Below are 139,308 nucleotides of genomic sequence, written 5' to 3' on the forward strand. Positions count from 1 at the left end.
TGGCCTCGGCCCAGCTCGCGCTGCCCTCAGCTGGGCAGCCACGACCGCGACTGGAAGGACCGCAGCTGGCCGCCGCACTCCTACCCGGACCGCGAGGGGGGAGCCTGGGAGGCTGTGACGTCCCAGGTTTCTCCTTCGGTGGCCCCAGCGTCCCCTCCTAACAAAGTTCATGTGGGTAGGAGGTTCCCAGAAAGGAAGACTGGACCAAAGTGGCAGAAACGGGGAGCGCTCCAAGCCTGGCCAGAGGACGGCGCCAGCTCCCCCGCTCCTCACTGGCTCTCTTCAGACGCCCCGCTGCCTTCCTCCTCACACCCCTGCCCAGGCCGTCTCGCCCAACTTTCCCCTGCGGAGGGCGGTCGGCTTCCGCGGGGCTTGTGCCCGGGCCGGGCAGCGCCGCCTACTGGCCGTTCCCTTTAACTGTCCACGTGGTCATCCTGCCAGCCCGTGTCTAAATCACGTAGGCTGTCAAGGAGTGGTGGTGCTCCAAGGAGAGGTTTTGCGTGTGCCTTTACTCTGCCCCTGACTTGTAAGTGGCTGGAGGATCTAGCTGTTCGAGCCTCTTAGCAGCCACTGCCGTTTTCCCCATAAGCTACTTCTCTAGAAGATTCAGAGTGGGACAGTCCTCAGACACTAGATCAGGGGTCAAGGGCTTGGGGCCATGCCTGTACTATCTCTTGCTTGAAAAATGTAAATAGTGGCTGATATCACCAGACTGCCAGGCAAATATCTCTCTGGCCCCTGACCAGCTACCCAAGTGCTTAAGCCACAGATGTCCAGCTGCTGAGAGCTGACATCTCTTAAAAGATAAAAACAAACAACCACTGTTAAAAATACATTTATCATTAAAATATATTACACATATAAGAGAGGGGGTGCATTATATACAGTTTGTTGGCCCGGAAAATTCCACTTGTTTCACCAGAACACCAATGTCTTCAGTATTTTCATTTTCAAGCCACTGTATTGCCCTCGGAGGCTGAGTGGCCAGCTCCAGAGCTGCTGAGCCATTTCTGAATGGGAAAGGGGGTAGGGTTTGCAATATGTGTACACCCATGTCCTCAGAGCGCTGGAAGCATCTGAGGTGGCTGTGGCCTGTTTATCCAGTAGCTTCCATTTGCATTCTTGCCATCCAGTCATTCATCCTTCAGGACTCCACAATTTGTTCAAATATCTGATCATGGAGAGTTCAGCCCAAGCTACAGGGAAGGCACTGTATGCCCTGGAGGCAGTTTGAGCACAAGAAGTATGGTTGCTTAAATAGTAAAAAAAGATCTATCTGTTAAATAACTAAAGTTGAACATTGAATGTCAGTTTTATTGTGGTGGATTCCTCCTTGTGTCTTCACAACTTACAGCAGCACTGAGTGTGACAGTCATGGTGGGGAGGGCAGTCTGGGCTCAGGAAACAGGCAGCTGCCACTCTGGCTTCCCAGTGGGCTCACATGCTCCTAGGGCAGCTCTGGAACTGAAACAGGTGGGGCTGGTAATTGGCTGCCCCAGTCAGAATCGGAGGGGAGATAGGCTCCGAGTTAGTTGCAGAGGAACTGGTGGATAAATTCTTGAGCCTTCTTCTTCTCTGCCATTTCAAGCTTTTGGTGACCAGCTGGGTTTCGAAGCAGTAAGCTACCAAATATGCTAGCTGCATGAAAAACACAGAAAACATATGATTCAGCAAAAGAAGTACTACTTATTCTCGTGTTCTTAGGAGGGGGGAGGGATGCCCCAAAGCAGTATTTTCTGCTCTAAAATAACTATTTGAGGGTAAACTTTGCCCAGAGCTTGAGATTTTAGTTCTGTTGCAGTGGACTTGGGACCTTCCTCAACCACATTTCTCATAATGAGTTAGTTTACAGAGATGCTTTCCACACACACTTGGCAGCTTACCTAGAATATTATCATCCAAATGATTTTTTGCTGAATTTTTTAGCAGTTCTTGCAAAAACCGCATCAAGCAGTTGAAGACATTTCTGTGGCACTCAGGAAGGGTACTAATGACCTGAAAGAGGGAGAACTGGGATTTGTCTTTTCATTCATTCAATCATTTCTCAAGTGCCTGCTATAATCCAGGAACTGAGTACATCATGATCCAGGTACACGAGTAAGACTGTGCACAGAAAACGCTGATCACTTGTTACAGGTGCCAAAAGAGAAGCATAGATCAAGCGCTACATGAGTTTAGAGGTCAAACTGCTAACTGCATGTTCTCAAAAGACTTAAGGGAACCAAAAACATTTTAGTCGGGTCTTGAATATAAGAGAAGACTGGGGACTTCCCTGGTGGCACAGTGATTAAGAATCTGTCTGCCAATGCAGGGGACATGGGTTTGATCCCTGGTCCGGGAAGATCCCACATGCCGAGGAGCAACTAAGCCTGTGCACCACAACTACTGAGCCTGCACTCTACAGCTCGCAAGCCACAACTACTGAGCCCACATGCCACAACTACTGAAGCCCATGCACCTAGAGCCTGTGCTCCACAACAAGAGAAGCCACCGCAATAAGAAGCCCGTGCACCTCAATGAAGAGTAGCCCCCGCTCGCTGCAACTAGAGAAAGCCCGCACGCAGCAAGAAAGACCCAACACAGCCAAAATATAATAAATAAATAGTTTTCTTTAAAAAAAAAAGAGAGAGAGAAGACTGGACTTGCAGAGGTAAGGACTAGGGCATTTAGGGCAAAAGAAAGTGTAGAAAAAGGCAAGATAAGGAAAACATTGAGATAAGAAGAGAGAACACATTGTGAGAAGTCAATTTTGGCAGGAGCACTACTATTTGAACAGGCCCTAAGCCTGGAAGGGTTGATCAGGCTAGAATTCAATGAGTACTCCGGCTATCTGCATTTCAGAATCAGTTGGGAGGCTTTTACAAAATATATTCCAAAAGAGATTTTGAGGGACTTCCCTGGTGGTCTAGTGGTTAAGACTCCGCACTTCCACTGCAGGGAGCGTGGGTTCAATCCCTGGTTGGGGAAGTAAGACCCCACATGCCAAGCAGTGCAGCCAAAAAGAAAAAAGAGAGAAAGAGATTTTGATTCAGTGGAGGTGGAGGAAGGCTCTGGAACCTGTATTGTTAGCATGTGTTCTAGATTATTCTGCCACGGCAGGTTACATATGTGAATGACTAGACTAGATCATAAAAAGTCCCGAATATTTGTTTAAGAAAATCCTTAATTGGCAATGGAGCGCGTTTCTTACCAACAGCAACACGATGACAGCTCTAGAACCCAAAATCTAATGGCAGTACGGAAAACAAATCAGCAGAGGGAGAGCCTGAATGCAGGGTCCTGAACCAAGGAGAGTGGAACTAGGAGAGTGGATCTAGAATAGAAGAAAGAAGATGAGTGATAGAGCAAGGGGACTGAACGTGTGGGAGGTGAGGACAGGGGAGTCAGAAATTACTCCGATTTCTGGGTTGAGTCACTGGAATGAAGGCGATGCCATTAAAAGGAAACGGGACCTGAGAGGAAGAACAGGTTTGGGAAGGAAAGACTTGGAGTCGAGCTTCTAAGACACTGCATTTGGGGGACAGTGCCCACTTTGTTCCCTGAGGCCCCGTGAGACCCGGGGCTGCCACACGAACACGCTGATGCTCCATGCTTCCCCTCACCTGTTTACTTGCTGTGAGGTTGCCAGAACACTCCAAGCAGTTGCGGTAGGCGCTGTAACAGATGACGGGCTCTGGCAGGCTCTCCAGGAAAAGCAGCAGGGCTTCGGCTACCGAGTGACTGCTAGCCGCTTTGGGCCCATCGTTAAGGAACAGGTGATGCCGCGGCCAGGGTCATGGTTAGGAAAAGGCCCAGGAGCCAGCACGTGCCAGGGGGCTGTCTGCCCAGCCAGCCTCTCTGCTCGGAGCTAGGAGGATGCCAGGCTGACATCTTGAAGGGGCCGAGCTGTCTGTCAGCTTAGCCGGGCCCTCCTGAATTCCTGCTATATTGGTGGCTTAAGGTTGTAAAGTCTTCTCTATGCAAACTTTAAGTAAGAAAAACATGACAGCTGAGGACACAATATCTGATTTTGAGCCTTAAAATATCATCCTTTCCTTCTGCTCACCTCTCTTACTCATATTCACACACACATGCACACACATGCGCACGAACATCTGAAGGATACAGAGGGTATCAATGGTCCCAGTATCCAAACAGTCCCTGATATGCTCAAATTCCAACCTCAGGCCTGGCTGCTGAAACAGATCTTCCTGAAAAAGGGAAGAAAGTCACAAAATAATTCTATTTTTAGAAAAGCAGCGATGATTTCCTGACCTAGAAATCTAATCACCAGCAGGGTACAAAAGGGGGCAGCACACTGAGGCCTCTGAATCACCCCAGTAGACAGTGTGATGTAGGCTGATGTGGCTAATTGATCTTGCAGGCCTTCCCAGCCATGCTCCCACAGCGGGTCTTGAGCACAATAAGAGAATTCCCTGGCAGTCCAGTAGTTAGGACACAGAGCTTCCACTGCAGGGGATGTGGGATCGATCCCTGGTGATCCAACCTAAAGGAAAACTTGAAAGGAGCTACTTTTCCTGCAGTGTTATGAAGAGATTAACCAGAAAGAGAAAAAACTGAAGAAAATATATCAATCATAAGATGGAGAAGGTTAACAAAGCAGCTTAGTGCTTTGAGAAAACGAAATTATGACAATAAAGGTATTACCATGAGTCCTAGGATCCCTTATATTCATTTGTTTTATAAAATGACTTAATGCCCTATAAATGTGAACAATAACAATATTATACATGGTGCTCAAAAGTTACACCTGAAAGGAGCTCTGTAGAGAAGGCAGATTAGCATAGTCCTTAAAATTGTGACTTCTATAGATTCCCTGGGTGCAAACCCCAATCCTGCCCACCTGTCAACTTTGGGACCCTGGCCAAGTTCTTTAACATTTCTGGGAATCTGTCTCCTCATCTGAGAACTACTGTGAGAACTAAATGAGGTAGTGCTGTAAAACACTTAGAATTGTGTTTGAGACATTGCAACGCTCAATGAGTCTGAGGGGAAAAGTGGAGACAGAGTACCCTAAGAATGCACCTTGCTCTGAAGTGGCAGAGCTACGCTAGATCAGAGTTTCTATTGGTCTCCCTGGGACCCAGATAAATGAGTCAGTGAAACTGACCACTCTGATCTCAGGAAGCTTGCCCAGCCCACTCGAGAAATCAGGCTTCCTGACTCATGGCTTGGGGGGTCCACTGGTCCCCTGCCTGTCTGGCTTGTCAACAAGTTAGCCCCTCCCATTCCTAGAAGCTGGCAAGAGTTCCCACAAAGGAGAGCAGACTGACATCCTGAGAAGGCCCCAGATGGCTTTTCACTTGGGGGACCCCAGAGGTCGGGAAAGGGAACACACTGTGCTGGGAAGGCCCTCTTGTGCGAGGCTGCTTGCCCTGGGAGGAATCAAGTGCTATATGTAATAGCGGGGCCTCACAGGGGTGTGGAACGTGAACCTATTGACCTTCACTCTCTGGGGGAAGAACAGCTTTCGACAGGTTCTGCAGGGGAAAAGCTTTTTATGCCCAAAGTTCTCAGGGCTGATGCTCTTTCTCAAGGCAGCAAGGCCTCAGTCAGGTGTGACTGCTTCACCACCACCTACCTGCTGGATGGCATTTCGGTACAGGAACTCAATCATCATAGAGAGCTCTTTGGGGATGTCCATGGGTTCCTCCAACTGGCTCCCATTATCCTCAGTCTGTAGTTGCATCAGAGTCTGAAAAGAAATAAAAGCATGATCAGAAGGTCCACCAATGGAGCTTCTGCCAGGCTGGCTTCAGAACACAGGATATGTGGATAGCAAACCCATGGAAGAAGGGAAGCGTTTTGATGTCCCTAAGTAAACATTCATCAGGCAAAAATGAAATTGCGTGGCATGGTCAAGGTACAAAAGGTGACTTTTGAGAACTGGGAGTGGCTTATGGCAAGCAGTTTCAATGAATCAGGTGAAATATCCATCATCTTAGAAAAAACTTCCTGCCTATAGCACTTCACTGTCAGAACCAGGGAAATGGTGTGGTCTAGTGAAAAAAGAGCACAGACTTGGGAATCCAAAAACCCACATGCAAGGTCCAGGTCCAGGGTTAACTCTCCAGGGACCCATGACAAATCACTCCCCTTATTGGGCCTCTGTTTTCATCTATATAATGGAGAAAACAGAGTTCAAGAGTCCCTAAACTACAATGCAATGGAAGAAAAAGAAAAGCACACCTATTGCCAGAAATCTGCTCCAAACTAGCTCCCTGTATTAGAACTGTCTCTACAGGAGCTGTTTATTTATTTACTTTTTAATTTTATTGGAGTATAGTTGATTTACAATGTCATGTTAGTTTCAGGTGTACAGCAAAGTGATTCAGTTATACATATATATATATCCATTCTTTTTCAGATTCTTTTCTCATATAGGTCATCACAGAATATTGAGTAGAGCTCCCTGTGCTATACAGTAGGTCCTTGTTGGTTATCTGTCTTATATATAGTGGTGTATATATGTTAATCCCAAGATCCTGATTTATCCCTCCCCACCAAATTTCCCCTTTGGTAACCGTAAGTTTGTGTTTGAGATCTGTAAGTCTGCATAGGAGCCTTTTAGATATCAGAAATTTTAATTTAGCATAATAAACCAAGTGATGATTAAAACAGGAAATTCCCTGGCAGTCCAGTGGTTGGGACTTCACGCTCTCACTGCCAAGGGCCTGGGTTCAGTCCCTTGCCGGGGAACTAGGGTCGCACAGGCTGAGTAGCATAGCAAAAAATAAACAAACAAAAAACAAACAAAACAAAACAAAAACCAAGTGATGAATAAAACAGAAAAAGGAATAACATCATGGGCCAGGGACATTCCATTATCTTAGTATCCACGGCTGTGTTTCTCTAATATATTATTATGAAGGACCAAAAAACACAGCAATAACATTTTGTAGCTTTTCCCATCAAGAGGTAGAGTCTTTCCCCGTTCCTAGAATCTGGGCTGACCTCACAACTTGTTCCAACCAATAAAATGTGGCAAAAGTGGTCCCATGTGAGTTTTGGAGCCTGGGCCACAAAGGGCCTAACAGCTTCTGCTCTCAAACCCTTGCCACCACTTCAGGAAGTCCAGGCCAGCCTACTGAATAACAAGAGCTCATGTTGAGGGAGAGGCCCGGTGAGCAGCCCACACGAAGAAAGTTAAGGAGGCCTCCTTGAACCCTCTGGCCATCACACTGGCCATCTGATTGCAACCACACAAATAAGCCTGGGCAAGACCAGCCGAAGAGCCACCCCGGAAACTCACAGTCATGAGAAGCAATAACTTGCTGTTGTTTTAAACCACAGAAAATGTCAGTGTTTGTTAAACAGTGATATATAACCGACAGAGTAAGCAAACTCTATGGAGGCTAAAGAATCCTCAGGTCCCTTGGAAGGTAGGCACGGGAGTATCTTGTTTGATTGGCTTGGCTGCTACACAGTTGTGGATGTTTCTCTGTGACATGTAACTCACCAGCTCTCTAACAGTTTCTAGCGGCAAGTCCAAGATTGGCTCCCTCATGTAGCACAACGTGTGAATGGGCGATCCAAAACAGCTGGGCAGGTAGTTCCCAGAAATAGACAAAAAGTAATCCTTTCCTCTGTCCAAGTGCAAAACCAGAATGTCCTCAATTTTGTCTTCACCTGAGTTGAGCTTTGTAGCTGTGGTCTTATTTACAAACAGCTCCAATTCAATCTCAATGGCAGAATCTGAAACAAAGGTAAAAAGTAATGCTGGTTGGTGGGAGGACAAGAGGAAAGGGGGAGAGAAGGTGGGTGGGAAGAGGGTCAGGCATTCAGGGTTAGGGGAAGGAAATAAGAGGTATCAGCCAACCACGAGGAACTTACATGCTCGGCACTCAAGAGGCACATGAACAAGGAGTTTACGGTTCAAGGGGGTATATGAAAACAGGAAACAAAAACATGAATGGGGGACTTCCCTGGTGCACAGTGGTTAAGAATCTGCCTGCTGGGCTTCCCTGGTGGTGCAGTGGTTAAGAATCTGCCTGCCAATGCAGGGGACACAGGTTTGAGCCCTCGTCCGGGAAGATCCCACATGCCGCGGAGCAACTAAGCCTGTGCGCCACAACTACTGAGCCCGAGCGCCACAACTACTGAAGCCCAGGTGCCTAGAGTCCGTGCTCCGCAACAAAAGAAGCCACTGCAATGAGAAGCCCGCACATTGCAACAAAGAGTAGCCCCCACTCGACACAACTAAAGCCCACACGCAGCAATGAAGACCCGAGGCAAAGACAAATAAAATTTAAAAACAAATAAATAAAATATAAAAAAAAACATGAATAGGTAACTGCTATAAAATTCATGTTCTAAATAGCGCAGCTCAAGCTGGAAATGACTACTACAATGAGAAAGCGTGGATCAAAGAGCTTGCCCTGAGCCAGGTCTGATGAACCCAATGCAGTAGAAGATATGACACGTTATCAGCCTGTGAACTGTCCACAAAACAGGCTTAATTCTCCAGCCTCACTGCACAACACAGAGTGCCAGGGAGAAGCTGGGGGAAGAACACAGGCAGTACATCCTAGGGCCAGGCATAGTTTCTGGATTACCACCCTATTATCTTCGCCCACAAGAGCACACCGTTGGGAGTTGATTTTAGTGAGACAGAAAGTGAAAACTGTTCCTTTAACAGCGACACCTGCTTTGTGACACTCTCGTGTTTCCTCTCTCTGTGAAACTACGAAATATCCACACGACTGAGAATGCTTTTGAAACGGAACCCATGTTTCTCACTATTTTATATTGTACTTATGGATGGTTCCTCCATAGGGCTTTGAAAAAGTTTCAAGCAGAAAACAAAACACTCAGAAACAAAAAGCTTATTCCAGGAGAAGGAGCAAAGATGGGGTAGGGTGTTCCCCCAAACCAGCCACCAGGAACCCGGGGTCAGAGGCCTCACCTGGCAGGAGGAACCCTCGGCTGGGGTTGGCGTTTAGCCACTGCTTACAGTAATAATGTTCGTCAGGCTTGTTGATGAATTCAAACTGACACGGTACTTGTCCATTCCTAATGGTGAAGGACTCTATCTGCAGTTGCATGTACTTCACATTCTGAAAACAGAACTGGGAACAAGCCGGGACCAGTCAGACCAGTGCCCTCTCCTGGGCAACCTGCCCAGCCACCCCAAATGGGCAATCATTGCCCTTTCTGGAAAGAAAATGAAGGACTATCTCTTTCAAATCATGTTTCTGTTTTTAAGTATTTACCTGGGAGGCCACAGCTACCACTAAAGACCAGCTGTCTGGGTTTAATTCAGAAATCCTAAACTCAAAAAACTCATGCTGTTTTACAAATAAATTTCCTAACAGAATCCAACTTTAAGTCTTCTAAACCCAAAGACCACATTCAAAACCCTCTTCACACATTCCACTCCCAAACATGAAAATCAAGCTCCTCCTTCCAAGTAGCTGGACATTTAGGGCATTAAAAATACCCTCACCATAAATCCTCATTTAATTGACTTTTTGGTACTGTCCACTCTGAATGATCTATGCTGTGGCACTTCCACGAAAGCTTTTCTGCCCTAACCTGACTTCTCCCAATGCTCATTACCTTTCTATACTGCTTTCCCTCCCATCAACTCATACATACCCAAAATTTCGGACTCAATTTAATCTCAAAGCAAAGCATCAGTAGGAAGATAAACCCAGTACAAGAATACATATCAGCTATACTAAGATGGAATGAAGTACATTTTGGATCCTCTATGCCATTATTTAACTCACGGATGGCCCATGTATGGGTAAAATATACAAGTCACAAAAGGTTACAGGTTTCTGGTTTAGAGATCAGGAGGGGGACAAAATCTAAACCAACAACCCCTCTCTTGTCAGCTGGCATCATCAGCCTCATTTTATCTAGAAGCAGCTGATCAAGGAAGCCTAGCAGCCAGTAGTCTGACAGGTGCCTCTTGGAATTCTGAGCCCCAGCAGATGAGATTTATGTTCTATAAAGAGTAGAGCCTGATGCCTTAGTACGTCCTTCCTACCTCTCGCTTGGAGAGAGACACGGAAGGAATGTTGGCATTTTCCATCTTATCCAGAGAGCGAACAATCTCCTCCAGAGTCTTCCGATAAAGCTCTTCATTTACAACCCTCACCTGGAAGGGAAACAGCAGCGACTGAGTGCCCTGGCTTCTGCCCATTTCCTCTTTTTCAGTTTAGGGGACATTCATGGCCTTAGGAAATAGCAGTTGCTGGCAATGCAGAAAGTGAATACTAAGTAGATTAAATTAATGTACAAAGAGCCCAATTAACAATAGAGGTAGAAGGGTCCCCCAGAGGCAAAGCATCTGGTAAAATCGACTGCTTCCTGATTAGCAGAAAAAAGATGCGGGAGTGGATGCTTGGTTGGCAGTTCTGCTGGGTCTTAGGCCCAGGGCAGAAAGACCCCCAGTGCCTGGCTCTACTATGCCTGCTGCTGCTGACAGGTCTGCGGTGATGAGCTTCTCTAGGGCTTCGATTTAAAGGAGCATTTCTCGGGCTTTTTAAACCTGTGTTCCACCAGCCAAGAAGATTTTGTCAGGCTTTCTCTTCTGTATTTTGAATTACAATTTTTGTCATTTTCCAATAATAAAACCTTACCTATAACATTCATTAGGCTTTTTTCAAACCACCCACACCCTCGTAGATTCTGATGTGCCTCTACCTGCACCCTTGAGAACTGGGAATATAAAGAAACACAGAAGTCACTGAAGAAGAGAAACACATGGAGAATACATAAATGATGTTTACTATAAATCAACTATACTTTGATTAAAAAAAAGAAAAAATAGATAACAGAAACAGGAAAAAAAAAGATGTTCAACTTCACTGGTAATCAGGGAATGTATCTAAAGTAAGGAAGTATCTTTCTCTTTTGGCTCATTGGTTCTCGCAGAAATTTAAAAGACTGATAAAACCCAATATTAGTCAGGCTGTGGGAAAATAAGCTCATCCATGGTTGGCAGAAGTGTAAAATGGTAAGGACTGTTGGGAGGATAATTTAGCAGGCTTAAATAAATTTAGAATACATATTTCTTTGAACCACTAATTTCACCTCTAGGAATTTCATTCTACAGAAATATTCACACTGGTAGGCAAAGATATATGTGAAGGGTGGTCACTATAGCAATGCATATAATAGCAACATTTTGGAAACAACTTAAATGATATATAAATATATATATATATATATTACGGTTCACCCATACTATGAAATATTTTGCAGCCTTTAAAAATCATGAGGAGGGAGCTCGAGCTCTAGCTTTATGGACATGGAAAGAACTCTTAAAACATAGCCAATGGGAAAAAAGATGTTCTCAGAACAATATGCATGATATATCTCTTTTACAAAAAGGAAAAACTTCCTCTGTGTTATATACAGAATACTGATACAAATTTGCATATAAGAAATTCTGGAAAGATACAGTCCAAAGAGCAAAGGGGAGGGACTTCAATTGTGGTCTGGGGGTTAAGAATCCACCTTCCAATGCAGGGGACGCAGGTTTGATCCCTGGTTGGGGAACTAAGATTCCACATGCTGCGGGGAAACTAAGCCCGAGCACCGCAACTACTGAGCCCACGTGCTCTGGAGCCCACGCGCCACAACTAGAGAGAAGCCCATGCGCTGCCAACAAAAAGCCCATGCGCTGCAACAAAAGATCCCGTATGCCACAACTAAGACCCGACCCAGCCAAAAATAAAATTAAATAAATAATTTTTTAAAAAATCTATATTAAAAAAAAGAGTAAAGGGGAAATTCCACGTATGTCGAAACATATAGTAAGAAGTCTACAAAACAATTATGAATTAAATTTAAATTAAAACCATCTTTCAAAGCAGCCTCCTCCAGGTGGGAAGAGGAGACCAGAAAGACAAAAGTGGTCTCAGCTGTGGAAACCAATTCCCTAGAGGACTCTGACCACAGGCACCAGCTGCCCACCTACCCCGATGTCAAACACTGAGCTGACAGGCTTGTGGTCGCTGGTCTTCAGGGCCATGTGGCTCTGGTAGCTCAGCTGAGTGATGTTCTTTCCTTTCCAGAGGACCCGGTCACACCAGGCAGGAGCGCGACACTTCTCGCTGAAACACAAAGTCCACACTGGGAGCCCTCCCAGGCTCAGCAGCGCCCGAGCCTGGCAAGTGGCCTGGCTCAGCTGGGGATGACGGGGCAGAGTCTTCGAGTCTGTACGGCCAGAGATCTGAGAGGGCAGGGGCGATCTAGGCCCGCTGGGGGTATGTGTATCCTGCAGGTACCACCTCAACTGCAAAAGCTCAGAGCCAAAACACTGGTCAGAATGATTCTCTGCTCTCTGCCCTCCTATGGGGATCTGGCAAGAGTCACAGCCATCAGAGGGTGAAGTACTCTGTGACCCTCAAAAGATGGTTAAAAGATGGTTAAAACAGGTCATGAATTCCTACTGCCTGGGTTCAAATCCCGCTTCTATACTTGCCTGCTTGGGAGGCTCTTGAATTTGGGGGCTTCAGTCCCCCCATCTATACACTGAGGATAATAGCTCATACCTACTTCAATGGGTTGAGGAGAAGATTAAATGAGATGATACAAGTGAAGTGTATTGAATAGTGCGTGGCATCCCATAGGCACTCATAAAGATACGAACTACTGTGTAATGGCCAAGCACAAGCTCAGTTTGTTGGAATGATCACCCTAAGCACAGCTGGAAGCAAAATGAGTCTCAAGAATTCTTATGAAACAAAGGCTAAGACAGTCAACAAGCAAACGTGCAGGAAGGCCAGCTGCCTAATGAACAGATACTGAGAGGACATGTCTGACCTGAGTGCAAAACTTGGGGAAGAAGTGACAGGAAACCTATCTTCAAGTCCATGAGGACAAGTGCCTCCATAACTTTCTGAGTTTCCACCTGCTCAGCCCCCTGAAGCAACCTCTCACCTACCTGGTATCCCAGTCGTCGGAGCCAGTGTCATACTTATAGGTGGGCTGAAACGTGAGCTTGCCCTCGCTGAAGCCTTCGAAGACGGCCTTTGCAGCCACCTGAGCTCTCAGCTACACAAAAGGATGGAAGAAAAAACACCTCAGAATAAAAAGGTCAAACCTTGCATTAGCAGAGGAAAGGAAATCAATCTGGAATCCAAACCCTAACCCCAAAGGAAAGGCCCATGAGAAAGCTATCCTGTAAGCTCCTGAATTAATTAACTCCTAGGAAGAGGAGAGTGCTGATCACCCCTTCCCCTGTTATACAGTTTTTAAGGCTTTTTTATAAAAGTGTACCCGCATCTGAGGGGCCTGAGTACCATCTTACTGAGATGTCCCTAGGAGGATTAGGTGCCAATGGACACAGGCATTTTCTCTTCCAGGTATTAAACACTTCATCTGTGTAGCATAGTTGTTCCAATTATATAGAGGGATAGAACTGCATAGAAAAAGGTCTGGAAAGATACAATCCAAAAAGCAAAGGGCAACTTCCATGTGTGTAGAAATATATAGTAGCGGTATACCCAAAACCCTATGAAATAAGCTTAAATTAAAAAAATGTTTTAAAGGAGTTTGTCAAATCAGTTTTATGAACTGGGGGAAACTCTATGCTGTGGTTTCCCCATCTGTAAAGTTTGGATTTATAACCGAATCTGCCTCACAGGATCATTGCAGAGATAAGCTGTCAACTTAGAACAGGGCCTGACACATTACAATAATAACTGGCATCCTTTCCACTGTGCTGATTCTAAGAGCTCCTTCTCAGCAAGACGGGAAAACCACAGCTGTTCCTGCCTCCACCCTGGAGCACCAAGCCTGGCGCTGTGTGGACCGGTGAAGAACTGTCAGCTCTAACTTTGGAGACAGGGTCAGCTACCCAGGGGACAACAGTTGACAAACCCCAAAATATGAATTCCTAAAAAGAACTATGAAGGAAAAAGCAACAGGAAACTTTAAAAATTTAGGTATTAGTGTAAGATGATTCTTAAATGGGTAAATACAGACCATAAAGCCATCTGAGAAATGCACAAACTGGGTACTATTACTTAAGGAAAGACCAGAAAAGAAGGCAAGAGGAGATGGTACTGAACTACCAGGGAAATGAGAATGCCGCAGTCCAGAAAACAGAGGCAAGAAACAGACAGTTATAGAACAGACTGGGTTAATGCTGAAATGGAGATTAAAGAGAATAACTTACCAAGGAAAAGCGCAGGGGAGAAAAATGGGTCAATAAAGAGATGATTCCATAAAGAAAGACATAACAGACTTGAGATGTCTTTTCTCCCTTCGACTGATCTACACTGAGGGAAAAATAAAGGTGACAGAAAGATTAAGACTAATGACAATACGAAGATGACTGAAAGAGAGATACAGGCTAGAAAGAAAAGGGACTGTAACATTCTGAACAACTCTGACCATTTGAACAGTTTTGAAATCTACTGAGAAGAGCAGCCTAGAGAAGGTCAGAGAGAAACAGATGTCCCTGGTCCTGGAAACGGCCAGTGCTCTGAGAAAGGAACGCTAACCCAAACAACGGTGGAGGACAGCAGGATACAGAACTGACTCCTGTTGGAAGTGAAGACAGCCATTCAGAGAAAGAGCGGTCGTGCACACTGGACAGGTCTGGTGAGCAGCGGGGGCAGAGGGAGCGGCAGGGCCATTCAAAACAACAGTAAGGGACGTCCCTGGTGGCGCAGTGGGTAAGAATCCGCCTGCCGATGCAGGGGACATGGGTTCACCCCTCGTCCAGGAATATCCCACAGCCTCGGAGCACATGAGCCTGTGTGCCACAACTACTGAGCACTGCAACAAAGAGTAGCCCCCGTTCGCCACAACGAGAGAAAGCCCGCGTGCAGCAAGGAAGACCCAATTCAGCCAAAAAATAAATGTTTTTTAAAAATCAGTAAATCATCTTAAATATACCAAGTGTCTTCATTATGAGAGGCTTGGTTCCCTTTTGGCCCCAACTTGAATGACTGAATGACTGAATGAATGGGCACGTGCGCCCGAGAAAGAGAACGGCTCCTGCCCCCAAGGGAGGCAAGCCTCAAGGGACAAGCCAGTGGGCAGACAATGTGGGAGAGGGGAATGCAGACGGGAGGAAGGAAGGAAGAAATGATGGGACACCAGCTCCGCAGGGAAACCTCCCAAGACGAGCAAGAAGAGGCTGGAGTTGGGTAGCTAGGCTTTTCTGTGCCCTCTTGTGCGGGCACAGCTGCCTGAAGAGGGCCCAGGTGGCCACTGGTACCTGGTCATACGCATACAGGGTTTGAAAGGCCTTCTCCTCGATGAGCTTTTTCACTTTTTCCACATCCAGTTCTTCTATCCTGTAGTTGAGGTCCCCCAGCCACAAGATCACACTGTGAGGACAGAACACAAAGGTCACAGGGCTTAGGAGGGACTTCACCCACCCTCTCCGGCGTGCTTCTGGCAGAAGGTCCCCAAGGCTCAGCCTCTTGGGAGCTGGGCGGGGAAGGGACTTGGCTGCTCAGGGACTCTTCTCCTCTCATCATCCCACTGAACACCGTGTCTAGCACGCTGCTTACTCGGTTATCTTGGTCCAAGTTCACTGTAAACAGCCTTGAGTTCTCCTTGACTATTTTATTCTTGTATGGCTGGAAAGATAGTCTAATAAGATCTAAAAGCAAGACAATAATTTACCTCTCCCGGGAAGAGGCAAAAAAGATCAAGTACTGGGAGTCCTGTCAATCACTCTGGGACCCCAGAGCAGATGATGCCAGGATGCCGCCTTGGCCTTCACACACACTCCAGTCCACAAAACACACTCTCAGCCTTTGTTTCTGGAGCTGTGTTCCTCTGAAACAAAGCTCAACCCTTCCAGTGGAGTCTGGCTTTAACCACCACCGTATCATTGGTTGGCTCTTTCTGCAGAGTGTGCCAGGTGTTTTATTACACCTGTTGCTTTGGAAAAATGATAACTGGATGCTCCAGGTGACATCATACATCCCATGAAGACCAATATAACTCTATGTGAAGCCAAGAATCAGGTCATGAGAGATGCCGCCCGGCAGCATACACACACCAAAATGAATGCATTCACGAGCTAAAAGCAGACAAGTTGACATGCAAGCTGCAACCTCACAAACTAGGATGCTTCAGGGTCAGTGGAACAGAAGACACAGTCCCTGCTAGGCTCCTTGGAGAAGGAAAGCCATCCAGGCAGCTTCTAGAACACCAATCAAGACAGTTCTACCACTGCAGCAGGTGGACGAGAGGCTCGGCTCTGTGTACTCCCTGGCAGACACCACAGCCCCAGTGGCTTCTTCCTTGTTATAAAAGAAGGGGCACAAGCTTCAAGTGTCACTGTAAAGTCTGAAATTCCAATATGCCTTGAATTTAGACAGAGAGCAAGAATGGGAGATAAGTGAAATAAAGAGAATAGACAAACATCAGCACAAGATGCTCCAGGCAGCTGCAGCCACAGCTCTATAAAGTTGAATCAAGAGGCAAAAATGACTAAGTGAAGCCAGAGAAATGCAGCCCAGTTCTCAACTGCACATGCTTCTGGAGAGAACAGGCAGACAGAGTCCTGAAACATACTTCTAAAACCTGTGCTTGAGATGCTCGCTCTGGGGTGGCTTTCCTCACGATGCTGTATCAAGGCAGACCCGTGTTAAAATGAATCTTACACATTTTCCAGGAACAAATGGTGCCTGAGAAAGATTCTAGAGGTCTGACAGATGGTAGGTTGGGAAACTAAAAATTTTCAAGCGAGGTAATCCCTACGTAACTGAGAGTTGGCCGGCATTCCCACTCGGGGGTAGGAAGCCTCCCCCGGTCCCCTCCCTAATGAAACAGAGAGCCCGCAACTTGGTCCATGGGGCCAAGGGCGCTGTTTGGGATGGAAGGCCAGACTCACTCGTGCTTGCTGATGGTGAGAGGGGGGAGGCTTGGGTCAACCTGACAAAACTGCATTCGAGAACAAATGTCTTTGTAGTCCTGGTTCCTCCTCTCGTACTCCTCTGTGTGGGCTGCCAGGTGGGAATTGACTACACAGATGCTGGTGTTGTGAAACTGGAACCGGATCGCCACACCCCCTTTGTTACCCTGCAAAGAGGAGCCCAACAAAGACCAGTTTACAACTTAAGTGTGAGAGTCATTTAAACCCGTGAGGGTTCCGTAGTCTGCATCATCATCCTGCGAGGTGGTAAAGCAGATTATTCTCTACATTTTACAGGCAGGAAAACACATCCAGGAAGGCAGAAGGGCTAGCAGGCCAGCGGCGAAGGTGGGCCCACTTTTCACTAAATCACAGGCAAACCATACACTTTCCCTTCCCTGTGGGAAGCTGAGCTCCTGCAGTAGAACCTAAAAGCAGGATTTAACAGCTTGGAGAAGAGACAATTGCAAACCTATTGTTGGCATTCTTTCTTTCCTTTTAAGCATTCTTTCTTTTCCTTGGGGACCCAGCATAGTGTCTGCAACACGTCACACATTAAATGGGAGGACGCCCTGGAGGCGCTGGTGTGGAGTGGACCTGAGGATTGTGCTCGTTGGGCAAATGAGCCAGCAAGTCACTAAAATATGCTTTCTGAATGGTCTGCTCCATCCACCTCCTGGATCATGAGGGTGCAGTTCACCTCGTAATGCCAGCACCCTCAAACTGGGACACGTGCAGGTGTGGTATCATGAGAAGCAGGGTCCAAATCTTAGGGACCAAGGCCCTCCATGTGCCAGACATACCGACCAGGAACTCACCATCCTCCCCATGATTCCTGTCCCCACCGTCTCAGCCTCCACCTCTGAGATGTGCGCTGCGTGCTCCTGTTTGACATATAACAGCAGCATAATCCCAACCAGTCGTATTAGCTTCACCTGGAAGAGAGGGGAGCATTCAGGTCACGGCATTAACTAGGAGTCGAAAGGAAAAGCGGCCCGGAAGCTGGCTGAGAGTATTACTGTGTCTCCTCCTCCACACCAGGACACAGGGTAATCACCCAAGCAACTCACTCTGTGATAACCTCCCCACAAGTGCCAAGTCCTGCCTCTTTCCCACCCAGAGATGCCTCTTCTAGAGGACCTGCAATTCAAAATTGGGGCTGGCTTTTGACAAAAGTCATGGAAGAAGTGAAAAGTTGTCTTAGCATTTCCCTGCATGGCAACAAAATATTAGAAGGTCCCTGACTCCTTTCTTACCTTTGCATATTTGGCTTTTGGGTGAAGACCCTCTGATACGGCTTTAAACCACTCTTCCTCCTTCGGGGTATCATGGAAGAAAAAGGCTTCCTTACTCAGATCAAGCTCCTGGAAGCTATTAGGAGAAGCAACCAGTCAGAGTAGAGGAGGGTAACGTGTGAGATGGCATGTTCTCAGATTGGTTTGGGTGTGTGAGGTCTCGCTTTCTAGCTAAACTGCAAGACTCTCAAGAGGGAAGAAAAATAAACACTTAGATACACGGGACTAAATGCCAAGGAACTTACCAGGTGCTTTCACAAGCAGCACCCCATTTCTTCTTCATAATGAGCTTGCAGAGTCTCTATTTTATATCTGAGATCACTAGCTTACACAAGCACCAAGTGGCAAATGGGTTCAAACCCAGGCCTCCATAAATTCCAAATTCTAAGCCCTTTCCACTCTACCATACAGGCTTCTTTGCTGCCCCTTCCCCAACAATAGTACCCAGTACAGTCGTGAGAAGATAGTAGGTGTGAAAAAAAAAAAAAGACTGACGGATGGGGTCTTTTTTTTTCTTTTAAGCTAATCTTCCTTCCTTCCCTGGCAGAAGATATTCTTGCTTTGTGACCAACAAAGTGTTGAATGTCTAAGTAATTAAATTCAGTTCAAGGTGCACTGATCTTAACAGAGGGTTGCACTCAAAATTGAATATTAGCATTCAAATGCCAAGCACATCACCTGAATAGTACCAGAAATGTGTTTACTATGAGGAAGCACAGTAAACAGAGGAATAGCTGTTATTAAGCATTCGCTCATTTTTCAACCCCTTCACCTGCTGTGAAGCCTCAGTTATGGATTCATGTCTCATCCCTTCAACCACAGCTACACATTCTGGAAAATGCAGAGGCAACTAGAAGAGAAGCACTCACCCCACACAGTATACATCTGGGGCCTGGATACCATGGCTGAGCCACGGCCGGAGGCACTCCTTGGGTGACTGTCCATTCACGTTGTAGGTCCCCACAAAAAAACTGTGGCCAAAGAGAGTCAATCGGTCACTTGGGAAGACAATGGACATGATGTGAAAGCACTGGATGCCGATTCTGCCTGGTTTCAGTCTGTCTGGACTGGAGTGTGAAGACTTAAGAAATGTCACATCTATTCTAGACCAAGATCTGTGGCACCAAGGGGTGACTTGCAGTCTGCCGTGATATTTGTTGCTTTTGTGATAACATCAAACAGTAGTGGCCCACCCTGAACATTCCTACTTAGCTTTAACAGCCATTAGAGAGCCGTAATCTACAAAATGTGTGTGTCACTGAAATGAAAAAAAATGAAAAGTACCCTGGTAACTACTTTCGGAATGAAAGCAACACCAGTGTTCAGACAATTCACTGTTTATATTCCTAGAAGCAATGTTATTTTGTGTTATAGTCCCAATGCGATGATTTAAAAAGATCTGGCAGAATCCTGCACCCTTTATTCATGTAACTTTCACTCATCTTGTCTAAAAAGATTACCAAACACTAACTTCATTTGACTAATTTCAATTCAAACAACTTTCTTCAAAGGCCCCAGATGACCGAGGGATACGCAGAGAGATAAGCAAAAGTCAGGATCTCTCTCCTTCTTCCGCACACGTGTCTCTTCAAATATTTCTGCAACCATTCGCAAGTTGTGTCACTCCCGCACCACACTTCCTATGGTGCCTGGCCAGAAAAGGCATAGAATAAATGCCTGCTAAGGAAGAGTGAAAGGAATCACTCATTTAGAAAATGATGGGAGAGATTCTGTAGAGGATTTGCTTTCAAATCCAGGGTATGGGGGGCGAGTGCTTAAATTTCAGAGAGCTGAGTGATCATTTTGCAGTAGAAGCAATCTAACACCCAGTGCGCTACCTGAAGTTCTGGATATAGGTATAATCTTCTTCTTTCTGCATTAGATGTGATTTCACAATTGTATCTCGCAGCCCAAACTTCTGCATGGATAAAATGTGAGCCTTGTCTGATACTGTGATCGTGGAGGAGCGGACCATGTCGGTTATTTCAGATTTGGACTTATTCTGTCTAGAAAAAAAAAAAAAAAACTGTTTTTATTTAAAAAAATTTTTTACCATATTTTGATGAGCTCTCCATGACGAAGTACATGAATATAAAGCTAGAAGTTTCCATACACTAGCATCTGACTCACAGAAGACTACAAAGGCTAAGGTAAAACTTATTCGCTAAAACACACTATTTCTATGTAGAATAAAGTAAACTTACATGTTATTTTTTCTTTTATTTTTTATTCATTTATTTTTTTATTAATTAATTCTCATTGGAGTATAGTTGCTTTAAATTTATATGTTATTGACTGTATAGTACATTGGTCCAGAGATAGTAAGTTTGTAGAATCTCAGACCGGAGGAGACCTAGAAGATACTCTAATCTAATCCCTTCATTTTTCAAATGAGAAAAATGAGACCCAGCATCGTCAGTGATGCTTGTGGCTGGATGGTAGCAAAGTGTGAATCAGAACTTGGCTTAGACAGAGCTCTTCCTGGACTCTGGGCCTCACGTAACATGACTATAGAGCATGATAATTCTACTGAATCTCTATAGAGCATGATAATTCTACTGAATCTCTATTCCATAGGAATAATCTGAAATAAAAAGAAAGGCAATGAAAATTTACATTTTATTATTATTTGTGTAGTTTTCAGTCATACTAAAAATTATTCAAATGCTAACATTTAAAGTTAAGCAAAATTTGACATACGTATATAATAGAATCCTAATAAATGCTCAAAAGGCTTTTGTTGAAGATTACTTAATGAATTAAGATATATAAAACACTTGAAACAATTTCTGACATTGAATAAATGCCACTGAAGTGCTTAGCGTTAGGTTGTCATGAACATACTAAGTAAAACTATGTAAAATGTACCTATGTATATCAGGAAGGCTCAAAGGAGAATTGAGAACGATAGATTTAGCTACATTTAAAGTCCAGGGATTGTTCATTACTGTTTGTTTAAGTGCGTAATTTAAATACTGACACAAATAAGTTTTTATCTTGACCAGATGATTCCAGCTATGATCAGTAGGGGGCACTGGAGCACACACTAAATATAACAGCATCAGAAAAAAGAAAGTAAATAAAAACGGGAAAAGAAGTATCTTCAGAGTCAGGAAACTCCTAAAAGAACTGGAGGGAGAAATCAAATGTTTCTAATCTACATTTCCATGGTAGGGTGAGACTACCAGTTTCAAATCCTAGATCTGACACTTGCTAGTTCTAGGTCTTGGGTGAGTTATATAATGTCTCTTCTTCACCTGTTTCCTTAGCTGTGAAACAGAGAAAATAATGGTCTCTACCTCTTAGGTTAAAGGAAAAAAATCCATGTAACTGTATGATGCTGCCACACATAGTAAATGCTCAATAAAAGTCTAACATTGCCGAGGCCCGCGACTGTGGGACAATGTACATCGTGCACAGTAATGGCCTCAGTTCCACAGTGAGCAAAACCTCAGCCGTGAGAGGCACAAGTAAAGGGAGAGCTGCATTACCTTGGGAGCAAGTTTTCTGGTTTATCCTGACCCCAGGAGCTTTGGTCCACAAGCAGACCCTTCCCATTGGGTCTCGACTCACCTAAGGGGAGGGGGAAGGAATTAAAACACGCTTACATATGCTTTCACATTCAGACCACAGCTTCTCAAACTGCAGTCTGTGGTTTACACATTGCTTGAAACCACAGGAAAGGCCTAGGCTTGTGTCTGGATGAAGTTCCCACAGAGAACGGCAGAGAGGGGGAAAAAAGAAGTATTTCATCCAGATGTCTTTACTACTGAAAACATAACTCTCCCAGCCAGTTAGACCCCCTTTCCTTGGAGACGGAGTGCGCTATAGAAGGAACAAAGCTAAGACATCTGCAGACCTAAGTTCTATCACCAGCTCTGCTATTTATCAACCTTTTGACTGTGAGCAAACCATCCAACCTCCCTGATCTCAGTAACCTGACCTGCCCTGCCTTCCTCACAGGCTTACTGTAGGGATCAAATAGTTGACACGTGAGTAAGCACCTTGAAAGCCACACAACATATTATAAAATATAACGTAGTGATGTTACTATCATTTACTGCGAGTGAGACTTCAATTCTGAGGAGCAAAAAGGCAAGGGTCAGAGAAGTAAAACTGGGAAGGCCCAAAGTGCTCTAGAGCACGAGAAGAGTTTGCCATTGTTAACGCAGGGCCTTGAAAACCAAGGAGCCCAAGGACTTGCAACAAAAAAATATTTTGGGCAAGTTGTTAAATCAAAACAAACTGGAAAAGGAAAATTAATCTGCCGATTTATTGTTTCTTTGCTCCTTAAAAGCCAGATCCCTTGTCAACAGAGAACAGCATGAAGAGGCCACAGAGAGATGCTGCTTCGATATACAAGGTACAAGAAGCACCAGAGGCATGAAACATCACTAAGGAGTTCTGCTCTGAAGACTATTACTAAACATGGATTTGTCAACCACTCATTCACAAGAAGGAGAAAAAACAAACAAAACTTTGGAGTTGAAAAGAAAAACATAATCATTTGAAATATGAAAATAATTACGTTTCAATGCCTCCAATCAATCACCAAGGGCTTTCAATTTTGCTTCCTAAATTGCCTCTTGAATCAATATATTCCTGTCCCCAGTATCACTATGCTAGTCTAGGTTACCAACAATTCCCTGGAAGTAGTTGAGGGAGACCTCAGCTAGTCTCTCTGCTTCCTCTCTCACCTCACTCTCTAATTCAATCGCTACACCATGCCCAGAGGATTTTTTGAAAAAGTAAATCTGATGACATGGCTTAAAACCTGTTAAAAGCTCCCCATTGGATAAATCCAAACCCCTTAATACAGCTGCCAAGGGACTTCCCTGGTGGTGCAGTGGTTAAGAATCCACCTGCTAATGCAGGCAACACGGGTTCGATCCCTGGCCCGGGAAGATCCCACATGCCGCGGAGCAACTAAGCCCGTGTGCCACAACTACTGAGCCCATGAGCCACAACTATTGAAGCCCACGCTCCTAGAAGCTGTGCTCCACAACAAGAGAAGCCACCACAATGAGAAGCCCGTGCACCACAATAAAGAGCAGCCCTGGCTCATCACAACTGGAGAAACGCCCGCACGCAGCAATGAAGACCCAACATAGCCAATAAATTAATGAATTAATTTAAAAAATTATCTCAAGGCTTTACCACATGCAAAGGCAAACTTAGGAATAATGCTTAGGCATTGTTTCTGCATGTCAATGCTTTCTGAGGACTCTGTCAGGCCATCTCCAGAGGACAAGTGGTTTGTCCCTGTGGACTCCGCTTCCGTCCAGGAGTGGGCAGTGTACTGACTGGAAAACCAGCTTGCTGACCTGTACCTCATTGATGTCCCCACCTCATATCTCTCTCTGGACTCAGTCCAGCAAGAACTGGAATATCTTCATTCATGACTCCATGTATGGAAACCTCAAGGCATGGTTAGGGGGATTTCTAGCCACAGGGCAGTCTTCTCGGAATCTCTTCTGTCCTGAATCTGGCACGGAAGCTGGCTGTCAACAGCTCTTCACCAAGCTGACCATTGCATAGCCCCAGGGTTCCTTCTCCAGCCACATCTTTCTGCCCTTCTTCCTCTCCTGCTTCCCTACTCCCACTCTGCCCTTTTCCCAACCTCAGACCTCCATTCTTTTGTCACCCAATCGAACAGGTGACATCTGGGATTTTTTTCCTTTCTTCCCATGTTCAGTCACCAAGTCCTACAAATCCTCTCTCCTAAATATTTTTATACCTGACCTTCTCCCCTTCCCCTACTGCCATGCCTTAGTTTAGGCTCTTAATATTTCTGAAGAGCACACTCAGTGATTTCCCTGACACCATTCTTACCCTCTCCAGTGCATTCTGCCAACCTCTAGAAGAACACAAATCTGAACAGGTCTTTCCTGTGTGTAAAATCCCTTAATAACTTCTAGTACCTTTGTAGTAAAACCCAAACCTCTAAGTATTACACACAAGGACATTTATAATCAGCCCCAGACTACCCTTCCAGGCCCATTTTCCACGCCCTACTCAAACTACTCTTCTCTCACCCTAATCCAATCACACCAAAACCATTTTATCTTTTTAAGGGAATTCCCTGGTGGTCCAGTGGTTAGGACTCTGCACTTTTTCACTGCCGAGGGCCTGGGTTAGATCCCTAGTCAGAGAACGGAGATCCCAGGAGCTGAGCAGTGTGGTGGGGGCAGGGAAAGCATTTATCTTTTTAAATGTTGCCTCCTCACCCCACCGCTGACCCTGGGTATAGCCTAAGCACTCCTCAAACCCACCTTCATGTGGCAAACTTCAAACTCACCCTTTAAAACTCAGCTCAGGAGTCATCGCCTTCAAAAAGCCCTCTCTGGCCCTCTCCTTCTAGTCTCACATACCTAGTGCTTACCTCTATCAAGGCATTTATCATAATGGAATTGTAGGGACTTCCCTGGTGGTACAGTGGCTAAGAATCAGTGGCCTGCCAATTCAGTAGCCACAACTACGGAAACCTGCGAGCCACAACTACTGAAGCCTGTGCGCCTAGAGCCCCTGCTCAGCAACAAGAGAAGCCACTGCAATGAGAAGCCCACGCATCGCAACGAAGAGTAGCCCCTCTTGCTGCAACTAGAGAAAGCCCGTGTGCAGCAACGAAGACCCAATGCAGCCAATAAATAAACTGTTACAAAAAATGCAGTTGTATCGTGCTTATTTTATTTTATTTGGCAGCACTGCGCAGCATGTGGGATCTTAGTTCCCTGAGCAGGGATCGAACCTGGGCCCTGGCAGTGAAAGCGCCGAGTCCTAACCACTGGACCACCAGGGAATACTCTGTAACCCCGTTTAACTCTGTTCATCAATCTTTCCTCTTTAGCTAGACCACCACGGACTTCCTTCCGGGAGCAGGGCCTGATGTGCTTCCTCTGTGGCCCCTGGCTACCACCACGTAGGACATGTAGGACATATACCAGGCAGTCAGTAAACACACACTGAGCAAACAGCCTCGGGGCAGGGATTAAGCTCACTGTCATTTCTGATGACCACCTTTCACACCTACGATTGAAACCATTTCCGATTGAAACCATTTCCGAGTAAGAGCTCATCTAGTAGGTCAACCAGAGTAACAACCGCAGCTTGCTCTGTATGTACAGAAGTAGGGAGTGTTCCATTTTTCTTGTGAATTCTGTGCATTGCATTGCACACGTTACAGAACCCAAACCCCTCCACATGCCTGGCTAAACAGATAACACTGACCCTGGAGGCTCTTTCCTTTGCCCGAGCAGCAGTATAACCTAACACAGACCCACAATCCCTTATCTGAAACCCTCCGGGCCAAGTGTATTTTGGAATTTAAAATTTGAGACATTTTAGAAAGATAATACATAATCTGAGCTGTATGTTATCCAGCACCCCGAGCAGAGTCGGAGGCAACATCCAGAAACCAATCACTTTAGTATTTCCTCAGTGCAGCTTATGAATACTAACGCTTAACAGGATAAATAAAGCCTATAAATAGCCTCCTGTCAGTTCAAGCAAGTTTTAACTGCCAAATTGAACTTGGGCCAAACTTACCAAAAAAATTTTTTTCCATCTTCAGAGCTTTTAGGACTCCAGAAATGCTAATAAGGGATTAAGGGTGGTAGTTAAGAGCATGGCCTGTATGTATCAGAAAAGACTGGGCTGTATCTATGTACACATATACCACATGTTTATAAATATACACATATGTATATATTCAGACACATACATACATACACGGGAAAAGTCTGAAAAGTATACACTGAATGTCAATAGTAGTCATTTCTCAGTGGTAGTTCTTTTTCTTTTTGCTTATAGGTACTTTCAAAGTTAGGTAAAAGAAGATGTATTTTTTTGTGTACACATATATATATAAAAATATATAAAGCCTTATATATATACAGGCTTTAGATAAGCTTTGTAGTCAGACTTAGGTTCCACTTCTGGCCCTGCTGCTTACTAGCTGCATGACCTTGAACAAGTTATCTCACTTCTCTAAGCTTCTGCTTCCGGAACTGAACAAAGATAACAGTATCTGCCCCCTATGGTTGCTGTCTTCTTTTCCTATGGTTAATGGAGGCTACCCCTCAGCTGCACAGTCAAAAGGTGCTCTAGAAGCCAAAACAGACCTGCTGAAGGCTCAGATCTACAAATCAAACACAGGAGGCAAGACCTCCATTTCAACGTTTTGTAGCCAGGCCTGCCACTGACTTGGGGTCTGGGCTTTTCCAAAAACATGACATCACACAAGCAAAAAAAAGCAAATTCAACCCCAAATCCAAGTACTCTATTTCTTTTGAGAATTGCCCAAGAGGCAGCAACATTATTTCTTAATTCAATTGCTCCTTCTGTCTCCTCCTCTCGCTCTGCTTCCCCGCTGCAGGTCCCCCAGTTATTTATAGGTACTCCCCAAGATCCAGACCAGTGCTAGCCAATAGATGATGGAAATGTTCTATAACTGCACTGCCCCAAAGAGTAGCCACTAGCTACACCTGAACAGTTAAAATGTGGCAAGAGTGAATGAGAAACTGAATTTTTTATTTTATTTACCTAGAGTAAATTTAGCCACATGTGGCCAGCCGTTACCATATTAGCCAGTGCAACTCTAGATCTTGTTCTTCTCTTCTACAAGAACCACCAGCCAGCACAGTCAGTTCTAAACAGAGCTATCCAGCTGTGCCTGAGTCCAGGCCCTGCACTGTCCACTGGGCACTTTACAAGATGCTCTGTGCACGGGTGGGTCTCAGGTAAAGCTGTGCTTTCACTTCCGGGCCTTCCCCTGAGCACCCCTTCCTGTCACCAGCACCATCATCTCCCCGTCAGCTCAGTGTGCCATCCTGCCCTTTGCTTACCCCTCTCCTTGGGCCTCCAGAGCCAGTCAGCCATCCATCTCTTCATTCTCACAGCTGCCTTCCTCCAAACCATCCTCTCCTCACCTGTTACCTCAAGAGCCTTCCAACTAAGAGATCTTCCTGCTTCTCCCTACCCAATTTACCAATTCAGTCTTTGGACTTGGCCAGATTAAACTCTGATTTCATCTCTCTCTGCTCTAATACTTTCAGTTTTTCACCACTGCCTGGAGGTGAAGGTCCAAACTGGTTGGACTGGCAGAGGAGGGCCTTTGCAAGTTGGTCTTGCTCTCTCTCACCATCTGCCACCCAAAGACAGCCGATTCTAAACAGACAGGTTCCCCACGCATGCCGCCCTCACTCCGACTTCCTGGCTTCCTCTACTTCAAAGTCCAGCCTCAACTCCTCCATCTTCCATCAATCACTAAGCCCTCCCCAACCACACTAGCCCTCGGCAGTCATTTCTCTGAATTCGGAAGGCCTTCCTGTCTATATGACTTGTCTGGCACTTTAAGAGAAATTAGAGTGTGTGTGGAAAAGCCTTGGGGCTTTGGAATAAAACGACCTGGCCATTTTACTGGCTCCATCCATAACCTCATAGGAAACCTCAAGCAAATTACTTAATTTGTTTCCTCATTTGTAAAATGAGGATAACACCACTAAACTCAGAAGCCAAAAGGATAAACAAATGAAATTCTAAATGGGTCAAAACGCTCGCACAATGCCTGGTACACAGCACGTATGCAGGAACGGTTAGTTCTCTTCCCTCTGCTCTGCCGCCCTCACCCCCCACTGCTTTGATAACGACTGCCATTTATCGAGTCCCCTCTAATAGCTAGACTTATGCTCAGTGCTTCATGTGTTATTTCTGATTACTGGCCTCAATTTACAAATAAGGATACTGAGGCCCAGAGCGGGTACCAGACATGCCCAAGGACACAGAGCCAGGCCAGTAAATGGTGCAGTCAACATTAAAAGCCAGATCTGCTAGACTCCACAGCCTCCTCTCTGGCCAACATGAGCACAACATCTTCAATGAAACTATAAACCCTTAGGGGTAAGTCCTACATGGAGAGAAGGAGTAAGTCCATTTGGATAAGAAAGGAAAAGTACCACCATGGTCTACCCAGGTTGTGTGGGTGTGTGGATGTCACTACTGGGTGGAGATCATGTCCTGCCCTTCCTGAGCCTCTACTAGACAGACAAGTCTAGGAGGCAGTGTCCCTTCCTATCTCCTCAGTCACTGGCCTTGGCATCCCATTTCCAGCACACTAGAAGAACTGGCAAAATCACGTAAGCAAGTTACTCAGCAGTTCAAATGGACAGGATTAATGCCTCGCAAGGCTGTGTACACACCACCGGGGGGCCGTCCCATGGCCTCTCTAAGACAAGGCACACATACCAGCAAAAGACTCATTCTATTTAAGGGGAGACAAACAGACCCAGATCCAACTACCCAGAATCCAAGTCAGGCTGCATTAACGATGCCAATGACGGTAATATCATCGTGAATAACATTAATAGCAAATACTTCAGGCTTATCGCATGCTGGGCATGGTGTTAACCACTATACGAATATTTAATCTTCACAACTCCACGAGGTAGGTGGCGTTATTATCTGCACTTTACAGACTGAGGTAAACAAAGAGAGGTTAAGTAATTTGCCCAAGAACACACAGCTAAGAAATGGTACAGCCAGGATTCAAACCCAGGGACTCTGGGTCAAGAGTCTGTGTTCTTAATCAAAAGCTATATTAATTATCAGAGCAACATGCAGTTTTGGAAAGTGTCTCTGGCAGAAGAAATAATTTCAGCGCAAAGACATGGCATTATGATATGCTCAAAAATAAGTAATAATAAGTAGTATAAACAAGCAGAAATGAAGTTTTGTTTGAGAAGCATCAGGGGATACAAAAGAAGAGTGTTGGAGTTAGGGCTCAAGCATTAGATTCAAACAGATGACCTGAGTTCTGTTCTCACTGTCACTGACCAGGTAAGCGATCACAAGCAGTCACCTACCTTCTCTGAGCCTCAGTCTCTCCATCTGAAAAATGGACATCCTCTTACAGAACTGTTGTACACAGGGTGAGGCCCATGACCCAGAGTAAGTGCTTAATAAACGTTAACTGCTAATGAGGATAGTCATAACAGTAATCAAATTTTATTTATAAACACAATTTTATTTTTTTAATTTATTAGGAATAGATTTTTATTATATGCATTAAGGCCACACTGTAAGACTTTGCACACCATGTGGAGTTTGGATTTGACTCTTAGGACAAAGGGGAGCTAAGTACACAGCACACACAGGATGGGGAACTCTTGAGAGAAGCCCACAGCACAGGGCGCCCAGCATTAAAAAGGACGGAAAGAACCAATGATTCCTATTTCAGCCTGGCTACCACCCCAAATAGTTCTGTTCCTTTCTTTAAAATCAAATAACCATGCTTCTTAGTCCCTCTCTTCCTTTCTCCCTCCCCTTCTTCTTTTTTCTCTTTTTCTTCCTTCTTTTCTTTTTCTTTTAAACATTTCCCATAATCTCATGGCTTAAAAAAAAAAAGTACCACAGATTTTAACAATTAATGTGGACAGCGACATCTCTAAAAACACATTCCATGCCCTTCAAACCTGTAAGCCCTGGACTCAAAATCCAGTTTGCTCCCTGCAAATCCAATTTAAGCCAGCAAGGGCTAAACATCACTAGCTTCGCTTTCAAGGAGAAAGACTGCAACTGTGCAATTACTTTTAGGCTACAGATTGTAGTGGTCACAGGCTACTGGAGAGATGACTTTTTCCTCCAGGCTCTCCCTCCACTGGGCCTTCTGTGAACAGTCTGTGGTCTGGTGATAAAGCTGAAAGAGAAGTGGGCAAGAGCAAACCAGGAAGGGGGTGGGGGTGGAAAGAAATGCAGAGCCTGCTCAAAGAGGAAGGGGCCAGACGACCTTCAGGCGAAAAAGCACTCAAGCTAGGAACTGCATGGGTCTCCAAGGTGTGAAGACAACAACCTTTTTTGAGCAACTACTGATGTATGAGGCATCAGGCTGGCATTTGGGGAGGAGAGAGGATGCAAAATGCTAAGAGCAGCAAGTTCAAGCCTGTAAAAATGTAGCTGAATGAGCAGCCAACAAAGAGATGAAAAAGCAGAGGGCTTTACCCAGAAATAACAGACAGTCGGGTTTGAAGTAAGAGGAAATGAAGGTGAGCCAGGAAGATAAGACTCGAGGAGGGTGGCTGAGGCTAGGCCAAGCAGAACTTGAACGCTGCACTAAAGAATCTGAATTTTATTCTTCAGGCTACAGGGAGTGGTGCGGCATTCAAGTTCACAAACAAAATAGTAGGGCACATAAAAGTTACATTCTAAGGTGAGCCCCAAGGGAGAAGGAGACTTAGGGGAGGAAGACTTGTAAGGACACCACTGCACCAGTTCAAGTTGGAGGATATCAACATGAACTGTTGGGATTTATTTATTTTTTTTTAGTTTTCCAAAAAATTTTAAATTGCAGAAAAGGAATGGACAGAATTTGGTTATCAGACACAGGAGAGGGAAGAGTCAAGGATGACTGAGGTTTTTAGTGATTATATTGACAGAAAAGAAACTGGAGGGAGGGAAGGAGTGAAGAAGAGAAGGAACGTAGAAGTTGGAAGAAACCGGCCTAGGGAAGGCCCTGAAACGGGCAGCCAGTTTCTAAGCTCTGCAATTCCTATATGTGTCGCCCGGGGGAACCAGCCTTAAATTAGCATTCCTTCAGTCCTGTGAGACCTTCTAGGAGGCACACATTCACTCCCATTTTACAGATGGGAGAGAGGAAAGTCAGGGGGCATGTCCGGTATGACACCAAGGTGCAGTAATGAAAATAAAAATTAAAGTATCCAGGCCACGTAGCCATACACTTTGTTCAAAGCCTCAACATTCCTATTTGGAGCTTTAGTTCACAAATGCACCATTGGTAAAATCTACAAGTTTGTTCCCGCAGATTTTAAGCAGCAAAGAAAACAAGCAAGCCAGTGAGCTTCTCTGTCCCCAAACTGTCTTTCCCCTAATAAATATTGATGCCTTCCTCTTCCTGAACCTTCTGTCCCTGAGGACTTTTCTGTGCAAAGCGCCCCTTCTAAGTGAACGTTTGTGGGTCACCTCGTTTGCTCTAGGATCCCGCTGTAGAATTCCACAACAAACTGTTTTCTGAAGGAAAGATAGTCTTCAGGGGGTTCTGTTCTAGAAACAAACACAAGGTTAGATGGGACAAAGGGGGAAACGGAGAAGGAACAACAGAAGGAGTTAGAAAAAGGAACACAGTTCTCTTTTGTTTAAAGGAACAAAGTGAGCCAAATGAATTTGCTTAGGAGCCTGCAGTGTTTGCCACAAAGGTGGAGCTGGTGGGCGAGATTTCCACGTGCTGGATAAACATCTAGGAAAATTCATTTTCTCTGTGCTAAAAGGGTATGTCGGTCACACACATGTTACTTTACTAACAGAGGGAGGAGCAAGGAGACTGACCGACCCAGGGGCTGTTTTTCTAACATTCTCACTGGCTTCTGCCCTGGTAATCTAGGTTACCCTTTATGCTACCCTGAGTTATAAATAGCATTAACTTCCTTTCTCAGGCCAGACAGATTTTAATGCTTTATTTCCTGGGTCCAAGGGGAAAAAATACTCATAGCACATCTCATTCTGAAACTGAGTTACTACAAAGCTACCTCGCTTTTAATCAACCATGGAATAAGGAAACCACTTCAAAACACCAAAATTTTGTTTCTTGTTACCATTTTGTTAAATTAGCTCAGAGCAGCCCCAATGGGACTTCTGAGTAGCTGTTTCCTTTCTAGAGCATCGCTCAGAATCCTCCAGAATACAGCTCCAGGTCTTTGCATGTGTCTGGGATGAGGCAGGTGAATATTTTACACAATGACAGGGGTGAGTACTGAGCCCAATGCAGGATTCCCCAAGGGGCTTTCTGGATAAGAGCACCATTAGTTGTTAGATAGAAACAGGAAGGCATTTCTGCTTATTTCTTTTTAAGGAAAAAAAAAAGCTACACCAAGAAGAGCAGTTAAATAAGTGAACCAGAAAGACCCCTACTTACAACAGCTCCTTGTCTGAGACCCATGCAAGGTCTCGGCACCTGAAGAGGCATCAGGGAGGGACAGGCTGCCAGTCAACCAGAAGCCTTACATCTCACTTCAACATCACAACTTAGCTCAAAGATCTGAGTCTGAACCTGAAGACACTGGCCCCAATCAAAAACGGGCTGCATTTCACTTTTCTGCAATCCCTACCAACTCTGGCCTGACACTTCTGAATGCAAGCAAGACAAATCAAGGAAAAGAATGGACATTTCGGAGAGACATATCCAAGTGAGATCTTTCATTTCTCTACCGAGACAAAGTCACGGCATGAAAACCAGATTCACTTCACACTCCCCGCCAAATACCTAGGGCTCGCCCCACAAGGTCCCCCCCCAACCCCGCCCCCCGTCCTGCTGAGCGATCCACGCTCTCTTACCCCTGTGAATCATCAGATCCCTCTCTGTTGATTTTCCCTTGGGAAAGCCCTGTTTCTCCTGATGTGCATCACAAACAGAGTTTTAAAGCCGTCTTTGGGGTGGCTCCCTGGGCTACCAGGAAGTGGGTATTTTTACCATATTCATACAGGAAGCACCAAATCCACTATCTGTTTTCCTTGGGGTCTGGACTATCAGGGACATAGAGAGGAGGCCCAAAGGGTTCCCCCTACCTGCTGTAGATAATGTGACTCTCCTCTGAGGCCAAAGCAACTCTGGAAACAGAGCTGACCGAAACAGAACTGGGAGCTCAGTGCCAATTCTTACCAATTTTAACATGAGCAACTTAGCATTTAATAGCATAACCCCACTTATCGTAGGTATTACAATGGCGACAAATCATTTCAAATTAAAAATGAAACCAAAAGCTTGACAGTAACTCCTCACTGGCAAGTGCTAGTTTTCGGATTTTTGAAAAGTCACAAAAGATTCTGAGATCCCTTTGCATTTATCACCCAGCAGCAGATAACTGCTTCAGAGCTGTCCTGACTTCTCACAGAAGACCTCCCTCTACTTAGGGGATGAAGTGCTCCAACAGACTCTGGTGTGTTGGCTGAGAAGACAGAACCCACCTCTTTCTGCTGCCATCAGGCCTGCTCTCCGCCGACTGGATGCTGGCAGCCTCTTTCGAAGGGGCAAGGGGAGGATATGTTCTTAATCTGAAGTTCTCACCTGTCCCAGCACCATAGCCCAGAATGTCATGGAAACTGACACAACAGCTGTCTCAAGATCAGCACTTCAAGTGAGCTGAGATAAGCCCATGAGAGATGCAAACTACCAGCACCATCGGCTGCTGCGACTGTGTCTTGCAGTGGCTGCACTGAAGGAAAAGCAAAAGCACGGAGGAAGTCCTCTGCTCTGCTGCTCGCTTCGTTTCCTCTCATTTTACAAACTTGTGCAAAGTGCTGTTCCACACTCCCACCCCATCCCCACTCCGCCCCTCATAGTTTCCAAGCCTTGTAAATGCAAGTGGAGTGCTGGCCCACGCTTACACAGCTACTTGACAGTTCTCTAGCAAATGGCTGAGAAAAGGGGCACAAGTGGGTACCAGTGGTCATACCAAAGCCCAGACGTAACAGGAGCTGCATGGGCACACCCAGGAGAACAAAATACCAGGGAGCCCCGAGTGGAAAACCTAGGAGCTAGACAGAAAACACACGTCTGCAGGTCCTCCCAAAGCACCAGACTGACCCAAATTTCAGCCCTGGGCCTCTCACTCTCCAAAAGACAACCTCCTGCTCAACAATTGGCCTTTTGTGATGCACAACATTATCCAACACGGGCTGGGTAGAAAAAAAATCCAGATCCCCTTCACCTGTAACCTCATTGTGGCCTCCAGGCCCAGGGTGGACAGGGCTCTCCCGGACTCCGGGTCTGGGCACAGCCCGATCTCTCAGAGGGGCGGGGGACCGACAGGAGAGCCAGGCAGCCCCAGTACACACACCAATCCTAACTCAAAGGAAAGCTCTGTCGTGGGGAGCGCAACCCCACACAAGGCAAATCAAAGGTCTGGATGGAGAAACTGAGACTCAAAGAGGAGCAGCCACCAGCCCCAGGTCACACAGCGAGTCGGGAACGGAGCTTTACTACAACCACAACCCCGGCCTCGGGATTCCTGAGCACCCCACTGGCTCCCGCCTGCCCTCAGCATGCCAGGCTAAGAATAACTAACATCCCCACAGCACCTCAGCTCCAATGTCCCCGACTCCGCAGGGCCAGGACCTTGGTCTTTGCCCCGAGCGTCCGCCGGCCATCCCGCAGACCCTGCCAGCCCGAGGGCCAGGCCCGCCACCGCCCTCGGCCCAGAGCCCCAGCCCAGCTTCCCACCGCCCCCCGGACCTGCAAATTCGCGTTCCCGAGAGCCGGCGGCGGCGGACATTTCCCAGCCTGCTTCCTCAAGCTCTTCATCTCGCCGCCCGGACCGCCCCGCCCCGCCCCGCCCCGCCCCGCCCCGCCCGCTCCGCCCGCTCCGCCCCCAGAGGGGCCCGCCCCCGCGTGCCACCCCGCCAATCGAAGGCAGGTCTGTTCCATGGCCCCGCCCCCAAACAGAACGGGGCCCGCCCCTGAAGCCGAACCTCTTCCAATCCCCTTCGCGCCTTCAGAGACCGATACCTGCCTCCGCCAATTCTAGCGCTCCCGGGCCAGGTGCCTGGGGCCCTGGTCCAGCCGCGCGGCGTGGGCGGCCCGGGCTCCGGCTCCGTGCACCTGTATCGAGATAGCCACAGGAATTCAGGATCCGGGGCCGTGGGGTCGGACCCTGTGGAAAGAACAAGGAGGGAATACTGAGCCACGGGCTTGAAGAGCCGCTTCCACCTCTGCACAGTTCTCTGTAAATGAGCAAATCGCTCAGCCTCTCCCGGATTGAGAGGCTCCAATCCTGTTTCCCTAGCGCACAGGGTGGGCCTGAGATTCAAACACGATAATAAATATGAAAACGAAGTGCTGTACCAAGATAGATCGGCGCCACTCCTCCGACCTGGTGGTAACTATGTGCCGAGATCTGTGCTTCATATGTATATTACGTCCTTAATTCTCACAGCTAACTTTAGGAGGAAGGGAACTATTATCCCATGGCAGCTGAACTCACACAGGTAAAGCCTAAGGTCGCAGAGTGAGTGACAGAGTGGGAACTCAGATGTCAGTACTAAGGAGCGGGTTAGGGGCTTTACCCATAATCTCCATCAGCAACTCTCAAGCCTCTCCAAAAAACACTGTAAGTAAAAAGCAGTGTGCTTGCTATGAAATATGCCTTCGAGACAAGTCCTCTGGCTCCCTCTTAACCAGATTGCCACTCCTCCTTCCTAGAAATTCTTGGGTCCTCCCTGCCTCTTACTCAAACCCAGGTGTGCCTGACACCCAAACACTTGCTGTTTCCTATGCTATGCTGCCTGTTCCCCTTGTAGAACTGCATGAATCTGACCAAACTGAATTGGATTTGCAAGGGCATCATAAATGAAGAGACTTGGGTTGCAGGACTGACTATGGTACTTCCAGGCACAGCTTTTAAATTATTTTCAACATTTACATACTATTAACCCATCTGTTCCTCACAAAACTCTTGGAGCAGTAAGTAAGGTGAGTTCATATTTCCATTGTACAAATAATAAAGCCAAGGCTCAAATAAATAAAATATATTGTTCACATTCACAACTAGGAAGTGGCAGAGCTGGGATCTGAACTGAAATCTCTGCACTCCATGGGCTTTGGAGTTATAACCTGGGGTTCCAAACCTGGTCCTATTACTTCAATTGATGAATGACCTCAGGTAAGTTACTAAATGTCAGTTTACTCTCTGTCAGTTTACTCATCTATAAAACAAGATATCTACTCTTTAGTATTGCTCAAAAGACTAAACAGAAGAACATCGTTGTTGTGTGTTGTCTAGCTGTCTAGAAAAATGTATGGCACACAGTAGGTGCTCAATTAATGTTGGCTAATTCTCTTCTCTAACTGTGATCTTTGGACCAAGGCACTTCTAATCCCTGGCCTTTTGTGCTGCACCTTATCCACCAAGAACTGGGTAGGGAAAACCTAGTTCCTTTCACCTGTAACCTCATCCTGGACTCTGGTCCTTTTATCTGTAAAATGCCAGGGTTGGGCTGGTGGATATTCAAGAGGCTGTCAGCTCTGAGAGTCTCCCTCACCCAGACCTCTCCCTGAGGAAGTCCACATCATGACAGCTGCTCAGAGAAGTTGTTAGTGCAGTTTCCCTGTTATCCCAGGTGTGGACCCCAGAAGGAAGGGCAGGGAAGAGGACTGACAGACAGATACCTAAGCCTAAAAGAGGTGAATCATCCTTGACTTCCCTCTCTCCTTCATTCTCAAGCTCTGTTCATCCATTCAACAAATATGTGTTACGTGCCTACTACATGCCAGACACTGTTGTAACCACAGAGGGTAAAGTTGTGAACACAACCTAAACTCACTGTCCCCATGGCACCTGCATCCTCATAGGTTTGATCTCTCCAGTCCATCCTCTCCTCCCCATCCCCATGACCAGGCCTGGGTCCAAGCCTCACTTTTTATGCCTGAACCACTGCAGTACACTGCCATGGATCATGCTACTCGAGGTTCTCCCCTTCTGCACCAGTTGGCAGAGGAACTTTTCCTAACATGCAAATCATACCCCATCATTCCTCAGTTTGAAATTCCATCAGCTCCCCACAAGCTACAGGGCAAAGTCCAATCTCTTTGTTAGTTATTTAAGACCCTTCATGCGCTGTCTCTGCTGGCCCCTCCTGGCTCAGCTCATTCCTCAGCCTTCTCCCACCCCAACTTCAGTCCCACCCAGTGACCTGCTCTTAACTCCGACTGTCTTTTTTCCCTTCTTCCCTACCTGGGAAAAACCTCACTCATCCTTCAAGTCTCAGCTTAAACATCACCTCCTACATGAAGTTTTCCCTGAGCAGTTTAAATGGGATGGGTTGGCCTGGGATGGAATGGGTTGGGATGCATTAGAGTGAAACTCAAGAGCTCAGGCTCTGGAGGAGACTCTCTAATCCTGTCTAATCCTGGCTCTGTTGTTTACCAGCTTTGTACTCAGGCAAGGCACTTAACCTCCCTGAACCTCAGTTTCCTTACCTGTAAAATGGACACACTGACAATACCTACCTTGAAAGGTTATGATGAGAAAAATGAGATAATGTGCTGAGAAGTCCTTAGAACAGTATCTAACACACAATAAGTCCACATAAGTCCACAGTGAATGTTACCTAAGGGTATTTGCCTGGTGGTCCAGTGGTAAAGAATCTGCCTTCCAGTGCAGGGGATGCAGGTTCGATCCCTGGTCGGGGAACTAAAATCCCACATGTCGCAGGGCAACTAAGCCCAAGCACCATAACTACTGAGCTTGTACGCCTCAACTAGGGAGCCTGCATGCTGCAGACTGCAGAGCCCACATGCTCTGGAGCCTGTGCACCACAACTAGAGAAGAGAAAACCTGCATGTCACAACTAGAGAGAAGCCTGTGCATCACAACTAGAGAGAAGCCCGCGTGCTGCAACTAAGGCCTGACACAGCCTAAATAAATAAATAAAACATTGCCGAAAGAAATTTAAAAAAATATTAGCTAAGGAAATATATTCTGAGCTCCTACTACGTGCTGGGAACTTTCACATGTGTTATCTCGTTTAATTCTCACAATTCCATGAGGGAGATATGCTTTAAAATAAAAGTCTACAAACAAGCAAACTCATAGAAAAAGAGATCAGATGTGTGGTTACCAGAGGGAGGGATGAAGCGGGGAGAAGGGGGATTGGATGAAGGCAGTCAAAGGTCCAAACTTCCACCAGCTATAATAAAACAGGCAGTTCTCTGGTTGCCCAGTGGTTAGGACTGTGGGCTTTCACTGCCATGGCCTGGGTTCAATCCCTGATCGGGGAATTGAGATCCTGCAAGCTGCACAGTGTGGCCAAAAAAAAAAAAAAAAGATAAATAAGTACTAGGGATGTAGTGCACAACATGGTACGTATAACTTACACTGCTGTGTTATATGAAACTTGTTAAGAGTGTAAATCGTAAGAGTTCTCATCGCAAGGAAAATTTTTTTCTATGTCTTTAATTGCATACATGGGAAGGATGGATGTTCACTAAACTTTCTGTGGAAATCATTTCGTGATATATGTAAGTCAGATCATTCTGCTGTATACCTTAAACTGACACAATGCTGCATATCAATCAGGGCTCAATAAAACTGGAAGAAAAAAATACGTCTACAAAACCACGGTTCAGAGAGGTGAGGTGGTTTGTCCAAAGTTACACAACGAAGGACCAGCAAAGATAGGTTTCAAATGCAAGAGGTTGTACAGCTTCAAAGTCCGTGCTCTTTGCTGTTATTACTTCTCCTATAGCTACCAATAAAAATCATAAAACAGGTTATCCTTAGTAGTTGAAGGTTTGGCGATACATTTCCCCCTGCTTATAGAATAAACCCTTTAACTTGGCATTCAAGGCTCTATAGTCTTGTTTCCTTTTCCCACACTCCCCAGTTTGCATCCACAGTCAGTCCTCTTCTTGCACACCAGGCAAACTGAGTTGGAGCCCCCAGACATTCAGGCTCCATGATGAGACCACGATAGAAGGGGAGACCAGCCCCCATTCCTGCAGAGCCAAGATGTTGGCTAGAAAGGAAATAAGTGACAGCGTTGGGTAAACAGCTAACCCCAGCATCTGGGGGCTCGAATTTGCATGTTCTCTGGCTGATTCTCTGCTCTGAACAAACTCTCCTTCACCTGCCTGGCTGTTCTCCCACTCTAAACAAATTCTGCCCTAGAGGCCACTAACATCTCACTGTTAGGTCAAAGCCAGACCATTTTCTCAGCTGCAGTGGAGGACAGAGCAGGGTTCAAGGGCAGGAGAGCTCTTATGACAGACTTCCCTTGGTTCTAGCTGTGGTTGGCAGAGAGAGGGAAGGTGGGCCTCTGGAAGCTGCTGACCCTGCTAACTTGTAAAAGATTCTGCATCAGAATCACAACTCACCCCGTGCAGCCCTGCCCAGAGCAAGGAGGGCAAAGGGGACCTGCTGGAGTTAAAACTCAGGTCCAGGGACTGCCCAGGTGGCGCAGTGGTTAAGAATCTGCCTGCCAATGCAGGGGACACGGATTCAATCCCTGGTTCAGAAAGATCCCACATTGCCGCGGAGCAATTAAGCTCGTGTGCTATAACTATTGAGCCCATGTGCCACAACGACTGAAGCCCACGTGCCTAGAGCCTGTGCTCCGCAACAAGAGAAGCCACCGCAGTGAGGAGCCCGCTCACCACAATGTAGAGTAGCCCCTGCTCTCCGCAGCTAGAGAAAGCCCATGAGGACCCAATGCAGCCAATAAATAAATATATTAATTAAAAAAATTAAAAAAAAACTCAGGTCCAAAAGTGGGAAAACAGAAATGCAAACACTGTGGCCCACTGGTAGCCTGGGGGCACTGTGGCCTCGTGCCAGCAGCTTTGACAGAAACTGTGGAGTGTGAGTCCAAAGTGTGCAAAATCAACTGATGGTGGAGATGCCAGTGTCCAGCCCCTCCACCCTCCCCTGGGAGTCTGGGGTCTTACCTACCTGGATAGGCCCTGGCGACTTCCTGGAGGAACGTTCTGGTTTGTGAACCAAAGGGGAGCTGGAATAGGAGGCTGAGCTCTGCTGTGTCCAGCTGGATGGTGACATCTGAGCCTGCACAGGGGAGGCAGGAAATGAGCACTTGGCCTCCAGGGTGCTTAGGTGCATCTGCAGGCTGGAGCCCCCAGAATGGAACGTCAGCAGCCCAAGCTCCCAAAGCCCCTTTGACCTTTAAGCTGGGGCAATTAGGGAGCCCTCTGTACCCCCAGCTCCAAATTAACATCACCCTCTGTCTACAAAGGGGGTGGACCTCAGCTCTGAAAAGTCAATAAGCCTTGCCACAGCCTCTGGACAGAGCCAGAAGAGACCAGGTTCTGGACCTGTAGTCTACCCCCGCCCCACGGGTGGAATGAAAAGCACGCAGAGGCGGACAGAGGGGCTGTCTGTCGGTCAGTCTCCCTGACTGTTCCAGGCACATGCTAGTCACTGGGAGTACCATGCTGAAGAGTTCAGACATGGCCTGTCTTCAGGGAACTAGACTGTGGATGGTGTCTGGCTCAGAGCGTAACCCCAGCCCCCAGCAGGCACATGGCGAGCACCGAAAACACATGCCGAGCTAGTGAGTGAGGACCAGCAGACTAATCAAGAGCACGGACTCCAGAGTCTGGGTTCCGAGTTTGAATCCTGGTCCCACCACTTACTAAATTACTTCATTTCTCTGGGCTTCAGTTACGTCGTCCATAAAATGGGGATGAAAGCAGTGATGACCTGATAGAATTGTGAGGAGAGCACCACGTGATGTGTATAAAGCTCTTAGCGTCATGCCTGGCACGAGATCACCACGGAATAAATATTCATTTCTGTTATTATTATTACTGCTACCTCTGCAATCACGACTGCAGTCTAGCAAGGAAGACAGACATTAAGTAGGTCACTATAAATAATTAAATCACCGTGACTGACAGCTGGCAAGGATGAGACACAGGAGTGTGTATGAGTGAGATACAAGCACTTCCAGCATACAGGCTCTCTGAGGAGTTCAACACAGGCTTCCTGACAAAGTGCGAACTGATGCCCTGAAGGATGGGTGACTCCACGAAGAGAGGAGTGGGGGCTTTCAGGAGGAGGGAGCAGTGTGTGCAGGGGCTCCGTGGTGGAAACGTGTCACGTCTGAGGTGCTTGGAATGCAGAGGATTCCAAGCGCCGCAAGCAGGGAAGAGAGTGACTGGAGAGATGACTGGGCCTTGGTAAGGCGATCGGAGGGTGCTCTTACTTCACACCACTCCTCTCTCTGCAGATCTTGTACTCCCTGCCCTAACTGGGACTCAGACTGAAAGGACCACTCACCAAGAATGTAGAGTTCACCTTCCGGGGACACTGTGGGGAGAGAAACGAAAAGGCCCTTAGCAATTGAGCATCATCCTTGTTCCCACCGCTCCACACCCAACTAGGGCAGAAATGACCTGGGCACCCAGAGCAGAGGGATCGTCCTGTCCAGCCCCCTGTGGTACCTTCTTCCAGCGTGAAATCCCGAGAGATCGGCACGATCTGGTCCAAGGAGACGTCGTCCCCGGTAATGGCCATCCTTCGGTGCGTGTACAGGAAGAGACTGAGAGCAGGAAGTGGAGTGAGGACAGGGGGCCTGTGGCCGTCCCTCGGGCCCACTGTGGAAGCCTCAGGGGGCTCGCGCTCCCTCCTTGGTCCCCGGGGCTGTGCTCATGCCTCTCTGCCCACAGCGCCCATCAGAGACTGTTGGGTCATCAAAGCTGAACTTGCTTCACTTTGGGAAGCTCCTGCCTTGTTAGTAAAACCCATGTTTGCTCTCCCCCTGGTGCATTCTAGCACTGTGTGTGATGAGAACAGGGCAATCTTAGCCTCCCCCTCTCCCTCCCTGAATCTCAGCTTTTCCGTCTCTAAAGCGAGGATGGTGGGTTGGAAAGCATTTAAGGCTCCTCCTTCCCAGCTCTGAGACCCTGAGGTTCACTTCCTGGCTGTGAGATCTTTGATAAGTATTCATTATTCTCTCTCTGCTTCTGTGTAATACGTGGGTATTACCGGCAACATTTACGGAGCCCTTTCTATGTGCTTCACAGCATCTTAAACACTTTACGTGTAGTAACTCATTTTAATCTTTAGTCTGGACACACTGAGGTTCGCTCAAGATGACATGGCTCGGAGGTAACAAAGCCTAAATTTGAACCCAAGACAGTCAGGCCATGGGGCTCAAGATGTGGAGGAGTATGTTCAACTGTCTTCTTGAGAAGTTTTGTCATCAAATTTTGAGGATTATATGAGCTAATAATACAGAGGGCTTGGCCTGTAGTGTTTAAAACTATTAACTATCATTATTATAATTATTCTAGAAGCTTCAGACTCTGCCCTAGAGAGCATGAAGTCCAGCTGGAGGGACAGTGGAGAATAACAAACCCCAGGGCCAGGTAGGCAAGGACTTACGCATGTTCCTGGCCACCATGCTTCGGGCGGTAGCGCACGAGTCCCAGGAGGCGGCTCTGCCTGCTGTCTCCCTCACACAGCACACCCTGCACCGCCTGCTGCTCAGGGTCAAGGCAAACCAAAAGGGAGAAGGCACCCAGGCCTCACCCAGCCCAGCCCGCCCCACCTGCCCTGGCCTGCCCTGCCCTGCCCTGTCCTCACCCACGCAGATTGTTTCACCTCTCTGACCTTTCTCATCTGTGAAATGAGGATAGTAACCCCCAACTTCACAAGGGGGTGGGAGGATAGCTGAGTTTTTAAAGCACCCAGCAGAGGGTCCAGGACTCATTACTCAGTACGTACTGGTTTCCTTCTCCCCCGATGACCCAGAGAGAGGGAGGCAAGCAGACAGACACGTAGACACCTGCCATTGTGTTTCCCCAGGCCAGGCAGGGCAGGCCCTGGGGCTGGGAGCTGACACCCGCAGGGAAGGATATGATGATGCAATAGTCCCCCTCAGCCAGGGTCTCCTGGATCGCCACAGACTGGTCCATGCTGGCCCCTGCTGAGCAGACACGCCCTGGGGTAGGGCAGATGGGAGCTCCTATAGTCAACAAGTCACCCAGGAGGTGACAGAGCTGCCTCCGAGCGCTGGGGGCAGGGAGGAGGGGCTCTGTGATGGGAGAAGGTGAAGGAGGCCCGATCCTCTCCCCTCTCCTCCCTCTCCCCCTTCCCTTGACAGTGGGCCTTTTAATTTCTAGGGAGAGCGGCCATCCCTTTGCCTCTGGTGGGAGGTACAATTTGCTGCATCACCCTTTGTCTGGAAGGGCATCCAATCACTTCTACGTGGGCTCCAGCCTATTTGTTGGACGTGTGGTGCCTTGTCCCATTACTGGAGAGGAGGACACGGTCCTATTGCTCCTGGGATGGGGCTCTGCCTCCCCTTATGGGAAGCAATATTGGTTCTGCTGGCACCTCTCTGGGAGGTGTCAGGGGTGTATCTGCATGCATCTCAAGAAGGGAGGGTCTCATCCTGGACAAGGACCCCAGTCCTGTCCCTCTTTCCTTGAAGGTGGGAAAGTGTCCCGTTACTCCTTGGCCCTCCCCCAGCCCAGCAGGCCCCATTGCATCAGCCAAAGGCCACGGATGTCCGGTTCTGACAGCCTCAGGACAGGGGTCCCAGCCTTCAGCTTGCCCAGTCCCTCCTGCCCAGCCCTTCCCTGGCGTCCCTGCTCCGCATCTGCTCCCACACCCCTGCTGTCGCTGCCTACCTCCTGAGCTGTCACCGCTGCTGGGTGTGCGGAACTCCGCGGCGCCGGGGCCCAGCCAATGACTACATTTCCCAGCAGCCCCCGCGACACACGATGGTCTGCCAGCCTGCAAGTCCCAGCATGCCCACGTCAATGTGGGGGTGGGGGGGTTCCTCCCTGCCCCCGTTAACTCTTTAGGTCCTGGGGTACCCTGGGCTCCCTATTTCGGAAAGCTTTTCCTAAAGACTGCCCTCAGCTCACCCTCGGCCCTCGGAGTCATGGGGCCAGAGCTCCCGGCCCAGGGCCCGGAAGGAAGATGGTCACTTTAAGGGAAAACATTTTCTTAGTTTCATCCTCAACTCCTTTCACTCCAGGCAGGCCAGCGCTGGCTTCTGCTGGAATGCTTCCTCCCAAATAACTACCCTGTTCTAGCTTAAAGGAGGACAACACTATGAAGAACCACTATCCCACTTTCCAGGTGGAGAAATTGAGGCTCAGAGATATTAAGCAATTTGACCAAGGCCTTGCAGCTAGCCAAGTGGCAAAACTGGGCCTCAACTGAAAGTGTGACTCCAACTTCTGTGCCATGGACACTGGCACACGCTGCCCTTTCCCTGCCTTAGCCTCAGTGCTGTGTGTGTGAGGTGTGTGTGCCCGGAGCACCTGGTCCTGCCTGCCTCTTGGGGCTGTTTGGGGCTAAAGGGTGCAAATACACGTTGTAAAGGGTGTGATCCTGTTCTAAGCAGTACTGTGCTGAGGCTCCACCCTCTCTCCTTCTCGGGGAGGAGAGAGCTCATGGGAGGGGCCGCTCAGCTCTCAGGACAGCCTGAGGCTGCACTTTGTTTTTTTCCCAGCCCCTTCTCCGGATTCACTGGCTGCAGGCACCTGGGCAAGGCCTTCCTCCTTTGGGGCCTCGATTTCCCACCTAAGATAAGCAGGCTGCTCCAGATGGACAAAAAGGGCCAGCTCAGATCAGGGAGTCCAAGATGGGTCTCTCCCAGCCTATTGGCCACTTCACTAAGCTGTGAGCTCCCTGAGGACAGGCTGTGTCTTCTCCTCATCATCCCCAGTGTGGTTTCTGGCACACAGTTGACTCTCAGAACATGTTTATTGAATTAGTGAATTACTTTAATGAATACTCTTTCTCTCAAGCTTTGACCAAAACTGAAGAGTCAGTGCTCAGGACAGAGTGACCATGTGACTTTTAACCCATCCCCCCCACCTTTTCCCCTAAGCTTAGAGCTGCTGCCCCAGTGACCAGTTCAAGTTTGTACATGTAAACCTATTCCGGAAAAAGATATATTCTTCCCAATTTTCTTTGCCTGGAAATATTCACCGCACAAATGGAGCTCAAGTTTATTTGAATTTGGTTTCAAAGCTGTGTGGGGGATGAGGAGAAAGGGGATTGCCCTTAAAGATAAAGGTGGTGGGGGTCACTCCAGGAAAGCAGGGGAACCCCAACTGCAGCACCCCTCTTTGTGTCAGTCTGGGAAGGACCTAGGAACAGTGGACAGGACTGGGCACTTTTTACAGATGAAGAGGCTGTTCTGCAGGACTTGGGGTCCTCCCACTTGATGGGGGTCAGACAGGAGATTGTTCTGTTTTTCCAGACAAACCTCAGCCCCTCCTTGGCAGTGGGGCTAAGGCCCTGCCCCTTGGAGGGCATCACATTCAGGCCTAGGCCCTGGGAGCCTCTAGCACAGAGTTGTGGACTTGATAAATCCCTTTCAGTGAAGATACAGCTACAGGAATCAGAGCTGGGGGTCGGCCTGGGGACTTGCAGGGCCTACAGGATCTTCGTGCCTGCTACTCCCTGACTCTGCTGGGCCCGGTTAGGGGAACAGGAACGAGAGCAGAGCAAAGTGAAGGAGCAGCAGCATGGCCCCAGCCAGGGTCCAGTGCAGGGGGCTCCTGCTGGCCCCTCATGCTGCCCCACTGAAGTGGAGGTTGCTGTCCAGCTGGAGGCAGCTGCCTAAGGCCGACACTTGGCAGCACTCCTGGTAGCAGGGCTGAGCCACAGCCCTGTGACACCTGGGGGTCCCTGCCCCGCAGGCCTGGCTGCACCCTGCAGTGTAGCCTAAGCTGGACTGTTGCAGCTGCGAGAAGAGATGGGACCATTCATCCGCCCCTTGCCTTTGTCCCCCATTCACGGAGGCAAAAAGCGTTAAGTGGGGCTGTGGGCTGAGTTGAACTTCTTTGGACCCCTTGCTGGAGCAGGCAGGTGTGGACAGACACTCACGTTCCTCTTGGGGGCTGGTGGAGTGGTGGTCACCAGGGGCGCAGCAGGAAGCAGCTTGTCCTCTGGGACGGTCAGGTGGCCTAGGCCTGGGAGCAGAGCAGGGCTACCTGGGGAAGTGCTGTGACACATCTGCTGGGGGACAATTCCTCTGTAAAGTCCCAGACTGCCCCCCAGGGGATGTCACAACCTGAAACTCCCCCATCTCTGCCACCTGGAGACCATGGGGAACTTGCTCAGGCTTCCTGGGAGCTTGGGGGAAGGGGAGCACTGGCTCATCTGGGCAGGTAAAGGAGGGGAGTACGCAGGGGAAATCCAGGAGGGGTGGAGTGCTGACGAGGAGGGTAGACCTCAAAGCTAAGGGTCGGCCTGACAAGCTTTAGAGGTTGGGGTGTTGATAAAGGTTGGTGAAAACAGCTCAGATTTGGGGGGCCGTCAAAGGGTGGGGCTCAGAGCTGGGGGTTAGTGGGTGGGCAAGGCTCAGGGCTGTGGACAAGTGGGGCGGGGCTCAGAACTTACGGGACCAATGGGAGGAAGAGTCGGTGTGGGAGGCAATGGAGGAGGGGCTCGGAGTTGGAGGACCACGGAGGAGGAGTTCAGAGCTGCAGGTGGGGCGGGGCGGGGCGGGGTGGGGTGGGGTAGGGGGGCTGTCTCACCCGAGGCCAACGAGCACCAGGCAGAGCGGGCCACCACTGCAGCACTGCAGAGAGCAGGGTCCAGGACTGGAGGCCAAGTTGTTGGTCCACAGGCAGAGGCTGGGACCAGTTTTATTTCTCCCCTCACAACTGAGTTGGATCAGCTGGTCAAAGAGAGTGTCTGCGAGTCCAGGAGGGTGGGGCCCAGCTAGTCCTGGGCCGTATCTCAACTTCTGAGGGCAACCCAAACACTGATTCCTCTCTCTCCTGCTTCAGTGTCTCCCTCCCAGTATCTTACTGGAGGTACCCGAACGTCAGCACCCCTTCCATCCCCACAGCAGCCCCACCCTCACACCTCGCAGAGTTCTCCCCTGGGCTGCACTCTGCTGATTGGGTGGAGAGCTCTGCCTGCTGGTAGCACGCCTCTCAGAAGCAGTGGAAGCCGTGGCACATCGGTGACAGGGTATGCATGCTGTGGCCCTCTTCCCACCGGTGAAGGCATCCAGGAGGCTCTCTCCTCCTTCACAGGCTGCTTTGCTGCTTGCCTGGACAGCAGTGGGAGTCAGTTGGCTTCTCATCAGGTTCTGGGCTACCGGTAAGCCCTGCAGGAGGACTGGTAGGAGGAAAAGGAGAGAGGAGACCATTGCAGGAAGTAACCAGCTCAAGCATCAAGGTTAAAGGAAGGTCATGCAGTGGTTAAGTAGAAGAGGCCATGACACAGGGGAAAAGAAGAGACAGTCTTAGGGCCCAGCAGTAGTCACAAGTTAGCATTGGTCACAGGGACCAGGAAAGGCTGAGGTCCCTGGGCTGAGGACAGCTACCTCTGCGCAAAGCAGCCTGATGGCTACTATTGCTTACAGACATCTTCTGATGAGGTACTCCAGGATCCCAATAGAGAGTGAAGGACCAAACCCGGGCAGCCCAGGGGAAGACTGCAGAGATTGCCATTATTGACTATGCAGATGAGTAAGGCTGGGGGCAAGGGGGCTCAACTTGTATGGAATAAGGGGTCCCAGGAGCTGGGCTTTCACTTCCCGCAGGTCATACTGTCAGAGTGACATTGAGGCCGGCACAAAGGGGCCTGCAACCTGGTAACAGCCCCTCTGACAGTAAATGTTGTTGTTGGCGTGGCAACAGCAGCATCCCAGGCCTGAGGGGAGACAGAGCTGGAGCAGGTGCAGTGACAGGAAATAGACATCCGCTGCCTCTGATTTGGCCTCATTTGCCTCTGACATCAGAAGGTGCGAGGGGTGGGGAGCAGGGGCGGGGCTGATGGGCTTCCTCAAAGAACCCAGGGCAGGGAAATGCTGGGTCACAGAGAGGGTCAGAAGTCAGGGCTCCCCTTGTCCAGATTCTTCAGGGTTCAGACCTCACCCTGTTTCTAAATCAGAGCTGAGCCAAGGGCAGGAGGGAGCTTTCAGACCCTGGATCCCAGCTCTGCCTCCCCCCAGGATGAAGGGATCAAACCTGTAAGGGTCTGCTAAACCCAGGTTCAAGTTTTTCCATGGGAGGCAGAAAAGTGCTGGAGATGGGAGAGGGGAGCGTTATTCCCATCTTCCCTCCTGACCCTGGGAGGCTGAGCACAGCCCAGCCCCCAAAGTTCCCAGGGCCAACAGGGCATGTTTCCCTATCCTCATGGGTTGGTCCTCCATCAGCACTTGGATCTCTCAGGTGATAGCTGCCAGGGTTATGTGTTACGGAGGGGAGCCTGGACCCTGTCTGGGCTTGGCCCCTTCTGGCAGTGGCCTTTTTTTTTTTTTTAATTTTCATTTTTTTGGTCTTTTTCTTTTCATTTAAAAAAACATTTATTTATTTATTTATTTATTTATTTGGCTGCACCGGGTCTTAGTTGCAGAATGCGAGATCTAGTTCCCTGACCAGGGATTGAACCCAGATCCCCTGCACTGGGAGTGTGGAGTCTTAACTGCTGGAACACCAGGGAAGTTCCATGGCAGTGGTATTTAATGCACAAGTGAGGCAGTGCTCAGAATCCCGGGTGCAGAGGTGAGGCAGGATAGGACCCCTTGGCAGTGGAGGCCACCTTCCAATGCTACACTCAAGAAGTGTTCTCCAGGGAGATCAAGTCGATGATGGGTGATGACTTAGAAGGACGGGATAGGGAGGGTAGGAAGGAGTCGCGGGAGGGAGGGGATATGGGGATATATGTATAAATACAGCTGATTCACTTTGTTATACAGCAGAAACTGAAACCACAGTGTAAAGCAATTATACTCCAATAGAGCTTTAAAAAAAAAAACAAGTGTTCTCATCCAGTCAACACCTCTCAAGGGGACTTCAGTCTCCAAAGGCAAACAGGTCAAGAGGGGGGCCCAAAGGTGCTCCCCAGCCCCTGTGTTCTTGTGAAAGGGAGGGTGCAGGCCTTCCACGCAGCCCCTTTCCCCTCCCTGGTTGGGGCAGCTGAGACTGGAGGGACAGCTCAGGAGTGTGAGGGAGGCAGACACTCAGCAAATGGGAAAGCCAGGCGAAGCCTAGGTGGTTCCCTGCTAGGCTGTGTTAGTTCTGGCTCTTCGCCCATCTGCTTCAGTCTGTGCATGCCTCCATGACCAGAGAGAACATTCCTGATAGTCCCTGAGCCCTCCCCACCCCCACCCCAGCTGGAGACCTACCTGCGCACCTGAGGGGTGGAGGGCAACCAGCATGTGTGTGAGAGTCAGGGAGGCTGCAGGCGCAGCCCCTGGAAGCTGGCAGCTGCCCCCCCTCCCCTCCAGTCCTTTGTCAGCTCTGGGAGTTCCCTCTGACGCTGCTGCCACCAGGGACACAGGCAAAGAAGGAAGCACAGCTGATGTCCAGACTGGAGCCAGAGGGAGAAAATAAAGCCAACTGGCAGACAGAAGGACCCCACTGGGATGTGCCTTATTTGTTAGATGAGAAACCTGGCAGGTGGAACAGGCTCTCAGAAGAGATGAGAGGGAAGGGAGGCCAGGGTCCTCCTCCCAGGGCCCACCTGCAACCGACAGAACTCTGTCTGGCTGTTAGTGGGAAGAGGAGTGGGTGGGGAGAGGCCACAGGCCCATTCCCACCAAGAGAACGCTGAGGGGAGGCTGCTGGCAGGCAGGACCGAAGGATGAAGGGAGAGGTAGTTATCATCCCAAGGATAAAAACATGTAAAAACAATGTAGAGCGAAGACGAAAACCTCACCTTTGTCTGCCAATCACTTCCCAACACATGGGTTACCTTTAGGATGCTCCCTTCGTAGAGCCTTCCAGCACCAGCTGACCCAGTGAGAAGCACAGAAGGGAACTGGAGGAAAGGGATGACAGTTGAGGCTGGACACAGATTTACTGGCTTTCCACTCAGATGAGGGCAGTGAGGAGACTCCCGCTTCCGGGAGGTTCATCCCAAGATCAGCCTCTGGGTTCAGCAGCACCAGTCTGGGGGTCAATCCCAGATTCCTGCCTGGGCTGGGAGGGGCAGGCAGAGTCTTGCAGCTGCTCTGTTGGAGCAGCTTTCCTCCTTGAAGAGTGAGCTGAATCATCTGCTCCCGGCAGGCAGTGCCCTGGCAGAGGTTCAGACTCCAGGTCTAAAGGAGAGATTCTCATAAGACCCAGGAACCAAGGATGCACGTCTGGGGATTCATGAGCCCCTGAAATTGTGTGCAAGAATGTATATGCAGGGACTTCCCTGGTGGTACAGTGGTTAAGACACCGTGCTTCCATTGCAAAGGGCGCAAGTTTGATCCCTGGTTGGGAAGCTAAGATCCTGCATGCCATGCAACACGGCCAGAAAAAAAAAACAAACGGAATGTACACGTATGCATATTTTTCTAAGGAGAAAGTCCACAGTTATCTTTGTATTTCCAAAGGAATCTATGATCCTAAAAAGATTGAGAACTACTGATCTAAACCCAGAAAGAGCACCCCTCCACCCTCCCCAGCCTGCTCAGGAGGCTCAGCTGAAATCCTGTTCTTCCTGTAGCAGACTCCAAAGGCCAGACTTCAGGGAGTCACCTCTGGGGAGAACCACTTCTGATGCAAGTTTGCTGGCACCTCCCTAGTAGCTCTGTGCCCCTCAGGGCTGGGTGGAGCTGTGTGGCCACACAGCTCTTCCTGCCGGCCCAGGTGCTACTGCACCTCCTTACCTCTGCGTCTGCTCCCACCATCTCACCTCCACTTAACTCTCAAGATTTGTAAACCTAGCTTGGCACGTGGACGGCACTAAAAAATATTTGGGTGAATGTAACAAATGAACAAAAGAAGCCTCTGCAGTGACAGGGAAGCCCCAGGTTTCCTTCAAGGCGGCTCTGGCTCACAGTTCACAGGAAGAATGCAGTTATCTGGGCAAGAGTGCTAGCAGGACACCTCAGAATCTGGTCCCACCAACCCTCCACACTGTAAAGGAAAAAAAACAGGCTCTTGGGATGCTACATGGATTGACCTTGGAGTCCCAGGTACCTACTCTTGAAGAGGGGCTTGGAGGAATGTGATGGCATGAGGGCCTGATGCTGCCACTGCCCCAGCTGGAAGGCTGGAGGGACATCTGCTCCTGTTTCCCATTTCCCAGGCTTTAACTCTCTTCCCAAACGATAATGTCTCCTTGCACTTTGGGCCCATCTTCAGTAATCAATGTTTTTAGTTGGCTCAATTAGGTTTAATTACCCACTCACTCTGCTTTAGAAGCTCAGGCCCTGGAGAGGTTGTCCAACTGAGGTTTCAAGCCACTGGAGGAGGCAAAGTACACATGAACACGTGAGGAGTTGCCCAAGGGATGGGTCGAACCAGGAAGGAAAATCCCAATCCAGAGGGGAGTGCCACAGGGGCAAGGGTGGTGAAACCCTACTTGTGCAGATGCCTAGAGCAACAGATGTGTGTGAGGGAGAGGCCAATTCTAGAGCTGCGATCTTTCCAAGTAGGTATCTTGCAAACGAACTGAAGGTCTGGGTGCTGAGGGGCAAAGGGGGCCTCTGGGGAATCTTGCTCTGGACCCAGCCCTGGCCTTCAGATGACTGTGCCTATGGGCAGATCAGGGCCCCCTGGCTCCCCTAGTTCTTTCCATTTGGGATATCCAATTCAGACCCTGAGGCAGCTGCTCAATTCCACCCAAATCTTGGCTATCTGGGCTTGGAGAACACAAGAGTATTAGCCACTTCTCAGTCAACTAGGGATCTCATAGAAGACAAAGGCAGACAGGATCACCAAAGACTCTTGTTCTGAAGTAGCAAGCAGGTGAAGTCACTGCTGGTCCTGGTTTCACTGTGTGCCAGGCTGCTGAGGCTTGGAGAAGGGGCAGGGCTGCAGGCCCATTCCAATTAGCCCAAGTCCTTCCTTTATGCAAATAAAAAGGCAACCTTGGTTCCACAACTTTGTCCTTAGCAGAGGTCCTGGCTTGCCCTCCTCATGTTTCCCTAGTACAGTATGTGCATGAATGGCTGACTCAACTAAGGGCAGGGCTTAGCCTGGGGTGATGCTCGTTTGGGGAAGTGGCAGCAAATGGGGGTGGGGAATGAGGTGGGGAAGGTGTTAAGAACTGGAAGACCGAACTAGTCCATAATCCTGGGCTTTAGAACAAGACACATTCAGAACAAGGGCTGGTTTTATCTTCCAACAGAATCTTTTTAATATAAAACAAAGATAAAACACATCTCAACCCTGCAATCCGCCAGCATGCCTTGCTTCTACAAGATGCATGCTAGTCCATAAGACTAAGTAGCAGGAGTCTTTAGGGGCATTTGGTTGGGAGAAAGAGAAAAAGCAGATCTCTGGGAAGCGTGGGCAAGCCCCACAGCTGAGATACGCCCCTGAACACTAGAGCAGTCCCTGTCTTTTCAGATCCTCGTACGTCTTCTTATTCACAACATTTCCACTGGAGTCTTCATACTCTTCCTAAAAGGGAAGAGGAACACCATTAGCTACGCCTCCTGGGAGAAACGCTGGAGCCAGCCTCTGGATAGCTGAGCTCACCTTGGCCTGATTCATGCCATTCATCTAAGACAGCCTTTCTCAACTGGGGCTCCGCTCTATTGCCCACAGCATCCATTAGACATCAAGAATGTTACCAATTATGATCCATCCTTGGGGATATCTGAGAAAATAGTTCACTCCAATCACTTTCTGTGTTTAAGACGAGGAACTCTGGTTAAGAGGCTCACTTAAGACATGCTTTTCAAATGGATCCCAAGAACCCTACGTTTCTACCTAAGAGGCCACGATAGAGGATGAAAGGCCAAGAAGACTGAGCTTCTCCACATCCATAACAGTGCTGCTTTTTTCTATTTTATTTATTTGGAGTTCTACATTACAGTTTGAAAAGGGCTTTGCTGCTAAAAAGGGAACACTGAAAACCACTGACCTAAAAGAGAGGAAGCAGCTACCAGACCTCACACACACATCATTCCTCATCCCTGAAATCTGTTGTTCGGGATGACCATCTCAAGACCAATAAGGATGCTTTCCACCTCCTCCCCTCAATGAGAAGATCATCTCTCATCAGATGCTCTCCTCAAAGGAGATCTAACATATGACACGGATTCTCAACTTCTTAAGCTTATGAATCCTCATGGCAGGACACAGCACAAGGCACTCCTGCTTGCCACTTCAAAATGTCAATGTGAGAATATAACCTGTCTTAAGACACAGATTTAAAGTTGGATACACTTAATATCACAAATACACTAGGTTTATAAGTCAAGAGCCAATTACAGATACTGTCACATTACACTTGCTACTGCAGTGAACCAGGGACCATCTCTCACCTCCCTTCTGCATGGGGAGGGAGCTCTGTTGCTTGATGCTATCCCCGATGCTACGTGAGCACTCACCTCAGTGTCAGGCTGCCATCGTTCGGATGCCTTCTGCAGTTTCAGCTTGGCCCACACTGCAGAACAAGAAATGATCGGCAGTCAGATAACACTGAGTATGTCTGGGTATAGTCTGATACGACATATCCCTCATTAGGATCCCCCTGAGTACCTGCCCTTGAGACTTCTGCCTGCCCCAAAAGGGAATTTTGGTTTTGGATCGCCTGTGGACAAACCTCTTGCACTGCGAAATTTACCATAATGTTTGCTTTGCTGTAAAATAAATGTTGGATCAAATATAACCAAAGACCTCTTAGAATTGAGAATTGATACTTTCAAAGGAAAGTGCTAATGTGGTACAACATATGGGAATTACTGGAAAAAGTGACCTGTCTTAAAGTTCATAATAGAAGAGAAAGAGAACACTAGATATTGTCAAATATGTCCATATAAAGTCTGATGCAGGGACGTCCCTGGTGGTCCAGTAGTTAAGACTCTGCGCTTCCAATGCAGAGGGCAAGGGTTTGATCCCTGGTCAGGGAACTAAGATCCAGCACGCCGCATAGCGGCCAAAAAAAAAATTTCTTTTTAAAAGTCTGGCGTGTAAATTTCAAAAACTTCAGAGGAAAAAAAATCTAAAAAGTGAAATATCATGGACTTCCCTGGTGGCCCAGTGGTTAAGAATCCTCCTCCCCATGCAGGGGACACGGGTTTGAGCCCCGGTCCTGGAAGATCCCACATGCCATGGAGCAATGAAGACCCAACATGACCAAAAATAAATAAATAAACTTTAAACAATAAAAAAAAGTGAAATATCATGGCCAGGGACTTCCCTGGTGGCGCAGTGGTTAAGAATCTGCCTGCCAATGTAGGGGACATGGGTTCTATCCCTGGGCCGGGAGGATCCCACATGCCGAGGAGCAACTAAGCCCATGCACCACAACTACTGAAGCCTAAGCGCCTGCAGCCCATGCTCTGCAACAAGAGGAGCCACCACACTGAGAAGCCCACACACCACAACTAAGAGTAGCCCCCACTCGCCACAACTAGAGAAAGCCCATGCGCAGCAATGAAGACCCAACACAGTCAATAAATAAATAAATTAAAAAAAAAAAATCATGGCCAAAGAGTCAGAAAGATAAGATGGCTCAACAAACAATGAAGACACTAAAACAAGAATTCTGACAGTTCAGTAACAAATTATTCCAATGAACACAAAAAGGAGAAGACATCTACAGACACCACCATAGCCTCAGAGGGAGGGATGAGACACAAAGACAGGACAGACACAAAACTAGGGAAAGAATAACTTAAACCTGTATGAATGGTGTCAGGAAGGTGCACCCAGAGAACAAAGGGCTAGGTGGAACAGATGGGAGAGGCCACTGCTAGGGAGGTAAGAGAAAATATTAATAGAGGACAGTGAAAAAGAACAATTACTTGCTTCTTCATCTTTTTTTTTTTTAATTTGGCTGCACCAGGTCTTAGTTGCCACATGTGGGCTCTTTAGTTGCAGCGTGTGAACTCTTAGTTGCAGCATGTGGGATCTAGTTCCTTGATCAGGGATTGAACCTGGGCCCCATGCATTGGTGGCATGGAGTCTTAGCCACTGGACCACCAGGGAAGTTCCTGATTTCTACATGCTTTCACATTTCCCATCAAGTAGAACAATCTCTAAACTTGACAAGATTAGAAGAAATATCCTATAGAGAAAGTTGAAGTCTAAGATGGGTGAAAAAACAGTAGATGAGACAATATATAAGAAAATGCTTAGCTCTGTGCCTGGTGTATAGGCGCTCAACTAATCATCTTTTCCATCCTTGCTAATTGCCTTAAATCAGTTGAAGTCTTCAGGCCCAGATAATATGCACATTACGAAGGAATGGAGAATTTATCACACGCCACAGCAGGGCCTTATCATATTCTTTGTCCAGGCCACTCAGGAATCCAACCCAGAGTGGTACTAAAATACCAGAGATCAGAAAGGCTGTCATGATTTTCTTAAAGCAAAAAATGGATGTAGGAAACTGGAGCAGTGAGGGAGATGCTACTCTTCAGAGGAATCTGAGAACATTTAGAAGGGACTTCCCTGGTGGCGCAGTGGTTAAGAATCCGCCTGCCAATGCAGGGGACACAGGTTCGACCCCTGGTCCGGAAAGATCCCACATGCCACGAAGCAACTAAGCCCGTGTGCCACAACTACTGAGCCTGAGCTCTAGAGCCTACAAGCCACAACTACTGAAGCCTGCACGCCAAGAGCCCATGCTCCACAATGAGAGAAGCCACTGCATTGAGAAGCCTGCAAACCACAACACCTCAACTAAAAAAAGCCTGTGCAGCAATGAAGACCCAATGCAGCCAAAATTAAAAATAAATTAAAAAATAGACAAACCCCCCCCCCCCCAAACCAAACAAACAAAAAAACATTTAAAAAGAATGGAACCACCTCTGGGTGCCAGCATGGGCTCACTAAGAGTGAGGCAAATTAACTGAAATTCCTATTTTTGATGGGATAGACGATTCAATAAAAGCTGTAGACACAGGGTATCATGATTTTAGCAAAGCGATTATTCTCACAGGCAATGTCCCTAGAGTTCATGAAAACATTCTCTCGATATTGTTATAAACAGGATGGTGATTTTGAACCTGAGGCTATTAGTTTAGTAGACTTATACCTAGTGGGTTTGACCTCTGGCTTTCTTCCACTTACACACTATGTGACCTTGAAAAATTCACCTAATTTTCCTCTTCTGGAAAATGTGGGTGACATCCTACCTCATTGGTTGTTCTGATGATTAAATGAGTATAAAAATCTCCCAATCACCTGGCATACAGCAGGCACCTGGTAAATGGTGGCTAGTAATAGTAAGATTAAACTCCAAATGAAAAGATAAAGGTGACTTTAGATCTTATGCCTCAGACTCTGCAGAGGAGCTCACAAGTGAAGCTGATGACAATGGCAGCTTTTGCTTCCTCACTGAGTACATTCCACACTGTGGTCAGACAGGCTGTAGCACTTGACCTGTATCATCTCATTTAAACTTTGAGACAACTCTCTGAAGTAAATATATCAATATTATTACCACCCATATTTGATAGATAAGGAACTAAAAGAGGTAACTTGTCCTGCGTCCCATAGCCAGTAAGTAAGCGGTGGAGCCATGACTTGGACCCTAACAGGTGGCCTTCCGGAATCTGCACTCTTAACCACCACATGAAACTATATTAGGAATGTTGTTTTGAACCAACTTTACCCTTGAAGCAGAACATATGAAAACATATAAAATTTGACAGAATCCATCAACCAAGTCCTAGGGTAAAAGATCATGACAAGACATAATGGGGGTAAAAGCTACTACGTACAAAATAAATAAGCTACACGGATACTGTACAGGCATAGAGCCGTATTTTTAAATAATTATAAATGGCATATAATCTTTAAAAATACTGAATCACTATGTTGTACACAAACCATATAATATTATAAATCAACTATACTTCAATAAAAAAAGTGAAAAAAAGATAATGGGACTCTGAAAGCAGAAAAACCACTGTTTATAAACGATGATAAGAATATTGATAGCTATAAGATTAAAGACATAATGTCTACTGAATCATTACGAGAGCAAGACATATAGAATTTACATTGCTTCAGATAAAGATATAATCATCTCCTAAAAATAACTCAACCGAATAATGCACATAAATAATAGATAATAGAAACTCGTAGTAGGAAAAAACTATTTTTGATGAAATATTAAAGTTAGAAATGTTAGAAAAAATACCTGTCTGAAAGGAATAGATTCAAGCCTTCTATATAACCCACATAAGTGAGAAATCTAACCAAAAACAAGATAACCTTTCCAGCAAAGGAGTTAAATGTAAATAGGTCAATTAATACACTGAGTGTAAAGAGCTTAATATCCCTATACAAGGATGAGTATTGATGACTGGGGTAAAAAAAAAGCCCACATCTGTTGCTAAAATTATGATAATTGGGAAAATGGTCTTAAGTCTATCACAACAGAACAAACAAGCTATCAAATAATGGGAATTTCAAAAAGAAAATGGGAGTGATCAGTAAGGTTACAATACAATATTGAGTTTATTATGTAGCCCAAACAACACAAATCAAAACATACACAAAACTGGCAGAAATGCAAGAGACAAGGCTTAATTACAACTGGAACTGTCAACATGTCCCTATCAGAATTCAAAACGAATAAATAGATGGGGATTTCCCTGGTAGCACAGTAGTTTAAGAATCTGCCTGCCAATACAGGGAACATGGGTTCGATCCCTGGTCCGGAAAGACCCCACATGCTGTGGAGCAACTAAGCCCGTGAGCCACAACTACTGAGCCCATGAGCTGCAACTACTGAAGCCTGCGCACCTAGAGCCTGTGCTCTGCAACAACAGAAGCCATTCCACTGAGAAGCCCATGCACCGTGACAAACAGTAGCCCCTGCTCATGGCAACTAGAGAAAGCACATGCACAGCAATGAAGACCCAACACAGACAAAAAATAAATAAATAAATAACATTTAATTAAAAAAAAAAAGAATACATGTAAGTATGAAATTAAAGACCTGAAAACTGCAAGAAAATTAAATAGCCTACAGGTGGAGAGATATACTTATTTTCAGGTGTACATAAATCTTTATCAAATCACTAGAGACTTCCCTGGTTACTGCAGGGATCAAGAAAAACAGGAATAAATAAAATTGAATGAAAAAACCAGTACTTTCAAAAATAATTTCTGAATTATTCTTTAAAAATCAGAAATAACCAAGTAACCTCTTTAATAAGGCTCTAAATATAACATATCAGTAATGGATATTTCCAATGGATTCCTAACAGAATGATGTCTAGTTCTAAATGCCTATATTAGAAAGAATAAAGAAACAAAAAGAAGAAAGTTCTTGACTAGCCAAAGCAATCTTGAAAAATAAAAATAGCACTAGAGGTAGCACACTCCCTGACTCCAGGCTATAATACAAAGCTACAGTAATCACAACAGTATGGTACTGGTACAAAAACAGACACCAAGATCAATGGAACAGAATAGAGAGCCCAAAATAAACTTATGCACTTAGGGTCAATGAATCTATGACTAAGGAGGCAAGAATATACGACGGGGAAAAGACAGTCTCTTCAATAAGTGGTGCTGGGAAAACTGGACAGCTACATGTAAAAGAATGAAATTAGAACATTTTCTCACATTATATACAAAAATAAACTCAAAATGGATTAAAGACCCAGACATAAGACTGGAAACCATAAAACTCGTAGAAGAAAACATATGCAGAATACTCTATGACATAAATTGCAGCAATATCTTTTTGGATCTGTCTCCTAAGCCAAAGGAAACAAAAGCAAAAATAAACAAATTAAACTTAAAAGCTTTTGCACAGCAAAGGAAACCATCAACAAAATGAAAAGACAACCTACTGAATGGGAGAAAATATTTGCAAATGATATGACTGATAAGGGGTTAATATTCAAAACACATAAACAGCTCATACAGCTTAATAGCAAAAAAAGCCAAACCACCTGGTTAAAAAATGGGCAGATCTGAAGAGACATTTTTCCAAAGAAGACATACAGACAGCTAACAGGCACAGGAAAAGATGCTTAACATCACTAATCATTAGAGAAATGCAAATCAAAACCGCGAGATATCACACCTGTCAGAATAGCTGTCATCAAAAAGACCACAGATAACAAATGCTGATGAGGATATGGAAAAAGGGAACCCTTACACTGTTAGTGGGAATGTAAATTGGTGCAGCCACTATGGAAAACAGTATGGAGGTTCCTCAAAAAACTAAAAACAGAACTACCACATGATCCAGCAATTCCACTCCTGGGTATATATCAGAAGGAAACAAAAACACTAATTCAAAAAGATACAGGCACTCTTGGGACTTTCCTGGTGGTTCAGTGGGTAGGACTCCATGCTCCCAATGCAGGGGGCTCAGGTTCAATCCTTGGTTGGGGAACTAGATCCCACATGCATGCCGCAACTAAGAGTCCACATGCTGCAACCAAGAAGATCCCATGAGCCACAACCAAGACCTGGCACAGCCAAAATAAATTAAAAAAAAAAAAAAAAAAAAAAAAGCACTCCCAACGTTCATAGCAGCATTACTTATAATAAACCAAGGTATGAAAGCAACCTAAATATCCATCAATGAATGAATGGATAAAGATGTGGTGTATACATACAATGGAGTACTACTCAGCCATAAAAAAAGAATTAAATTTTGCCATTTGCAACAACATAAATGGACCTGGAGGGCATTATGCTTAGTAAAATAAGTCAGACAGAGAAAGACAGATACTGTATGTTATCACTTATGTGTGGAATCGAGAAAAATGAAACAAACAAATGAATATAACAAAACAGAAATAGATTCACAGATACAGAGAACTAGTGGTTACCAGTGGGAAGAGGCAAGGGTTGGGAGGCAAGATAAGGATAGGGAATTAGAGGTACAAACTACAATGTACAAAATAAATAAGCTACAATATGTTGCACAACACGGGGAATATAGCCAATATTTTATAACTTTTTTTTGGCATGGTTTAAAGGATCTTTTCTTTTTCCTTCTTTTAAGCTCTTTATTGGAATATAATTGCTTTACACTGTTGTGCCAGTTTTTTTCTGTACACCAAAGTGAATCAGCTGTATCTATACATATATCCCCATATGCCCTCCCTCCTGCGACTCCCTCCCATCCTTCCTATCCCTCTAAGTCATCACCCATCATGGGGTTTGCAGAATCTTAATTCCCTGAACAGGGACTAAACCCAGGCCCTTGGTAGTGAAAGCACAAAGCCATAACCAATGGACCACCAGGGAATCCCCCAATATTTTATAACTTTAAATGGAGCATAATCTACAGAAATTTTGAATCACTATATTCTGTATCTGAAACTGATATATCAACTATACCTTAAAAAAAAAAGTAAGTTCTTGACTAAAGACTTAAAAAAGGCACAAAGAAGCAAGATTGAAGAAAGTATTAATAGTAAAAATGAAATAGTAAAACAATAAAAATACTGTTTCCTACTTTGTCCTAATAAATCAAGGAATTGCATGGGCTATGAACTAAAGAATCTTCTCAGAGTGGTCCCTTTATATGAAGAAATAATTGCTATTTAAATGTAAAGTTTGAAATGACAGAAGAGAATGTAACATGTAATCCCATTGATTTTATGACATAAATATGGTTTTGATCCCTAAATCTGACAAGCGTCTGAAAAGAAGACAAAAAACACATCTTTTATTTATGAATGTAAAAACAAAACTTCTAAAAAGAATCCTAACAGGATAAATACCTGCATTAAAAGAATATCTACCACCCAGTATGAAATAATTCAGGAATGTTGTTTTACCCAAGGCCTAATAAAAGTAGTAAAAATGTTGCCATCTTTCTTTTGCAGAATGTGATGATAAAATCATGAGCCAATCTTAAAATTAGCGTAGCTGCATCACCATGGTCTTTAAAAAAAGCATCCAGGCAAGGATGACTTATTACCTGCTTCTATTTAACAGAATACCTGGGGGCAATGCTTAGGAAAAATAAATACATGGAACAAAATTAATTAAAACATCACCTTTGTTTTTGTAGTTGGCTTGATTGTAAGCCTAAAATAATGTAAACAGATCAACTTCAAGGCACTAGAAGTAATAAACTAAATCAGGCAATTTGCAGGACATAAGAAAATACACACAATGAACTGATTTATTTATTAGTTACATGCAGCTAGAAAATACATCTAAAAATGAGACTGCATTCAAAACGCAGCATTATGATTCTGTGAAATTTCATTACTATTTTAATTCCCTCCCAACAGAGTGAAGGGCAAAAATGAAAAGAGGCTAATTGGATAATCTGATAAGATACATTTTAATTATGATTAGAAGAACTGCATATCTTGATCTGTAAATGGATAAGGAAAGACAAAGCAAGCAAGGAGTCCCCAAAGCTGACTGACTATATACAAAAAGCTCAATGAAAGACCCCTCAGAAGCCACAGGTTAAAACTCCTTTCTTCACAGTCTAACTCACTGACAATGAAAATATGACAGAGAAGAAAGAAACTAGTAAGAAAATAAGAAGTCTGTGAGGAAGATGGAAAAAGCTACCACTGCCAGGCAAACAGGAAGCCTGACTGAGGTCCCTAGGCACTTCAACAACATATTCCTGGACACATGCTGCACTTGGCTTTTTCTCCAAAAGGTATTTTGCTACTGTGTTGCTGTATATCTGCCCCATCACCTCAGAAATAAGCTTACAGAGACCATTTCTACTTTTTCCTTCCTATCTGCAGTTCTTCACACAGTAAGATCAATTCAGAAAATACACATATACCCATTCACTCAAAATCTTGCATACTGGGGAGTTCGCAGACCCCAGGTAAAAGCCATTTTATGGAGTTCCCTGGAGGTCCAGCGGTTAGGACTCCAAGCTCTCACTGCCAAGGGCCCAGGTTCAATCCCTTGTTGGGGAACTAAATCCCACAAGCCGCATGGCACGGCTGAGGGAGGAAAAACACACAAATAAAAAAGCCATTTAAACTCAGCACAGAGCTCTTCTCAAGGGAGAAAGAATCAGTATTGCTGGTTAATCCAACCCCTCAAAAAGCAGTGAATGTATGTAGGATTGAGGTAGTTTGTACATATCCACAACCTGCCACCCTAGGCCTGGACACAGCAGGGTTTTCGGGACAGTGAACTATAGGTCTGGCCTCGGGAACAGTAAATAAAGCTTACTTACGGGAGACAGCATCTTCAATCTGTGTCACGTTAGCAAAGTGGGCAGTGTTTGGGATGCCCAAACACCTCATGCCGTGAGCGTGACGCCATTCCTGGAAAAAGAGAAGCAAGAGGACAACGTGAAATGGCACTGACTGAACACAGAGCACTAACTCCATCCCAGTCATAAACCCTGCTCTGACCCTTTGCAAAAGGCTCCACCTAAAGGCAGTATTCCTTTTGTGGTTCTTGTTTGTAGACAGTTGGCTGCGTCTGACAAGAGGCAGCTACTTCAAAGCTACACTGCATTGCTTGCCTCACTGGGCAAGTTTATAAAACCTAGATCCTAGATCCAGACAAAACCCGTGTCAAGACCACAACTCTAACTGACCAGTCACCTATGGGACCCCCGCCACCAGCACGAGTAAGCATGACTGATGGCAGGTCAGCGTCATCTCTGGAAGTAAAGGAAAAGACTGTTTATCACGTATAAGCAAGGATATGAAAGAGACCAGGGAGAGATGCTGACACAGTAACAGTTTTGGCTCGGGGATGGCAAATGACATGGGCCCTGGATGCCAATTCCAATTTATTGGAGGTGGTGTTGAGAAAGATTCAGAGACTACTCAGGAGCTCAGCAAAAAAGACCCCAGGATCAATTAGTAATATGTAAGTCTGAGGGACAGAGAGAGAGGAGTTCATATAAATTTGCCATCCTTGACTACATTTAGCAAGTCTTCCATTCTGTAACATTTTCTTCCAAGTACTAAGAACCGAAGGCAGAAATAAAACAAGGGTGAATTCACTTACTGGAAAACCACCCAGATAATGCCTTCTCTCAAGAATAGCTTGATAAATGTCATCCTCTTCATTCCCTTTTTTCAAGAGGCAAAAGCCCATTTAAGACCCAAAGAAGGAGGCGGTCAGCCCTTTCTTTGGTCCTGAGTACTAGCAATAGGATAGAGAAACGGCCAAGGAATCAGAAAGATGGAAGAGAGAAATACAGAGCAAGCAAGAGAAAACTGAAAATGAGGTTCAAATAGCAGAGTGGTGGAATGCCTCCAGAAACCATCTCAGGTACTACCCAAGGCTGGCACTGGTGCCAGAGGCCAAATGCCACATGCTGGACTTTAGATCCACTCCTCCTCTGATTCTCTTAAGCTCTGGACACTAGTGACCTCTCAGGCTGCTCCTATCCTCTTCTCTAAAAGACTCATGTTTCATGCTTCAACGTTCAGGAGAAATGGCTCTGAATTCCTTACAGCAAAGTGCCGCTGGAAGGCCTTGGGACCTCGGTAGGTATAGTTTCCACAGATCTCACAGTTATAGTTGATATTTAGGCCATGAAGCTTATACAACCAGTAAGGAATGGGCTAAAAAAAAATCAGATAAAAAACAGTATTAGACTAGTGTCTTCATCTGCTTCCAAAATGGGGTATGGGGGAAAGAGGGTAGTGTTGGAACTGACTTTGCCATCCCAGCCAAGGGGCAGGTTTTTGGGGTTGTAAATGATTTCGTTCTCTTCATCTTCACTTTCACTTTCGCTGATCTGCTCTTCCTCCTCCTCTTCTCGCTCTTCTCCGGTTCTTGCCTGCTTGCGTTGCACATTTTCATGAGTGAGATGTCGCTGTTCCTAAGTCAGGCCCATAAATGAAAAGGGAAGTCAGAGAATAGTGCAAAACAAGAAGCAAAATTTCCTATTTTCCTATAACCCTTGCTGATCCCTCGCTTCCAAGGATCAGGTTTTCTTTCTTGTAGAACAAAGAGAAAGTCTTGCCTTCAAATCAGAACTCCTCATCAGCAGACCTTCCCCGATCTTAAAGGAAAAAGTCAAAGGTTTTATATAGCACTTGCCGAAGTTACTCATCCAAGGCCACAGACTATCACAGAACAATAGAGCACAGTCTTTTCTCTTCTGTCGCTAAAATATTTCCTGAACCAGTCCTTCCTTCTCCTTATCACTACTGATATCTCCCTCATCAAGATGATAGGCTTCTAACTTGCCCCGAGTCTCTCCTCATTCCAGTCCAGCTTCCACGTTGTTCCCAGATTTATCTGCTCAAAAAATCCAATCTAATGGTACACTTTGCTTAAAGAACTTTTATTGGCTTTCTGCTGCTTAAAGGACAAAGTTCAAATTTCCAACATAGCTTTCCAAATTTTTCTCTGACTACTCCCTCCCTCACAAGGCACACCCATACACACTGGCTTTCTCAGGATTTCCTTTCACAGTATTTCACCTCCATGCTTGCTGCCTCCTCTACCTGGAACATTTTTATTCCCCACTTTCTACTTAGAACACTCAATCTCCATGCATTACAGCATGTATCACATTATACTGCAGTTATTTGTAGCCCTGAGCCACAAAATGGGCTTTGCAAGGGCAAGAGGCTATGTCATATTCACTACTGTATCCAAAGATTTAGCATAATGTCTGGAAACCAACAGGTATCAATAAATGGTGAAGTAACAGTAAAGATAGTATCAGTACATAAGGAGAGCAACTTCTGGAAAAAATTTTGGCTGGAACTGGCTGAAATTCCAAAGAGAATAGTGCCACCTCCTGGCGGGGAAAGCAAAATGCTCTCAAAGGAGGGAGTAGTGGGCACACCTTGCATCAGGGGCACAAATTAGCCTTTCAGACATCTTCAGAGGACTGGCAACTTAGACTGCTGCCCACACTAGCACAATCCAAGTTCACTGTGGAGAATATAAGTATCCCCAGTACCCAATGTCCGGTTAGCTTTCTTTTATCAAAAGCAGTTGTAATAGAGGGAACCAACAGATGACTCTAGTCTCATAAGCTACTTTATGACTGGTCCTCAAACAAGGGCAGATTGAAAATGTCCATGGCAACTGACAAAGACACGTAGACTAGCTATCTGGGCAGGGGCCACCTACTTACTCAAAGTACCACGTGAGCATTTGTAAAGGGAAAGGCTCTCAGAGTGGCTGAAAACTACACAAAGCAGACACTCAGAAAGGCTGGTCTGCTGCAGGACTCCCAGAGACACTGACCATCTTCTCTGGATCAGTTCTGCCTTTTCTTCCACCTTCTCATCCCTGAGAGTCATTTCCTCCCACTCTCTCCCCTACCTTTTCTGAGATAAGCATCCTGGTCAGGTTAGGCTTTTTTCTACCTGCAACCCCCACTTCAGCTTCTTCTTGAAAGATCATTCAAGCAACAGCTCACAGCCAGCTCTGTACCAGTAACCTCCTAGCCCTGATAAGTTTCTCACAATTCTGTGAACATGTAAGCAATGCCTTTTCAGAATAAATCACACCTGAAAAGCTGCTGTGAGTAGCCTTTCTCTTACTTGCCTTTTGAGTGTCTGCTTCTTGGGTCACCCCTGGGTATATTCTGGAGCTCAGGGAAAGAAACTGGACACTATACTGAGAGGGAAGTCTCTTCTCTCTGCCTATCTTCATGGGATCAGACAACCTTGGGAATATCACCTAACAGCAGACACCTAAGAACAGAACAGGACCTCAATTAAGGGCCAAGTACACTAGGAGAACATAATTTTCTGCTGAAGTAGTTTGATACTTTTTCCCTTGCAATCCTAAAAAAATATCCCACAAATTCATTTACAGCCCTCAGCAGAATCAGTTACTCACCCCAAGAATCTCTACATATTCGTAGATCTGGGCTTCTAGGAAAGCAATGTCTTTGTTCCTCTCAGTGTCTCTGAAAATAAGAAACAAACTGTATCACTTAAGGGTTCTTCTACCCAGAGCCATGTTTCCTATATCTGGGTACATTAAAAATTACAAGCACATGAGAAATACCACATTGTGAAAGCAAACACTGTTCAGCTCAGGACTTGCTGATAGAAGTACTGTTATTTTGTTTTTTGTTTTTTTTCTTTTTTAAAATTATTTTTATTTTTTTGGCTGTGCCACGTGCTTCCGGGATCTTTGTTCCCCAACCAGGGATTGAACCCATGTCCCCTGCAGCGGAAGCACAGAGTTCTAACCACTGGACTGCCAGAGAAGTCCCCGAGATTATTTCTTAGAATGTATGGAAGCTTCCTCTTTGACCTCATTCTAGAGGGTGAAAGATATATCAAGGTATTTAAATTTCCATCATTCTAATATACAAAGGAAATGTGCTACAGAAGAGCAAGCTCTGGAACAGGCAGACCTGGGCCCAAATCCTGACCCTGCTACTTAGTAACTGTGAGATAACAGACACATTCTATAATTTTTCTAAGTCCTTATCTGCAAAAAATCAAGACAACAAATACTTTTCAGGGTTGTTTTGAGAATTAGGAAAACCACATATAAAAAATACCCTGTACAAGCATTTGGCTCAAGAATAGGTTCAACTGTCATTAGCAAAAATGCAGTCAGAAAAATATTTTTGAATCTATTTAGCCTCTATAACCTACAGAGGTAACAAAAGGTACCTGGAGCACAGTTTCAACTTTACAGATGTCACCCACTCTGTCACCTGAATACAGACTGTCCTTGGTTTATAATAACAATGAGAGCACTCTGCCATTAGCAGAGAAAAAGAGCAGACTGGAACTCAATGGATCAATAGTGGTGATAAAACAGGCTTTAAAATTTGTTGTGGTACGAATCCTGCATGGGAATAAAAATTTTAAACTGTAAGCAGAGGTGCCCCCCCAGCCACTCACCGCTTGGTGCCCTTTGACTTGGGATTTTTGGCAAACAGGGAGGTGTCGAGTGACTCCAAGGACTTTCCTTTGGTGCTGAATAGCCTCTGGGCTCGCTCTTCTAGGGTCCTAAGGTGACACAAGAGGCAAAGGATTTCAGGATTACTTTAACATATAGCTTTGCTTATCTCTGCAGTGTGGGGTGACAGAAACAATGGCATCAGAGGCGCTCAGAAAACTGTGAAACACACAGTAAATGAGACAGTTCTGACAAAAAACCAGTCTCTTACCCGCCACACTTCAGGCCTAAAGCTAAGAGTGCAGATTTCAATCTGTCCAGACCCAGGGAGGCCAACTCCTATATAAAAGAGACAAGTTACAATTTTATATAAATAGACTTGGAGAAACAACAAATGCTCAAACCTAGGCCTTTGCGGGCTGGCGTGTGGGTGTCCCTCAAGCTGTGGCAAGACCACACATTCCACAGCCAATCTCCTAGCAGTATGCCCCAACTCTCCAAAGAGTCCTTGGTGGTTAAGTTCACATGTAACCATACTGGTAGTGTTCCATTACCTCCACTATAACTTAAGATGATTAGAATTTTTAGTTCACAGTTTCCAAAGAAGTTGGATAAGCATTTTATTCTTTTCATCTTTCCACATTCTTTGTAGATGCCCCAATAATTGCTGTCTTATCATGATAAGTCTGCGGCATTAAAAACAGGAGATCGAGTGATCCCTCTGAGGAGTGAATACGCTAGACCAGCACAGTGGCTAAAGAAAACATACCTCCCAGGAGGAGAATGCAGAAAGGTCAAGATGGGCTCCGGCATGGGTCAGGGCACTGCTTGTCTCTTTCTGGAAAGAACAATATGATGTTTACTAATACCCAGGTTTAGAATGAAGGCAAGGGAGTGGTCTAAATCACAGGCACACCTCGGAGATACTGCAGGTTTAGTTCTAGACCACCACAGTAAAACAAGTATCGCAATAAAGCAAGTCACATGATTTTTTTTTCTTGTGCTTGTAAAAGCTATGTTTACACTATACTATAGTCTGTTTAAGTGCACAATAGCATGCCTAAAAAAATAATGCATATGCCTTAGTTAAAAAATACTTTGCCTAAAAAATGCTAACCACCATCTGAGCCTGCAGTGAGTCTTGGTAGTAACAAAGATCACTGGTCACTGACCACCACAACAAAATGAAAAACGGCATTAACAGACTGCCTTGACAAAGGGCTGCTGCAGAGCTTCCATTTGTTAAAAAACACACCATCTGAGACGTGCAAGAAAGCAAAGTGCAGTAAGATGAGATGTGCACGTACCAGGTGCTCTTTGCCCCATACACACATGTATGAATAAGAATAAATGCCTACAAGAAAAGAGAAAAAAAACCCACCCCCCCCCCAAACACAAACAAAAAAACCCAAAAAAAACCCCCAAAACAAAAAACCCAAAACCAGCAATCCCCCCACAATATGGACACCAAGGGGGGAAAGCGGGGGTGGTGGCAGGGATGAATTGGGAGATTGAGATTGCCATATATACATTACTAATAAGAAAACTAATACCAAATTGTACACTTTAAATATATGTGGTTTATTATGTCAATTATATCTCAATAGAAGTTCTTAGAAAAAAAAATTGGTTCCTTTATCACAACATCACAAATATGTAGGCACAAGCCTAATATTATGTTCACAATTTCCACATGGAAAACTAAACAAAACTAATTGCTGATGTATAGAAAACATAAGTAAATGCACAGATGAAGCAAAACCAAAAACAAAACCAAAAACCCCCACAAAAAACAGATGGTCCAATTCTCCCAGAGATTTCAACAAAACTCAAGTTTGCCCACAGGAATGAAAATACATAGCAAAGATTTCTAGCACATATTTATATCAGTTTTTGGACAGTAAGAACCACACAACAGTAATGCCATGGTTGGTGAAAATCCTGGGCCCAGCCGGTGGCAAGTGGGCCCTGACAAATCTCTTTCCAAAGTACACAGAGAAAACCCAGCATACTTGGCAGAGAATACCTCAGGGCCACAACTGATCCCAAGGGATCAGCATGTCATACCCTAAAGCAGAGGCTCAAGATTAAAGTATAATAATTAGTTTACTTCCCTGGCATGTCCTCTACCCACACCTCCACTGAAGCTCACCGGCCATCCAGGAAAAGTACCATTCTCCCACTTCTTCTCAAACTCATTCTGAATTTTCCCAAAAAGTTCATTCTGATCTTGGAGAGGCTTCACTCTATCCGTGTAATCCTGAAGGTACTCAAGCAGCATCTCCAGATATCTACAGAGGAATAAGTAATACAGAGACAGTAAGATTTCTATTTTTGATATACTGTTATGCCCCATAAAACATACTTATAATTCTAGTGATACTAGTCTTCTTAAGTAATAATACTACTTTAAAAAATGAGCTTGTAATTGGATTTCTCCTAAAATGTCATCTCAGTTCTGGCTTTTCCTATCTTCTTTCATCCTCATGATACAATTCCAAATACTATTAAAGTCTTAACTCGTATATAAAAGATTTTAGGTAAAAAGAAAATGAGAAAAAGAGAGGGAGGTAGAGTGCAGATTACTAGATGGGGCGTAACAACACAAACAAAACTTAACATCTATACATCAGACCCAGGCACCTCACTTCAGTCACGATCTGAGAAAGTTTAATTTTTTCCCATTCAACTCCAAAGATGTAGGCACCTGGGTGGGAGACTTCCTTCTACAATGAGACAAAATTAAGAACAGTATGGGCCTGCGCTTCTCAGGTGGCACAGTGGTTAAGAATCTGCCTGCCAATACAGGGGACATGGGTTCAATCCCTGCTGGGAAGATCCCACATGCCGTGGAGCAACTAAGCCCGTGTGCCACAACTACTGAGCCTGCACTCTAGATCCCGCAAGTCACGACTATTGAAACTATGTGCCACAACTACTGAAGCCTGTGTGCCTAGAGCCTGTGCTCTGCAACAAGAAGCCACCACAATGAGAAGCACCACAATGAAGATAGCCCCCACTCTCTGCAACTAGAGAAAGCCCACGTGCAGCAATGAAGATCCAATGCAGCAAATATTAAAAAAAAAAAAAAAACAAAAAAACAAACCAGTATGGGCCTAAGATCACAGATGTGCCCACAGACACACATTTTTCCAGAGCCAGAGTATTATAAATGTTTTAAAACCATGTTATTCAAAATTCTAATCCTCCAATAAACCTGGAAGTCATTCATGTATGCCTTCCACGCAATAAAATTCAAAACTGCCCACAAACCTTCTCACTAAACAATCTTCTAGTCAAATCCAGTAGAGGCTTAGAAGCTAGTAAGGCCTACCTCTTATACTCTGCATTCTTTCTTTCTTTAGGAATGTCAAATAACTGGTCAAAGATAGACAGGTAAGTGATATAATCCAGCTTCTGGAAAGAGAAAAGAAATGACAAGAGATTCAGTTAGGTGTTTGCACCAAGTTACAATATAATCTTCAACAAATAAGATCAAAGTTGAGTGCTGCCTAACAAAGTAACAAGTCCCAGCTCATTTTAGCTTTTATCCCCCCCATCATTTAATTCCTACACTAACTGTTAATTCCACTGGACTGAGTAGAATACCAGACGCATAATTAACTCTGTGAAATAAAGATCAAGTCAATAAACCATTAGCTAAAAGAAACATCTGTTGAACATTACCCCATACCAGGCACTTGTTTAAAAACTGACACCCACTATATCCTAAAATAAGGTCCCGGAAGGTGCCATCTGTTCACTCATTCAATCACTTATTGAGTATCTTTGGATCAAGTACATGGATATAGATGAGAACAAAACAGATACAGGACTGTACTCATGGAACCTGAAGTTTAGTCACAACTTTTGGGACATGTCCTCCCAATCCCAAGAGGAATTTCATCATATACTTTCTTGTGACCTTCCTGAGACTGTCACATTAAATCTCATCTCTTATGGTAAGTTATTTTTTAATATCTTTTTAAAGATATTAAATAGCCCTTCCCAAAAAAAAAAAAAAAAAAATAGCCCTTCCTGGCAGATTATGTTTTTGTATCTTTCATGCACCTACTATGTGTGCCTAACACAGAAGCTTGATGTGTATTGGTGAGTTTAAACAATTTTTTTATTTTTACAAAAGCAAAATAAGTTTGTTGTATTACTAAAGTAAAATTTATTAGTAAGTAAAATATGCTTATTGTATTCACTGTAGAAACCAGACTTTCATTTTGAAAACTCCTGCATTACAAGAAAGCACATGGCCTCTTTAATGTTTACATAACAGTTCCAGAACACAAGACACTCCAATTGTTTCATGTCTAGTAGTCCCATCCCAGTGTCCTGACCCACCCCTAGAATGAGAGCCACTCTCCCCTCTCCTGGATCTTACCTCAGAGGCCTTCAGGTTAATGTATTTGAGGTAACAGTCATGGAGATCAAGGTAACGACCATATCCCTCTTCATCTGTGAACTCCACCAAATCTGAAGGAATCGGGTATCGATGATTCAGATACTAAAGACCACTTTCTTGGACTACAAGTGAGCTGCACTGTTTCATAATGCAGCCCTCCATCCAAATATCCTCCCTCTACTCACAAAGTGAATACACCCCAGTTTTCCAGGCCAGAGAATTTGAGCTGGGCTAGAACAAAATGAATATTTTGTCCAAGGCCGATTTAGGATGACAATCTACTCCAGACTTTTCTCTAGTCTAGCAAAGAGAATATCAGCAAGAGAACCTGGCTATAAATTTCTCTGGGGGACTTCCCTGGTGGTCCAGTGGTTAAGAATCTATCTGCCAATGCAGGGGACACAGGTTCGATCCCTGGGCTGGGAAGATCCTACGTGTCACGGAGAAAGTAAGTCCATGCGCCACAAATACTGAGCCCATGCACAACTACTGAAGCCCAGACACCCTAGAGGCCACGTTCTGCAACTACTGAAGCCCATGTGCCTAGAGCCTGTGCTCTGCAATGAGAAGCTACTGCAATGAGAAGCCTGTGCACCGCAAGGAAGAGTAGCCCCTGCTTGCCACAACTAGAGAAAGCCTATGTGCAGCAATCAAGATCCAAGGCAGCCAGAAATAAATACATACGTATATATATATATACACATACATATACATATAAATAAATTAAAAAAAAAGTTTCCCTGGGGCACTTTCCAGGGCTCTGAGGGCAAATCTGACCTCTGTCATTAACCTGTACTTCTGCTAGTGTTGGACAGAAACATCAAACCCTACTTACTTTGTGCCTCTTCACTTGGATTCTCTCGAGCCTTCAGGAGCTCCTCAAATTCTACTGACATTGGTACACAAATCTGATGAGAAAAAGAGAAAAGCTCAGGTGGATTTTTCAGCATAAAAGTTGCAATATCACAGAATGAAATGGGCTACATAGAAAGTTGGATTTTTAACAATTTATTTGGCCTTGATTTTTCATTAGGAGTTTACTTCTGTTTTCTAATTATCTTGCTTTTTCCTTGTCTTGTTTGCATTGTTTAACTAAAAATTGCTAAAATAATACATGCTCACAAAAATTCAAATACACACAAAGACAAAATGAAAAAACATCAATAATTTAATAATTCTCCTGCCAGGCACTTCCCTGGCGGTCCGGTGGTTAAGACGCCACGCTTCCAATACAGGGGGTGTGGGTTTAATCATCCCTGGTTGGGGAACTAAATTCCCACATACCGAGTGGTGCGGCTTAGTGGGGGTGGGGTGGAGTTTCCTGCGAGTAGGTAACCACTGTCAACAGACCTTTTTTAAAATGTCAGCCATTCCCAAACTTTGCTGCACATTAGAATCACCTGGGAGAGAGCTAAACAATCCTGATACACTTGATACCAATTAAATCAGAAGTGAGGAGAGGTATCAGTACCTTTTAAACACCCCCAGACCCAAATGCACAGCAAAATTTGGAAACCACTGCTCTATGTATTTATATATATGTATCTGTGCAAGCTCATACAGGCAAGTGAAAGATTATTATTTCGTTTCTCACAAAATAATTGGACTTATTTTTTTCCTCCTTAGTATATCCTGGGCATCCTTCCAATCATTTATTTAACCATTCATTCCTCATTACCTTTCTACCAGGGCTGGGATAAGGTTAACACATCAGAAATGGTACTCACGTCTTCTCTCTTGGTTAGCAAAAGACTTAATGCTCTACCCTCCAAAGAGGGTGAGGAGACATTCATGTACTTCCACTTAACTTCAATAAATAGCCTCTCCTGTCTGGTATTTTCAGTCTCTTCATTTTTCCATCTGCTTCTTTAAATACATCCACCTTCCTATCTTTCTTATGATCCTCCTGCTTCTCCTCTCCTTTTTCCTGCCAGTCTTTCAAATGCATGTTAAACACTCCACACTAATGTTTCCCCATTATCCATGTGTGCCCATGATCAGATTTCCACTCCCACTGCTTCAACAGAACAGCAATCCTAGCAATTACCAATCAACAACAGCTGATACCTGTGACTTCCTTTCTGAAACTCATTTGCTGAGCTTCTGTAAGACATTGCCGTTTGACCTGTCATGGAAGGCTCCCCAGGCTCCTTTTCAGTTAAGTACCTTACTGTGAATGTGACCCAAGGCACACAGAAGCTGACAGTCTCCTTTCACACTATCTCTTCCTCCCAGAACTCTATGATTCATGGCTTCAACCATCAAGTCCATGTGATAATTCTCAAGCCCCAGAAACCTAACTTCAATTGCTCAAGGGATACTTCTACCTAGATATAGTATCAGCTGAAAATCTATACACATAAAAATTTACTTCCACTGAAAATGGGTTCTCTCTTTCTTCCTTATTTCTATCAAGGGAAAAAACAACTTTTCAGTTACACAGTCATACAAGCTCAGAGTAATAACTGACCCATCTCCCTCCACTTCTACAGCCATGCCTTACTCCCTCTTCCCCTAGAATTCCTTTGGCCAGCTGTGCAAGATGTTTAATGGGTTCTTAATAACTGAGATGTAATCCCTGCTCCTCATAATTTTACAACATAGTAGGGCAGACATTTACTGTCATAAAATATGACAGGATCATAAAGAAAGGAAGGGTTAACTGGGGGAGTGAGGTACACTAAGAAGGAATTTTCATGAAACAGCTGGGCTCTGGGCTGAATCATGAAGGGGTAATGATCACTGGAAGTGCGTAAAGCCTCTCTGGGTTAGCTGGATCCTCTAGGTAGCAGATTTCAAGACAGAGTTTGAAGGGTAAGTGGTTTATTGGGGGGTATTACCCATAAAAGATAAAAAGGATAGAGCAGGATGGGGTAGGGAATGCCTAGACCATGATGCAGACAGGACAAAATCTTGACCAACCCAGTGAGGAGCTCTGGAGAAAAGATTATTCACTAGAAGAGTCTCACACTGGGCAGAAATAACCAGCCTGTTGTGCCCCCACTGTGCTCAGTCACTGGGTGGGGGCTGCCCAGGAAGAGAATGGCCTTAGCTTAAAGTTGAGGGAGATCCTGAAAGCACTGGAGTTGCAGGATGTCACCTGACTATGCTGCGTGCAGCTAACTGATAAGTTCTTTTTTGAAGGGATATCTGAGTGGCAATCTCCATTTTCCTTACACATTTCCTTTGTGTGCTCTTTGGACAGGTTTGGAGAAAATACTTTCTGAGATCATACCTCATTTGGGTGCTTCCGGTGGAATTCCTTTATTTGTTTCAGTCTATTATAGAATTCAGCAAACTCATTGGGTCCTGAAATGGCATTGAGCTCCTCCTTTCGTAACCTGCAATTTCAGAAAAAATCCAGAGAACACACAGCACAAAGTCAGTCTTTTAACCACGGTTCCTCAAAAGCAATAATTCCTGGACTGGATGTGACTGTCACTTACCCATCCTTATCATCATACAAATCCCTCAGATTCCCACTGACTTCCATATACCTCTGAAAGGCAAACACAAACCTATCAGAATGAAGCAATCTGTACAACTGAGACCCAAGCAATCAACAAGGGCTCTTTAGTCAAAGCCCAGGGAAAGAGATGTGGTGTTAAAAGTTCCTATGCTTTCTGGTACCCTTAACTGACAGCACTGGTTGCTACTTAGTTTTTAAAACAGGTCATTCTGAAGATTACCTAAGTGATGTGACTTGAGGGGTAGCAGAGAATTCCTATATTAACTTTCCCTAGAGGAGTCATAAAAGAGAGCCATATAAGAGAGTCACCCACCAGTTCCCATCTAAGACCCTCAAAGATAAAAGGGTTGTCCAAGATGATTTTCACTACCTCAGAAGGCTTGACTGAGGAGTGCACAGGGTATGCAAAAACATCACACAACTTCCTTTGGATTCAAACTCAGGATGGTACAAGTACACAGTCCCTTCTGCAAAACTTCTGGGACCAGATTTGTTTTAGAATTTGGAATTTTTTAGTTCAGGAAGGTACTACATGCAATATCCCAAGTAGAATCTGGAACACATATTAATCGTTCTGTAGTGAAACTTATGCATTTATTAAATGGGATAAAGACCACAAAAAGCCTCTAATCTGTTCAGATCAAGTCAGATTTTTGCCACCAAATAATTACCACAACAAACAAACAAAAAACCTTTTGTTTTCAGAGTATTTCAGATTTGGGAATTCAGGGGCTTGTAATACTAAATATCTCCCTCAAATTAGAAACTCTGATTAGGTCTTTCATTCTTTTCTCAACAGATTTCAAACATGCAAGAACAGAGAGCACGGTGTAACGAACCTCCATTTACCTACCACTTCGCATTAACATCAAAATGTATCAACATTTTGATTTTGATTAGCTTTCGAAAAGTAAGAAGTTGAACTATTACTAGAAAAATGCAGTATGGTAGCCAAAAACACTTCAGATGCTTCAACACAGCGTTGTGGGAGGAAAACACTAATACACAACATTTTCCTTGAGGGAGAAGGGACAGTACCTTCTAAGCCTGAATCATGAACTCCTCATAACTACTCTTTGCACATCCATGGGATACAAGATGCTGTAACGGGCATCTTTCCGAAAAATTAAGAATCAGTAAGAGTTCCCCATTCGGAGAAGCGACCAGGATGGTTAAGCCCCCTCAGGTGTGGCAGCGCGCAGACACCTGGCAGGCATACGTACAAACAAACCCTCGACTGGCCACTGCGGTAACCCTTGTCCAGGGCTCCAGGTGACACCCCGCGCCCCCCTCCCCTCTTCCAGCCCATCGCGACCCAAAGAGAGGCGGACAGCGGGTCACTCACATCCTGCATGGCCCGAGTGCGGTGGTCAGAATTGATCTGGTCCCGGAGCTGAAGAAAGGCAAGCAGTGACACAGACGCTGTTAGTCGGAGTTCTGGAGTTGGGAAGGCCGCCCGGGGGCGGAGCTAACCCGCCCAGGTCTTAGCGGCCCAAGCAGAGAGGCTTCTGGGCGACGGCCCCCGGGGAAGGTTCCCTGGGCCAGAGCTCGGGGAGGCAGCCCCGAGAGGGACTGGGCGCGGGGCGGGTCTGAGGACTGATGAAAGCTCTCCGAGGCGGAACGCGGGCACGGGGCCCACTCTCAGGGGAGGGCCCGTGCCCAGGCCCCACTCACCGTGGACTTCTTAGTGAGCATCTCTTTAGCCATGACGTCCATGAGCCGTTCCTTCTCCTCATGATAGCGCCGCTGCTGCTCCAGGATCGTCTCCATCTTTCCTCCTCCGCCGCCACCGCCGCCGCCGCCGCAACTCAAGCCAGACCACCGACCCGGCCGGAAACAACTCCTGCCGCCTTGCGCGCCCGCGTCCCCTCGCTGCGCGTCCGGCGGCACCACAGTTCCGCGGCTGCCGGAAGTTCCTCGGGGACTCGAGGAAAATGAGCACCGCAGGAGATCCAGTCAGTCCTGTGGAGACGGCTGCAGTGCCCCCTGCTGGCCGGGGGTGTGTGTGGCGCGAGGCCGTACGATTTGCAGGTGCCTCTAGGGGGCACACAGAAATCCACCGGCCTGGCGGTGAAGAAGCTGACCTGGCTTCCCGCGGCTTCCCCCCGCCCGGCGGCCCAGCCGGTAGGGACGTGGACTGAGTAGTTGGAGAGCACGGATGGGAGCTGGGGAACCGGAACTTGAGTCTCTAGCTGTTCGTGTGACCTTTGGCAAAGCTTTTCCCTTCTCGGGACATCAGTGTCCTTGTCAGTAAAACGGGAATGATAGCAGGTTTCTTTTTTTCTTTTCTTTCCTTCCTCTCCTTCCCTCCCTCCCTCCCTTTCTCTTTTTCTTTCTTTTTTGATACGTGGAAACAACTTAATTGTCTGTCAGCAGGGATCTGGTTAAATAAAATATGGTACATTCAAGCAGTAAAATGCTATACAGCTGTAAAAAAAAAATAAAGCAAGTCAATATGTCCACTTCTAGGTGGAGAAATGAAAACGTATGTCCATATGTTCAGACGTTCATAACAGCATTACTCATTATCAACAAAAACAAGGCGCAACCCTCAAAGCCATTAGCTGGTAAATGTACAAACCAAATGTGGTATATCCCTACAATGGAATATTATTCAGCAATAAAGGAATGTTACAATATGGATGAACCATGAAAACATCATGCTAAGTGAAAGAAGCAGACACAAAAAACGACATTAGTTTATGTCTGGATGGCAAATCTATAGAGACAGAAAGTACATGAGTGGTTGCCTGCTTTTGGAGGTTAGACCAGAAGCAACTGCAAAAGACACAAGAGGGTTTCCTAGGTGCGCAGTGGTTAAGAGTCCGCCTGCCAATGCAGGGGACACGGGTTCAATCCCTGCTCCAGGAAGATCCCACATGCCTCGGAGCAACTGGGCCCGTGCGCCACAACTATTGAGCCTGCGCTTTGGAGCCTGTGAGCCACAACTGTTGAGCCCACGTGCTGCAGCTACCGGAGCCCACACGCATAGAGCCTGTGCTCCGCAACGGGAGAAGCCACGGCAATGAGGAGCCCGCGCACCACAGTGAAGAGTAGCCCCCACTCACCACAACCAAAGAAAACCTGTACACAGCAAAAAAAAAAAAAAAAAAGACACAAGAAATCTTTTTGGAGGGAATAGAAGTGTTCTAAAATTGGATTGTGGTGATAGTTGCACAAATCTATTAAATGTGCTGAAATTAATTGAATTGTACATTCGAACTTTATACTGTGAATTTTATACTATGTAACTTATACTTCAATAAAGCCATTTAAAAAATCTGATGGGAACTTCCCTGGTGGTCCAGTGGTTAAGACTCCACACTCCCAATGCAGGGGGCATGGGTTGGATCCCTGGTCAGGAATTAAGATCCTGCATGCAAAAAAAATTTAAAAATCTGTATGAACTCAGATGGAAAGATGGCCACACAGAGTGAAAAAAACTAGAGGCACAACAGTATATATAAAAATAGATACACAAAGAGATTATTTCTGGAAGGATATCCAGGTAACAGCAAACCGTTGTTGTTTATGAGGAGACAGACTGGAAGGTCTGGTATGGTAGGGACATTTTCCTTTGTATATGTCCAAAAGTACAGTATGAACATTTTTTCTTATACATGTATTACTTTTTCAATTTAAAAATACATTTAAACTAAAAATGAAAATACATATACGCACATGCCTGCTTAAAAAAGAACTAGGATAATATATCAAGGAGTTATTAGTGATTTACCTCCTTTTCTCGGAATTCTCCAATTTTTCTACAATAAGCATGAATTGCTTTTTGTTTTTTAAAGTTTGAAAAATAACATACAGTTAATGACTTTTGTCCTGCCTGCTCATGGGGTGCTGTGGGGGTTATATTTATGTTTAAAAATTTAAGCAATACCTCAACCTTTGGGAGAGGACCCCGGGACACAACTCCTCCCCTGAAGTTTTTTCTGCACCTCTAGGAAAGAAGTCAGAAATTTCTGTTGTGGGTTGCAGAGACTCAGCTTGCAAGTCTTTTCAGGGGTGGGGTGGGTAGTGGGTAGAGGTTTGAGATCTACCGTATTTCATCGAATATAACACACTATCAAATAACTCCACCATTATTTTATGGTCGACTAAGAAAGAAAGGAAAAACCTTGTCAATTAAACTATGTCATAACGTTGATTATACACTGCATCTGGGCTTCTGAGATGTAAAATCTGAAAAATGTTTATCTTGAAATCAATGACACATTACTATACTTGCACATCCCTTTCCTCTTAGGTGGGTGAACCACCTAAGCACCATTCACCTGATGCCTTCCTTCCCCTAAAACCTTCTCCTTCCCCATTCCTTCAAACCACTCGCCAAGTCCTGTCTTTTCCACTCCTGCTGCCACTTGTCTCATTATCTCTCACCTGGACCACTGCACTAGCCTCCTAGTCGGCCTGCTCATCTTACTCCTCCAATCCATTATTCACACTGCTGCAGCGGAGTGATCATCTCTCGCCCCTGCTTAAACATTTCCACTGGCTGCTTTACCCGCAGGGTGAGGTCTGTTTAACTTGGCATTCAACGTTTCATGACCTGGCCGCTGCCTGCCATTTTAGTCTCCTGGCACTTCCTCCAAATGAAATTACTTGCTGCTTCCCCAAAACACACCATATGTTTTTTCAGGCCTCCAGGCCTTTGCACAGACTGTTTTCTATGCTTGGACTACTCTTCCTCAGCAAGTATTTATCGAACATCTAGAAAGTGCCGGGAGCTGAGAGTGGAGGGGTGAGCAAGGCTGGCGTGAGCCCAATCCTCAGAGGCTGGCGGAAGAAAGAGACAAAATGTCAACATACGATCATTAAGTATAAGCACACATGGTGGGCACCCGTAAAGGTTTGTTGAAAATGTCAACCACGGCTTCAGAAAGTTTAGGATTCGGATTGGGCCGGGGAGGCAAGCGTGGCGCGGATCAGAACCCGGATCTACCTATGTGACTTGGGGGAACTGACAAGCGGAGTCTCCACCTCTGTGAAATGGGAAAACGCCCGCCCCATAGGGTTTCTGGGAGGATTTCTTTTGAGATACATATAATCACGCGGTTCTGGCGGACCGGAGGCCCCCTCCCCCACAGGGCGCCGAGGGTCCGCCAGCCCGGCGCGGGGCCCCCACCCCGGGAAGCTGCGGGCGGGAAGTGAGCGCCTGAGTCCGCGCCGCCGCCAGTGCGCACGAGTCGGGCTCCGACCGTCTGGACCGCGGAGCCCAGACCGCAGGCCGCCGAGAGCGCACGGGCAGGGGCGTCGGACGCCGGGAGAGGGGAGCAGCGCTCCGCCCCATCTCCCCATTTTGGGGGATAGCCCCCCTCGCTCATTCCCGCCCCCGGCCTTGAATCACGGGGGGGCGGGGCCATGACCCATTCATGCCGGGAATCGGATCCAGATGTTCCCGCGGCGCGTGCAGCTGCATCCTTGCCTTTTTTGGCAAAAAACGTGCGGCCGCGAGCGGATCCCGGGCCGCCTCCGCTAATCCTCGGGAAGAGGGGGAAGGGGGCTGAGGGTCTGGGCCCAGACTGGGGACCCGCAACGGGTGCTCGGCGGGGTTAAGGGAGGGGGACGATTTGTACCTGACGGGGAACCCAGCGCCACCCGTCCCCCCTGCTCCGGTCCGGAACCTCCTCCAAAGCCCTCCCTTTCCCACCAGCAGGAAAAAGCCCTTTGCCAGCAGGGGGGAAGCCAGATAAGCCGGAGAGGGACGGTGGCGGCCGCCGGGATCCCCTTTCTCGGCCGCCGGGATCCCCTTTCTCGGCCGCCGGGATCCCCTTTCTCGGGAGAGATCTGCCATCCCGCCTGGCAGCTTCCTCCTCTGCCCTGCATCGAGGAGACCGAGGTCGGGAAGAGCCTCCGAATCCCCCGTGCCGTGCGAAGGAACCTCCCTTGCCCCTCCACCCCAGACAAACACACAGAGGCCTTCCCTTCCTCATACTGCTTTATTGCAGAATCTGAAAGGCGGCGGTGAGCCAAACCCACCCCTCTGCCCATCTCTGGGCAAAATGGAGCTGAAATGAAATGAAACGAGAAAACACTCGACAACACGGGCTGGGCAAAACCCTGTACCCTAGGACCCCCTAAGCAGTGAACCCCCGATCTGCTGCCCAGACAGCCCCATCCCTGGGGATAGCAGTGGGATGGGGGTGGGGAGCGTGAAGCCTGAGTACAGTCCACTTTTGAGGACTTCTCAGGCACCCATAGGAGACCTAAGTCTTTGGAGAGAAGTCTAGATTGAAGGGGGCTTGGGTCCCAGAGCCCTGATTTGGAAAAAGGGCTTGGCCTGGGAAGCCGGACGGTAGGGGAGAGGACTGAGTTCCAGAGTTCAGGCTTGGGGAGGGGATTTGAATGATGGAGGCTCCATAAGAGCCCAAGTTTGGGGGCCCTGGGTCAGGAAGTACCAGACTGGGGATGTTGGAGTGGGGAGGCTGAATCCTGGAGCCCAGGGGGAGCCCTAATTTGGGGAGGGGCTGGGTCCCAGATGTGGTTTGGAAAAGGAGCCTTAGTCCTGGAGCCCTGGTGCGGGAGGGCCTGGGCCCAGGAGCCCTGACTCAGGGCCCTGCCTGGCTGCAGCCCTGGCACAGCACTTGGTCTCCGTCTGGCACAAAGCCCTGGCCCACCAGGGAGGTGGAGCAGCGGGCGCAGGAGAAGCAGCTGTGGTGCCAGTGGCGGTCTTCGAAGGACACATACTTGCCTCCGCCGAGTCCTGGAGGGAGGCTGGAAGTTAGCTCTGCAATCTGAAGGGCGGGCCTGTCCCTCAGCCTTACCCAATATCAGGTCCCATTCCCTTGCCTACACCCTACCCACTCTGTCCTTTGACCCTTCGGCCCACCTGTGATGGGGCGCTTGCAGCTGCTGCACTTGGGTGCAAAGAGTTCTCCAAAACAGGCCACACAGTAGGGATCATCATCTCGGGAGGTGAACTGCTGCCCTGCCAGGGGCGTCTGGCACCCGGTGCAGACCAGGCATTCTCGATGCCAGGGCTGGTCACGGTACGTCACGCCACCCTGCGTCAGCGTCTGTGGGGGCAGCACCTGTCAGCAGTGAGGAGTGGGGACTCCTGCCCCACAACAACAGAGTTTTGCTCACCCCCACCCGAGTGCAGTGGAGCTCGGCGCCCCCGCCCCGCTGGCCCAGCCCCCACCTTGCTGCAGCGGGCGCAGCGAGGAGCGAACTTGTTCTCATAGCAGGGCACGCAGTAGTGGGCACCCTTGTCGGGCACAAAGGAACGGGAGCCCAGCGGCTGCTCACAGCCGCTGCACAGGAAGCAGTGCTCATGCCACGTCTGGCCTCCGTACTCCAGCTTCCGGGACCCTGTGGGGAACAGGGGTCCCACTCAGGGGCGGTGTCCCAAGCTCCTGAGTGCCACCCTCCGCTAGTCCCCCGTGGAGGGTCCCTGCTGTTCCCACAGCCTACAGGGTGGGGTCCCTCCATCTGCAGCAGAATCGCCACCTCATATGCTGCCCATGCTAACCTCCCCCCCCCCCGCCCCCTGCCCCGACACCGGATGTGCTGGCTGAGCACGTGCCAGGCCCCCATAAACTAGACCTGAGGGTTTGGCAGAGGTGAAGTCCCCACATGTACCAGAATATGACAATCTCAGCACACACCAGGCCTCCAGGTCACAGGCACGATGACTCAGTATATGCTAAGCCCTTATACACCAGATGTGACAGTGTGAGTACACACACAAAGACCCCATATAGGAGGCAAGCAAGTCTCTGCCCACACAAAGTTCTGCCCTGGACGTGATAGATTCAGCACAGGATAAGCCCCGGCACATCCTATTCATGCCAATCTCCACATGCTGTAAATCCTCACATTCTATCAGCCATGCAGGTTAAGCCCTCTATTTATCTGTCTTTGTACACACCAAGCCCCGGTGCGACAAACACTGACCGTCTCAGCACACCCGTAGCTCCTACGTGTGCCAAACATGCTAAGCCCTCAGATGTGTATCATGCGTGTCAGCCCCTGTGCGTGCTAAGCTCCCAAGAGCAAACAGGCAGGACAGATCCTGCACCTAGTAAATTCCCAGGAACATGCTGCGTGTACAGGTCTTTACCAAGCCTACCAAGTCTCCATGTAGGTATCAGACATGCATGCCGGCCCCTTGCACGTGCTAGAACCCTACACAGATGCCAGGCATGCCAGTCCCACACACAACGAGCCTGTGGGAGCCCTGGCAACGTACCGGGCATGACAGTCTCCCCACAGGCGGAGCACTGCGAGGAGAAGGCACTGCAGTAGCAGTCGTTACAGAGCAGCTCGCTGTCCTGGCAGGTGAAGGGCTCGTCGGCCAGGGAGCGCTGGCAGCGGCAGCAGCGGAAGCAGCCCTCGTGGAAGTGGCGGTCTTCGTAGAACAGCTCCTGTGGGGAGCATGGCACGGGCACTGGCACCGCCACCCCCTCCTGCCCGCCTCCACCCACTCCCTGCCCTGTGTGGTCCAGTCCTCACCCTCGAGTCGTGCCCGATGAGCTGCTGGCACTCAGCGCACGTGTTGGCGAAGGTGTTGTCATAGCAGGGCACACAGTAGGGGCCGTCGTCTGTCTGGATGTATTTGCGGCCGTACAGGGACTCGCTGCATTTTGCACAGTCAAAGGCCTCGCTCATGGTGGCTGTGGGTGAGCCCTGTTAGGGGCACAAGGTGGGACGGGGTCATCCAGAGGGGCTACGGCTTAGCCCACCGCATTTAAAAGAAGAGCAAGAACTAGGCATAGGAAATGCCAGGTCAGAGCAGGTGGTGATGGGGAACGAGCGTTTCTGGGAACACAAGAGTCCTGCGTGTTTATTTCTGTATTTAACGTTGGGGGTGAGAGGGGGTCAGGAAAAAATCAGGAAGCAGAAGTTCTTTTCTTATCTGGGCCCTGGCAGAACTGGGGGGAGGGGGCTTTTCCTGGGTCAGTGACTCATTTCCTGTGCCTGCATTTAGCATGAGTTTACCCTCCACTGTCCCTACTGCCCCCAGGGGGGTAAAAGCAGGGGCAGGGAGCCACCCCGCCCTATCCCATATGAACAGCACTCTCACCCTCTCCTGACTCCCAGGAAGGGACCCTAGGGGTATACCCAGAGCTCTGGAGTGGGGAGCTTAGGGAGGAGAATGGGGCTGTTTGCATCCCACCCCCCAAACCCCATCCAGGAAACAGCGGACTGTAAGAAGGATGCTGGGCCAATGAAAGGTGGAGGTGGAGGAGGCTGATAGGAGAAATCACATTGGGCCTCCTCTCCCAGGAGAATCCAGCAACAAGGACTTCAGAGGCTCAGCCTAGGTTTAGGCAGGAAGGAAATCCTGCAAGCTGGACACAGCCAAGCTTCCCCAGCTGGACCCTCTGCCCTCATCCCCCTCCACCTCCTGCTGCGTCTCTGGTCACACCAGCCTGGGCAGCCTTGGCCTGCAACATCTGCAGCAGCTGTGGCAGCACAGATGGCCAGATGGCAGGTTTTGCCAGCAACAGGGGAGGGAAAAAAGGAAATGAGATGCTTGGGGACAGAGAGGAGAACTGGAGATTATGCAGTACATCTCCTGCCATCTCCTGCCCGGCATCACTCCTGGCAGTGAGTGGCAAAGCCCCAGAATCTTTCCATCCCCTGGGTCATTATCCAACCCCCCCGCCCCCCCTCGCCCCCACAGCCTCTGGGAGAGACAGCCCTTCCCCAGCTTTTCTAAGGGTTTGGGGCCGGGGGAGTGAAGGGGAAGAGAGTAAGAGCCACTGAAGACATTTCCTCTCCAATCAGGTCCCCTCTAGGGTGGGGAGTCAGGCAAGGGGGAGCCCTGAGAGCTGCTGTTGCAGACACCCAGCCCCCCACCAAACCTCAGACACTTTCCATTTTCTCAGGAACAAAGCATGTTTGTGGGATGAGGTCATCCACACAGCTGCCTCTGCAGCAGGAGCTTGGGGAGTAGGGAGGGTTAGGAAGTGGGGTTCCCAGTCCCTTCTGCTGCCCCTGCTTCCCTGTCTCTAGCCCCAAATTCAGAGCTCCCCACCCCAGCCTCCTCCATCATGAGGCCCGCTCTCTGAGGACTAGGATCCTGTGGTGGGTGGAGAGGAACCACCAGGACCCCAGGAAGGTGATGTTCTCACAGCTGCAGATGAGCCATGTGAGTACAGAGGAACCCACCGTCCCACTCCCCCACACTGGACCCCAGTAACTGGCAGTCCCCAGAGCCTGGCCTGACTCAAGTTAAAGGAAAGCCCTCCTTTTCTCAGCCACCCCCAGCAAGAAATTCTAGCCAACAAGCGTTGCTCTGGTTTGGAGTTCAGACTCCAGGCGCCAGCAGACGCCCCAAGCCTGGAGGGCCTGGCTCTTCTGAAGGCGGGGCTCACAAGCTCACAGCTGCCCTTCTGTACAATGGGAAGACACTCCGTTCATACCCCGGGCCAGGGCATGAGTCCGCCAGGAGCTGGGGTCTTCAGCGTGGGGACGTCTGGGCTGGGGACTATGCTGGAGGGTGGAGGGTACCCCTCCTTCTCATTCAGACCTAGGTTTCCTCTGGCCCAACATCTGAGGGTTGCCTGGGCTGTCAGCCACTAGGCAGCAGGGGGCAACACAGGTGGAGTGTGGCCATGCATCCTTCAGAAGAAAAAGAGCCCTGGGCCTGCCTTCCTTCCTGGCTTGGTCCCCAGCAGCCCCACCACCTTCCCAGGCCCAGGCTAGCTGTAGGCCCGCCCCTGGGAGGCAGTCACCACTCTGAGACAGGGGCACCCCAAATAGGGTATGGGTGTGGCTTCTGTTTCTTTCCCAGAATCCCCTAGTCCCCTAGTCTGTCCAGCTGGGCTCTGGTGAGGATAGTGTGAAGGGCACTATCAAGGCCCACCTGTCTCTGCCCTTTCTCTGCCCATTCCCCACCCCCTTTCCCTGGCAGGGCTGGGGGACTAAAGGGAGGCAGTCTTGTATTCCTTCAGGGCTGGTAGAGGGGTCGGGAGAGACTGCTTAGTCTGCCAGATGGCTCTCAGCAGCTGCCCCCACCAACACACACAGCCCTACACCTGACCCAGACACACACATCTGACACCTCCCCGTGAACCTCCTGCAGCTCAGAATGGCTGGATAAATGGCTGTGGCATGTGGTGTGTAGAGGCTTGAGCTGTGAAATATAAACCTGGGTGATCCTGGGCAAGTCACTTAAGCTCCCTGAGCCTATTTTCCCATCTAATACTATCTCCTACCTCCTAGGGTTGTTGCCAGGCTTAAATGTGATGGTACCTGGAAGGCACCTGGGAGATACTAAGTAGTCAGTAAATGGTAGCTTTTAGTGTTTTTATTATTAGCCCCTTACTCATACTGGGCTCAGCCAACAGTTTCTCAGCCAGGCCTGGGTCAGGGGGCTGGCCTGGGACTTGACCTTGACATTCTCAGTGTGGGCCCAGGGAGAGAACAGAAAGGGAGCCCCCTCCTTCCGCTGGGGGAACGGAAGAGGCCCTGGCCATGAGGCTCACTGAGACCAGTGGGGCAAGTCTGACTCCAGCGAGCATAACTCTGAAACCCCCAACACAGGTACACAGGTGTAGACACCCGCATGCTGCTCTGTGTCCCAGAACATGCATTACAGCCCACCATCTATCAGATCTCACAAAAGGCAGGCAGGAAAGGATATCGTCCTCATTTTTCAGCTGAGCACAGAGGCCAGGGACAGGGCGGGGGCATGCCCCAAGTCACTTAGGTATCAGAGAGCTGAGGTCTCCTGCCTCCCAGCCTGGAGCTTTTTCCCTGTTTCCCTAGAAATGCTGCAGTGGTGGTGGAGGGGCTGGTCAGCATTTAAGAGCAGGGAGACAGGAGATGCTGGGTGATATCACTAGTAGAAGAGCCTCGCTCTTCTCCCCAGCTGCCAGCCCTGCGACTGGAAGACACCCAGAAGGCTTTCCAAGTACCCATGCCAACCGCTCAACCCCTCTACCCCCCTCCACCCCCCACAGTCCAGGAGGACCCTGGCCAGGTCCCACAGCTGTGACTCAGGAGCAGAAGAGACCCCTCCCCCAGCTTCCAGGAGTTGACAGGGGACTTGAGAGGAGAAATCAAATTCCCCCCACCCCCATCCCTGCTACTAGGCATCAACCCCAAACTCTGCACTCTCTTCTCCGCCCCCCCCCCCCCCCCCCCCGCCATGCGGCCTGGGAGTCAGAGTGGATTGGGGGAAGGGGGGTGGGAAGCAGGATCCGGCAGCTGCTCTGGGGACAGAAGAGGAACAGTTCATTCACCCCGGGTCCCCCAGGGCTGAAGCAGCACGTCCAAGATTTGAGTTTAAAAATAAATTGGAGCTGTCTCGGGGAGTGCGTAGGGCTCCTTCTTGATGAGTCTTACTCTCTCAGGTCCTCTGCCTCATGAGGGCTCAGCTGACCCAGTGTCTCTGTTTCCCCACATCCTCGCTTCCCAACCTTTCCGGCCTGAGTCCCGGGGGGTCTGTCTTGGAAACTGTCACAGCTCCTCCATGACCTGTCTCTCGGCATTTAGCTGTGCTCCACTCAGCACGTCTGTGTCTGTACACTTCAGCAGCTCTCTGTATGTTCCTGTGCCTCTGTATCTCTGACTGGCTATCTCCCAAGGGCAGCCTCTGTGGACTTCTACCTCTGTCCACCCAAGTTTTGGCATCTCAGTGTCTCTAAAGGGTGGAATGTCTTGGTCCTTACCCACTGCCCTTCTCTATCTCTTAGCATCTCTGAATGCCTCAGTGTCTCTGTCTCCAGTCTCTGGATGTCTTTCCAGGCCCCTGAGAGGCTGGTTTACCACAAGGCTCATGAAGCTTCAGCTGCGGGGCCCCTCATTTGCCCAGAACTCTCCAAGGCCCTGGGACGGGCCGACGACACGTCTGGGGTCACTGCATGCTTTTTCCTAAAATGCTCCGCTCCATGAAACCTGGGTGGGTCGCTATACCTCGGGTCTGCCTCCAGGCGACTCTACGCCCAAGTCTCTGTCCCCGTGTCGGGTACCTCTGCAGCCTCCTGTCTACGCTCACCGCTCCTGTCGTGTCTTGGTCTCTTGCTCCGCCGGGCTTTCTGGAAGCCTGTATCTCGAACCCTCCCAGTGTCTCTCGACTCTCGCTATTCCATTTCAAACTTGGCCCCCTCCCCCGGCCTAACTCGCGTAGCAGCCCCCGCCCCGTCGGGCGGCCCGAGGCGGGGGCCGCGGCTGCCCTGAAGCCCCGCCGGCCCCCTCTCCCTTCCTGCCCGAGGGCCGGGAGCCGGGATGCGGAGCCGGGCTCGGCGGGGAGCTCACCTCGAGGCGGGCGACGGGAGCGGGGCACGGCGCTCGCGCGGGGGCGGGGGGGCGGGCAGCCGGGGCAGCGTCCCGCGGCGGCTCCTACCTGCGGGCCGGGCCGAGCAGGGCCGAGCGAGCTGCCGGCGAGGCTGCGGGCGGCACACGGACTGTGTGGGCGAGTGGGAGCGCGGCCCCAACCCCTCCCCGAGGAAGTGAGCGCGGGGGCCGGCCCCGCCCCGGCCCCGCCCCCGGCCGCCCCTGCCCGCGGGGTGCGGACCCCGCCCCCGGCCCTCGTCCCGGGGGCGGGGGGCCAGACCCCGCCCCCACCTCCCTTTTAGACCCGGGCTCGCGCCAGCCCCCTCGGCCGGCCGAGGCTGACCTGGCTCTCCCAACCTTCCGGGGCGGCCAGGACCCCGCCCCTGTCCCCTCCCTGCCGCTTTTGCTGTCCTCGCTCCCTTTTCCCCCTCTCCCTACCCCCTCCCTTCCCCCCGCCCCCCCCCCCCCAGCGGCTAGCTGTATTCAGTCTCAGGCGGGGGATACAGGAGGCAGCCGACCAAGGTCCATTTGGGGACCGAGAGAGTCCTCTTGCCCTCTTCGTGTCCCCGCCCCCTCCCAGTTTATCCCCAGGGATTACACGCAGCCCGAATTTGCAAAAGAGGACTTATTCCAGCCTGGAGGAGGGTGTGGTTTTGACCCTGCTGTCCCGGCCCTGTTAGCGGGAACCAAGGTGTTCTCTGGAAACAAGGAGTGAAGTTTAAGGACCTCCTCTACCGGGCCTTGACCTTCAAAGGGCTTTATTCCACAACTCTGAGTGCTGAAGACAGAAGTAACCACCTCCTCACCTCCAGAGGCATATGGAACAGAGAAATCCTCCCTTGGTCTCCACAGTGTCCAGGAATAGTTTTGACCTTTGAGGCCCAGGGGAGACCCTAATCCTTGGCCCCATGATTTTTGAGCTTCTCGGGAAGGGGTGTGAGGAATGTGCGCTGATGGCGGCTGCAGGGGCAGTGGAGGGAAGTCCTCCTCCCCGACCTCTACAGTTTCCAACCTTCTGGCTTCCTCCCTGTGCCCTGCTGGGGAGGGAGGACTGGCGCCTGCCAGGGACACAAGGCCCCTCCAGGTCCTTGAGGCCACCCCCCCTGGGATCCTCAGGCTTGTCACTAGGAATAAATAGCCTCGATCTGGAAGGGTGGGGGAGGGAGGAGGAGGCTCTGCTGCGCTGTTTGCAAAACAAGAGACAACAAACCAACCCTGGAAATAACCTCAAGGTCTAGAGTAGAGGTTCAGGTGCCCACAGAGGCTCTCCCATCCCCCAGTCTGGGTCCAGCCAAGCTCCCAGAGCAGAGACTCATTCCCTCCCAGACTGGGGCTCCCGAGTAGCCTCCTCTTCCACTTCTGAATCACATGCTTGCCTTCCTGGGTCCCAAGTCACCCTTGAGGCCAGAAATCCTTTCAAAATTAACTAACTGCTTGTTCCTGACGCCTCAACTATAAGTGCCATGAGGGCAGGGACCGGGTTTTTCTGGTTCACCAGTGCATTCCCGGTATCTACTCCAATGTCTGGCACATAATAAATATCTGATGAATGAATGAATGACAGACAGTCTTCCATTTGGACCCCCACACCCCCAGATTGGACCACAGGCACATGCAATCTGGAGTCCAGGGAGGGAACAGCCAGCGCATGGGCGGGTCCTTGCTCTGGAACTTGCCTTGCAGGTGTAGGAGACTCCTAGCTCAGGGGAGTGCAGGGAAGACTGCCTGGTTGGAGGAGATGGCAAGAAGGGGTTTGCTCTGGGGTAAGAGGAGGGCAAAGGTGAGCAGCCTTCAGAAAGGGAGGGGTTATGAGTAAGGAAGGTGCTGGATCAAAGGTAGAGTTGGGGGTCTCTGGTTTTTGTTTTTGTTTTTTTTATTGAAGTATAGTTGGTTTACAATGTTGTGTTAATTTCCGCTGTACAGCAAAGTGATTCAGCGCCTCTGGTTTTACTCACGGCTTGAATCTCTGATGAGCAGCCTGAAGGAGAGCCAATATTTCCTGAGCTCTTACTCTGTACCACTTGTTGCCTAAGCACTTTACATATATTAATGCACTTGATTATGCAACAATTATGTGAAATATGTATTTTTATCCTTGATTTAAGGATGAAAACATGGAGGCACAGAAAGAGTAAGTAACCTGCCAAGGGTGACACGGCTAATAATAGCAGAGCCTGGATTCAAATCCAGACAATCAAATGTCAGAGCTCCTTATGCCAAGAAAAGAGCTTAATCATTAGGCTCTTGAAGTCATTTAACCTCTTGAAGCCTCAGTCTCTCATCTGTTAAGAGTTGGGGACTCCCTGTCACACAGCATTCTTGTGAGGATTGGATGAGAGCACACAGTAGGTATTCAACATGTGGGACACTTCCCCAACCCCAACACTGTCTTTACTGGTCAAGTGTTAAGGTTTTGCTTCTTGGACTTGAAGTCTGGAGGCCCGCGAAGGTTAGGAGATTTTTGACTTGGGCCAGCCTGAGCGAGGGAGACTGGTGTAGGCAGGGCTGTATCATTTCCCCTCCCATTTCCAGCTCCCTAGGGGGCTCACATTTCCCTGCTTGCTCTAATTTCTGTTGACCCAAGTGGACATGCCCCAGGGAGGTCTAGGGATCAGCCTCATGGACTCCTTGTTCCTGTTCCCCATCAGTCCTCCCCCCTTCTCTGGGGAACAGGTGTGTCTGAGCCCGGGCTGGGAGCAGAGCCTGAGCGCTGGCTGACTGGTCTTGGGTGAGTGGGATCTGGTTGTCCCTTCCCCGACCCTGAAGGTCCCCACCCACCCTTTCTTATCCTGTGGTGGAGGGGGCTTGTTCAGGGTCTCCCAGCTGTTCTCTCACCTTGGAAGAGTTTACAAAAGGAGGCCCTTGGTGATTGACGACTGGCAGGCCTCTCATGGTTTCCTCTGGGTGCTGAATCACTCCCTGGTGCTTGTAACCACAAGCCTTCCTCCCCTCAGTGAGAAAGCTCCCTTTCTTCTCTGCTGCATTGCTCACTCGTACCCGCTGGGCTGCCTGCAGCCCCTGCAGGCCTCCTAGCTGAGCAGACACCCTCTTTCAGTTTGTCCAGAAATACTTTCCTTGTGACCCCAAGCCTTGCAACGAGCCTGTGGGTGCAGAGGGTGAAATGAGTGACTTCTATAGAGTATGGGGGAGGAAGAGTGGAGGGAGAACTAACCTATGCTTAAATGCCAGCTACACGCAGGGCACCATGCTAAGTGGCAGTCATGACTTCCTTCAGTTCCCACAAAAGCTATATGAGGTGTTTATTATTACCATTAACATTTTACAGAATAGTACACGGGGCTCAGAGAATTTGAAGGTGGCCCCAAATCACAAGCTGCTAGGTGGTAGATGTGCGATTTGAATCTGGGCCTGACTTGAGGCCCCCCGCCAGTGTGCGGAGCCGCCTTCTCCTGGGTATCCCCCCAGTCAATGCCTTCTTCAGGGGAAGTGGCAGGAGCTCCTGGAGCTGCCACCTGGTCACTCTGCCTGATGGCTGGCCTTCTGAATTGAGATGAGGCTGGAAAAGTGGATATGGGCCAGATCATGAAGAGCCTTGTCTTTCATGGTTAAGTAACAAATAAAATGGAATTTTGTTAATGCAGGTGGCCTTAGCTGGGCAAGGCTCAGACTCAGAGGCAAGAAAAAACTTTCCACACAGCAGATCTCAGCTACTTTCATCTTTTACACGCCCACTGGGCTACTGGATTCTCACCTGTAGGGACTGAGGAGAGGATGTCTCCAGAGCTCCTCAGCTGCAGGGGTGAGTCCTATCATGAGAGAAGGGTGGGGCTTCCCTGGTGGCGCAGTGGTTACGAATCCACCTGCCAATGCAGGGGACACGGGTTCAACCCCTGGTCTGGGAAGATCTCACGTGCTGCAGAACAACTAAGCCTGTGCACCACAACTACTGAGCTTGCGCTCTAGAGCCCGCGAGCCACAACTACTGAAGCCCACGTGCCTAGAGCCCGTGCTCCACAAGAGAAGCCACCACAATGAGAAGCCCACGCACTGCAACAAAGAGCAACCCCCTCTAGCCACAAAGAGAGAAAGACTGCACGCAGCAAGAAAGATCCAAGGCAGCCAAAATAAATTAAAAAAAAAAAAAAGGTGCAGTTACAGAACTTGCTGAAGGGCAGCTTCACGTGGTGGAAAAGAAGCCAAATGCCTCTGGAATGTTCTGCTGTGCTCAACCCTTCCTCTATCCTTCCAGGTAGGTTTAGTAATACTAATAAGAACAATAATAGCTCCAATTGATTGTGAACTTGCCAATGGGTGAACACAGTATTAAGGGCTTTAAACATATTATTTCATTGAATCCTCACAACAATCCTGTAGGTGTAGTATTATTACTACCTCCATTTTACAGATGGGAGACTAAGGTTCAGTGAAGCTAGCTTTATCTTGGCTGGTAACAGGATCAGAACACACCTCCGTAGTTTATGGTCCTAATTATTGCATTGTACTGTCTCTGACACTCATTCTGTCAGCCACACCTTGAAGGTGTGAGGGACTTAGAACTTTATAACTAATGCCATGATATGACTCCTCTGTTCAGCTGTGACAGCCCTATGAAGCAAGCAGTGCATGCTATTATTATCCTTGTTTTATGGATGAGAAAAATGATGCTCATTAAAGTCAAGTAACTGCGTGCATGTGCAGTTGGGGCACATTCTGGAGCAAAAGACACAAAAAAGACCAAAAAACCCAACTGCCACTTCTGAAGAGCCGGGAGCAAAAAACGGGTGTTGGGAGCAAAAGCAGGGTATTGCATGCCCCCTGCACTCAACACCACAAAGTAGTGGGCAGAACACACCTAAGCCACCCCTCTGGCCTGACCCCCCCGGACACACCCTTACCCTCACCCCATATAGGGCACCAACTTGCCGCGCCCCACCACCTGCCCTTGGGCAGTAAGCAAGGGAACCTGTTACTTGTTTTCTGCTCCCTCCTGCAGCCACAGGGGCCCCAGTAAAGCCTTGCCTGAATTTCTTGTCTGGCCTCTAGTCAATTTCTATTGCTTGGGGAGGCTAGGAACCCTGGTCAGTATCAAAGCAATCTGTCAAAAGTCACATAGCCAGTAAATGGCAGAGCCACACATGGTGTTAAGGACTCCTGTCTCTCTATACAGTTTTTGCTCTGGTACACTGGAAAAGTCACAGGGCTCTGAGTTTTTTCCTTTTTAAAAAAAAAAATTATTTTTTTCTTTTTGGAGTATTATTGCTTTACAATGTTGTGTTAGTTTCTGCTGTCCAACAAAGTGAATCAGTTATACATATATCCCCTCTTTTTTGGATTTCCTTCCCATTTAGCTCACTACAGAGCATTGAGTAGAGTTCCCTGGGCTACACAGTCTGTTCTCATTAGTTACTTATTTTATACATAGTAGTGTATATAAATGCACCGCTTAAGTATGGTTAAATGGAGCAGAGCCGCAGATGACTGCGCATGCGCACACTCCAGGCCCAGCTCAGCCCATGGACAGTGCGAGCCACGTGTTCCCAGGTGCCAACGCGGAGCTGCAGCTCGAAGGAGATCTCTCCATACACGTGGACAAGCTCTGGCAAATAAGAACTGGCAGTTGTAGAGTCACGAGACTAGACCTAGAGAACTACATTTCCTAGAAGCAGCCTGTGGTGGACGCCTTTGCTAGATGATGTGTTTCCGGAAAGGCAGGTGCTGGATAGGCTGTGGGAAGGAAGTGGGCGGTTCTAAGCCGCTGGCAGCTTGGCCTATTTCCGGTAGGGTCAGTGGACGGCGCGGCTGAGGCGGTGTGGGGCCGGCGTTGTCTACTGAGCTTTTCCAGAAGTGAGCAGACATGGCGGCGGCTTTTCGGAAGGCGGCTAAGTCCCGGCAGCGGGAACACCGAGAGCGAAGCCAGGTAGGACCGCCCAAGGCCCCACGAGCGCTGGCCGGTGCCCCCATGTGCTCTTCTCGCCTGAACCCTTCCCCCACCCATCTGCGGGTCTGACCTTTTCTGTAGGGAGATGCTGCATGTAAATACATGCAAATATATGCTAACGAGGCCGGCGTGGCTGGGGCGGAGCCTCGCTGTTCGTGGAGGAGGGCGTGGTCGTTCTTTCTAGGAAGAGCACGGCTGTCCTCTATGCCTGGGAGATAAAGCTATCTTGCAAGGTTTCACTGAGGTAGTTAAATTAGATACTGTGTGTAAAGTGCTTTATCTTCTGTGGGGAAGCTGAGGTCAAAGTTCACACAGCCAGTTAGTGTCCCGGCTGGAACTGCAATCCTCATCTAAAGATGCGCAGCTCTGTCCGCTGCGTATGCGGGGCTGAGCCCGAAGAGATTGGTGTTTTTAATGTGGTATCATCATCATGCCTGGGCTTTGAGGTCCATGAAGGTCTGCTGCATATGCTTTTTGTTTATATCTCACCATGTAATGTTGGTGTTTTCCAACCCCATTATGCAGACGAGGAAACTGAGGTCCGAAGCAGAATTGACTTTCCGGGTCACAGACACCAAATTCAGGTCGAATAAACAGTTGTAGGATTTCTTTGGAGGGTGTGTCTGTGTGGGGAGGTTGAGTGGAAATTCATTTAATATATGCAGAATCAATTTACTCTGCTGCTCTCAGGAATCACACAATAATCAATCCAGAAAGGCCCTTAGGCATATCTGACCCAACTTCATTTTACTGATGGGAAGAGAGAGAGAGAAGGATGCCTAAAGTTGTGTCACTGACGGATGGGCTGGAACTAAGGCCTCCCAAGCAGAGTGCAGTCTTCCTACTTAATAGCATTTATCAGACATTTATTGTGCACTTGCTGGGTGCTCAGTGGAGTGCTGGGAGTAGTGTATCGATAATTCGCCCCCTTGTTTGGACCTATGTGTAATAGGTTTTAACAGCTAGAAGTGCTTACTGTGTGCCAGAGCCAGAACAAGTGCAAAATGCTTTAACCTTATTATCTCATTGAGCTCTCAAGAGTGTGTGGAAGTAGGTGCTGTTATTTCCTTACATTTGCAGATGGGGAAGCTAAGGCTCAGATCAGTTAAGTAATTTGCCCAAAGCTATAGGTGGCAATCGGGAAAGCCAGGAATCAGACCAAGTGTTTTGAGGCTACTGAAAGTTGAATAAGGAAGCAGCTTTATAAGAGATGCATAAAAAATGCCCAGTTGGGGTGGGGGTCGGGGAACAAAACAAAACAAATTAAAAAAGCAAACAAACAAAGGTGCCCAGTAAGTTACATGAGTGGGAAGAGGAGAGATGATGAGAGAAAGCATCACAGTGAAATCTGTTGGACTTGGAAGGCAATGATAATAGCTGTCACTTTTTGAGCACTAACTGTATGCTCGGTACAGCCCAACATGCTGTACAAGGATTACCTCGTATAATCCTACAGCATTTCTGTGAGGCAGATGTTGTCCTTATATGCATCAATACAAATGGGGAATCTGATGCTTAAAAAGTTTTGAATAGTGTGTCCAAGGGCACAGTTTTGAGTAGTTGATTTGGAGTCGTAGAGAAGACAGAGGCCAAGAGGGTGACATGGCCGTGTCTGAGTGGGAATAGAGAGTCTTTGTGGGAGAGGTGAGGAGAAGGCCGTGCTGGAAAGGTTGGTAAACACATTGACAAGAGCACTCCCTATTTGGGTAAAGTTTGGACTTTATCCTGTAGGTCATCACTGAGACAGTGGGGGAGCTCTGTGAGATACTTGGTGTGGAGCGGGTAATTATGTGAACTGTTTCACATTCAGTGCCAGGCTTTCTCCTGTAATGCAGGTGTACATTCAAGTGGACATGACAAATTTCAAGATTTCTGCCTCACTTTGTTGCTCTTTTGGCCCTTGAGTTTTCTTTAGCTACTCTCTGTCAACCTCCCTTTGTCTGCTGTAGTTAAAATAATGATCAGGAGAGGGCTTGGGTATTATTTAAAATATTGAGTTATTTCTTGTATCACTTCAAGAATAGAGGATGAGAAAGCAGACTGTTAAAAATCCCACCCAAGTTATTATACAAGTTTAAACAGTAGAAGTTTACGTAACTTCCTCAAAGATCAAGAATATTCAGAGCGGAAGAGGATGTAGTGTAGGAGGGTGGGGAAGAGCAGACTGTGGCCCCAGATAGAATGGGTCTTGTTCTAGCTTTGCCACTTACTAGTTCTGTCTGTGTTCTTGGGCAGGTAGTTCTCTGAATCTCATTCTCTTTTTGAAAAATTGGGATAACAGTAGTACCTGCTTTATCTACTTTCCATGATTGGGGATAAATGAGAGAGAGTGTAAGTAGCATAGCAGATTGCTTTGTAACAGTAATTCTTTTTTTTTTTTCACATTGATAAAAACTTTATTTACTCATGTTACGTACTCATCCTAACAAGAGAACAGGCATTTTTTTTTTTTTTTTTTTACCTTCTGGGAATGTCGAAACTCCTAGATTTTACAAAGCAAAGTAAAAGTACATACAAATTCTTTATAGTGATTTTCTTTTCTTTCTTTCAATTTTATATTTTCAAAATTGCCCAAAGTGTAACAGTAATTCTTATTAAATGTGGCCTATTATGATGATGTAGGCAAAAGCACTAGCACTGACCTTGCCATAGGTTAAGTGCTCAACAAGTGATAGCTTGTAGAAAGGTAATACCAAGATTTAATCCTTGTACCTTCCATGCTATCCAAGTTCTGTATCAGAAAGTGTTTTCTTCATACTTGGTTTTCTCTCATGCTTTGTACCGGAATTAGAACAACAGTACACATATGCTGGGCACCTGCTGTGTGCCAAGCTGTGTGCCAGCAGCTACTACTTACAGAGACTTGTTACTCCTCAGGGTAATCAGGAGAAGTAGGTCCTATTATTCTCACTTTATAGTTAGGATACAGCAGCTCAGAGAGGTTAAGTGACTTGCCCAAGGTCACAGATTGTTAAGAGGTAAAGCTTGGATTTGAACCCAGTTCTTCAGACTCTAAATTTAGCTCTCTTAACCACAGTTGCCTCCCTGTTACTATGTTTTCCTTCATAGTATTTTATAAACCCCTGGATTAAGTCTGTAGTAATTTTAGTACAACTGGCAACTGCTTGCTTAGTGCCGAGTCATCGTTGCCTTTCTCTGTCCTTAATAGGCCAAGAAACCTACTATGGCAGTACTTGTGACCTCTCTGGCGCCTGCATAGCCTCTCATCCTTGGGCAGAGCCCAGTTGGGGGAGGGAAGGGAACAGGGTAGCACATTGGCCGGGACATGGATTTACTGAGCGCTCCGGAGACTCTTGGACTCTTGTTCCTGTCAGGTGTCATGTTGATATGTTTGCTGAGGAAACTAAGCACCTTTTTCCCCCCTTTTGTCTTCTAGCCCGGCTTTCGAAAACACCTGGGCCTGCTGGAGAAAAAGAAAGATTACAAACTTCGTGCAGAGTGAGTGCAGTCTTTCTGGTGGAGGTGCTGCCAAAAAAGCTTACAACCTCCCTGCACTGCAGCTGCATTGCCTGAGTGTCCAACTGGGGATAATTTCCTGCCATTGATAAAATAGCCAAAGCTCTGGCAGCCTGTCAGATACTTTTCTAGGACCCTAAGCTTCTTTCTTTGTTTAGGCAGAGCGTTATTTATTTAACTGTAGTTGCATTGTGAATTTTTTTTTATTATGTTGTTCTAGATCGTTTTCTCATAGTGACTTTGATTTGCTTCTGCCTTGGTGTTTGAGCCAAAAGCTGAATCTTTTTTCTCTCCCTTTTCTTGAAGTTCAAGATAGAATCTAACATTCCAGTTGTTGAGTCTCTTGCATCACCATGTGTGGTGTGGAATGAAGAGATGTGAAAGATGGATTCATGGGACTGAGCGTGGGTGATAATGAACTCCGAAAACATTTTATAAAACAATTATCCCCATTCTTCTTCTTCTTCTTTAGCACTTTATTTGCAAAATATTTTATAATTATTTGTTAGCCATGCATGTCAGCTGAGGTCCTTTTTATACTGCCAGAGCAGATGGTGATGGATTAAGTGGATTGCTCTGGGTCCCAGAGTTTTTCTGGCAAATAATAATAACTGAGTGCTGTTATTGGGCCAGGCAGTGTTCTAAGAGAGTTACCATTTTTACACTCATTTATTCCTCCCAGCAATCTTTGGGGATACTATTATTATCACACCCATTTCACAAATTAAATTGGGATGCAGAGTGGTTAACTAACTTATCCAAGGTTACTCAGCCAAAAGTGGTGGAGTCAAGGTTTGAACCCAGACAGTCTGGCTCCAGAGTCCACAATTCTAGTCACTATTCTGTATTACAGCGTGGAGTTTCTGAATCTTACTTGGTCACTTGGTACCCAAGCTTGCGTCACAGCCCTGTCTGAGGAGTTCTGATTTGTGCTTTTTTGGGTCTCTTCCTGTAATGACGTAACGTAAATGGCACTGAAACTTATGTGAAATGGGAACTGGGATAGGAGAGGACCCACAGAGATGTGAGCTCAACATCAGTGACTTTGGAGTGTGGGTTGAGGCTAGTCACCGCTTTGGCTTTTTTGAGTTTCATTTTGATGTACCATTACATGCTTGTGAAGTTTGCTTGTTGTGGGTTGTTTTTTGTTTTTGTTTTTTTTTTCCTTTTTTGCCATGAACCTTGTTTACCCTGCTTTTTAGTGACTACCGGAAAAAGCAAGAATACCTCAGAGCTCTCCGCAAGAAGGCTCTTGAAAAAAATCCAGATGAATTCTACTATAAAATGACTCGGGTTAAGCTCCAGGTGGGTGTCTAATGGATCAGTTGTTTTTTTTTCCCCCTCCTTCTGCCATGCTGTGTAGCATGTGAGATCTTAGTTCCCTGACCAGGAATCAAACCCATGCCCCCTGCAGTGGAAGTGCAGTCTTAACTACTGGACTGCCAGGGAGATCCCTCAGTTGGTGTTTTGAGCTCCAGCTCAACAAGGAAAATAAGGGAGGAGATGGATAGTTAGGATCCTGGGCTTTTCTTTAGCCCTTCTCCAGTTGGTCAGGTGCTCCAGGTCATTATGCCGGGCAAAGCTGCCCCTTCATGAGCAGCATGCGTTTCTGCCCCTGAGTCAGAGTTGTCTGATGCCTGTAGCTGTTCTGAGAGGGTGACAGGAGGCGCTGAATTGAGCGTGTGTTTTGGGAGCCTGGTGCATTGGGTTGCTGTTGTATGTAGCCTTTGGCTGTCTTTGTTTCAGCCACGAACTATACCAACAACTTATTAATGATTTTAATCTAATAGGAAACGTATCTTTTAAATTTGGATTTTAGGATGGAGTTCATGTTATTAAGGAGACTAAAGAAGAAGTAACTCCAGAACAGCTGAAACTGATGAGAACTCAGGATGTCAAATATATAGAAATGAAAAGGGTTGCAGAAGCTAAGGTAACAACTAAAAGTCCTCTGATATGTGTGTGTGTATATATATATATATATTTTTTAAAGAACTTCTATTGAGATATAGTTAACATACAGTAAACTGCATATCTTTAGAGTGTACAATTTGGTATTTTTTTCTTATTAGTAATGTATGTATGGCAATCCCAATCTCCCAATTCATTCCCCCCCAACCCTCCCCGCTTTCCCCGCTTGGTGTCCATGTGCTTGTTCTCTACATCTGTGTGTCTATTTCTGCCTTGCAAACTGGTTGATTTGTACCATTTGTCTATATTCCGCATATGTGTTAATATACGATATTTGTTTTTCCTCTGATATATTTTTGTTGGTTAAGAAGAGAAATAGAAACCCATTGATCTCAAGTTGTAAGTTGATTTCTTCTGACATTTCCAATCTTAAATACCCTTAATTATGATAATGTTTTAAAAGTAAAGTCAGCATGGTGGAGTGGAAAGAGGTCAAGTTTGAGAATGAGACAGACTTAGGTTTAAATTCTGGTTCTGCCATTTCTTAGCCCCATGATTATCGACAAATTAACCTCCCTGGGGCTGTTTCCTCATTTCTGTCTCACAGGATTGTTGTAAGGATTAAATGAATTTTGTGCATTGCCTGACTAGCCCAGTACCTGCCCTGTGGTTGGTGCTTGATAAATTTCAGTGGTCTTTTCTTTTAAAAGAATGAAGCAACGGGGATATGTGTATAAAAACAGATGATTGAACTTGGTGTACCCCCCCGAAAAATAATAAATAAATAAAAAAATAAAAATAAAAAAAAAAGAATGAAGCAGATTCTTTGCTGGCTGATGATAATGATGTGAAATGGTCTAAACGTGTGCAAATTCATTTCTGATAGCCTAGAAGAACCCAGTATAAAATGAGACCATATTCTGTATTCTAGAAAATTGAAAGACTAAAATCAGAGCTCCATCTGCTGGATTTCCAGGGGAAGCAACAGAAGAAGCATGTGTTTTTTTTTGACACTAAAAAGGAAGGTATGAAATGTTTGAAAGTTTCTGGGACAGTCTAGCATGTTGGTCTGTGTTGTTTGGTGTTAGAGACAACGCCTTAAGGATTGTCTTGACTTTTAGTTGAACAGTTTGATATCGCAACTCACCTGCGAACAGCCCCAGAACTAGTCGACAGAGTCTTTAACAGACCCACGATAGAGACCTTGCAGAAGGAGAAAGTGAAGGGAGTTAACAATCAGACTCGACTTAAGGTAATTTTCTCCAGTTTTCTTCAGGTCTGAGTTAATGGGAATCTAGGTCCCGTTCCCCCCCCCCCCCCCCCCACATTTAATGTGATTATTTGTGGAAACTTACTGAGTTCTCTTAGAGAAGTGGGAGTGGGATTTGGTGATGGGAATGGAAGTGGAGGAGGCTTAGTTTCTGAGATTGGAGGATGCGTGGCATAGTGGTCAGAAGCTTAGGTTCTGGCCTTTAGGTCTACTTTTTTTTTTTTTAAGGAACTTTATTGTATTTTGGCTGTGTTGGGTCTTCGTTGCTATGTGGGAGCTTTCTCCAGTTGTGGCGAGTGGGGGCTACTCTTTGTTGTGATGCGTGGCCTTCTCAGTGCAGTGGCTTGTGTTGTGGAACACAGGCTCTAGGTGCGCAGGCTTCAGTAGTTGCAGCACATGGGCTCAGTAGTTGTGGCACGCAGGCTTAGTTGCTCTAGGATCTTCGCAGACCAGGGATCAAACCCATGTCCCCTGCACTGGCAGGCGGATTCTTAACCTCTGTGCCACCAGGGAAGTCCTTAGGTCTACATTTGTTTTGTTTTTTTGTTTTTTGTTTTGTTTTTTGGGTTTTTTGGGGCCGTGCTGTGAGGCTTGTGGGATCTTAGTTCCCCGACCAAGGATTGAACCTGGTCCCCAGTAAACCTTGGAGTCCTAACCACTGGACAACCAGGTAATTCTCTAGGTCTGCATTTGAATCCCACCTCTGACCCTGGGCTTTGTGTTTTCAATGCTTGTAACAGATGCCAACAGTTTTATTTTAAAATGCAGAGAAAGGAGGGGACACTGAAGATGAAGGAATTTGGTGTACTTTGATATTAAAGCTTTAACAGTGAATATGCGTATCGAAAGGTCTTTCATGTTCTGCATTTGTACCCCAAATTTTGTATTGACTTGTCCTTATGGTGCTTTCCATCACCGTAACTGGGTTTGTGCAGAAGACATGCTTTTCTCCAAGTCTTCTGGAGTTGAACTCTCACTTCTGACTGATTCATTTAAAAAAATGCTGTCAATGTGTTTCAAGCAGACAGCTGTTCTGTTTTGATTTGAATCATTTACACCGCATCAGCTTTGCTTCCAATGTTTAATTTCACAGCAGCTTCGCTAGCTCAGAGGCAGCTAAACTTGCTTTAGTAATATAAATACCCCTAATTAGTTTGACTATATTGGGTAATCCCATAAATTCGACAGTCTGTGCAATAAAGTGAAAACAAAAGCTGTCTGAAACCACTGCTGTGAGACTGTGCTAGATTCGGTGAATTGTTTAAGTCTGAGGCCCAGTAATATTCCCCTCTGTGTAGATAACACTTCCAGCCAAGGAGCCGGCTGACTGGTGTTCTACTGATAACCCTGTTTGTCATGTAGTTGTATTTTCAATTAGCTATGTTGCTGTCACTTTTCAAGTATTGCAGTAGTCCCTAAAGAGATTGGTGTTCTCAAGTCCTGTGCACACTAGTTCACCATTGTACCTTTTGAGAAGTTGGGAAGGTTTGGATCTTGCCCTTTTTGTCTAGTGGTGGTGTTTCTCTTGACTGTGTTGTTTGAAGGAAAATTTTAATTAATAAATTAACTTATTTATTTATCTTTGGCTGCCTTGGGTCTTTGTTGCTGTGCACTGGCTTTCTCTGGTTGCGGCGGGGGCTGCTCTTAGTTGCAGCGCGAGGGCTTCCCATTGCAGCGGCTTCTCTTATTGTGGAGCACCGGCTCTAGGCATGCGGGCTTCACTAGTTGTGGCACTCAGGCTCAGTAGTTGTGGTGCACGGGCTTAGTTGCTCTGCAGCATGTGGGATCTTCCCAGACCAGGGGTCGAACCCGTGTCCCCTGCATTGGCAGGCAGATTCCCAACCACTGCGCCACCAGGGAAGCCCCCACCGTTGGTTTTTGAGGGGTCATCAGCAGTGAGAATTCTCAGGTCAGTTTTTGCTGACAAAGTCCTTCTGCTCTCTGAGTTCTGAGATTCTGACACCAACGCACTGCCTGGTGGCCCTTCTCTCCTTCCCTACTCGCTGTGTAGGGTTTCCAGAACTGGTTCATTCCTGCATCACGTTAGGTAACCCGGACGCTCACACAAAGATTGAAGCAGCTCAGTGTAGTAGTGGGAAGATTCCTGGGATCTGCGAGACTCACAGCGCAGTCCTGACTCTGCTCCAGGTGAACTGTGTGTCCCTGGGCAAGTCTCCAAGGTTCCACGGAGCTCTGGAATGTGTTGTTTCTAAAATGGACAACTTCAGAGTATCTTATTACATTGATTCTGGGGTAGGGAGGGAATTGATGAAACCATTTATGCATTTGAGTCTAAATGGATTAAGAAACAGTTTCTTACTCATTTTTATCCTGTTAATTGTTTTACTGAAAATTGTGTTTCTCCTGCAGCGGATAGCAAAAGAGAGGCAAAAGCAGTATAACTGTCTGACGCAGCGCATAGAGCGCGAGAAGAAGTTGTTCGTTATTGCACAGAAAATTCAGACTCGCAGAGATCTTCTGGTGAGGAGAGAGAGCCTTAGACCTTCATTTTGTTTTATTTTATTCTTTTCCTTGTAAAGGTCTTAACTGAGACTAGATTTCAGCTGTGTGTAAATCAACCCCAGTGAAAATGTCTGCTGCTCAGGGGCAGTGGTTTGAGCCAGTGTCTGTTATTCTGACAGTGTTGAAACGTTCCTTGATTAAGAAGGTAGTAAGGGGCTTATTAGTCAATGCTTTGGAACAGCAAAGGGTAGGATCAGGTGGCATACGAATTTATAGCTTATGAACGGCTATCTGTAACATTTAAACAGGTTAACAAAACAGTGCATGTCACTCACTGGTGTTTAAAAATAGACAACATTGTGTAGTTAAATAGCAGAACTGAGGAATATAAGATGCCCCTTTCGTATTACTATTGTTCCTCTAAGTGTCAAATTCTTCAGGTTTGCAGCTCATTTTGGTTTGCCTTTCTCAACTGGGGTTCCGTAAGAGAAGAAGGCCTACAAAAAAATGATTTGAGTACCATTCTTCTCAATTTTCACAAGAGCTTCTCCACAGCCAGCCTCATGATAGATGCCCAGGGGAGAACTTGACTCATCGAGTTGGGGATGCCTTAGGACAAAGGGCTTTGTCTCTCTTGAACATTGAGATGGGCTGAATTAGGGGCTTTCTAATAGGTAGTTTATTAGACTTTCTATTTTACACAGTCCTCTCCTACTATTTACTGGTAACTTTTTTACTCTTTTGTAGGATAAAACTCGAAAGGTGAAGGTGAAGAAAGAAACAGTGAACTCCCCAGCTATTTACAAATTTGAGAGTCGTCGAAAACGTTGAAGTGTTATAGATGAGCCTTGTCATTCCATGTGGAAAATAATTTATGTCTTTTTTTCCACTAACTTCAAATTCCATTGTTCTAAGTGACTGGGTTTTCCTGTTTGTAACCATAATTTATTGTAGATCTGACATTTGATATGAACAACATTCAGGCCCCTTCCCCCATGTAAATTGTTGGTGGGTTGTTGAATTGTTGAAATCAGTCTTTTTTTTTTCGCTGTGCCCTGCGGCCTGTGGCATCCTAGCTTTCTGACCAGGGGTCAAACCCAGGCCCAAGGCAGTGAAAGCACCGAGTCACAGTCATTGGACTGCCAGGGAACTCCCTGAAATCAGTCTTATTTTTATATACTTCCTTTTTTTTTATTATAAAAGTTTTATAATCTTTTATATAGCAATTGTGGAAAACAAGTGAGTTCGTCCCTAATCCCAATACTTATTCAAGAACAACAAATAACTGTTGCATACTTCTAGTGCTAGGAGGTTAGGGAAATGGAGGTGAACAACTGGCAAGAGTGTTTTGGTTATTTCCTCTTTTGTAAAAGTTGGCACTGGTTTTTGTTGATTTTTGTGTTTTTTAGTTGTAATTAAACACTCTTATGGCCTGCTTTTTTCATTTACTATTAAATCATTAGCTTTTTTCCATTTTGTTACATCGTTAAATTTTTAGAAGTAATATATGCTCATAGTGAAAATTAAAATAAATATTTCTAATGTTTGCATAGTGTTTTATCCAGTGCATAAACTGATTTTACCCTCATTCATTCTTCACTTATTGGATATTAAGGTGGCTGCATAAGTTAGCCAGGAAAGTTTTTTTTTTCTTCTTCTACACTTTGCAGCTGAAGATGGAAATCCTTGGGGACTTCCCTGGTAGTCCAGTGGTTAAGACCTCGCCTTCCAGCGCAGGGGGCTGGGGTTTGATCCCTGGTGGGGGAGCTAAGATCCCACATGCCTGGAGACCAAAAAACCGAAACATAAAACAGAAGTGATATTGTAACAAATTCAATAATGACTTAAAAAAACCCAACAAAACCTTGGAATTAGGAACTCACAGGGGCACCTCTTCTTTATTGATGAGGCTCAGAACAGAACAGACCTGGCTCTCTGTTCCTGCCCTCCTGGCCAGCTCTTGATTCCAAGGCTATAAATGGCTTGGTACAGGCCTTCACTCTGGAAATAGAGACCCCAGGGTATGTGCGGCTGACACACAGACTTCCCGGAGTCTCACCCTTTCCTTCCCTGCCCATATCGGGATGGTAGGCCAGGGCCAGTCAGGACAGGGCTGAGCATGCTTAGAGCAGATGTGGGAGGAGCAGGATGCTGGGAGGCTTGCTTATAGCTCACCCCCTGGAGGGGGAGCGCTCCACATGGATTTCAAAGATTAAAAAAAGAAAAATTGTTAAAACAATAAATTTCCATGACTGTTATGTTCTTATACAAATCCTAAAATGAAAGCCTGTTTCCTCAGGGTGTACTCAGTGGGATTCAGAGCTGGGGGCCCTGGAAAGCGGGAAGAAAGCCAGGGGACTAGAAGCTAGCAGCTTTTACCTTCAGGAAGGAAGTGCTTTCCAGTCTGGGAAGGTGCTGAGCTAAGTAATTGTTGATAGTCTTATGACAGAGGTGTCTGGAGACTGGAGATCTGAGTCAGGAAAGGGACTCATCACATGGGTGTTGGACAGAGACGCTAACAGATCAAGCAGCCGTCGGTTCCTGGGGCAAAACGTCTTGATACTGCTGCTTTGACTCCCTTGCCCATGCTGCAGGGGGAGGTGGGAGGAGGGTGGGGAGTATACCTAAACGCCTTCACAGGAAGCTCATACCCACACAAAGGTGCACACGCTTTATAGGCTCTCAGGTTAATAGATGCCCAAGGTACCAACTCTTCAGGCTTCATAAACACAGGTGTGTGCACATCTGCACACCCTTCACGAACACACCACTAGATTTCATGTACGTAGATGGCATACCCACAAGTCCTCACATGATATGTAGGTGCAGAGGCCAAATGGAGCAGGAAGGTCCATCCTCTGAGTGTGTAAGTTCCAGGGTAGAAGTAATCAGAGCACTCAGTGTTAGGGGATAAACCCAGGGGTCCTGAGCGCCTCTTAAACTAAAGGCTGTCTCTGAGGCCCAGGGATTCTCAGGGAAGAGATTGGCTGCCCCTGTGATTAACCCAAGAGGCTCCAGCCTCATGGGTCCTGAAAATAGGCCAAGGGCTTTGACGTTTTGGTGCCCGTGGAACCTCGGGCTCCTGGCTCCTTGCTTGGGAAAGAGAGAGACTATTGTTTCTTTAGGACCCACCCCTCCAGGTCCAGGGGGTGTTTTGGGCTTTTGGTGGCATCCTGCTCTAGCTGTGGCCAGGGGGATGTGGCAGCATGCAGAGGCTGAGAGCATGTCTCTTGGCATAGCACATGTGGTTCAGGTCTCTTGTGCACACCAAGTCTCCAAAGCAGCAGCTACACAGGTTACATGGAAGACCCAGGACTCTCCAGCAGAGGACTGAGCAGCCCCGCTCAGTCTTAGTCGGTGGCCACCTCTTAGGACCCTTTTGATTGAAGCAGGAGAGTGTCAGGCCTTAGCTGTACTTCTGAAAAAAATCTTTTACTGAACCGATTCCTGGTAACAGGGTGGGAAAGGGTCCAGTAGGTGGAGCTGCTGCCCCTTCGCTAGGGTTAGCTCTCAGGGTGCTGGTGTCGAAAGTGCCCAGTACTCCATAGGTGCTTAGTATGCATTTGTTTATTGAATTTAATGCCACATGGGAGAGCTCTTGTGAAAAAAGATTTTCTCCACCCCAGCTCCCCTAGCTTGAGCTAAGTGTGGCCCCGAAAGGACTGGGCAGAAAAGGGCTTTTCCCGGGAGTCAGACACTCCCCCCACCATCAGTGCACTTGGGCATTTGCACAGTGTCCCCCCAGATAGCACAGCAATAAACGGTGTGGTTGCGTGGAAAAAAAAAAAAAAAAAAAAAAGGGCTTTTCCCTGCACGTTTCTAGTGAGGATCATGGAGGAAGCCTGTGTTGGAGCCCCGGGTCGTCCAAGAGGGTGGTTCCACCGAGACATGGTGGGGTCTCGCCACGTGCAGTTTTGAGTCTCTGTTTCCGGCTCATTCTCTCCCCATGCTGCTGGCTGTGGGGCAGCGAACAATTAGAGCTGCACGGCCTCCAGCAGGGGAGGCAGCCAGCAGATGCAGACTCACTCTGCCTACCTGCGGAGGCCGGTGAGGCCAGGGCCTGTTGGGACTTGAGACAGAGAGGCGAGTGGGTGTATGGTGCTGGCCTCCCTTCCTCCTCAAGCTCTCCCAGTGTCGGTTCACAGAGCCTCATGCACGGGGTGTCGGGGAACGGCGGGCCAAAGCCTGGGTGGGAGTCCTGGCCCAAGCCCCAGAAGGAGTCGGAGGACCTGAAATACCGTCTTGGGGCTTGTCTTGGGGCTGAGCTGGCAGGTTTCTTGTGCAGCTGCCTCCTGGGGTCAGAGGGTGCGTTCTCTTTTGCCAGCCAGGTCATGGGCCCTCCCAGCTGGCAGGGCTCCCCACTGCCCCCCAGCTCCCTGGGTCTGTCTCAGCAGAAAGTGTAGGGAAGGAGCAGAGAGCAGGTATACAACTCCAAGAGCCAGAGCTTCCTTTCCCAAGTCCAGCGCGTAGAGTTAGGAGGTTCCAGAAGCTGCCCGGTTCATGCTTCTGCTTGTTCTCCTTTCCTAACTTCTCTGGTCAGAGGGAAAAAATCTTTCCTGCTTCTTCAGACTCCCTATAAGGAATCTCCCTGTTCCTTATTCCTGGATCCATCATCGTTACTTTGGGGAAATGCTGTCAAATCTTTCTCTGTCCTAACTGGAGTTGGTACCTAGTTCTCCCTGCCCAGTCTTTTTGCGTCCCTTAATGGCCCTGGTAATGGCCATGGCCGTTTCCTCTCTCATGTGAGGGGAGCAGCTGAGAGGGTGGTGGTAGAGCCTGGTCCAAAACAGAGCCAAGGACCTAGCTGTTTCTCAGCAAGAGGAGTTTATCTGGGGACTGCTGTTTGGGGTTGAGGGTGGGAAGGAAGCCCTTTCCTTTCCTCCTGTCGTCTGTCACCTGATGGCCAAGCCCAGATCATAAGTGTTAATGAAATTGTGGTGCCCCGGAGGCAGCTGGGCAGTCCCCCCTGCCCTGAATCAGCCTGACTCATTTACAGCTCTCTCCCAGTTCCCCCAAAGGCTTCTCTCTGAGGTGACAAATGTGGGGGGGTTGGTTTCAGGTTTCATGTTTTCACATTACTGGGTGGAAAAAAAAAAACCTTTCCAAACCAAAAAAAACCAGCTTCTACAGCAGAAACAACATGTCCCGAGAGCACTGAAAATTTCCCCATCTTCTCTCCTCAGCTGCTCAGCAACACTGAGGCCAGTGATGGAGGGGTTAAGAGGAGGGGGTTGGAACCAGCCTGAGTAGAGCGCTGGGGACAGTCCCTTTGGAGGTGGTAGCACTTGCCTTCTTGCGTAAAGACGGGAGGACCTTTGTAGGGCCCTCTAGCTCTGGAACCTGTGGTCCCCAGTGGCCAGCTGTGGATTGCCAGGGGACTGAGGGAGCCGGTTTGGGATGCGCAGGGGCTAGGGAAAGAGGGGCCATCTCACATCTCTAGCTGATTTAATCCCAGGGGGTCGGAGGGCAAGTGTCCCTCCCTCAGAGAGGACTCCTGTGGTGGAGTGGTAGGTGGGGAGAGGCAGGGTCCATCTGGAATGTGGCGACTGGGGGGCACCACCCCCTACCGCGACTGGCTGGTAGCATTATAAACCACGCCCACCCCCGACAGGGGCAGGTGGCCTCCATGGCAGATGGAGACTAGGCCGGCCACAGTGGCTGGATGAGCTTTGTAGTCTCGGTCTGGCCTCCCTGGCTAACAAGACAATCCAGAGAGGCAGTGGCAGGGGTGGGGGTGTGTGTGCATGTCTGTGTTTGTGTAGGGGATGGGGTCCTGGCCTTGTTGGGCCCTTCTGGGGGAGAGGGTTAGAGGGAACCCAGATGGAGCCAGTGGGTCTTGGGGGCACGCTTAAGTTTGCCATGTAAGGGTGGCAGGTGCTCAGAGCCCTGCTCCTGCCCACCTGCCTGGGCTCCCAGAGCTGCCCTGGTTAGTTCTTGAGTGAAGGCGATGGTCCCCCGGGGCGGGAGTCTCTGCTGCAGCTGGAGCCCGGTGGGCTGGAGGCAGACCCCTGCCAGGTCCCCAGAGCTCAGGGCCTGGGCAGCAGCTCCTCCCAGAGGACGCGTCCATTTATTATGCGCTCGGGCTCCCTTGCCGCGCAGGCAGGCAGCGGCCTTCATTAGCGGAGGAGCTGGGGTCTGTTTTGGCTGCCTCATCAGCATCAGTGAACTGCGTCCCTGCGAGATTTGATACAATTTAATTAACCTAATTAAAAGCTCTGATTGCAGAGATGATTGGGGTAGCGCCAGCAGCGACTGCATATTTATAATGAGCTGCAAGGTGTGGGACCGCAGCCAAACGCCACGCATCCTAATGAGCGGGAGCCGGGAGCCAGGGAACGGGAGAGCGAATGTTTATTTTTGGCAACAATGCCCAGTTCCTCCCTGCCGGCGAGTCCGAGACCTAGGGAGCAGAGATGGACCTGCCTGCCAGAGCTCTTCAGCGCAAGGTGGGAGCAGGAACGTGTGCCCCACGTGTCCTGGTGCCTTTGGATGCCCACATGAACGCATGGTGCCTATGCTTGCTGCTGCAGAGTGGGGGGCTGGGACCCCAGCCATGTACTTTTCTTGCCTCTTTCCATCTCTGGACCATGAGCCCTGGTATGAAGAAACGGCCCAGCAGAACCACCTCAATGTCAAGACTTCTGGATCCCTGGTCTATTCTTCCAACTTGTCGAGGAAGATCAGAGGCTGAAAAGCTGGGCTGGGATCAGAAAAGGGGTCTGAACATCCAAGAGACCCAGGTGAGGATCCTGGGCCTGGAACAGAAAGGAGAAACAGGAGAGATGACCCTCTAGCTCATCCCGGACCCCTGTCTCCTCACTGTCTTCTGATAACCCTGCCCCGAGAGGGCCACCTCCCTTGGACTCTCCTCTCCCACTGCCTCTGCCTGGGGAGTCTTGGTTTGTCTGACTCAGCGTTTCCGCTGTAGATCACATCTAATAATAACGAGAGTGAGAGCTGTGGCAGAGATGCTGTGGGTAAAGGGGGCACCGGTGAGAAGGGGTGTGCTACCTAGGTGCAGAGGGGTGTCGAGTGGGGAGGCAGCTTTGGGCTGGCAGGGGTGGGGGCTGGGTCCTGGAAGTCATTGTCAGAGGCCTGGGGGTGGGGGAAGAAGGTGGGAGCAGCACTCCTCCGCCCCGATCTCTTCCCTGGGGAGCTTGTGTAGGTCACAAGCTCAGCCAGGCTGGCCCAGCCCCCCCAGTGCTCTGAATGCCGCCAGGACAAGATGAGATTTGTCCCCAGCCCACCTTGCAGAGCTGCAGCTGTTTAGCTCTCTTATCAATCTTCTCTGTGGGTTTAATCATCTCTCTGTCATCCTGCTGGGGCAGCCCTCCCCTTACTGGAGCCTGGCTTTCCTCTGATCCCCCTCCCCCAGACACAACCATCCTTCTCCACCTGACTTCCCTTGTAGGAGACAGAGGGTGGGCCAGGGTGGCTTTGCCCCAGGTTTAGTCTCAGCGTGGGGGCAGAGGTCCCTGTTTTGCAAGGAGTCAGCAGGGATTAGGGGTGGATAGAGGGGGCACTGGGGATCTTTGACTCCACTCCAGGCTGGGTAGGGCAAGGCCTAGGGGTTGGCCACAAAGGCCATTAGCTCGGATCCAGGAGATTCTGTGTAGGTGCAGTGTCCATCCCTTCTTTCTTCCTCTCTTCTGCCAGCCCCTTGGCAGCTGCATCCACCCACGCCGTCCAACCAGCCAGCTCTCGCCTCTTTTCCTGGGTGGGCCCTGTGAGGCCAGGCCCCATGGAGCCTTGTGGGACTCAGGGGCCCGTGGGCCGGAACCACGAGCCCACAGCTTTGCGTGCATCTTGGGAAAGAGGGCGCCCAGGAGTCAATGGAGCCTGTGTTGTGGTCCAGGCCGGGAGCCAGGGCGCAAGGGGCCCCGGGGCCCATCCCCATGCTGACGTGCAAGATGACCTTCAGGGCAACTCTTGGGCCCTCTCTGCTTCACTCTCTCCCCTCCAGAGTATTTGGGGAATGGGCAGGGAGGGGGGTGGCATGGGGTGGTAGATGCACCCCTTGGAGGGCACATGAGAAAGAGGGCCCTTCCTCCCCCTGCTCACCACTCCCACCCCAGGCACTCTCAGTGCAGGTGGAAAGCTGATTCCTTCCCTTTTCTCAGAAGGGGACGGAGGGCCCCAAAGAGGAGAGCCTAGCCTGAGCGTCCGGCAGCTTGTCCTCAAGGTGGGGGCTGAGGGGGTCCCCTCAGGAGGGGACTGCAGGTGCTGGAGGGGCACAGACTGCTCTGGGGCTGGAGGGGGCTTGCGTCCTCCCGCACAAGGCTGGGCCCTGGAGCACAATGGCATGTTGACGAGGCTTTGGTCCTGGTCTCACATGACCCAGCGGGGGTGGGTGGACCGCACGTGGCTGAGTCGCCTGGGCTGACCTTTGGTCTCTGGCTGCGGAAGAGAGGAAGCCACGAAGCTCCCCTCCCACTCCGTGCACCCTGGGCACCCTGTCACCCCCACCCCAGGAACTCTGAGCACACACACTGTCTCCACCTATCTTCTTCTTTTGGTCTTTCTCTTCCCTTCCTCTTCACTCAACTCTCTGTGCTTATATTGGGTGTGAGCATGAGTGTGAGCAAGGGGGCTCGCAGAGGATGAAGGGCAGTGAGACAAGAAATCCCCTTTATGGGTTCTTTCTAATTAGGGATGAAGTGTCTTCCACTGTGTGTGTGCGTGCGCATGTGTATCCACGCACATGTGTCGCATATGTGTTCATGGGCATAGGTGGCGCATGTGTGTGCATGTAGAGGGCAATGCCTCCTACCCTGCCTTGTCTTTGACCTATGCCCTCTTCTGGGGCTGGAGTCACTCCACACCCTCCCCCCTCCCCCCAGCACAGGGCCAGAGTGTTACTTTCAAAAGGAAAAAGGAAGACTTTGTGGGGGGGGGGGGTCGTGTAATTATTCTAATCAGCTGAATTAGCTACATATCATTCGGTGAGGAGGCGAGGCGCACGTGTGCACGCACACACACACACACACACACACACACACACACACACACACACAGTGAGAGTTATACACACACATGTGTACCCAGATGGAAAGTCAAGATACAGAGAGATGGGGGGAGAGGGATACACTCACACTTATGATTTTTTTTTTTTACTGGCTTATTTCACTCAGCATAATGTCTTTTTTTTTTTGGAAGTTTGTTTGTTTGTTTGTTTATTTATTTATTTATGGCCGCATTGGGTCTTTGTTGTTATACGTGGGCTTTCTCTAGCTGTGGAGAGAGCGAGGGCTCCTGTTCGTTGTGGTGCGCAAGCTTCTCATTGTGACTTCTCTTGTTGGGAAGCATGGGCTCTAGGTGCATGGGCTTTAGTAATTCCAGCACATAGGCTCTGTGGCATGTGGGATCTTCCAGGACCAGGGTTCGAACCTGTGTCCCCTGCATTGGCAGGCAGGTTGTTAACGACTTCGCCACCAGGGAAGTCCCTGTTTTTTGTTTTTTTTTGTTTTTTGAGAAGCTAGGGAAGGTCCTAAAGCATTTTCCTTTTTAAAAAATTTCAAAATTTTATATTGGAGTATAGTTGATTTACAATATTGTGTTAGTTTCAGGTGTATGGCAAAGTGATTTAGTTATACATATTCATGTATCTATTCTTTCTCAGGTTCTTCTCCCACATAGGTTATTACAGATTGTTGAGTAGAGTTCCCTGTGCTATACAGTAGGTCCTTGTTGATTATCTGTTTTATATATAGTAGTGTGTATCTGTTAATCCCAACCTCCTAATTTATCCCTCCCTCAATCCTATGATTCTTGAAGGGTGTTATCTGTCCTGCCTCTTCTTCCTCACCAAGGTGGATATAGCCAAGTAGGTTATCTCAAGAGAATCTTTCCCTGAAGTCCCCAGGGGACTGAGGATGGGGGGAGTGGCTCTGAGATGGAGCAAGCAGTACAAATAACTTGATATAGCAGTTTGAACGGGAGCCCATGGTCTGACTTTGTCACACAATATTACACATATCACTTGAAGATATCTTAGCGTGTTCTCCTTTGTTGGGAGCCCCATACAAGTTTGACTCTGGGGCTAGTCCACCCCAATAACCCCTTGGTGGCCTGGGAGTATATAGAGAGAAGTTAAATCCCCAGATCTGGGAAAAGGTGGGCATGGGGTGCCCAGATGCTGGCCTGGGGAGGCCTGTGGGTGAGAAGGGGATAGCATGTGTGCTCTCAGCCTTTTCCTCTGGGCTTCTCTCAAATTAACAGCTTTGACGGTTTGGTTGATGGGTATTTCTGGGTGCTCCTCCCTCCCTCCCTCCTCTTTGCCCCTCCTCCACCTCATATAGTCCTACTGACTCCACTGGATGCCGGGGAAATAGCATGGGAATGGACCTTAGCACTGAAGCAGAAAGGAGAGTGCCTGGAGGGGCTGGGATGGAGGCTGGGGCTGAGGTTGGCATGAGGCACAGGGGCTGAGGCAGAGGCTGGAGCTGGGATTTGGAGTTGAAGCTGAGTTGAGCATGGACCCCAGTGGGGTTGTTGGAGGTTGGGTTGGCAGGATGTCTCTTTCAGTCTTGACAGGATCCTGAGAAGCCTATTTTTGGAGTCCAAGGCAGATGTTCTCCCCAATGAAGAGCATGTTTGGTGTCTGCTCTCCCCTTAGAGGGCAGGACAGGTCCCCTCCCCCTGCTCCCCTCAGCTAAGCAGAGTCATACATCACCAAGGGGCCGGGCTCCCTAGATATATTGCCCTAATACGTCGCTATAGCAACCCGACTCTAATTCTGCATTATTCTAATGTGGTCCCCCTCCCCACCGTGATGTATAGCTTGGGTCTTGGAGCTACGAGGCCCCTTCTCTGAGTCTGCTCCATGTACCCTAGGGATGGGTGGGCCCGAGGATGGCTGGGCTTCCTTGGGTCCTGTCTTGCTTCTCCTCACCCTGCGCATGGGATCCTTGGTGAGCTGGGATGTGGAGGTGGGCTCTGGACCAGTGGGCCCCCCACCCACCTGCCTGAAGAGGGGAAGTGGCAGGCCGTGTGCCCTGGCCCTGGCACACGAGTGCCTGACGCACCGACCCACGCCAGCCTGCCTGGCCTGGGGACCTGGGGCCTTGGGGTTGGGGGCCAGGGCAGGACAATGGCTGCATTCCGGCGGCCAGCCACAGGCCCCCATTGTTCCTGTGGACACTGCCTGCTTGAGGGCCGTGATTCTGGCCCTCACCCCGCGTGGGGCGTAGGATGCTCCCTGGACCACTCCCCCGGGGACCATAGAAGGGTGATTCATGGGGTGACCAGGGCATAGCAAGCCCCAGCTGTGCCCAGATTCTGGGGGGTGGGAGGGGGAGGTGACTGAGGGTTGTTTGTGTCAGGAGAGGGCGGGGTTGCAGAGCCAGAGGACTCAGGGCTATGGACACCAATGACGTCATCTTGTCCTCCTCCTCGTGTGTGGGCTGGTCAGAGAGGCCCCATTGTCAGAGGGGCAGGCCCACCCAGGCTGGAAGGGAAGTGAGGATGGAGAGGGGCCACCTCAGAGCAGGGAGGTCTCATAGACCACCCCTCACACTGCACTGGTGAGGAAACTGAGGTCCAGAGAATGGCAGAGACTTACTCAAGGTCACACCGCTAGGTGGGGACAGGCCTGGGTCCAGAACATTTCCCCATATCTTTCTGGTGCTGGACGTTGCTGCCATTTCTGGTAGAAAAACTGAGTCCCAGTGGTGATCTTCGGCCTTGGCAGAAGTTATATTCACAAGCTCCTTCCTCTCCCTTACTTGCTTTGAATTTCCTCTAGTTTCTGTCAGTACCTGGCATCCCTGGAATTTAGAGCTAAGGGAAGTCCTTGGGCCATGCAGAGGCCATACTGACTACATCTTCTGTAGGGCCCTGAAGAAATGAGTAGGGCATGGAGGTTCCCAGTGCTCCGACACACAAGATTCATAGATGTCACAATAGACTTCATTGTTTCCTCCCAAACAATGATCTCACTTGGGCTCTCACATGCCTACTCCATATGACCGAGAGGTAGGGAAGGGAAGAGGCTAACCCAGGTGCGTTTTAAGGACGGGGGACTGGTCTTACTTATCTCTGTGTTCCTGCTTCTCAACACAGGGCCTGTTAAATTGGATGATTGGATGAGTGGATGGCTGGTGAGTGGCTGGGTAAATGGGTGGGGGGGTGGTTGAAGAGGTACGTGGATGAATGGATGAGCGGATGGATGGGTAGATGGATGAACGGATGGTTGCATGGATGCCTGGGTGGTTGGTGAATGGACGAATGGATGGATGTGGGATGGATGGATGGGTAAAGGAGGCAATGCCCATTTCATTTATTGAGGTCCAGAGATGACAAATGACCCAACTTGGGTCATACTAAAGATAAACAATGGAGTAAGGCCTGGAGCCTGGTACCTGGCCCCTGCCTTTGAGGGGGGAATGCTCTGTGGCATGGTTTGGTGGTCGACCTTTGGTTGCAGTAGAAGCAGGAGTTGGGATCTGAAGGAATCTGTAGCCAGATTAGTGTCATGGTAGGTGGCTTTTCAGGGTCTAGGGGCCTTGACCCTGAGTTGAATCTTCTGTGCTGGAATCAAAGGAGGTGTGTGGAAGGGTCCTGAGCACGGCAGGAAGAGGCATGAAAGTTCAGGAAGGGGGAACGAGAAGGGTCTGAGGACATTGGGGCTGAATGGTTTTACCTCCTTGGTCTCAGGCTCTGAGCTAGGAGGCCCAGAGGCAACCCCCCTCATGCATTCCTCATGTCCCAGCTTAATGGTACTGCTGTCTATGGGGCCTTCCCTGACCCTCTGGGTGCTGTCTCCCCAGAAGCCAGCACAGAGCCTTTGTACTTAGAAGAGGCTCAGAGCACATTACTGGGGGCGTGAGGTTGCTGCAAAGAGTCAGAAGTGGGGAACAGGCTAAGAGATTGCACCTGCCACTAACTTTCTGGGTCATTTTGGGCAAGTGCCTCAATATCCTTGGGCCTCTGTTTCCTCATCTGTGGACTAGGAATGGAGAGCTTGAACTTTTCTTCCCAGAATGGTTTTGAGAATGAAGAAAAATAATTCTGGGGGGAGGAAAAAGCACTAGGCATTATTTTTCTGCACTGCTTCAGCCCAGCAATAATACAATAATATATATGGTACCTATAAAGTTGACTTTATAGCTAACATTTAATGTGCACTTACACTATACCAGGCTCTCTTCTAAGTGTTTATGTGTATCATCTCTCAACTAATCCTCACAGCAATCCAACCAGGCAGGTACTGTCATCGTCTTCTTTTGACAGATGAGGAAACTGAGTTATGGAGAGCATAAGTAGCTTTGCCCAAGGTCCCATGGGTAGGAGGTGGTGAGGCCAGGATGGAAGCCTGGGCAGATGCCAGGGCCTGCATTCTTAGCTGCTAGCTTCTTAGGACACAGCGCTCTGGACAGATGCATCAGGAGGGCTTCCTGACCTTCTTGGTGGTTCCAGGTGAGTCATCCAACTTCCCTGAGCCTCATGGGATTTACCTGATTGTGGCATGGTGTAGAAGGGAGCAGATCCTAGCCAATTAGCGCTCATACCCTTGGTCCCCACTTCTCTCCCTGGCCCAGTTCTGAGTTCCAGAATCCCCTCTGCTTTGGGCACCTACCCCAAGCACGGGACACTGCTGTTCACCCCAGCAGGAAGTATAAAAATAACATGGGTCTGGGCATCAGGTATAATGGATTTTATTCCAGGCTTTATAATTAGCTAGTCTTGCTGCCTTGGACACATCACTCAAACTCTCTGGGCAACAGTTTCCTCATCTGCAAAATAATAATAGTTTATGTGAGATAATGAAAGTAAAGTACAAAGGCAGTGCATTGATAACTATTACGTTAGAGTGCCTTGGACAGAGTGGGATTTGTGGTAAAAGTTTATTATATTTAGGTTTTCTTCCCTGTTCACTTTGTTTTGCGCAATGCCCTGCCCAGGTCCCACAATAAAACAGCTTTCATTCATCCACCACCTACTGATGCTAAGCACCCTGTGCACATCATGCCCCTTAATCCTCAAAATAGCTTTATGATGTAAGGACTGCCGTTGCCACTGCATCAGAAAACTGAGGCACAGAAAGGGTAAGGAGCTGGCCTAAAGTCACACAGCTGATAAGAGGTGGAGCCAGGATTTGTACCCAGATCTTTCTGGTCCCACAGCCCCTGTGCTTCACTATTCTACTCTGCCTCTCCTGAGACATGGAGAGCATCCCCAGGGATTTTGATGACAATGGGAAAAGGCAGGTGACCCACAGTGGCAGGAGGGGCCCTGCTGGAGGGCCAGGTCTATCCATGAGCTGCTGAGGTCAACTCTAGCAGCTTCTGCATGGAGGGAGCACTCCCTCCTTCCCAGGCTGGCCAGCCCTGGGGAAAGGCCAAGGATGGTGACAATTTCCCACCCTAAGCAGGGAGGGCAGTAGCAGCACAGGGTCCAGGTCTGCTCCTGCTCAGAGCTGCATAATCGGGAGCCTTTGAAGAAGGATTTCTGAAAAGCCATCAGGAGTGAATCATTGACTTAGGGAGGCAATGAATCAAAGGGGAGTTCATAAAATGGCAAATGAATCGGGTGTGCGAACGACAAGGCACTGCTATTCCCCAGAACCCTCCGGGGACAAGAGAGCTGAGAGAAAAGAAATAAAAATAACACGGGGCCTTACGCCTGCTCCAAACCCGAGTTGGCCCCTCCTTCCATGTGGAAAGACAGAGGGCACAGAGGGATGAGACCCACTCGCGGGTGAAGTGGGGCCAGAGGGAGGCTCCCAGGGCACTCTCGGCTCCCTGGTCCAGGCTGCGGGTGCAATTAGCAAACGCCTTTTCCCCTTCTTTTCAGGAGCCCTCGCAAGAAAGAACACTGATTTTGACGAACACCCAAAATAATGTGAGATCAGGCACCATGCATTATGCATGAGGTCTGATTTAACATGAACATTATTTCTTGTGTACGAGACCATATGCCTCCGTGCTGTCTCTGCAGCCTAATAATACCCAGACCCACCCTGGTCAGGCTCAGCCAGAGACATGTCCACTGGGGGTGTGTGCGTAGGAGGGGGCGTTGAAGCAGAGCCTTCCTGGTACTTGGCTCTTCTGAGGGGAGTGCATTCAGATGCCCTGGAGGTGGGTGGGAGGTAGGTCGTGCCCCTGGAGAAACACCAGGGAGCTGGGGGTGGTTGTGTGAAAGTGCCAGTGTGTGTGTGTGTGTGTGTGTGTGTGTGTGTGAGAGAGAGAGAGAGAGAGAGAGACCGCGAGCGAGATCAGGAGCCCGTGATGACGTGATACTGGGTTCATGGTGTGGTGAGGGGGGGACATGTGTTTAGCACAAGAGGGACGACGGCAGGAACGGATAGATCTAATTGCTGTGTGTGTTTGTATATACACACGCAAATGTATGTGTGGGGGTGTGTGTTTAAAAAATAAGATCACACATACATACAAACACACAGCCTAACTTTAATTATCTGAAGGGAGCAGGCGAGATCTGGGAGGAGCTGGGAACAATGATGGGCAGGGATGTGTTTGGAAAGCGGTTTGTGGGGTGAGTGCTCGAAAATCCTGAGAGGAGGGGACCCTGCTAAGGGATGGAAAGGATGCTGCGTGTGTTAAGTCAAATAGCACAGGTGCAGGTACTGAGAGACTCTGGAGAGCTCGGTGCCAAAGGCCGCAAAACTGGCCAGACGGTGGTACGGGTGTGCCTGAGAGTGTCAGCACATGTGTGAGTGAGCAGGCTCGCAGAGTGTGCTTTGGGGTTTTAGCTGGTTGAGAGGAGGAGTGGTGGCGATCGGTGTGAGTGGGGCAGAGACAGAGGAGGTAGCGGTGATGGAGAATTTCTGAGAATGGCTGTGGGTACAGGCCGGGTGGTATCAACAGATGGAGAAGGAAAGGTCACTCGCAAGCCTGTTTGTGGGTAAAGCCAGATCGCTTCCTTTGCAGGTGAAAGTTGCCTCTGCTCTCCCTGGTCACCCTTGAGAACGTAGCCAACCTGATATTGATCTTGGGGGTACGCTCAGCTTTGAGGTGGCCCTGGTGCTTGCTGCCGCGTCCCAGCTCAGGGACCAATAGAGGGCAGTCCTCCCACACGGAGGCCTCCCAAGAGGCTAGGGGAGCCCTGACCAGAGGGCCAAACACTAACTCCGGGGCCTTCACGTATGCAGGGATGCGATTGATGGCTCCTCTGGCTTCGGTCCCTAAGCTGGAGGCACTGGGTGAATCCCCTTCGCTAAGCTTAGGCGGAGCAGCCAACCAAGTAACCAGCCTCCTCTCACTTCTCTCCCTGCTCGTGTGGGTCTCTTTTCTGGAGCTCAAGCCCTGCTGGAGAAAGCCTGGGTCTGGGTGTGTCACTAGGGCCTTGACCTTCCCCCACGCCAGCCCAGAGCCTCTCCAGAAGAGGCTCAATTCTAAAGAGCCCTAAGTGGGCAGTTGTGGTTGGCGGCCAGCTCACCCTGTGGACACCCATTTGAGTCTTGGGGTTAAGGGATGATTGCACAGGCTCTAAGCTATGCAACACAGGTGCCAGTGCAACTTCCTGGGGCAGGTGGTAGTGGGGAGTACAGGCATCCTTGAAGTTCAGGGCCGGGCACCTTCCAGGTCTGCCTTGATGATAGGTGACCACAATGGCCACCTTCCTTCTTCCCATTTTAGCTACTCCCTACCCTGCAAATAACTGTTCTCCCAGTTCAAAGCAGCGGCAGTGTAGCACAGATTTCCTTTCCCCTCCTATCTCTGGGAGCAGCTATGGATTTGCAGGAACAGTTGTACCCGCACACACATTAGTACACCAACACACAGAAGTTCACATGGGGAGAGGGACCCTCTGTAGCTACCAGAATCTGTGGCTGCATGATCTTAGAAAATAATTTTCTTCCAATGAGAAGGGGAGGGAGATGGGATGAGAATATCCCAAAGCTGCTAGGGAAAGCTTGGGCTTCAGGAGAGGTCAATGCTAGTGACAGCTATCTCTCGTGAATGAAAGGAAGTCTCAGGCTCTCAGGAGTGAGCAGGTAGATCCGCCTACGTATGGGATGGAAAAACCGCGGTCAAGCTCAGAGCTGCCTGCCGTTCCTAAACTCTATTCTATCCAGGGAGTAAGACTCCAGGGAAAAATATTTCTCCATAGTTCCTATGGTTTCCTTCTTATACAGTCAGATGTGCTGTGGTTCCTACCATCATCCCAGGCTGGAGGCTGGGGGCAGGAGCCCCCTGGGGCCTTCTGTGACCAAGGATTGGGTCACCCGGTAGCTGTCCCAGGCTGGTGTCTCATTAAGCAAAATCCTTGCCAAGTGGAAGATTTTCTTGCATCCCCTCTCCCACTTTTTTTCATCTTTTTGTTCTACTCCTCAGCTGCTGCTCGATCTTGGGGGCCACATTATTTTGCTGTTTTTGAGTTGACTTGCTTAAATAATAAATCCACCCTCTTGCACGGGATTAAGCAGACAATTAGGAAATCAATCAATCAATTGGTGTCAGCTGCAGGCAGAGACCAGGGAAGGGCCCCGTCTTCCCGGCCGCCTTTTCCGATCTCCAAACCTGCTGCGGCTCAGGCGGCAGGGAGCTCTAAGCTACATTCGCTTCCATTTCAGGGCCTTGAGGCTGGGACAAATCCAGGAAGGAAGAAACAAGGAGGGAGTGTGGGACTACTTCAAAGTGCCCATACTTAGTGGAGCAGGAAGTGAGAGGCCTAGGTGGGGTGGCCAGCAGCTCCTGGTTGCGCTGTCACCCAACCAGCAGGTGAAGTTTCCAGCCTCCTTTGTAAGAAGCCTGGGGAGGCTCCCTGACTTGCCGGTTTGGGGGATGGAATGGTTGGGACATGGGTGCCAACGGCAGGGCTGATTGCTTACTAGGCTGGCCTGAAGGAAGGAGGAAAAAAAAAAATAAAAGAGGGAGAAGCAGCAGCCAGTCAGAGGCTGAGACTTTGAAAACCATGATGGCTTCTGTACTTGCAGAGACAACTCTCTCCTGAGGGGCAGGAGCCCAGGGTGTCACCAGGAACCCTCTGCATCTCACGAGTCATCCTGAGGCCCCAGCCTGCCAGAGACAGGTAATCTGGGGCCTGGGAACACCTCTCTGGGTGCCCAAGACGCTGTCGGCTGGAGCCAAGGCCTCTCACAGGCCTGTGCTTGGATAGCTTCCCTGGTGGGAGGGGGCCACACACATACCCTCCCTAGGGACACAGCTTTTTCCACAGGCAAGCGATTGTGCCTTCAAGCTTTGTCTCCATGAAGAGTAAGAGAAACCTCATGTGGTTTCTCCTAAGAAGGGAAAAGAACTGCATCTACGGAGGAAACAGGAAGAGCTGTTTGGTTAGTATTTTTAAGAGGAGTTGTTATAAAGGAGAAAGAGCTTGACTGGGACACAGGTAGTCTGCGGCTTTGGCCCTGAAACCTGAAGCTGCCTCCACCATCCTGACTCTGTGGGCAGGCTGTGCTGAAGGCTTGACAGGGGGATGTCTGAGAATGTCTACTTCTCTCCCCAGGTCATGACTGCACGGGCCTGGAGTCCTCCCACGGGCAGAAGCATCACTCCCTGGGGAGTGGGGGGTTCCCTTGGGGACCCATTCCTGGAGAGGAGGTGCTAGGGTTTTCTGGGGGCACAGCTGCCTTACCGCCACTCCTCCCCAAGAGAAGTTGCCGTAGGTCATTTGTTTGCATAGAAGTGGGACTGGCTTTGCCCAAGCTGACTGGAGGGGGTCCCTCCCCAGGCCACCCAACGGCCCCCAAACCCCGAAGCTGTAAGAACTCCCCGTGGATCCAGGCAGGTTTGGGTACTGTTTGTTTGTGGGTGGAAAGCCAGCGGGGGGTTGCTGGTGTGGCCTGAGTTGTCTTCCAACTGCCCCAAGACCCGAAATGATGAAGTTGGCCTGGACCCCACCTGGGGAGTGCAAAGTGAAACCAAGGTTAGGAGTAGGGGTGTTGGGTGGGGGATACCCAGCTGGTGGTCCAGGTAGAGAGAGGCAGGCTTCTTCCTTGGCCCAGAAGAGCAGTTGAATTGTGCCTGAGGAATGGCCGATCCAAATTCGGTGTGGTGTCTGCAGTGTCTTAGGCCCTGGTCTGGTCCCAGGATAGGCTGCTTATGGGAAGGGACACAGGCAGCTTCATCTTCCCTAACCTCACTCATTGGAGGCAGGGGCCCAACTGTTGCCTAAGTGACAAGCAGCCCCGATAATGGCCTGGAAGAAGGTCTGCATGGTCACCTTCCTCCAAGATAGTGAGGCCAGAACTTTGGGGGAGGCAAGCCAGGGTAATCCCATCACATCATCCACAAACCAACCCAACCCTAGTAGAAAGAGGACAGGACACAGCCCTGGGGTACATGTTTATGTGAGTAATAAAATATTTACTATAACATAAATATAAAGGGAACTTCCCAGTCTACATTATTATTTTTTTTGCAATAAAGATACAAAGAGAATGCACCAAAACATTGTTCCAAAAAATAATAAAAATAACAAAATTTAAATTCAGATGGTAACAAACAGAACAAGAAATGGAGAAGGGGGAAGCTCCAAACACATCCAGAAAATAAATAGAGATGGATCAGAAATCTGGAAATCATATTAAAATATCTTTTTCGGATTAGTGGGTGTACAAAATCCTTTAGGATGGGGAGGGAGGGCAACCCGGAAAACCAAAAATAAAAACCAAGCACAAAATGTTTCTTTCTCCCCGCCAGTGTGTACATATCTCACATATTTACATGGTTCCCACCTCACCCCAAACTTGGGGAATTTCTCTCCAGGCCTCCTCCAGCATCCCGCATCCCAGGGGGCTGGAAAGGGAGCAGACGGAAGCTGCAGGGACTCAGGCAGAAGGTTCTCAGGGAACGGTTTATTTCTACAGCTGGTTAAAAAATATCTCCAACTTTTCCAAGTTTCGTTTGTTTGTGGCCAGGAGGGCAGGGCCCCGAGGGGAGCGGGGGCCCTGCTGTGCGGTGGTCGGTCTACAGCCGGGCAGAAGCCCCTTCGCATCCGCGTGTGCGTGGGAGCGCAGACCCCTCCAGCTTGGCCGGGAACCGAGCCGGAGCTCGGATAAAACGAAACGAAAAATGAACGCTCGAATTTTTTTTTTTTGTTTTGTTAGTTTTTGTTTTTTTGTTTTGCTTTTTTGGGGGTACGGTAGGGGAAGGTAAGGGGAAAAATAAATTAGGCTAGATTAAAGCTTTGGCTATTTCCTGCTTTTATACACAGACGCGGCTCTCGCGGCCTCCCCTCCGGGGCCCCGATAAATACAGTATACAGCGATTTAAATTAAGGGCGCGGGCGCAGTTAGAAGGACCCCAGGAGCCGAGAGGCTCCATGAATAAATAAAAACCGTAAAAAACCAAGCCCGGAGGAAGGGTAAGGGGGATGGGGCGCATCCTTATGGGAGAAAAGAGGCGTGGAGCGAATAAAGTGACAGCCCCCCACCCTCGACCCGCAGGCTCGGGAATCCGCGCCGGGGAGAGGGTTGGGGAACTCTCCTCTCTTCGTCCTCTCTCCCGGGGAATCCCTAACCCCGTACCGCGTTACCTGTCGCTGTGGGGAGGCCGCTGCCGGGATCCGGCCCCGAACAGCCCGGGGGGGCAGGGGCAGGGGTCGTCGAGGGGTTGGGGGCAGGGAGCAGGCGGCGGGCAGGATGCCCGGGGTGAGTTGGCGCGTTCCGGATCTTCGCTCCTCTCTCTCGGGGCTCGGGCGACGAAGCCTATCGGCCGTCTTCGCCGCTCGCAGGAGAGGGTCGTCCCGGTGTTTGGTTTTATTCGAAAGTTTCTGGGCTTTTTGTAAAATCCAAAGCAACCGAACAAAAAGAGTTCAGGCCGCGCGGCGCCTCGCCGCGCACCGGCGGGGGGCCCGGCCCGCGGGGTCACTGCACCGAGCCGGGCAGTGTGTGGTGGTGGTGGTGGTGCAGCGCGGCCGGCGGGGGAGGCGGGGGTGCCGAGGGCGGCGACGCACCGCCCCCGCCCGGCCCCAGCTCGCCGGGTGCGTAAACGTCGTCCATGGGTGGGTGGCCGGCCCCGGCCGCCGGGGTCATGCGCTTCTCCTTCTGCCGCCGGTTGCAGAACCAGACGCGCACCACCTCCTTCTCCAGCTGCAGGCTGTCGGCCAAGCCTGTGATCTCGTGCGCCGAGGGCTTGGGGCACTTGAGAAAGTGGCTCTCGAGCGCGCCTTTGACCCCCACCTCGATGGACGTGCGTTTCTTGCGCTTGCGGCCCTGAGCCGCGATCTTGTCCAGGTTGGTGGGGCTGCCGCTGGACGAGTCGGTCTCCTCCAGCCACTTGTTGAGTAGCGGCTTCAGCTTGCACATGTTCTTGAAGCTCAGCTGCAGGGCCTCGAAGCGGCAGATGGTGGTCTGCGAGAACACGTTACCGTACAGCGTGCCCAGCGCCAGCCCCACGTCGGCCTGCGTGAAGCCCAGCTTGATGCGCCGCTGCTTGAACTGCTTGGCGAACTGCTCCAGGTCGTCCGAGCTGGGCGCGTCCTCGTCCGAGTGCTCGCCCACCGACGAGCCACCGCCGCCCGCGCCCGGGTGCAGGTGCGCCGCCGCCGCGTGCAGGCCGCCGGCGTGTGCATGTCCGTGTGCGTGTCCGTGGGCGCCCAGGTGCGGCGGAGGCGACGGCTCCAGCTGCGCCTCGTGGCCGTCCTCGTGCAGCGCGTGGTGCAGGCCCGGCCCCGCGCCGCCGCCGCCCGCCGCCAGCATCCCGGCCAGGCCGCCGCCGCCGCCCCCCGGGTAGGCCGCCTGCGCGTACAGCCCGAGCGGTTGGGGCTGGTGGCCCCCGCCGGCCCCCGGCGACGGCGACATGGCCGGGCCCAAGTGGTGCGCCGTGCCGCCCTGCGCCCATGCCGCGCCCGCGTGGGCCGCCCCCTGGTGCACCAGGCGCGCGTGGAAACCGCCGCCGCCGCCACCGTCGTCGGCCCGGCCGGTGCCGCCGCCGCCTGCCTTGCCGTGTTCCAGATGCGGGCCGCCGGCCCAGTCGCCGCCGCCGCCTCCTCCCGTGGGTAGCCACTGGGGGTGCGCTAGGCCCACGGGGTGGCCCGCGCCCGCGCCCAGCCACTCGTGGTGCATCAGCTTCTGCACTTCGCGGTACGCGGCCCCCGCGTGCAGCCGCTCGGCGGCCGCCGCGGCGGCCGCTGCCGCCGCGGCATCCGGGTGCATAAGCGGTCCCGTGCCCCCGGCTCCGCCGCCGGGGCCCCGCGGCAAGTACTGCGCGGTGGTGGCCATGCCGCCCCGCGCCCCGCGCCGCGCCGCCGCCGCTCCGCTCCGTCTGCGGGCCCCGCCGCCGCGCTCCGCCGGCTTAAAGCCCGGACCCGCTCGGCGCTCCAGAGCCCCACCCCACCCGCCACCCATTGGCTGCCCGCGGAGCCGCCTCCCGCCCCCCGGCCCCGGCCCCCGCCCCCCGCGCTCGCCTGCCGCCCGGCCGGGCCGCCCAGAGCTCGCCATTGGGCCTCACTCCCGGGGTCCCGCTCGCCGGCCACGCTGATTGGCCGCTGGGGCTTCATTCACGGCCCCCCCTGCCGTCCGCGTACACACTCACGCCCCGGGGGCGCGGCCGCCACGTGGGGAGTGGCGCGGGGGTGGCACTGGGACCGCACCCCCTCTAGTCCTGGCTGCGTGGGCCCCGCTTTCCCCCGGCGCTGGAGACTCCGAGCCCGGCGGGTCCCACGCTCCACGCGAGCAGAATTCCCGCCGGCCTCCCGCCCGGGTGGCCAGAGGCGGTGGCGGGGATGGCAGGCTCCGGGAGGCGCTCGGGCTCCGAGAAGCGGCTCAGCCCGGTGCTCCTCCCTCCGCAGTGCCGCTGCCGGCGGGCCGGGATTCCCGCGGGTCTCGGCGGCTGCGAGCGCGAGGCGGCGCGGGTCCCCGGCTCGGTTGCGGCGCGGCTGCTCACCTCGCCCGCCTCGCCTCCCGCGGCTTCCAGCGGGCACCGAGCTCTCCTCTGCGCGCCTCCCCGGTCCGTCTCGTTCTTCCTCTTCACCCTCTAGACCACCCCGCGCAACTCCGTCGACCTCCGCGGCCTGGAGAGAGCGTCGGGCGCGGGCAGAGGCGGACGGGCCCCGACTTCACGCCTCTCGCGGGCTCTCCTTCTCCCGGGCACCGCGGCCCAGGTGAGTACCGCGCGGCTGGCTCGGGGCCGGAACGGCCGGCGGCAGCGATGCTGTAGGGAGACGGGAGCTCCTGTAACCAGGCCGATTCCGAGGTTCCTGAGTGAGAGGACCTCGAGGTGGAGACTGTGGCTCCGGGAAAACACCGCCGACAGGGGTGGTGGACACACTGGGCCCACGGATATATGACCTACGCCGCCGCCGCCTTCTCGCTCCTCCTCCCCCCTGCCTGCAAGGCTCATTGGCCTGGGTCATGGTGGGGTCACGCCCCGGGGAAACTTGGTGAGGAGTGGCGTGGACTTGGGGAAGGGCGCTGGCGCAAACACGGCGTGCAGGCCGGGAGCTGTCCAGCCTTGCAGGGAGCCCTGGGCTGGAGTTTAACCCACTTGCCTGAGGCTGCTGAAATGAGAACTGGGATTGAAGAGGCCTTGTTGGAAAGATGCGGCATGCGGTTGGGGTACCTACTCATCCCCCAGGTCTTTGAGGACTCCCTGAAGGATCCTGAGTGGCCTTGGGCCTCAGTATCAGCTCTTCTGTGCCATGTTGGCTGGAGGCTGAGTGGAATGAACTGTAGCCTCCACGTCTTCCCCACGCTGAGGCTTGGCTCTCGGGGAGTCTTCCAGCTGCCACTTCACCTCTTTTCTATCCCTTATCTTGCCTCCAATGGACTCACAGATTCCAGGGCCCCAAGGTCCCAGATTGCAGGACCAAGCTGGGGGCCCAGGTAGGGCCCTCCTGGCAAGTCAGGACTGTAGAATAAAGCCTCAGTGTGTGAAGAAGGGTGATGGGGGTCTCGGGTGGCAGCTGCAGTGGAGGTGACTGGGGCAAAGTCGACAATGACAGGGTCATCCTTGGGCACAGACTGTGCTCATCCAGGCCCTGAATGCACTAGGACCAGCCTCTGGCTAGCCCCCAAGGGATGGAGTGGCCATTGGCCACTCTCCTGAGCAGATTCTTTAGGTCCCAGCCCCATGGCAAGAGCTGTGATGGAACCCTGTGTCTGAACCTAGCTAGGGATGTTGGGCTTTCCTGGACTCTGGCCCAGGAAGTGGTCACCTTGAGGCAGTCCAGTGCTGGTCCACTTGCCTTCCTGGTCTCTCTCCCAGGCTCAGGAGGTAGGACCAAGGCTGGGAATCCTGTAGTGAAGTACCCTCTCACACCAGCCCTAACCAGACCTGCATGACATTGAAGCTTGGGCTTCTGACCTGGACCTGCTACTATCTTCCTGGGCAAGAATAACTCTGGCCCAGTCTTCTAGGGCTTGGTTCTTCTACCTGTACATTGGGAATAACAGCACAGTACTAAAGGCAACACACCTGTCTCACTAAGGTAAGGCAGAGGATGGTACAAGACAATGTGAGTGAGAAGGGGTCAGAAAGGACTTTTACTCTCATTGTTCCTACAGTTAGTGCCCAGTGAATGAACAGGTTACTCCTCCTCTCTAACTAAATCTCAGTTTCTGCATCTGTGGAGTGGGGTTATGGAGGTTTGGAACAGATGACCTCTCTGGTAACCTCCCTTCCAGCTCTGATGGTCTCTGAGTCTACGAACCTTTCTCCCACTTTTTGTCGGAGGAAGGGAAATGTCTGGACAGTGGACGGGTGTTGTTTGGAATGGTCACCATAAGCAATAGGTGCTTTACCAAATGCTTTTCATTTATCACATTACCTGCTGCTCTCAGCCCTGAGAGTGAGCGAGCACTGGGAGTGTTCTCCCATCGCACAGCTGAAGGCACTGAGGCTTGTCCGAGGGTGCCGAACTTGTGGAGGTCCCACTCCCCATCATCCTCCTTGTGGCTGTGGGGTGGGGAAGGGTGCCTGTGGAGCCAGTGGCTTCAGTTGTCACAGCAGAGAGAGCTCACAGAGAGAGCTCTCTCGTTAGCTGGCACTCTTGAAGCTGAATTCTGCAGTTCTGTGCTGAATTGAGGGGTGGCTGCAGCCAAGCCAGGCTCCTAGGTTACCAGCTTGTCAACTAGCAAATCTCAGTCCCAATTCCATTTTCCCCTTTAGCGTTCCTGCTCTTTGCTTTGGCTCTCGGAGCCTCAGTTTCTTCATCTTAAAACGAGGACAGTAATGCCTGCTTCTCAGGTGTGCTCTGCAGCTGCAAGGATGAAACGAAGCATGTAATTTAGGTGCCCCCTTTTTTTATTTGATTAGGGTATAGTTGTTTTACAATGTTGCATTAGTTTCTACAGTACAGCGAAGTGGAGTTCCCTGTGCTATACAGCAGGTTCTCATTAGTTATCTATTTTATACATGTTAGTGTATATAAGTCAGTCCCAATCTCCCAATTCATCCCCCCCAACCCCCAATTGCCCTCTTAATATGAGATGCTACTGTGGGGTGAACAGCAGCGTGAACTAGGAAAGGATAACATTCCTTTCTCTGCTTTGGAAGTTTTAGATCCTCTGCAATGATATGGGTTTGCTCTCGAGTCACAATTTTCTTGTATTTGAGAGTTAAATTTTCCCTAGGAAGTCTTGACATCCCCTTTGCTTGTGTCCCTAGATATACTGGGTGGGACACCGGGGGCTATGGCATGGTCATTGGCAGAGACACCTGCTACAGAGCATCCCCTCTCTCTCGGAGCCCTTATCCTCGTAGACCACAGAGAAAACCTGGAACACGGAAGTGAGACAGCCACCTGACCCATGCAGACACACAGCGGTTTAGGGACGTGAGCAGATGTACATTCACACACACAGAAATACACATAACATGCAGATACACACATGAAATTTAGCCTGGGGACAAACACGCAGATTCACAATAGGAACACATGCATTCACATCATTAGGTTGGATATTCAGCGTCACACTAACCAACACACAATGATGAATACAGGCATGTGTCTCAACGGGAACATTCACAGAACCCACGCAGAGGCTGAAGTCAGCTCAAGTTGGCATTCCTTCAGCGACAGAGACATAGAGGAGACCTACAGGCCCTTTGGGTGACCAGCATGGAGGCTCTCAGCTGGCATGGCAGTTCACACAAATTGGCACACCCTCGTGTGTTCACAAATGTGAGCACACGCTCTCCACCCAGTGCACAGATACAAAGAGGCCCACCCCACGCATCACATAGACACCTACACCCTGTAGGAAGCAACCCATCTGTACAACGGATCAGAAAGCAGAGGAAGGGGCCATGCCCTCCCCCCAAGCTTAGTCCATGCGATTCCGCGTCCCTACTTATTCGAAGGAAGCAGGAAAGCCCTTTCTTTTCATTTTTTTTTTTTCACTCTCCTTGTCTGTGGAGGACAGCTCCCAGCCAGGCCGCCGCCAGCTTTAGAGGCTCCCCGGCCTCCCTCCCCAGCGGGGGCCCCTGCCCAGCCTGCCCTCAGGCCAGGAGCTGCCCAGGCTTTCCCAGAGTGGCGCGGCCTCCTCCAGGCTCTGGAGTGTGACCAAGCGCCTGCTCATTTGACACAGGTCACCGAGCCTCCAGCAGATGGGGCCCTCGCTGTGGGGGGTCTCTGAGCCGGAGGGGCTGCTGGGGGAGGCTCTGCGGGAATGAACCACAGCTACACAAGCCCCACGTCCTCTCTCTGCAAAGTCTCAAGTCAAAGACACAACCCCCCCGCAATCTACATTCACACTCCTGCCTGAGAAGTTCAGATGCGGCCTCTAGGATGCGACCATGCTTGCCATCAGCAGTACTGCAGCCGCACACGCACTGTGAGACTCCAGACGCACATCCCAGGCAGGCAGGCCTACATAATGGTGCACTGAATGAGATTTGGGAGGGAGAAAGGGGGGCAGCTGGGTCTGGCTGCTTTCCTGCTTTGGACTCGGGCTCCTGCCAGGGTCACTGGGTCCTCAGAGTCCAGGGGAGCACTGAGAGCAGATGCAGCCGCAGACACGAGGCCTTTTCAATGTTGGGGGAAGACGGATTCCAGGACATTCCACCTGGATTCCTCACAAGTCAGGAGTGCCGAGTGGAGCTAAAGAGAGAAGAGATCGGCCCGTGGGGAGAGCTGCTGGAGGAGCTTGTGTCCTAGGATGCCCTCCTGTGTGCGTGGGCTTGAAGTCTGTCCGAGGCAGGCTGGGCTGGAAGGGATGTGGATAGCATTCAGCCCACTTCCTTTCCCTTCTTATGCCCCAGATCGTGTATTTTCAAAGTGTCAAGGGTCCTGGGTTCCATCTTGACTCAGACTCAGGCCTGCTGGATGACACTGGGTCAGTCTTCGGCCGCCCGATCTCTGTGAACCTCAGGGTCCTCATCTGTGAGCTGGGCAGGAAGGTCTCTGTTGGGTTCTTGTGAAGGCGGGATGAGATCACTGCCCCGATGGAAAGTTGGAAAGGGGAAGTGTGGCTTGGTTTTCCTCCCTGGCTGCCAGAGGTGAGTAAGAGGCTGTGAGCAGGAGCAGAACCTGTCTCTTCCCCCAACCAGTTCTTACTAAGCGGTGTCAGGAGGTGACCACGCCCATACCCTGCTTGTTCTGGGCTGGAAAGTGTTTTTGCCTGGAAGAGTCCGGCAGGGTCCCGGTTGCTGCAGACTCCAGCCTGGGTAGGCGCATCCACTCGCTCCGTGCAGGTTGGTGCCAGCTAGACAGCGCTCACCACCATCCAGAGAGCTCTCCCACAGAGGATGCGATCACTATTCTGAGCTCTCAACCCCCCACCTCTCTCCCTCTAAACTCAGCCCCTCCAGGTGTCCTCCCTCTTTTGTCCTTCCTGTGCTCAAAAGAGCCTAGCATAGAGGAGCCGAGGGGTAGGAGAGGCGTGGCTGCCTTTGGCAGAGAAGAAAGCAGCAGTCCCACTTACTTAATTTAAGTTTCCCTGTCGCTCAGTCTTGGGAAAGGGAAGGAAGGAAGAAAGGTGAAATATCTCTTTGGGATGAGTCTTTCCTTGTATTTTTCCCCCTGCTTCAGCCCCCTAGGTCTATGTGTGGGGGTGGGCGTCCTCCCAGTGCATCAGTAGAATATTCTAATTAGGGGTGGTCAGTTGCTCTTGAAATTTACTTTCATTTGTAGCAGAATGGCAGGCTCTGAGCTGGTGTTAATGCCCACAATCCGGTTATGCAGAACAGCTCTCTGCAAATCGGTAAATCATTAGCGGGGATTAATCACTCTGAAAGGCTGGGGCTGGGTTTGAATTTCTCTCTCTCTCTCTCTCTCTTTTTTTTAACACACTTTTTATCTGGATGGCTGCAAAATTCACCACCACAGGGTGGGGTTAAATTCTTGTTACCATTGTTAGACAAGGGAGGTGCCTTCCTGGGCCTGGTGTTGACTGTGGCCCAACCAACAGAGGGCTGGGTGTAGGCAGCTCAGGTAGGGTGGAAAGGAGGGAGGGGAGTTCCCTTGTGTTTGTGTGCCTTACAGTGTTTACATGAGTGTGTTGGGGGCTTGGTGTGCTTGTATAGGTGATGTAGGTTGGCATGCTTGCATGAGTTCCTGTTAGTACTTTACAGATGCCCTTAAGTATATCTGTGCTTGTGTTAGGATGCTTATGTTTGGTTTGTATTAATACGTGTGCATTAGTGTTTATGTCAGGCAGTGCTTGCTTTTGAGAGTGGTTTTAAAGACCACACCTTACCTTCCTCAGCCTCCAGGAAGCTCTTGAGGGAGAGTAGGTAGAGCTGGAGGGAGGTCCCAACTTCACCAGTGGGAGGGGGTGTACTCATAATTTATTTACATATTCATGAGCTGCCGCATCTCAGAACTCCCCTTTGGAAGAGACTAACGGTGAAGCCCCTTACGACACAGAGGGAGATGGGGCGGTCAGGCTCTCACTGTAACACCTCACGCTCCTCCACCCCAGATCTAGTGGCCGCCTCCTCCACCCATGGGCCGGGAAAACCCACGGTTCTGAACCCCAACTTCTGCATAGCTGCAGTAACACAACCCCAGTTCCTGGTGGGAGCTGTGTGGCCGTGAAGGGGAAGCTCTTTTTCCTTCCTGGTCCAGGATGCCCCTAGGAGGGCTCTTGGGGAAAAAAGGTCATTTTCTAGCCAGGACCAAGCTGATGAATGGGACTCACTCCCACTTAATGTCCACTCTGGGCCAGCCTCCCAATCCCCATCTTTCTCCCTAACTTAGTGCAGCCCAGCTTTGGATCAGTGATTATTTTCAAATGACCCAGTAATGACATTCCTAGGGTATTGGTCAAGGTACATGAGTATGGGGATGAGGTCACAGGACTTCTCTCCTCCAGTTCCAGAGTGTGGGGTTTGAGGTGAGACTAAGTGGGCCTGGTCTTTACATCAGCTCGGATTCCCCCCCCAGTCCCCTTTCTCCATACAGAGTCAGCTCGGGGAGCCTGGGCACCACTATCTCCCACACCGCAGACGGCGCAGATGCCTTGTACTCCTGTTCATGTGCCTTCCCCACCCCTCAGTGCAGCAGGCTAGCCTGGAGCCGGGGGAAGGCAGAATGATACAGCTCTTTGGCTGTTACAAGTCGGGAGGGTCTGGAGAGAGCTGGCTGGGCTCCACGCTGGCCTTCCTCAGCTTTCTCGAGAGTAGCAGGTGGAAAGTGAAAGTGGCAAAGGAGGATTTAGGAATTATATTTTCCCAGGGACCTCTTAGCATCTGTATATATCTCTGGTGGCAGACATCTGTCTGAGCTTAGGGTAGCATCTGTCTGGGCTGGAGACAACATCTGTTTGAGGCTGGGACACCTGGCTGAGCCCAGAACACGATCTGGCCCCGGGACAGCTTTCGTCTGGGTCCAGGATGTGTGTCTGAACCTGGCACAGCGTCTGTCTGGGCCTGGTGCAACATCTTCCTGGCCTGGGGGCAATGTCTGTTTGAGCCCTGGACATCTGTCTGACTTGGGGATGTCTGCTGCGCCCAGAACAATACCTGTCTGAGCCCGGGGGTGGACTTGTCATTGCAGATAAAATCACCCTCGAGTCTCAACTTTGGTGTGTGGCTGAGAACAGAGTATAAGCCATACTCACGTCCCTGTTCCCATTTCTACCAGGGAGGGGCTCTTCGGCAGAGTGCTTTAGTTTACCTCCATCTGTAGGCCCGTTGGCCTGCTTGCTCTGGACACCTCAAGGGACAGCCAAAGCCTACACCCCAGGGGCTGCAGGAAAACAAAGTTAAAAGAATAAGGGGAGTGGATAGGTTATAAAATCTAGCGACTGGTCGAGGACCGTTCTTCCTTCTTCCAGTCTCTTTGTTGAATTAAATCAGAGTGCTCACCCAAGACACAACTCAGACATGTAAGTTGCCTCCTGGGAAGCCTTCCATTGCTCCCAACTGTGTACACCAAAGCCTGCTCTGGTCCTGCCTCTGCCTACCCTCTAAACCAGCAGCACGGAGCTTCTTTCCCACAAACACACCAGGTCCTAGTGATTCCCTACCTTTGTGTGTGCAGCTCCCTCTTCTTGGAATGCCTTTCTCTCCCCCCTCTCCCCCCATCACATCCTGCAAGTCTTAGTTCAAGGGTCACCTGCTCTGGGAATTCTTTTCACTCTTTCTCTAGACTAAGCCACGACCTCTGCCCTGCTTCCACACTGTATTACGAAGACCACCTCTGTGTTAGCATTTGTGGGCCTGCGTTGTCATTGCCCTTTGTATATCTGTTTCTCCCAAGGGACTGTGAGCTTCTGGGAGAAGCTGGCTCTGGTTCACCTCTGTCTCCCCAGCACCCAGCCCAATTCCTGGTCTATGGTAGTACCAGTATGAAAGGCCTTTTGGATGATCACATGCTTGTGCCTCTGTCATCTCATTTCCATCTCATTTCATTCTCTGAGACCAGGACAAACACATATAGGATCCAAAGATTTGGTATGTATGCTCCTGACAGGAGCAGGGAAGAGCAGTGATGGTTGGGGAGCAGTAATGAGTCTAGACCTAATGGTCTGTCTGCGGGCTCCGGGGATGAGACCACATCTAAGAAAGAAGACCTTTACCTGGGTCCAGGCCTAATCCCTGAGGGCAGGTGGGAGAATGGAGACCTGGCTTAGCTTGTTGGAGAAGTTGCAGGATTCCTGGGCTTACTGGTCCTTCCAGAGAGGAAAAGTCACATAAGGTATTGTTAATATAAACACAGTGTCCAAAGCAAACTGCTCTCCCTGGCCAGGTTCAGAGGAGAGCGTCTGGGGACAGAGGCTGAGTAGGGAGGGGTGCAGAACCATGAGGAGGTGGCTAAGAAGTGGATGGTCCTAGGACAGGGTCTCTGCCTTGGTGGCTTTTATTCCACCAAATAGAAATAGCTTTCTTGTTCTTGCTGCTGCTGAAAGCCATACAAGCTCATTTGTCAAAATTCTTTGCTTGAGAAATATGTAAAACAGAAAGTGGAAGTCCTCTGTTCATCTCTCTGCCTCCTCTCTCTTAACTACTCCTATGGGTTATAACTTTCCAGAACTTGTTTGCACGGACACACACTATTTAATAAAATTGCTAAGATTTATTGAGTGCTTACTATGTGCAGGAATTGTGCTAAGTGCTGCTACCTGGGTTTCCACATTACATCCTCACCAAAACACTACGAGTTAGGTGCAAGTCTTCTTCTTGTTTTACAAATGAAGAAACTGAGAGATATTAATAATAATAGCCCACATATATTGGTTGCTTGCCAGGTAAGTGCCAGGTACCATTCTAAGTACTTTGCGTGTTATCTCATTGAATGCCGATAGTATATATATAGAATGCCTGGCATGTAGTAGGCACTCAATAAATGGGGGTTGATGCCTCCAACTTGAAAGTGTGAGAATCTCAGATGATACCTCTAGGATCGTTCAGTGGACCCCTAGATGGGAGGGTTCTTGTCCCAAATTTCCTGAGCTGCAGGCATCTCGCCAGTGCCTGGAGATGCTGACTCAGCAGTGAAAAATGTAAATTCCTACCTTGGTTTGCATATGATTTACACATATTTATTTATGAGTATCTTTGATTAATGTCAAAGTGCCTCGGTGATTTTTCTGCCAGGCTTCAGGGCCCTGCAGAGGGCACGGTTAGTGTGAACTGGCTGCAGGCTCTGAATGTGCATGTGCATGTGGGGGTGGGGGAGGGGCTGTTGGATGGGGTGAATGACAGCTGTGGAGAGGTAGATGGCAGCTGGGGGGCTGAGTGGGCAGACTGGAGCTTGGGATTCTGGAATGGGTGATTTGGGTGGCTGGTGTGAGTGGGGGCTGTTTGTCAACATAAGGCAGGGTCCAGCTAAGGGGCTGGGGCAGGGTCAGAACACCAGGCACTGGAGTGAGTGACTTGTGGGCCTCTAGGTGGCCGTAGTCCTAGACAAGCCAGGATACCCGTCAGCCTTTCTAGGTAGGAAGTCAGACCCTAGGAGCCCAAGGACAGGATCTGAGGTTCAGGTTAGGACACTTGGTCTGACCTGGCGAGGGCTTCTAAAACAAAGAAGAAGCTCAGAGGCAGGAAGGCGCCTCCCTCCACAGGTGTTTCGCCTGGTGCTGCCCAGGCCAGGGATCCCCTGCTTGGATGCTCTGGGACAGGGAGTGCTCTCTGCAGTCAAGGCCTTGGGAAAATCTGGCAATTAGCAGGAAAAGTCTGTGTGTGCTGGCTGTGCCCAGCCCTGTGCCTGGCATCATGGGGAAGACCAGTCCCAGCCTGCCAACCTTGGCGGGGAAGCTGGTGAGATAAGACGGGAAGGGCAGGGCCCCGACCTTGATTGAAGGCTGCATGCACTTTTATCCATTATCTCCTTTGATCGTAGGCAGGATCAAAGGCTGTGGTTGTCTTATCTCCTCATTACAGAGGAGGAAGCAGAGACTCAGAGAGCTGCAGTGACTTGCCCAAGGTCACACCGTGAGTGGAGGAGCTCAGATTTGAACCCGGCTCTGTTTCATTCTACAGCCTGAGCACTTAGCCAGTTTATTCTGCTTCAGCCAGGTATAAAATAAGGATCACACCTACCTTGCTTAATTGTCGTGAGGGTTAGATGAGCTCAAGTGTGTAGGGAATGTAGCACAGTGGCTGGCACACAATAAGTGCTCAATAAAAGTTTTTTTTTTTTTCTTAAGTGATAGAGCTAGGATTTTAAATCATGGTCCAGTAGACTCTACTGTTTGTATGGTGCCCTGGTTCTTGCCAAGGTTGGTTGGGAGGGGGGTGGTTGCGGACAGAGCAGGACCTCCTCTGTGGGTTGGGTGAGCCCTTGTCATTCATGGGCATTGATGGCCATCAGCATACGAAAGGGGCCACCTGCCAGGCCAGAGCCCCTGTCAGCTCTAGTCCTAACCTTGGATAGGGTGGGGACACTGAAGTTGTCTAGTTAGAATTGCCTGGATTTGTATGCATGCGTGTGTGTGTGTGTGTGTGTGTGTGTGTGTGTGTGTCTGTATGTACTTGGTGAGGGTCCTTGCCTGGGAAAGGAGAGGCAACTTTAGGAGCTCTATCAGCAGGCAGTGGTCAGGACCCTTTCTCATTTCCAGTGGCAGAGATGAATCAAGTGAGGAACCCTCATGTGAGGATATGAGGGAAATCACTCCTGGCAGAGGGAACAGCAAGTGCAAAGGCCCTGGGGTTAGGATAGGCTCAATGTGTACATCTTCCTCAGTAGCTATGGAGACAGTACTGACTTGCATCTTCTGGTGTTTGAGGTGGAGGAGCTAAGTGGGAGCAGGATTCATTCATTCATCCGTACATTCAATGACTATTTAGTGTCCTCTTTGTGCCAGGCACTATCCTAAGTGCTGATGACTAACACTTATTGAGCACCTACTATATTTCTCGGCACTTTGATATATTATTTCATTTAATTTTTACAACAACACAGGGAATCCTGGGGAGACAGTTGAGCTTCCTTTGATTCCTTCAGCCTCTTCCCATCTCCCAGCCACCTCAGGCACTAGTGTCTGCTACTCAGAAAGGGAGAATCCCTGCAATGGGTGAGGCAGGGTGGTCCTGAGAACATCACGGCTCCAGAGTCTTGCATGTCCTGGCTGGGCCCTGCCCAGGATCAGGCCCTGAGCTTCCTGGAAGCCACCCAGTAGAGGGTGGGGTGCCCACGTTAATCCCCAGTCAACTAGGCCTGCCTCAGAACTTCCTCTCCCTGGAGGCTCCCAGTCACATCTTCCCTGTATCCCCTCCACCACTTAGCTCCTGGCCTCCCAGCAGCTCCCTGCACAGCTAAGCCCTGTTTTCTGGGCTCTGCTCAGGGAGCCAAGTTGTGGCTCAGAGCTGAGGCTCTTGGCAGGGAGAAAAGAAAGTTCCATGCTTGTTTTCTGATGGGACTGTCCCAAAACACTCCCTGTGCTTCAGTAACTCTGATGGAAGTAGAAGGGGTGGTGCTCACCTGGCTGGGCTCCCTCAGTCCTTTCCTTAAGATGGTGAACACACAGGCCTCAGCCAGGGCGGGCTTCTCAGTTCCTGACCACCCACCTGTGCCTGTGACCTGGGCTCCTCAACCTCTCCTGCAGGAAAAGAACAGAGAAGAGGAAATAGAAAAGTTGCTCAAAATTCAGAGGCCAAGGAAGGAGTCTGGTGCTTCAGTCTTTCGTGAATAAAGAAATTTGGTAAAGAAGGTTTTCTGGATGGGACAAAGGAAAAGGAAGATTTTGTACTGACGGGCTATGCTAACCTGGAAATCACAACTACATCTGTCTTCTCATCCATGTATATATCCATCCATCCATCCACTTGTCCATCCATCCATTCATGCATCCATCCACCCCCTAGACCATCCACCCACCCACTTATCCATCCATCCATCTCTAACCCATCCATGCATCCATCCATCCATTTATCCATTCATCCATCCATCCATCCATCCATCCATCCATCCATCCATCCATCATCCATCCAACCATCCCCTTATCTATCCATTCATCCATCCTTCCTGAACCCATCCATCCATCCACTTATCCATCCATCCATCCATGCATCCATCCATCCACTGACTGAATGCCTAACACAGCTCCTAGCTCAATTATGCTTAGTGAGTGTGTATGTTGGAAAGCTGGTCAGTGTTTATACTTTTATGACCCTTCTGTTTATGTATTTCCTCTCCCCACCTGGTTCTTAGAGAAGTTCCTTGAGAACTGGGGACTGTCATTCCTATAGAGCCAAGAGGAAGGGCTCTGTCTTGGCTCTGGGGTTACCGGCAGCTGCCCGGCTGGGGAATCTTGCATGCTGCTCTCACCCCTGCCGGGCCGGGCCTGTGACCCTCACTGTGACCCAGCCTAGTGGATGCCGTGCTGCTCCAGGGGCAGGGACTCACCACCTGGCAGCTTGCCTGCGCTGCTGCAGGGGCTGCTGGCCCCTTGCCAGCACTGAGCTTTCTGAGCGGAGCGGTAACATTGTGTGGCTGCGGAGCCTCTCCACGCTACTGTAATAAACAAGCAGGCTGGGCCTTGAGGTCAGGGGGTGGCTGCCATGCTGGCAAGAGAGGAGGAGCCTCGTAGGGACTCAGAGGAGTGGGTGGGCGAGCCCTGAACCAAGCTGCAGCTGTGGGCCTGAGAGTTCAGGCCACTGTCCCTGTCCTCTCATCCTGCCCTCCTCCCTGCCCAGGCCAGACCTGTGGGGCGGCTCTGAGCTGCCCTGGTAGGAGGTGAAACTGCAGGAGGAGGGGCCATAGACAAAGACCCAAATCAAGACAAAGAGACCTGGAGAGGCAGAGGGTTATAGAGATGGGGCTTCAGAGAGAGAGAGAGAGAGAGAGAGAGGGAGATTGAGACTCAGAAAGACAGAATCGTGAGAGAAGAAAGATTCAAAGGCCCTGAAGAGGAGGGTTGGGGGAGGGAGTCTGGGGCAAGAGGAGAAACTGGTGCGCCCAGGGGGAATAGCTCTTCCAGAGGCAGGAAGTGTGGAGCTTAATAACAGCTCCTCCTATGTGGATAGCACCCCACAGTGAACAAAACTTTTCCAGTTGCTTAAGCTCATTCAAGCCTCACAATAGCCTGGCTGAGATGGGCTTGGAGTCCTCTGAAGGATGGGGGCAGGGATGTGCCCCGTTGTGGGGAGCAGCAGGGGGAGGGGGAGACACAAAGCTGGAACTGGAGCTCAAGGACTGGCTGTGAGATGGATCGCACAGAGTGGGGGGTTTGGAGACAGAGCCCCCAGCGGGGCCTGAGTGCCTCCAGGGACTGAGGTTTCCCCAGCTACACTCAGCGGCTCTCGATGGGCATAGCTGGCCTGTGCCGGACCCTCCTGCCACCTTGCATTGTTGGTCTCCTTCCCAGGAGGAGGAAGTGGTCTGCGTCAGGAGGCCTCCCTCTTGGTCCCCTGTCTCCTGTTCCCCGGCGGCCTGGCTGTAGTGTAGTAGTGTGGGCTGTTAATGGCTTCCAGATGAATCCATCTCCAGGAATTGCCTTTGGTGGAAGGGGGACATCTTGCCCGAAGTTAGCCCCATCCCTGGGGGCCACCTGCCAGTTGGCGGGGGGTGTGCAAAGGCCAGGTCGCCTTGCTGCAACTTAGAACACTTGGAAGGGCTATCCCAGCCCCCGAGCTTTGTGCATCAGTTTCTCCCTTTGCCCAATGCGGCTTCCTTCCCTTGCTGTTGTCCCGAGTCTTCTCCTTTATGCAAAGCTCATAGTCTCAGAGCATTTCCAGGGAATCTGACCTTATGACACGAACTCCAACCTTTGGGCACCAGCTGGGCTCAGCTCAGCTCCCCTCTCATGCATCCTTGTTTTCTTCCTAATCCTCGTCCCCACCCAACTCTCAGGCCTGCTGTCCCGCACCTGGTGATGCCTCTTACTTGGTCGTGCTGTTTTCACTCCTGCCTCTCTACAGCAGGGCTGCCCAGTAACCACACGCAGCTGGGGGTGCTTCAAATGCGACTTGTCTGAATTGAGATGAGCTGCAAGTATAAAACACACACTGGATTTTGAAGACTTGGTATGAAAAAAAGAATGTAAAACATCTCTAGTAGTTTTTCAACATAGATGTTATATTGAGATGAAATAAAATGTATTATTAAAATTAATTTCATC

General features: G+C 49.0%; 6 protein-coding genes across 15 annotated transcripts; 1 reads left to right on the forward strand and 5 right to left on the reverse strand.

Annotated features, from left to right (window-relative positions):
- Positions 1-819: 819 nt before the first annotated feature.
- On the reverse strand, positions 820-42,112 carry INPP5B (inositol polyphosphate-5-phosphatase B). 3 transcript variants are annotated; one of them, XM_057705788.1, is made up of 21 exons: positions 42,036-42,112; positions 41,093-41,190; positions 40,929-40,958; positions 39,585-39,695; positions 34,650-34,790; positions 21,627-21,708; positions 19,974-20,141; positions 19,005-19,106; positions 18,097-18,211; positions 17,659-17,775; positions 16,820-17,007; positions 15,188-15,299; positions 12,902-13,011; positions 11,933-12,068; positions 9,995-10,105; positions 8,906-9,068; positions 7,460-7,695; positions 5,582-5,695; positions 4,106-4,190; positions 3,603-3,730; positions 820-1,638 (listed from the first exon to the last, which is right to left on the reverse strand). In XM_057705788.1, exons 2-21 carry the CDS (start codon positions 41,163-41,165, stop codon positions 1,438-1,440), a joined length of 2,523 nt encoding a protein of 840 aa, XP_057561771.1. In that variant the 5' UTR covers positions 41,166-41,190; positions 42,036-42,112; the 3' UTR covers positions 820-1,437. The 3 variants fall into 3 exon arrangements, with proteins under 3 accessions (XP_057561771.1, XP_057561781.1, XP_057561789.1); XM_057705798.1 differs by lacking the exons at positions 34,650-34,790; positions 39,585-39,695; positions 40,929-40,958; positions 41,093-41,190; positions 42,036-42,112 and adding exons at positions 1,884-1,995; positions 33,106-33,205; XM_057705806.1 differs by lacking the exons at positions 21,627-21,708; positions 34,650-34,790; positions 39,585-39,695; ... (1 more) ...; positions 41,093-41,190; positions 42,036-42,112 and adding exons at positions 1,884-1,995; positions 34,373-34,428.
- Positions 42,113-44,652: 2,540 nt separating this feature from the next.
- Positions 44,653-50,256, reverse strand: LOC130856543 (uncharacterized). The gene is made up of 4 exons (XM_057741049.1): positions 50,236-50,256; positions 48,763-48,770; positions 46,157-46,405; positions 44,653-45,589 (listed from the first exon to the last, which is right to left on the reverse strand). The coding sequence occupies exons 1-4, from the start codon at positions 50,254-50,256 to the stop codon at positions 45,187-45,189; spliced, it is 681 nt and encodes a 226-aa protein (XP_057597032.1). The 3' UTR covers positions 44,653-45,186.
- Positions 50,257-51,668: 1,412 nt separating this feature from the next.
- Positions 51,669-76,133, reverse strand: SF3A3 (splicing factor 3a subunit 3). Of its 3 annotated transcripts, XR_009048791.1 has the most exons (18): positions 75,853-76,059; positions 75,524-75,571; positions 74,156-74,208; positions 73,945-74,050; positions 71,545-71,617; positions 70,689-70,780; positions 69,630-69,712; positions 68,448-68,586; positions 67,065-67,133; positions 66,567-66,634; positions 66,298-66,405; positions 65,273-65,342; positions 63,123-63,287; positions 62,917-63,027; positions 61,677-61,767; positions 54,207-54,278; positions 52,912-52,967; positions 51,900-51,976 (listed from the first exon to the last, which is right to left on the reverse strand). XR_009048791.1 is itself a non-coding variant. In XM_057705819.1 (17 exons), the coding sequence occupies exons 1-17, from the start codon at positions 75,946-75,948 to the stop codon at positions 51,899-51,901; spliced, it is 1,506 nt and encodes a 501-aa protein (XP_057561802.1). In that variant the 5' UTR covers positions 75,949-76,133; the 3' UTR covers positions 51,669-51,898. The 3 variants fall into 3 exon arrangements, 2 of the variants coding, with proteins under 2 accessions (XP_057561802.1, XP_057561813.1); XM_057705819.1 differs by lacking the exon at positions 54,207-54,278 and having other exon boundaries at positions 51,669-51,976; positions 75,853-76,133; XM_057705830.1 differs by lacking the exons at positions 54,207-54,278; positions 74,156-74,208 and having other exon boundaries at positions 51,669-51,976; positions 75,853-76,041.
- A 3,961-nt stretch (positions 76,134-80,094) lies between these two features.
- On the reverse strand, positions 80,095-87,622 carry FHL3 (four and a half LIM domains 3). 5 transcript variants are annotated; one of them, XM_057712968.1, is made up of 6 exons: positions 87,400-87,589; positions 82,645-82,818; positions 82,382-82,556; positions 81,332-81,501; positions 81,020-81,206; positions 80,095-80,893 (listed from the first exon to the last, which is right to left on the reverse strand). In XM_057712968.1, exons 2-6 carry the CDS (start codon positions 82,798-82,800, stop codon positions 80,739-80,741), a joined length of 843 nt encoding a protein of 280 aa, XP_057568951.1. In that variant the 5' UTR covers positions 82,801-82,818; positions 87,400-87,589; the 3' UTR covers positions 80,095-80,738. The 5 variants fall into 5 exon arrangements, with proteins under 5 accessions (XP_057568951.1, XP_057568977.1, XP_057568968.1 ...); XM_057712994.1 differs by lacking the exon at positions 87,400-87,589 and adding an exon at positions 87,140-87,294; XM_057712985.1 differs by lacking the exon at positions 87,400-87,589 and adding an exon at positions 87,058-87,132.
- A 5,524-nt stretch (positions 87,623-93,146) lies between these two features.
- Positions 93,147-103,992, forward strand: UTP11 (UTP11 small subunit processome component). Its single transcript, XM_057705888.1, has 8 exons — positions 93,147-93,295; positions 96,714-96,775; positions 97,996-98,098; positions 98,613-98,726; positions 99,636-99,729; positions 99,826-99,956; positions 102,345-102,455; positions 103,185-103,992. The coding sequence occupies exons 1-8, from the start codon at positions 93,233-93,235 to the stop codon at positions 103,266-103,268; spliced, it is 762 nt and encodes a 253-aa protein (XP_057561871.1). The 5' UTR covers positions 93,147-93,232; the 3' UTR covers positions 103,269-103,992.
- Positions 103,993-116,100: 12,108 nt separating this feature from the next.
- Positions 116,101-124,651, reverse strand: POU3F1 (POU class 3 homeobox 1). 2 transcript variants are annotated; one of them, XR_009049700.1, is made up of 2 exons: positions 122,898-124,651; positions 116,101-116,170 (listed from the first exon to the last, which is right to left on the reverse strand). XR_009049700.1 is itself a non-coding variant. In XM_057712106.1 (1 exon), the coding sequence occupies exon 1, from the start codon at positions 124,582-124,584 to the stop codon at positions 123,229-123,231; it is 1,356 nt and encodes a 451-aa protein (XP_057568089.1). In that variant the 5' UTR covers positions 124,585-124,651; the 3' UTR covers positions 122,497-123,228. The 2 variants fall into 2 exon arrangements, 1 of the variants encoding a protein (XP_057568089.1); XM_057712106.1 differs by lacking the exon at positions 116,101-116,170 and having other exon boundaries at positions 122,497-124,651.
- Between the last annotated feature and the right edge of the window lie 14,657 nt (positions 124,652-139,308).

The sequence above is a fragment of the Hippopotamus amphibius genome, chromosome 1 (assembly GCF_030028045.1).
Source record: "Hippopotamus amphibius kiboko isolate mHipAmp2 chromosome 1, mHipAmp2.hap2, whole genome shotgun sequence".
Classification (NCBI taxonomy): domain Eukaryota; kingdom Metazoa; phylum Chordata; class Mammalia; order Artiodactyla; family Hippopotamidae; genus Hippopotamus; species Hippopotamus amphibius.

Coding starts and splice junctions, on each gene's coding strand:
- INPP5B (XM_057705788.1), bottom strand. CDS start 41,165: ATGGCCATTACCGGGGACGACGTCTCCTTGGACCAGATCGTGCCGATC. Junction 18,212..19,004: donor CCAGATGTATACTGTGTGGG/GTGAGTGCTTCT, acceptor TTCTCCTAATAG/CTTCCAGGAGCTTGATCTGA. Junction 10,106..11,932: donor GCTCAGTGTTTGACATCGGG/GTAGGTGGGCAG, acceptor TTTCCCTTCCAG/GTGAGGGTTGTAAATGAAGA.
- LOC130856543 (XM_057741049.1), bottom strand. CDS start 50,256: ATGGTGGGAGCAGACGCAGAG. Junction 45,590..46,156: donor CTGGTGCTCGTTGGCCTCGG/GTGAGACAGCCC, acceptor CTCTGCTCCCAG/GCCTAGGCCACCTGACCGTC.
- SF3A3 (XM_057705819.1), bottom strand. CDS start 75,948: ATGGAGACGATCCTGGAGCAGCAGCGGCGCTATCATGAGGAGAAGGAA. Junction 70,781..71,544: donor TCCAAGTGAAGAGGCACAAA/GTAAGTAGGGTT, acceptor CGATTCCTTCAG/ATTTGGTGGAGTTCACAGAT. Junction 52,968..61,676: donor GATTGAAGATGCTGTCTCCC/GTAAGTAAGCTT, acceptor CTTGTTCTGCAG/TGTGGGCCAAGCTGAAACTG.
- FHL3 (XM_057712968.1), bottom strand. CDS start 82,800: ATGAGCGAGGCCTTTGACTGTGCAAAATGCAGCGAGTCCCTGTACGGC. Junction 82,557..82,644: donor TCATCGGGCACGACTCGAGG/GTGAGGACTGGA, acceptor TGCTCCCCACAG/GAGCTGTTCTACGAAGACCG. Junction 81,502..82,381: donor TGGGGAGACTGTCATGCCCG/GTACGTTGCCAG, acceptor TGTTCCCCACAG/GGTCCCGGAAGCTGGAGTAC.
- UTP11 (XM_057705888.1), top strand. CDS start 93,233: ATGGCGGCGGCTTTTCGGAAGGCGGCTAAGTCCCGGCAGCGGGAACAC. Junction 98,727..99,635: donor AAAGGGTTGCAGAAGCTAAG/GTAACAACTAAA, acceptor TCTGTATTCTAG/AAAATTGAAAGACTAAAATC. Junction 102,456..103,184: donor AGACTCGCAGAGATCTTCTG/GTGAGGAGAGAG, acceptor ACTCTTTTGTAG/GATAAAACTCGAAAGGTGAA.
- POU3F1 (XM_057712106.1), bottom strand. CDS start 124,584: ATGGCCACCACCGCGCAGTACTTGCCGCGGGGCCCCGGCGGCGGAGCC.